The sequence below is a fragment of the Talpa europaea genome (genome assembly GCF_964194135.1).
Source record: "Talpa europaea genome assembly, chromosome: 16".
Lineage (NCBI taxonomy): Eukaryota > Metazoa > Chordata > Mammalia > Eulipotyphla > Talpidae > Talpa > Talpa europaea.
The window spans coordinates 22,258,107-22,402,285 of NC_140084.1; the positions used below are offsets into that span (position 1 = coordinate 22,258,107).

At 46.3% G+C, this 144,179-nt stretch overlaps 1 protein-coding gene across 1 annotated transcript; it reads left to right on the forward strand.

Annotated features, from left to right (window-relative positions):
- Window positions 1-21,938: 21,938 nt before the first annotated feature.
- Window positions 21,939-85,572, forward strand: ABCC12 (ATP binding cassette subfamily C member 12; the record flags this gene model as incomplete). The annotated part of the gene is made up of 29 exons (XM_084257079.1): window positions 21,939-22,057; window positions 23,739-23,894; window positions 32,807-32,954; window positions 33,245-33,478; window positions 35,101-35,274; window positions 35,723-35,870; window positions 40,491-40,639; window positions 43,017-43,124; window positions 45,381-45,644; window positions 49,298-49,369; window positions 50,690-50,814; window positions 53,862-53,934; window positions 55,196-55,399; window positions 59,102-59,236; window positions 59,329-59,404; window positions 59,491-59,562; window positions 62,244-62,333; window positions 62,994-63,097; window positions 64,971-65,168; window positions 65,849-66,075; window positions 67,819-67,956; window positions 70,969-71,155; window positions 78,459-78,548; window positions 80,134-80,323; window positions 81,330-81,489; window positions 82,537-82,615; window positions 83,623-83,736; window positions 85,226-85,390; window positions 85,480-85,572. The coding sequence occupies 29 exons, from the start codon at window positions 21,939-21,941 to the stop codon at window positions 85,570-85,572; spliced, it is 4,092 nt and encodes a 1,363-aa protein (XP_084113205.1).
- Window positions 85,573-144,179: the final 58,607 nt, after the last annotated feature.

The window sequence follows — 144,179 nt, forward strand, 5'->3', positions numbered from 1 at the left end:
GTGGCTGGGAAGACTCCAAACAGTAGCTGTCTACCACACATTTGTTCATTGATTAGGAGCAAGTGCGTGGAATAAAGAGCTAACTTATCACATGTGCTTACTGGAAGCAAGGTGATTGGTTGCCCTTCCATCCCCCCTATGTTTATAGATCTATTAAAAGGTAATTACTTCTATTAAAAGGTAATTTACTTCTAGGGAAACCTCATTGTTGGGGGCAGATATATTTCAAAGTGATCTCTTCTTGTTTTCAGATTATGGTGTCTGGGTTTGCCATAAGAAAAATCAATTCTGCAAACAATTTTTCCAATTCTGTTTCTTGCCCTGGGCTAGATGCTGGGGCTGTCATGATATCCCAGCCTTCATAGAATTTGGGATCTCTTGAGAGTAAATGAGCAGTAAGCAAGTAAACAGGTGGTTCCAGAATCAGTGACAAGACGTCAGAACAGGCCATAGGAGATGAGGACAGAGCACACTCCCTGGTGGGTGTGAGCTTGTGCTTTCGTAAGATCTGAGAAGTGAACAAACATTTGTTCAGATGAAGTGGATTGGGGCAAGAAAGAATGTTCCAGATAGAGAGAACAACAAACAGCTCTCTGTGGGAGTGACCCATGACAGGGGTTGATACAATCCTTGGACCAAACAGTAGACAAGCCTGGGTCCTGGAGTTACTGGCATGTGTCCACCACCTGCTGTGCCCTTCCTGGGGTGCATAGGCAGCAATGGCCTCTGCTCCTGGGAATGTCTTCTCTCTCTTAGCAATCTCTCTGCCCAGTTTCTCCATTCCCTCTCAATACTTGCCTTTTACTACTTAGGCCCTGAAGAACACCTGGGAGCACCAACTTCTGACCATCACAACTCAGCATGGTCTCATGGTCTGTATGTTAAAGATGACTCTACACACACTGCCCTGGCCCCTACTTCTCTGATGCAACATTCAACCTGCTGCTCCTGCCCTGACACTTGACCCAACTGTCCTCCCCTAGGCCAAGTTTAGCTACCATGTTTTCCTCAAATTAGCCAGCAGATGGCAGACTCCTCCCAAAAATGCAAGGAAGGCCTCTGGGGCTTCAGGTCTCCCTATACCAGCGAAGTGATGAACACAGGATCAGAGCACCGAGGTAAAGCCCATTTCCACTTGACCTTGGGGGACTCATCCCACCTCCCTAGTCCCATTTCCAGCAGCAGCCTCTCCTCCTGGAACTCAGATTTGGTTGCATTTTAAAAATCCAAAGAGTTTTTGAAATGCCAATATCCACTCTGAGTTCTGCTCTTTCTGATTCACGGGTTTGGGGAGGCAATTGAGCATGGAGATTTTTAAAGCTTTAGGTGAATCCCCATGAAACACCCAAAGTCACCCACCCCCTCGTGGGTGACCCTCAAACAGGGTTGGCCCAAAGCGGAGCCTCAAAGGCCGGAGAGTGGCCACAAGTATAAAGCACCTGCTGGTGGAGACCCACAGGAAAGGGGCAGAAAGGGCCCAGCAAATCTGGGAAGAAAAGAGCAAAATAAAAATCAAGATAAAGGCTGCCATTATCAACCTCCCCACGGGTCCCTCACCCACGTCTATTTCTCTATTTCAAGTGTCTCCTTCCATGTCCCCCAAGTCCCTGGTCCAAGTCCAAGGCTGAGAAGCAAGCGTGGCTTCTTCACCTGTCCCTCCGCTCCATGTGCCTCCTGCAGGTCTCCTTCTGGCTCCCTTTCCCCTCCTCCCAGAATCTTCTCTAGTTTCTTCCAGCTCAGCTCCACCCTTCCTTAGGGTGAGGCAGGGAACCTGGAATCTCCCCTTTCCCTGGGGATTACCCCATTACACTTACTCACTTACTAATAGTTTGTGATTTTTGCATTTTCTTTACATCCCGGTGGGGAGAGGAGCATAGTATTTTTAAAGCCCAAGGATTCTAAGGGCTTTACTTCGTCCCAACTAAGGACAGACTAAACGTCCTTCTGGTCAAGAGCGGTGGACGGATTTCCGCGCTGTGGATGTGGGTCACAGTGACAGCGGCCAAGGGCAGATCAAAAGTCCAGCTCTGCCCTGGCCCCATTGCCAGCTCTGGACACTCCATTTTAAGAGCAACACTGTGAAATGGAGGCTCTTCAGAGCACGACCACTAGGGGGGGCCTGAAAACCATGTTGTGAGAAGATCCAGGAAAGGTCGTGGCAGGAAGGGCTCAGATTCAGCCCATACCTGCCTAAGGAGCTACTTCTGAAGGGGCTTCTGCGGGCAGCCTACGCCCAGGAGGCACAGATGGTCAGGTCTGGGAGGGCCCCCCTAAGGTGTGGCAGTCTTGAGTGGAGGGAGCTCCCCAAGGCTAGGGACCCGGACTTCGAAAGCTTTCTCTGTCGTTATCCCCAGATTTGGGGAGGTTCCTACAAGGTGGAGGCCGGCTGGGGTTCTTCTGCATAGATAGAAAACGGATTGGATGATTTCTCTGGGGTGCAACTATGGACACAGTACAGCCTATGGCAGGGTTCTCACACTGCACTGAGCATTCGGGTCACCCGCCCCAGGGCTACTACAGATTGTGGGCCTCACCCCCAACTTTGTGATCCACTAGGTCCTGGGTGGTTTTAACAAGTTCCCAGATATTGCTGATGCTGCATCTGGGACCATACTCTGAAAACCCAGATGTTAGGCTAGACTATTCTGCCCTGTGTGATCCAGGAGTGGTTCAAACCCTGCATTCTAATGTGGGGCCCCGAGATCCTGTACATCTCCAGGATACTTCTATATTTATTCATTCATTCATTCATTCATTCATTTATTTATTATATTTAAAGAGCAGGTTTATTAGGGAAAGGGACAGAAGAGTAAAGGACACTTGCATAGACACCAGTGGGCAGGAAGAGCTGCCCTGAAAGGGACAGGTTTGCTGAGAGAAGCCTGCATGGTTGCAGGCGAGGGCCTTGAGAAGAGCTGCCTCCGCTGAGGGTGGTCAGTGAAGAGAATTCCCCGTGGGTACAGGTCATGGTCTGGCAGGAGGTTGCTGCCCTGCAGAGGAGAGAGTTAGTGAAAAGAAGCAGCTGCATAGTCACAGGTGGGCAGAGGGACTGCTGCCCAGGATACTTTTATTTTTAGGATTTCTTTTGGTTCAAACCTCCCGAGCATCTCACTAAGTCACACAGACTCTCTTTTTCTTTATCACATTGACCTCAAAAGAGATCTTAGCATTTCTCTTATCTCCATTGAACATATAGTTGGCTTTAATGAAGTTTTGGGTCAAAGGAGTAGTTTCTATTTCTGTCACTTTAACAACTTCCAATGAAATATCAGGCACCATCTACTTAAGGATTCTCTATTTCTACCCCCTCAGGCTTTAGTCTGCTTCCTGCTGCTGACTCTATGGGCCTGGGTTCTTCTTGACACTCCCTTGCTCTCATACCCCAATTTCTGGATGTGTGTTCTGTAGAGCAATTTAGTTCTCAACTTTTCCTGCCAAGAAAGTCACCAGGGTCTCATTGTCAACCCCAAGAGATGTATCAAGGCAGTTCTCTCAACAAAACAGTTCCTAGCCCATGAGGAAGTCTGGTGCTGGCTGATAAGATAGTGAAATTTCACCCTATTATCCTAAATGTTCCCCCTTCTATCCCCGATCTCATTTAAACATTCTTACGGAATCCAACTATGTCAGAGACACAAGCAACTTCAGAGACTGTCAGGGTAGATGTTCGTAGCTGGTGGCTCATGGACTCCCAGCTAGATTTGGGGGATCTGTGACTTTGGATGAGAAAAAATATATTTTTAGTAACTGAAATTTAGCATTTCCATTGATTACCCCAAAAGCCACAAAGTATCGTAGCATTAGAAGTACTGTCACCAATGGAAGTCACATGTTCTCATATCTCATTTCAATTATTTAAGTCATCTCAAGATATCATTTATATGCACCACTGCTTTGAAATTATAGTCATTATTAGATCCACTGCTGCACCATACCATTCAGTGCATTGATATAGAAGCATATATATTATGACACCCAACTTTGCTTTTTTATTTGTATTTTGATAACCATGTTTCTGTATAATTGGTTTTCTTTGCAGTCCTTTGTGCCTTATTTTTTTATGCATTAGAAATGCTATTCTGGGAGCACTCTAGAATGTCAAAAGAACTAAGGAAGAAGATAGGTTAAGGACCCTCATCTAGTTCAATTCTTTGAGTTAGTAGAGAGAAACCGAGTCCCTGACAGAGGACAGGCCTCTCCCACAACTACGTGGCTGACTTCTAACAGGCTGGCTTGGGACGTGAATCTAAAATAGGTACAGAGGGAAGTGAGAAGGAGAGACAGCAGCAGGGGTGTCTGCTCAGAGCTTAGTCGGTAACTGACCCTTCACCCAAGTCCTAGTGCTGAGACCTGGCCCACCTTACTCCATTCTTGTCATTACAGCAAAGGGAGTATAATTAATTCCTCATTATAGCAAAAGGGAGTATATAATTTTCTGATTTAATAATGATGTTTCTTGCCAAATCTTCGCTTCCTGAATACTCAGTGGTTTTTGCTGTGCTCTAGACACCACCGTGCTTGTTGTCAGAGCCAAATTATTTGCGACTCAAACACCAATGTTTGAGAGACAAGTGTTGGTGGGAGGAAATCAGGTTTATTCAGGAGGCAGCAACCTGAGGAGACAGTGAACTATTGTCTCAAAGACCACCTTCCCGAACCAGGGAGAAGCAGGGATTTAGACGGGGGAATCCTACATTGGGGAGAGGCTAAAGGGATTTCAGAGAAATGGGCCAGGGTTCCAGAAACTGCATTCACACCCCTTTTTCTTCCAAGTTTGGCCTTGATGGGATCTGTTCTGGCAAGGGTGGGTATGCCTTTCACTGTGATAATGAGGCTGTGGCGTAATGTCTTATTTCTCCATCTTGGTCTCAGCTGGTCTCATCTGGTTTTCTGGTTTGTTTGCAATGAGGAACAGGAGCAGAGCCAAGGACTAGGAGCTTATGGTCACTGGGCCAGAAGCTTCTGTTCCCATGTGAAGGTTGAAAACCTATATGGCATTCACTGAAATGCCCCCGCCTCTGTTCCCAGCACCCATCAATGTACTTCGTGAATCTGGGGGAGCATCTGATTCATGAATTAGAACTTACACAATTCTTCCACAAACATCAAGTCAAATAAAATGCATGCCATAAGATTGTGTACAGTTGCTAGAGATGGCTAAGGGGTTTCACCCGCAGTGCCTTTAACTGCCAGTACAAACAAAGAAATAAGATGTATTACAAAATCTCTGTGATCCAGCCATTTATTTTATTATTTTATTATTTTTTTAAAGATTTATTTGTTATTTATGCATACAAGAACTGGGGTACAGGCCAGAGGTGTGGGGGTTGAGAAGATTCATCAGAGACAGAGTGGGAGGCAGAACAGGTGGATCGACTGAAATACACTGCTAAGGGGAGCAGCGGGTGAGATAGGAGAGGTCTGCTGTGCCATGTGGGTAGCTCCCTGCCTGGGGATCGAACTCTTGCTGCAGAGGATGCAGACAGCTTCATAGGTTGCGTCTTAACCCCTTGTGTCACCAGGGAGGTCTGATCCAGTCATTTAAAGGAAAAATTAGTCATCTACAACAAGTGTAATTTTCCCTGTCCTGAGAACCAAGAAGGAGAGCCACGTTTCCCTGGTGTGGGGCAAGCTTGTGGCCGGGAACCACAGGTCAGCTCTTTGACCCCAGAATGGCCTGCTCTGGTGTCTTAGCTCCAGGGGATGGCACCAAGGCCAGAAACATTTGCCACCTAAGAATATCTTTTGTTCTTTATCGGAGGCTGATCTGTTATTACGGCGTGCGTGTATTTCTGGGTCACTTATTTGATTATGTTTCTATTTATTGTTTTAAAAACTCATTCAAATCACAAATTACTTTACAGTCATTTGATATCAACTTTGTTCTTTCTCCTTTATCTCTCTCCTTAGCTCATTAGGCAGACAGCAGAAAGAAAAAACCCACGCCCTTCTCTCAGCAGATATTCTGTGTATTTCCACCAGATTCCAACAGCAGCCCAGAAGGTAGAGCGCTCATTTCCCGTGAGAGCCTGTTAATTAAAAAAAATTATTATTTACAAATAATGGTGATCATTTATTGAATGTTAACTATGTTTAAGTCTCTGTGTTAAGCACAGCATTTACATTATCTAATCCTCAATTAATTAACCATGCTTGAGGTTATCGTGCTTATTTTATAGTTGAAGAAGTTGAAATCAAGAGATTTTGAGATCAAATCTAATCCTAGAATTCCTACTTTTAGCCACTCCATGCTATTGATTATATGCAACTCCAAACACTGATTTCTGGGTGCTTCCTGGGGCCTTTGGACAATTTCTCAGTCTTTCTTTTTCTCTTTGTGTCTGTATTTTAATATACGTGTATCTATATATGCGGATATGTAGATAGAGGTATATACAGATAATACATATAGATATATGTAGGTATATATTTATATACAGATAAATAGTCTTAAATATACCCTGTTTTTGAGATTGGTTGAGTCCATGTCATGAAGACTTCTTGGTGAAGGGCAGGAGTAGGGAAGATTTCATACAAAGCTTCACTTTGGAATCAAGGTCTCATAGAACCTCAGAGTTGGGAAGATTCTCTTGAGAAGTGGCCCTGAAACTTTCTACCAAGCACCGCTGTGGTGTCTGGTCACACAGCCTCCTGCCATGTGTGTATGTATTTCCTTACAGTGACATGCAAGGTAATAGATAAATATCACAGTGCTAATTTTTATAAGGATGAGGAAAGTATATATAGAGAGGATTTCTGCTATTTCCTTCCAGCACCCCACTATATTCTCCCCCTCCAACGCCATTTGGGGTTGTGTCAGGCTGAGCCACGGTGCTGGGGCCTCCCCCAAAAGCACAAGCTGATGGCACAGGCACTTGTCTTCTTTCTGACAGGTCTCCCTTGGGCAGGGTCTGCACAAACCCTCTCCATCATTCCATCCCAGAATCTGTTGCCGCTAGGTCCAATCATCTGCTTTATGTACCAAAATACCGTGTGTCTTGGTAGAAATTCATCTCGGCCAGACCTGCCACCAACATGGGGAAAAATTGCTCATCCTCTTCCCCCCAGACACTTGACAGCATCGGAGTCTGTTTGGAAATTGTGCAAGTGAGTCTGTGCTGGTGCCTCCCACGGTTGTGAAGATCAAGTGATAAAAGGATGAAGAACTTTGTGATACACAAAGGGCTCTACAAATGTCAAGTGATATTATTAGCAGTGATTTGCATTTATGGAGGAAGGAAAGGAGGCAAAAATCTGGGGCACCGTCGGCACGCGCGGCCCGGCCCACCCAGAGGCCAGGGCCGTCCTGGCCAAGCTGCTTCCTGCGCCGCAGCTGTCGCCCACCCTTCCCAGTTCCCACCTCCCTCTTGGGCACGAGAAAAGTATCGTTTGGGTGAGGACAACCTCTGCTGTGAATTACATCCCCAGGAAGCGGAGGAGCCCGAAATAGCCAGCAGGCGTGGGGATTGACCAAGAAGGAGTCAGGGGAAGACTTGGGAGGCTCGAAATATTTGTCCTCAAATCCACGAGTTAGGTGGGGAAGATCCTGTCAGTTGTCAACACAATTCAAAATGAATCAGGACTTGTTATTTCTGACTGAGAAATAACCGTCAGAAATAACTGTCAGAGGGAGATTTAGCTCCCTCCCAACCAATTCCCCGGGCACTTGGGAATCCTTCAGCCAACTCTGAGGCTGGGTCCCCGTTCTGAGCAAGTCACCATGGTCAGGTACTTCGGGGAACAAAAGAAATCCGAAAAGACCCGTGCTCCAGAATTTGCTTGCAATGCTTGCAGTGTGATAAATGCAAACTTTGGTTTACAAGGATTAGCTGTTAGTATGAGTCTCACACTTATCTTTCATTCAATTCAAGAAAAAAATTGAACTCAAATTGCCTTTATTTTTAGTTAAAATGAATAGAGAATGAATGAATGACACTGTCTCTGTGTTGAGTTGGGCTCCCTCAACTCTCCTGCCCTGGGGCTGCTTTGCAGGGACACAGAGTGGGAAATGCATGTGAGCTGGGAGCCAGGTCCCTGGGCTGGGGGTCTGGAGACGTGGCTTCTGGTCTCAGCCTTGCCCAAGCCCCTCATGGGAAACGTGCTCCCTGTTCTCCCCATCTGCAGAGGCAGGTTGGGGAGGTGTGATGTGACTGGCGGGGCCAGCTAGCAGGAGCATGACATGTCACCGAAGCAGCTGGACTGTGCCATAGGCCCGTCCTGGGAGGGGGCAGTGCCCTTTATGTGGACAGAGGGAATGTTGGTCCCCCAGAGTTCCCTCCACAGTCGTGGTGGGAGTGACAGTTGAATGGGGCAGTTGAACGGGAAGACTCTAGGCAGGTGGGACAAGCAAAGCTGAATCTGAGGTTCACAGAAAGGAGGCCCAGGCAATAGGGCAGAAGGCCGCCCCCGCTGCGCCCCATGACTTCTGGCTCCCCCTCTGGTTCTCAGGACGCCAGCTGCCCAGGTAAAGCTCCTCTCTGCAGCCATCCTGGGGTCCTTTGTCTCTCATCCCCAGAAGAGGCTGTGTGGGCAACACCCTATTGACTGTATCTGCCCATGTGGGGGGAAGTTGGGACATGGAGCCTTCTAGAGTGTCAGGAAGGTCTGGAGCACCTCATATTTTTGGAGTCCCCTGGTAAAAAAGAAATGCCGAGATGGGATTTCCCAATCTGTGCTATACAAAAGTCAACATTGAATAAGTGAAATCTTTGACCCTCCCCACCACAGCGCATACACGCTGAACACATACTGTATGGCTCACAATTTAATCACAGGATTTATTTTTAACAAGTTGCACACATGGTACATTTACTGTATGGTTCACACATGTTTAAAATGGGTCTTTTTTTCTTTCTTCAACCGTATGTAACCAAAGGGGTGACCTCCTTTGGAGATACCATCACAGGTCACCATTTGGGGCTCTCTGGGAATGAGAGGACATCAGCAAACCCCCCTCCCTCTCTGTACCTCAGGCTTTGCATTCTCTTACATGCTCCCCTATGCCTCTCTCCCTTCTCCCTCCTCCCTCTCCAACACCTGCTCCACCTTATTCCCGGGCCTCCTCCCATGGCTGGCTGTGTCCGGGGTGCCTGTGGACAGCCAGAGTAGATGGCGGGAGAAGTGAGGGCCAGGATTCTCCTCTGACTGGAGGTTGGCCATGGGAGCTGTGGGGAGGGCGTGAGACCCTCAGACATTGTAAGTTAGGTGGCTTTAAATTAAGAGGGGATTTATTAAGAAAGGCAAGGGGCCTAGCCTCTTATTTGGGAAGGATTTTATATTAAAAGTGTATCTGCATATAGTTGATGCAGAGGAGCCCTAAGGATGAATTTCCATTTTAGGCACCAAGGAAAACTGAGGATCCCCAGATGAAAAATTGTCAGTTTTGTGAGTTAGGCTGAAATGGAACATATTTGAGCAAAGTGGGTAGGTATGAAAAATATTTTGTCTTAAAATGCCCTCCAGATGTTGTTGTCCTCCCTCTTTGGAGAGAGAAAAAGGTAGAAAATGATTCCACTATAAGAAAAACAGCAGTGCAAATGTGATGATAAATGCTAGGTACCCCAGATCCCCAGAGTAGGGGGACAGTAAGGAGTAGTGGGGATTGTGGCAAACTAAAGTCTGTGTGCTTTGTAAGGATACTTTCTGCTTGTGAAGAAGTAGATTATTATTTTTTAATACAATTTATTTATGCATATAAGAATGGGGGTACAGGCCAGAGGTGTGGAGGGTGAGAAGATTCACCAGAGACAGAGTGGGAAACAGAACAGGCAGATTGACTGAAGTATACTGCTGAGGAGAGCAGTGGGTAAGTCAGGAGAGGTCTGCTGCACCATGTGGGTAGCTCCCTGGTTGGAAATCAAACTCGTGCTGCAGTGGCTGTGGATAGCTTCATAGGTTGCGTCTTAACCCCTTGCGCCACCAGGGAGGCCCAAGTCTGTGTGCTTTGCTGGAAAGGGATTACTGCTGTTCAGCATGAGCTGATGGTGGCCACAAGAACATACAGAGCTCCTGATTTTTTTGACAAAAATCAGAGGTAGCTTGGGCCTCCCCTGGTTGTGCAGTGGTTGAGCACTGGGCTGTGAAGCTGCCCGCAGCCTCTGTAGCACCGGTTCGATCTCCGGCCACCGGGCGAGGGTCCCACATGGCGCGCAGACCTCTCCTGCCGCCCGCTGCTCCCCTCAGCAGTGTATTTCGTCCATCTGCCTGCTCTGCTCTCCACTCTGACTCTGAGAATTCCCTCACCCTCCTGTGCTTCTGACTGTACCCAGTGCTTGTACAAATATATAAATAAATCTTAAAAAAAAAAAAAGACTTTAAAAAAAAAATCAGAGGTAGCTTTAAATTTTAAAGTGATATTTCCTAATTTTAAAATATTTTCCACAGATCCAAAACATTTAAACAACTGTGCCGGACAAATACAATGGACCTGCAAGTTGTATGTGGTCTGCAATCCACCAGTTCTCTCTGCTTCTGCCTGGGGGGTTTACCCAGGCCAGGTCAGGTGCACTGACCAACAAGCAGAGGGCACCCAAGGGGCTTTTTCCCACCTTCTGCCAATCTCAGATGCTCTGAGCAGAAAAAGACAGGCTAGGGGAGAGTCAGGGTTGCCTTGGGGCCCAGCCTGGTCAGGCCCTCACTCCTTCCAGCTCTCTCAGTGGCCTCCCCACCCCCACTACATGAGTGCCAGCAAGCAGATTTGTCGCTCCAGGCAGCTCCCCACTCCTGGCAGAGGATGGCATGACAGACGGAGATAGAGACGTTAGCCAAAGCAGACTTCCTGATTTAAAAATTCTCATTTTCCCCCCGGGGCTGCCAAATTTAGCAAAGTGCCATTCCAGCTGCAATGCTTCCAAGCCGTCTTAGGTAATCACAACTCTGCACTCCCTGTGGAGCGTTCAAGGAAATCACCTCCCAGCACCAATTTCCTGTGAACTCTGATTGCACAAACCTAACCAGGGTGGTCTGGTCTCCCATGTTTGGTATCATGGAGACAGGACCCCTTAGACAGGCTGGTGACAGCTCGTGGCCAGGACTCTGCCCTTAGAAAAGAGAGGGAAATAATCGAAGCAATGGGTAAGGGATCTCCATGGGGGTTGAGGCCCATTTTCTCAGAAGGAACATTGGCAGAGGAGGAGCTGTGGACAGTCTGCCTGGACCAGAGAGGAACTGCAAATGGGTTGCTGGGGGAAAAAACAGTTCATCTGCTTTAACATTGTCTCTTTAAAAAATATTTAATGACTTATTTTGAAATAATTTAAAACTTAAAGAAAAGTAACAAGAGTCATGCTAAGAAATCCTTCATTCTGATTTGTAAATTAACATTTTGCTGCCTTTGCTTGAACATTCTCTCCCTATGCATAATTATTATCTTTTCTGACACATTTAAGAGTAAATTGCAGACTTTTTGCTCTATTGTCTTTAAATACTTCAGTATGCATTTCTTAAAAATAAGGACGTTCTCTTATATAATCGTAATTTTCAAAATTATTAATTATCAAATTGAACAATTATCCAAATCAGATCATTTAATTTTGACGTAATACTATGGCATAGCCTATTGTCCATATTCAAATGTCCCCTATTGTCCTAATATCATTCTTAGTTGTTTTTCTCCTGGCTCAGCATCCAGTCCTGGACTGTGTATTGCTTTTAGCTGCCTTTAATCTGAATATTTCCTTGTCTTTCAAGATACTGGAGTGCACAGGCCAGCGATTTTAGAAAATATTCCTTTGGATTTGTCTGATAGTTCCTCACAACTCACAACTAGTGTTGGGTTATCTAGCATTTGCAGAAATTCTGCGCAAGGTTGTCTTACAAAGTAACTGGGGTCTTTTACCAAAATTTATCGAATCACGGTCAGGTTGGCCAGAAGGACATTCACTGGTGAGGCTGAGTTGCCTGGTCTGCTGTCTTCATGGCTTTTTTTAATTCTTAGGTTCAGTGATTCTCTCTTCCTAATGGAATTCCAATTTCGCTACAGCACTTGCTGTGAGCTCTTTTATCTTGATCTGGTCATGTGCTATTCTACCTCTGCTAAGCTCAGCCTAAACTTGTGGGTAACCCCCAGGGCACTGCAGCCCTGGAAGTCACCCAGAGGCAGTGGGAAGTCATGGGCAGCTGGTCGGGGACCACCGTCTGGCTGCTCAGAGCCCACAGTGCGGCAGAAACAGACAGGATGGGACCTGGTAGAAAGGTCGTGCCCTTGTCTGGATTTCTCTCCCCTTCTCCGGCCAGGACTGGATTGCACTGACAGGGAGCCAAGGTCCCATCTATGCTGGGATGCCAGTTTCTTTGCTTCCCTCAGCCTGAGCACTCCTGCAGCAGCCTGCAGCCCTCCACTGTCTTCCTGCTGCAAATCCAGAAAAGCCTCCACTCTGGGTAGAGGAAGCTGTGAAGGGCTCTCTGGTAAACAGAGAAATGAAGACTGACAGACGGCTCCCTGGGGACACGTCGCCCCAAGCTGTACATGTGCAGGGGCCTCCAGGGCTGCTCTCCATGTCAGTACAAACAAATCTTAAAGCCCTTGCTGCTCTGCCCAGCCTTCTGGCTCCCACTCTCCTGCCCAAGTCTGCTGTATTATGTTTCCCTTAAGGGCCTCACTCTGTAGGGGCCACACAGCCAATTTCCACTGAACAGCTCACCTAGGCTTTCTTCCAAACTTGTCTTTCCTCTCTGCTCTCTTCCAACTCCCAGCTCTGCTCTCCCTCTCCAAAAGAAATTTCCCTAACTCCATCCTCCTCCCAGACCACGCTCCTTCTTCAGAAGGCAGGTAGCACAGCTGGTCCGCATTATTTAGGGAAGCTGAGCAGACAGCCTGGCTCTGGGGTCACATCCTTAAACATATGATTAAATATTATAACATCCAGAGACAATCCTGCAGAGCCTCCTCATTTCATTCTTCTACCCCCCATAGGTCACTGGCATCTGGAAACTGGCCTCTCTCTTTCCCATTCATTTTCTAAAAATAAACTTTATTTTTTGGAACAGTTTTACAGAAAAATTGTGAACATAGTAGAGGGTTTCCATATACCTTGTACCTAGTCCCCCTGATTAATAATATCTTGCATTAGTATTGTATATGTTATGGCTAATGATATTGCTAAATCAATATATTTTTTTAAAGATTTATTTATTTATATAAGAACCGGGGTATAGGCCAGATGTGCGGGAGGGTGTGAGGATCCACCAGAGACAGAGCGGGGAGCAGAACAGGCAGACTAACTGAAATACACTGCTGAGGGGAGCAGCGGGCAAGGCAGGAGAGGTCTGCTGTGCCATGTGGGACCCTCGCTGGCCAGCTGGGATTGAAACTGTGCTGCAGAGACTGCAGAAAGCTTCACAGTGTGGTGCTTAACCGCCTGCACCACCAGGGGAGGCCCTAAATCAATATTGACTAATATCCATGTTTTCTTTAGCTTTCCTTAGTTTCTCCCTAAGGCCCCTTTTCTATCCTCGGATCCATCCTGGTCACTACCATTACATTTAATCAACTTGTCTTCTTAAAGTCCTTTAGGTTGATGACAGTTTTGTCAGACTTTCCTTGTTTTGAATGACCCTGACAGGGGTACTGGTTAGGTTCTTTGTGGGGTGGCCCTCAACTGGGATTTGCTTGATGTCTTTCTCAAGATTAGATTGGAGTTAGGGGCTTAAGGGAGGAAGACCCCAGAAATAAAGAGCTCATCACATCCTATCCATGTGACTTAATCACTGTGGATGTCGACACTGACCCCTGGCTGAGTCATGTCTGTCTGGTTCCTCCACTGTCCAGTTGTTCTTTTTTCGCCTTTCCATAATGTGTTCCTGGAAGCATCGTATTTTAGCTGATAAAGTTGTTTCTCACAGGGCTACGTGCTTACTGGAACTGTACCGTGAACCATGGCAGGTGGGTGAGAGAGTCAGGCTTCTCCCCCTCGGCATGGGAGTTTACAGAAAAACAAGCAGAGGAGAACAGAGTTATGATATTATGTTAACATGTTAGAGTTGGAGAATTAGAATGAATTCATGTTTAGGTTAAAAATAGATTCAGATGTTTGGGCCTACCTGGTGGAGCAACAGGTTGAGCACAGCGCTGTGAAGCTGTCTGCAGCCTCTGCAGCGCAGGTTCGATTCCCGGCCGGCCAGGGAGATACCCACGGCAGACATCTCCTGCTTCACCCACTGATCCCCTCAGCAGTGTTTTCGGTCTGTCTGCCTGTTCTTCTCCCCACTCTGTCTCTGGTGAATCTTCTCACCCTCTGGCGTGTACTCCAGTTCTTGTATAAAAATAAATCAATCTTTAAAAAATAGATTAAGATGTTTACATATAGAAATATTTTTAGGTATGTGTATTTGCACTCATTAACACACACACGCATACACACATTGCCTTGCTCTGTCAACAGTAACACCCCCATAATAAAGAACACACCCATGGGCCTCCCCTTGTGGCGCAGGCCACCGGCGAGGGTCCCACATGGCGAGAAGACCTCTTCTGCCATGCCTGCTGTTCCCCTCAGCAGTGTATTTCATCAGTCTGCCTGTTCTGTTCCCTGCTCTGGCTCTGGTGAATTCTCTCACCCTCCTGCACTTCTGTACCCAGTGCTTGTATAAATAAATAAATCCTTAAAAAAAATAATAGGGCCTCCCCTGGTGGCGCAGCGGTTGAGTGCTGTGCTGCAAGGCTGCCCGCAGCCTCTGCAGCACTGGTTCATTCCCTGGCGGCCAGCGAGGGTCCCACAAAAAAAAAAAAAAAATTGATTGGTGTGGTTCGTAGACTACATTAATCAGCTCAAAAAAAAAAAAATGTAATAAAGAACACACCCAGTGCCAGATTTTGGTGTCTAAATCCTCTGTCCAATGAAAGGAATCGGTGCTACTTGGAGCAGTGGAATTTTATTACAATATATTTACCAGTAAATGAATGTATCAATACTTTGCAAGTATGTGAACTCACACAAAATCTATCACACTGTGTCTATACTTTGTTATGACTTGATTTTTCTTCTCTCAATTAATTGTGTGTGTGATATTCACAAAGGTTGGTTTGTGGAGCTAGTTCATTTATATTGTTGACTAGTGATAGGCTATATTCTTTTTTTTTTTTTAAAGATTTATTTATTTTTATACAAGAACCAGGGTACAGGCCAGATGTGCGGGAGGGTGAGAGGATTCACCAGAGACAAAGCGGGAAACAAAACAGGCAGACTGAAGAAATACACTGCCTAGGGGAGCAGCGGATGAGACAGGAGAGGTCTGCTGCACCATGTGGGATTCTCATCGGCCGGCCGGGATTGAACCTGCGCTGCAGAGGCAGCGGACAGCTTCACAGTGCAGCGCTCAACCGCCTGTGCCACCAGGGAGGCCCAATAGGCTACATTCATATTACACAATTTACCCATTTTTCTATAGATGGATGCTTAAGATATAGAACTTGTACAACTCTTCCTTTAGAAGGGCTGGAAAGACATTTTATATTAGATTTTATTCTCTGTGGATTGTTTGCTTGTGTTTTTCTAGATTGAACTTGGGTGTCGACCTCAGTGAGTATGAGAGAAGAGAGGTTAGCTGAGGTCTAGAAGTTGTGAGGAGAACAGAAGCAGATGCAAAGCTGCCACTGTGTGTGACTCCTTGAACAGGAAGAATTTGTTCAGAACCTGTTACCAAAGGAGGAGAATCACTTGCTATCTTAGTAAGACAATCTTCAGTTTGATCAGATAAGCCAAATTGCTTTACAAATTTGTTGTACAATTTATATTCCTACCATCAGGGTTTAAGATCGGCTGTGTGCCACACATATGCTGAGACCTAAAATTTTCAGATATTGCCTATTTGAAGAATGAGACTAGCTCTTCTTGGGATTGTGATTTTAATTCCCCCTTTCCTGATACTCAGAGATTGAGCTTTTTTTTTTGTGTGTGTGTGTGTGTGTTTATTTCACTCCTCTGACAATTAATTATCTATAGCTTTTATCCACTTTTTAAAAAGATTTATTTATTTATGCATACAAGAACTGAGGTACAGGCCAGAGGTGTGGGTGGGGGAGAGGATTCATCAGAGACAGAGTGGGGAACAGAACAGGCAGACTGACTGAGATACACTGCTGAGGGAAGCAGCAGGAGAGTCAGGAGAAGTCTGCTGCACCATGTGGGTAGCTCCCTGGCCAGTGGGGGATCGAACTGGTGCTGCAGAGGCTGTGGACAGCTTCACAGTGCTGCGCTTAACCCCTTGGGCCACCAGGGAGGTCCTAATCCACGTTTCTAACTGATTGCCCCCTGTTAGGGGTACATTATACATTCTTTATAAATTTTATATATGAAATCTTTGTAGTTAAATGATTCATTTATACCAGCCTATTGCTTTTCTTCTTAATCTTAAAAAAATGTCTGACTTAATTATGGTGATGTTGACTTTTGTCACCTTGTTGGGTGATGTTTGTCAGGTTTCTTTACTGCAAAAATCTTTCCTTTCTCCCTCCTTACCTCCCTCCAACACCTTTATTGCAAGGGGAGAGGTGCACTAAGGAGCTCTTGATGGGGCATGTCCTCCATTTCACCATCAGTAAGTTCTGGCTGCGCAGCATGGCGCTGGCACTGGTGTTGGAGCTGGCGCTGGGGCTTCTGGCCATCCATGGGCTGAGGAAGGACCTCTTCTTGTGGATCTTGTGCATGATGTTGCTGAGGTTGACCCAAAGTGTTCTTGTCAATGGTGGTCTACACGTAGGAGGTGGCCAGCTTTCGTGTGCCGGATCTCTGTTTCATGACCACCCCCACGCCTTTGCAGCCGCTGCCAGCTGCACGCCCACAGTGTTGTGGTGAATCAGCCTGTTGTAGCTGAAGGAGATGTGGTCCTTGTCATTATTAGCTTCAGTGGTGCACTTTTGCTTGTCCTGCTCCACGAGGGGGCAGCTGCAGTTCTCAAAGACCACCTGTCGTTTGCATTTTCATGTGTCTTATAACATGCTTATTTTCTCCCTTTCTGGGGAGAATTATGTTGTTGTGTTTTAGACTTAACCTCTAGTTGTTCCATCCATCCATTCAGCCAGCAAGCCAGCCAGCCAACCATCCAACAAATTAGTATCAAACACCTACCATGTGCCAAGGACTGTGTAGGTGTTGGAATTCCTTCTGTGAACAAGACAGATAGGAAGCCCACAGTTTATTTGGGGAAAATAAGTAAGGAGGAAGTTTTGCCAGAGGAGGAAATGTCTGAACCGAGTCTTGAAGTCTAAGTCGGAATCTGTCAAAGGAAGGGAGGAGGGTAGATTATTCCAGGTTTTGGCAGTGGTGAATACAAAGAGCCAGACGCAGGAGCATCTGGAAGTTTGTTCTGGGAGCAGAAAGCATGTGGAAGGACCAGAGTAGTGTCCAGTGGTATCATTGGGAGGTTGAGTGTGGGCCATGGTGCAGGTTGGGGTAAGTTCACCAAGGCCCTCTTAACTTCTATTTTTCTCATTGAATTAGAAATCTGGAACTCAGTCCATGGTATTCGTGTTATTAATACTGGTTAATTGAATATTTGAAGCAATTTTGAGCAGAATTCCTGCCTATTACAATTTATGCTCCTCTCTAGCTGCATGGAATATCTCAGTTCCCACTTTAGGAGATTGAAGTGAAGACATTTTGATTCTCCAATTCCATTGTAAGAAAGAATATATTACTCTAGAGGAATGCTTCTATAATCCATTATAAACAAGGGGTTTCCTATCTAGACTGCCTCAGATGAGATGATGCCTCAGTTTACATTTACACCTTACCCCAGCTTTATTGAGATAAGATATTAGAATGACAAAGAACTTTGAGCACCTCTAGGGGGTATATTGTACTGATTTGTTACAAGTGTATATTGTGAAACCATTACCACAGTAGCATGAGTTAATACCTCCACCCTCTCACATAATTACTATTTCATTTTGTTTTTGTGCTAAGAATATTTAATATATATTCTCCCCATTTCTCTGCCCTTCCAAGCCCTGGAAGTCACCATTCTGCTCTCTATGAGTTCAGCTTTTTCAGAGGCTACATATAAGTGATTTCGTGTATCTTATTTATCTATTTATTTGTCTTGCTCTGTCAAGTTTATCTCATTTAGAATACCCTGATGGTCCATTCATGGTGCTGCAAATGGAAGATTCCCTTTTCTCCTTATATTTGAATAATACTTCATTGCGTGTGTGTGTATACACACACACACACATACATATATATATATATATATATATATACACACACAAATATATATATCCTGTATCTTCTCTATTCATTCACCCGAAGATGGACACTTAGGTGGCTTCCATATCTTGGCTATTGTGAATAGCTGTAATGAACACAGGGATGTAGATATTTCCTTGAGATCCTGATTTTATTTCCTTTGGAGGTATACTCAGACGTGGGATTGCTGGATCATATGGTAGTTCTCATTTCAATTTTTTGAAGAAATTTCATACTGTTTTCCATATCAGCTATTCTAATTTACATTCTTATCAACTGTGCTCAAGTGGTTTGGTCCCTTTTTTCCATCTCTTCAGCAATATTTTTTATCTCTTGTCTTTTTGATGATAGCCGTTTCAGCAGGTGTGATGTGATGTTTCCTTGTGATTTTGATTTGCATTTTTATGATAATTAGTGGTATTGAGCACTTTCTCACATATTTTTTGGCTATTTGTGTGTATTCTGTGGAAAACTGTTTATTTTGAATTTGTCCATTTTAATTTTTTTGCTATTGAGTTGTGTGAATTCCTTATATATTTTGTATATTAACATCTTAAATATGATTATATATAATATATACCCATATATATGATTTTATACATACATATGTAATAATATGTGTTAATATGTAATAATATGTATTCCCATTCTGTAAGTTGCCTTTTCATTTTCTTGACAATTTCTTTTACTGTGCAGATGGTTTTTTTTTTTAAGGATTTATTTATTTATTGATTTATACAAGCACTGGGTACAGTCAGAAGCACAGGAGGGTGAGAGAATTCACCAGAGCCAGAGGGGAGAACAGAGCAGGCAGACTGATGAAGTACACTGCTGAGGGGAGAAGCGGGCAGCAGGAGAGGTCTGTGTGCCATGTGGGACCCTCGCCCGGTGGCCGGGGATTGAACCAGCGCTGCAGAGGCTGCACCCAGTGCTCAACTGCTGCGCCACTGGGGAGGTCCTATGCAGATGCTTTTAAGTTTGATGTAGTCCCACTTAATTACTTTGCTTTTTATTTTGCTCGTTCTTTTGGTGTCATATCCAAGATATTGTTGTCAAGACCAGTGTCAAGATTTTCCTGTTTTCTTCCAGAAGTTTGATGGTTTTAGGTCTTATGTGTAAATTAAATCTTTAGTTGACTTTTGCGAGAAGTGTAAGATAGGACTCCAATGTTATTCTTCTGCATATAATTATCCAGTTTCCCCAACACCAATTGTTAAAAAGACTATCCTTTTCCCACAGAGTATTCTTGGCTTCTTTGTCAAATATTAATTGACCATAAATGTGGGAGTTTATTTGTGGGCTCTCAGGTTTGTACTGTTGGGCTCTGTGTCTATGCCAGTACCATTTTGTTTTGGTTACTACTAGCTTTGTAGTATAGTTTAAAACCAGGAGGTGTTCTTTTTCAGGATCGCTTTGGCTCTTCAGTGTCTTTTCTGGTTTCATACAAATTTCAGGAATTTATCTATTTTTTGAAGAATGTCATTAGAATTTCGATATGGATTGCATTGAATCTGTAGATGAATTTGGGTAGTATGAACATTTAAACAATATGGATTTTTCCGATCCATGAACAGAGGATATCTTTCATTGCTTTGAGTCTTCTTCAACTTCTTTCCTCAAAATGTTTTTGTTTTCAGTGTATAACTCTTTCACCTTGGTTAAATTTACTCATAATTATTTTATTGTTTTTGATATTATTATGAATGGAATTGTTTTCTTCTGGGTTTTTTTTTGATATTTTGTTGTTAGTATATAGAAACAATTGATTACTAGTATGTTTGTTTCATATCCAGAACTTTTACTTAATTTGTTAATTCATTCTAATATTTTATGGTGGAATCTTTGACTTTCTATATATAAGATCATATCATCTGCAAATAGTCAATCTTCCATCTTTTTTTCCAAGTTAGATGGCTTTTATTTTTTTTGCTTTCATAATTGCTGTGTTTAGGACTTCCAGTACTGTGTTGAATGAAAGTGGCAAGAATAGGTATCCTTGATCTTAGATGAAAAGTGAAACTTTCACCATTGAGGATAATGTCATGTATGGGCTTGGAATTCATGGCCTTTATTAAGTTGAGTTTCAGTCCTTCTATGCCCAATTTGTTGAGATTATTTTGGTCAAGAACAGATGATATAGGGCCTCCCCAGTGGCGCAGCAGTTGAGCGTTGGGTTGCGAAGCTGCCCGCAGCCTCTGCAGCGCCAGTTTGACCCCCAGCTGCTCCCCGCCACCGGAGGAGGGTCCCACATGGCACACAGACCTCTCCTGCCGCCCGCTGCTCCCCTCAGCAGTGTACTTCGGTCCTTCTGCCTGCTCTGCTCCCCGCTCTGGCTCTGTTGAATTCTCTCACCCTCCCTTTCTTCTGACTGTACCCAGTGCTTGTATAAATAAATAAATAAATCTTAAAAAAAAAAAAAACAGATGATATATTTTGTCAAGTGCTTATTGTACATCTATTATTTTCCCTCTATTAATATGGTGTGTCACATTTGTTGATTTATATATGTTGCATAGGTATATTCTTGCATCCCAGGGGTAAATACCACTTGATCATGACATATAACTCTTGTAATATGTTGATGAATATTTGCATTTACATTCATCAGGATATTGACCTGTAATTTTCTTTTTAGTGTGCTGTACTTATCTGGTTTTAGTATCAGGGTAATTCTGGTCTCATAAAATGAGTTGGAGAATGTTCCTCCTCTTGAATATATTTGAAAGTTTGAAAAGGATCAGCAGTCTTTTTAAAATATATGGTGGTATTCACTAGGAAAACCTAGTTCTGCTTCCTCTTCTGTACAATGAGGAGTTTTTCATATTGCAGCTGAGAATTCTTCCAAATTTGACATGCCATGAGTTTAGTTTAGTTGATGTTTCTAGCTATGAAAACTTTCAATGAAAATTCTTGTAGTGGGAACTCTACTTACAAAATAATAATGAGGCTTCTGATTACAAGAGACATAAACCAAACCAAATTTAGTTTAAGTAAAAAAAGGAGACTTTATCTAAAGCATATGGGGAGAAAGATGGCATGGAGCCCTAGGGCAAGAATTGAACTGGATCTCCAGAAAGGACTGGAGCTAGGAATGACACAATCTTGAAGGATTCTTCTCTACTCATTGGGCTTACGTGCTTGGAGAATGGGATGGTTGGTTTGTGAACTGGGCAGAGATTCCAAAAAGTATCCTTTCCACCTCGATTATGGTTTTCCTTTGGGGAGGTGTTACAGAAGTATGGGAATGTGGGTTTGTCCACAGGTGTCTTGTCCTGAGAGGTGGCATTATTGAAAACCTCATGGGTCAGGGACAGGAGAATGTGGATATACAAATGAGTGTGTGTGTTTGTGAAAAACTTGTCGTGGATCATACTTAAAGAGCAAACCCATCTTCTGGTGTCTGTTTTTCAGGGCTGAGCCCCAGGCTTGGCCATGGATCACAATAGAAAATTCACAACAGGTGCTTATTTTTACAGTTGGGCCAGTAGAAAAGAAAGAAGTAAATATTCTTGCTAATAAGGAAGACTCAAGGTAGAGGTTATGGATGTGGCAGACTTTGGTCACACTTCACCATAAAGGAAGGTGAACCAGTAAACCAGGCCTGAAGGGTGGAATAATGGAGTTCATGGGTGGAGGATGAGCTGCTTGGTTTCATTTCAGTGTCCTCATCTGTCAGTGAACTTTTCTCATCTCTCTGCAGCAGAGTGAAAGTGTCCCTCAGCCAAGCGCCCAGGGCTCTAGTCTGCCCTCAAGATGGTGGGTGAAGGCCCCTACCTTATCTCGGATCTGGACCGGCGAGGCCAGCAGAGGTCCTTTGTGGAGAGATATATCCCAAGCCTGAAGACCATGATTCCAGTGAGACCCAATGCAAAGTAAGCCAGGGAGAAGATTGGAGGGAGGTTTAGGACAGAACCACCAATTATAATTTCCAATCTTTTAGGAGATTGGTCACTGTCCCTGTTCTCTTTGCTGGTACTCAAGCTGCTTGTCCTTTTATCCATTCCATCCACCCACCCACCCACCCACCCACCCACCCATCCATCCATCCAGAGCATACGTACATCTGTCCATATACCCATTTATTCATTTATTGACCACTCATTTCTTGATCTCTCCTGTTGAAAGGTAAGGGCATGGGCTACCCTCCTTTGCCTCAGGCAGAAAAGATACTCACTTTTGGACTCTGTTAATAAGTGCTTTGTAGAGAGGCAAGGCAAGGAATTGTTTAAGAGAATGACAGGACCTTGGAGTTAGTAAGCACTGGTTTGAATCTCTGCTCTGCTCTTACCAGTTGTAAGTCTTTGGCCAAGTAATCCAGCCTCCCTCTGCTCGATGTTACTGTCTACAACATGGAATCATAACTACCCCAACTGTCCACTTCACTGAGTTGTGATGATGTTATGAAGCAATGTATGACTTTATCATAAAAACTAACTTTCAGAGAATGTTACAATATTTCAGGCACATAGTACCTTGTTAATGTTGTCTTAGCTTGAGTGCTCCAAAAGCAGGGCCTAGGGCAAGTCATCAGTATGAGCCTGCACGTACATGACAGTGTTCTCCATAGCTGAGATCAGAGGCACATGTGACAGGAGCCTGGGACTCAGCATCTTGACATCTGCAAATGTTTTACAGGGCCTGGGACATACAATTAGATATTATTCTGTGTCTGTGACTTTCATTCTGCATTAGATGGTTAATTCCTCAGGGGCATTTTAATTTCTTTTTCCTTTTCTCTTCCTTCTTCTTGGTTTCTTCTTCTTCATCCTCCTCTTTCAACTGCTTCTTTCCATCTTTCCGCCTCTCTCCTTTCTCCTCCCCCATCCACCTCCTTCACTTTATGAGGCATAAATGATCCTCGCAATATAACATGAGTGTGCCTCTAGCTCTTGCCTCTTCCATTCGCCTCCCCCTGACTTGGCACACCCTGCACTGCCCACCTCTCAGTCTTCTGAGAGCAAAAACATGTGTCTGATTCTCCTAATAGTAACTGCCGGTCTCCATTTCCTCATGGATGGTCATGAATTTTGAACATTGGGTCAGCAACTGGCTCACTAAATAAATCCCATGGTTGGGAGCATTTGTCAATTTTTTGTGGTGTAAATACTACTATCCTGGCCACTTTCAAGTAGCCAATGTGATGTCACTGAATGCCAAATCAGGAAGAGATGCACAAGGACCCCTTACATACCATGTATGGTATTTCTTCCGTCCAGACACAACAGACTAAACAATCTACACAAGTAGAGGTGACCTCAAGATCTAGTCAAATCTAAAGTGATGTTTTGAGTATTTACTGCCTCTGTTTTTAAGATAACTTGCTTATATGTCTGTAATTTATTTGTTAACTTTGGCTGCGTTCAACAACTTGTAAGGTTCCTGATGTTTTCACAAGCTGCCCTAACTAATCCCAGCTACCACTGCTCAAAGGGCTGACAGGTTCAAGCACAGTCTGAGCGTGGCCGTGGTTAGGAATTACGGTATTAGGAATTCTAGCCAGGGAGTTGGGGCACTGATCCAAGTCTTGGACACTGATTGTCTCATTTGTCTTAGGTTGGCACCCAACCCCGTGGATGACGCAGGCCTGCTCTCCTTTGCCACATTTTCCTGGCTCACGCCAGTGATGATGAACGGCTACAAGCACAGGCTGACTGTGGACTCCCTGCCCCCGATGTCCCTGTATGACTCATCTGACCTCAATGCCAAAAGGTACAGGATATGTGGGGTCACCTGGGGAGAGGAAGCTGACTGTGAGAGAGCCAGCGAGCCCTTTCGAGGGTTCCATTTCCCCAGTGTGGGAAGGACACCTGTGGGTCCTGGTGGCCATTTCTCTGAGATCTGAGATGGGGGCTAGGCTGACTGTATCTCTTGGCCCAATCTCTTGGGAGCTGTGGAACAGGAAGGAAGGTGGGGAGAAAGGGCCGCTTGAGAGCCACGCCTAAGCCTGAGCACCTTCTGGCTCGGCTGCCTGCTGCTGGGCAGGAACACTGTGTTCAGATGGGGGTGCAGCTCCCTTTACTGCCCACTGGCTGGGTGCTGCTTGTGGCTCCAGGCATCAGGCTTTATTTCACTTTAAAAATCATTATCAAACTTCTCTATAACAAAGTACATTTATGTTGAATCAAAACTACTGATATTTGATGACCTTGACTTGCAAAAATATAAATTTCACTAGTTCAACGTAGGTCATAGTTTTTATTAACATGTCAAGCAGCAGAAGCATAAGCAATGGGGGAATTCCCTGCTCTACTGCCCAGAGGTAAGCGCTGGTAAGTGCTGGCCTGGATGTGTCCGGAATGTTTCTATTCTGATTAAACATCTGCTATCAAATCAAGACCTTTTATTTTCCTCTTTACTCTTGAGTCATTCTTTTCTTCTCTAAACAACAAAATAAGCAACTATATCAGGTATGTTTTCAAGTAAGAGTTGCTGTTTTCTGGTTAGAGATCATTAGAATTTTTCCATGTTGGCCCCAAAACATCAACCTCATCCTTTGTAACAGTGACATTGAACGTGGAGGTTCTAATGAACAATATGTCTTAAGCAGATGGGGGGTTCTTAGAGCCTCCTCTCTGCATTAGTTTCTTCTAGAAGTGTCCTTATCTTTGGCCACATGGGGTAAAGTGCAAGACTTAGCTTGGAGTATGTGCTTACAGGACTGAGAGTTTTATTTATTTATTTGTTTGTTTGTTTTTGTTTATATTATTATTATTTTAATTTTATATATTTTTACATCATTTTTCATTTTTGCACAATGTATGCATTTTCATCTTGGTTATATTCCCCATACAATTCCCACCCCCCTTGTTTTGATCCTACTCCCTCCTCCCCACCCCCAGCATAGTGTGTCTCTGGTTTATAGCTGCTTTTTGATTTTGCTCAGTGAAATAAGCCAGAAAGAAAAGAAAAATATCAGATGGTTTCACTCATAGCAGGAATTTAGAAAACCTAAATAAGGGACCAGGAAAAAGACAATTTATTTATTTATTTTTTTATTCTTACAATGTTTGCTTTCTTTTCTCAGGTGTTGTCCCCATAGAATTTTCACCACCAATTCACCTGGACACTATCACCATGGTCCCTTGTACTCTTCCAGCCCCCGTTTTGATCTCTCTCCCTCCCTCTCCCCTATAGAATGCCTCTGATTTATAGTTGTTTGTTTATTTTTGTTCTGTTTTGCTATTATCATTTTTTCCCTTGATCTTCTATATTCCTCCTATAAGTGAAACCATTCGGTAGTTTTCTTTTTCCTTCTAACTTATTTTACTGAACATAATCCCTTCAATTTCCATCTGTATTGTTTCAAATGGCATTAGTTTATCTTTTTGATGGCTGAACAGTATTCCACTGTGTATTTATACCATATCTTCTTGATCTGGACTGGGAGTTTTAATCGTGGTCTTGCAGGGACTTCTACAACTGTGCTTCCCCTCCACTGTGCTCTACAGGAAACTCCCTCAGTGGTAGTTTCTAAATGTACAGTCTGGAGAAAGTTGCCAACAAGTTAAGAGAGAGAGGGGCTGGACCAGTGTCGTTGGAGGACTGGATTTTCCTTCTGCCTCTCTGGTTGCAACATCTCTGTTTTTAATGTTTCCTTCCATTCCCCAAACACCAGCTCAGATCCTCTCCTCTTCCAAGCCATGCCTGTTCTGAGGCGATCTCATCCACTCCAAAGACTTAACACACCAAACACACGCAGACAACCAGCCTCACATGCGTCACCAGTCCATGCCTCTCTTTCTTTTTAAGATTTATTTATTTATTTATGCATACAAGAACTGGGGTGTAGCCCAGAGGTGTGTGTGTGTGGGGGAGGTGAGAGGATTCACCAGAGACAGAGTGGGGAACAGAACAGGCAGACTGACTGAAATACACTGCTGAGGGGAGCAGCGGGTGAGACAGGAGAGATATGCTGTGCCATGTGGGTAGCTCCCTGGCTGGGGATCAAACTCGTGCTGCAGTGGCTGCGGACAACTTTATAGTGCTGCGTCTTAACCCCTTGCGCCACCCAGGACCCACCAGGCCTCTCTTTCAGGCTGAATTCATGTCCCTGATGGGACAGCTGCATGGGGATGACTGGTAAGCACCTTACATATGAAGCTGTTTGCTTGATTACGTGACAATGCTCTTCTTCTCTTCTCTTTCACCATTTCTGTAAACTCCAAAGTTGGTCAAACTGGACGACTGGGACCTCTGACCCCATTCTCCCTTTTTTTTTTTTAAAGTAATGTCTTTGTCTCTTTTTTTTTATAATAAATTTTATTTTTATATTCCCCATACAATTTCAACCCCCCCCCCCATTTTGACCCCAATCTCTCCCCTCCCTCCACCCACCCCCCAAACGTGTCCTGGTTCATAGATTTTTGTTGATTTTGATTTTCACTTTCTTATAGTTATTCATTTTACTGGTCCCTTATTTAAGTTTTCTAGATTCCTGCTATGAGTGAGACCATCCGGTATTTTTCTTTTTCTTTCTGGCTTATTTCGCTGAGCATGATCCCTTTCAGCGCCATCCATGTTGCTGCAAATTGCATGTGTTTATCTTTTTTGAATGCTGAGTAATATTCCATGGTGTATATGTACCACATCTTCTTGATCCAGTCATCTATTTTTGGGCATTTGGGCTGTTTCCAAAGCTTAGCTATTGTAAATAGTGCTGCTATAAATATAGGGGTGCAGGTGCTCTTTGGAATGGATGTTTCTGTGTCCTTTGGGTAAATACCTAGGAGTGGAATTGCTGGATCATATGGAAGCTCTATGTTTAGTAGGTCCAGAAATCTCCACACAGCTCTCCATAGTGGTTGGAACAGTTTGCACTCCCATCAACAGTGCAGGAGAGTTCCTTTTTCTCCACACCCTCGCCAACATTTGTTGTTGCTAGTTTTTTTAATATGTGCCATTCTCACTGGTGTAAGATGGTATCTCATGGTAGTTTTGATTTGCATTTCCCTGATGACAAGTGATGTTGAACATTTTTTCATATGCCTGTTGGCCATTTGCATTTCCTCTTCAGAGAAGTTTCTTTTTAGCTCTTCTGCCCATTTTTTGACTGGATTATTTTCTTTGCTGTTGTTGAGTCTCATCAGCTCTTTGCAGATTTTTGTGATCAATCCTTTATCATTAGTGTTGAGTGCAAAAATGTTCTCCCAGTTGGTGGGGTTTCTCTTTGTTTTTGTTATTGTCTCTTTTGCTGTGCAGAAGCTCTTTAATTTGATGTAGTCCCAGCTGTTTATCTTTGCCTTCACTATCACTGCTTTGGGTGATGTGTCTGTAAAGATGTCTTTGATGTGCAAATCACGTAGTGTTTCGCCTATATTTCCTTCTATGTATTTTATGGTTTCAGGTTTTATGTCTAGTTCTTTAATCCATTTTGAGTTGGTTTTTGTGTATGGTGTGAGGTAGTAGTCAAGCTTCATTCTTTTGCATGTAGCGGCCCAGTTTTCCCAGCACCATTTATTGAACAGACTTTCTTTGCTCCAATGCATATTCCTTGCTCCTTTGTCAAATATTAGTTGACCATAAATCTGTGGGTTTATTTCTGGATTTTCTATTTGATTCCATTGGTCTGTGTGTCTGTTCTTGTTCCAATACCATGCAGTTTTGATGATTATGGCTTTGTAGTATAGCCTGAAATCTGGGAGTGTGATGCCTTCATTCCCTTCTTTTTTTTTCAGGAGAGCTTTGGCTATTCGGGGTTTTTGGTGATTCCATATGAATTTCATCAATAATTGTTCTATTTCTTTGAAGAATAACATTGAAATTTTTATTGGAATAGCATTGAATCGGTATATTGCTTTTGGTAGGATGGCCATTTTAATAATGTTTATTCTTCCAATCCATGAGCAGGGGATGTCTTTCCATTTCTTTGTATCTTCTTCTATTTCTTTTAACAGTGTTTTATAGTTTTCTTTGTAAAGGTCCTTTACCTCTTTTGTTAGATTTATTCCCAAGTATTTGATTTTTTTTGTTTCGATAATAAAGGGGATGGTTTTTTTCATTTCTTCTTCTTCAGATTTATTGTTAGTGTATAGGAAGGCTTCTGACTTTTGCATGTTGATTTTGTATCCTGCCACTTTGCTGAACTGATTGATGAGTTCAATTAGTTTTTCTATGGAGTTTTTGGGGTTCTCTATGTATATTATCATATCATCTGCGAATAGTGATAGTTTGACTTCTTCTTTTCCTATTTGGATTCCTTGTATGTCTTTCTCTTGTCTTATTGATCTGGCTAGGACTTCCAGTATTATATTGAAAAGCAGTGGTGAGAGTGGACATCCTTGTCTTGTTCCAGATCTTAATGGAATTGCTTTCATCTTTTCACCATTGAGAATGATACTGGCTGTTGGCTTGTCATAGATGGCCTTTATGATGTTGAGGTATGTTCCTTGTATCCCGAGAATTTCAAGGGCTTTTATCATGAATGGGTGTTGCACTTTGTTGAAAGCTTTCTTGGCATCTATTGATATTATCATATGGTTTTTATATTTCTTTTTGTTGATGTGTTGGATAACGTTGATTGATTTTTGGATGTTGAACCATCCTTGTGTCCCTGGAATGAATCCTACTTGGTCGTGGTGAATTACCTTATGGATACACTGTTGGATTCTGATAGCAAAAATTTTATTGAGGATTTTTGCATCAGTGTTCATTAGGGAGATTGGCCTATAGTTTTCTTTTTTTGTGTTGTCCTTGTTCGGTTTTGGTATTAGTGTAATGTTGGCTTCATAGAACGTGTTAGGTATTATACCTTCCTTCTCAATTTTTTGGAAGAGTTTGTGAAGGATAGGCACCAATTCGTCTCTGAATGTTTGGTAGAATTCATTTGTAAATCCATCAGGTCCTGGGCTTTTGTTTTTGGGGAGGTTTTTGATTACCATTTCAATTTCGCTAATTGTAATTGGTCTGTTTAGGTGTTCTATTTCTTCTTTATCTAGTTTTGGGTGATTGTAGAGTTGTAGGAATTTGTCCATCTCCTCTAGATTGTTGAACTTGTTTCCATATAACTGTTCATAGTAGTTATTAATTATTCTTTTGATTTCTGCTGTGTCCGTTGTGATTTCTCCTCTTTCATTTATTATCCTATTTATTTGTGCTTTCTCCTTTTTTGCCCTTGTGAGCCTGGCTAGGGGTTTATCTATTTTATTTATTTTTTCGAAGAACCAGCTCTTGGTTTCATTGATCTTTTGGATTTTTTTTTAGTTTTGATTTCATTTATTTCTGCTTTGGTTTTTATTATTTCTTTTCTTCTACTGGTTTTGGGGTTTTTTTGTTGTTCTTTTTCTAGATCTTTGAGCTCGAGATTAGGTTGTTTCTTTGAGTTCTTTCTTGTTTCTTGATGTGAGCATCTATTGCTATATATTTTCCTCTTATTACTGCTTTTGCTGCATCCCATACATTTAGGAAATTGGTGTCCTCCTTGTCATTCAATTCAAAGATTTTTTTAATTTCTTCTTTTATCTCCTCGTTAGTCCAGTGGACTTCCAGTAGTATGGGTTTCAATCTCCACGAGGTAGGAGAGTACCTTGCCTTCTTTTTATGGTTTATTTCTAGTTTGATGCCTTCATGGTCAGAAAAGATGGTTGGTATGATTTCAATCTTGGTGTATCTGTTGATGTTTGTCTTGTGCCCCAGTATATGATCGATCCTAGAGAATGATCCGTGTGCGCTTGAGAAAAATGTATACTCAGATTTTTTTGGGTTTAGTGTTCTATATATGTCTGTTAAGCCCAAGCACTCTAGATCCTTATTTAGAGCTTTAGTGTCTTTACTTATTTTTTGTCTTGTTGATCTATCCATTATTGATAGTGGTGTGTTGAAGTCTCCCACTACGTATGTGTTTTCTCTGATGTCTCTTTTCAGAGATGCCAATAGTTGTCTGATATATTTTGGTGCTCCTTCGTTCGGTGAATATATGTTAATGAGTGTTATTTCTTCTTGAAGTATTGTCCCCTTGATCATAATGTAATGACCACTGGGGTCTCTTTTTATCTTTTTAAGTTTGAAATCTGTTTTATCTGATATGAGTATAGCTGTTCCTGCCTTCTTTTTTGGTCCATTTGCTTGTAGAATTGTTTTCCATCCTTTAACTTTGAGTCTATTTTTATCTTTTGCAGCTAAAAGTGTTTCCTGGAGACAGCAAAAGGTTGGGTTTTGTTTCTTAATCCAGCCTGCAACTCTGTGTCTTTTTATTGAAGAGTTTAGTCCATTTACATTTAGAGTTAGTATTGATATGTTAGCATCTGTATTTGCCATTGTGTTTGTCTTTCCTTTGATTTTATTTATTTATTCTTTTAATAACTTTCTTTGGCCTTCTTTTGTTGTTATTTGTCCCTCTGAGGTTCTGGCTTTAGGACTCCTTGTAGTATTTTTTGGAGTGGGGGTTTAGTCGTAATAAAATTCCAGAGTTTCTGTTTGTCTGGGAAGGTCCTTATTCTTTCTTCAAAGAGGAAGGAGAGCTTTGTGGGATAGAGTATTCTTGGTTGGCATCTGTTTTCTTGGAGTCTGTTGACTATGTCCCTCCACTCTCTCCTTGCCCATAGTGTTTCTTCAGAGAAGTCTTATGTCAGTCTGATTGGTTTCCCTTTGAATGTTATCTGTTTCTTCCCTCTTGTTAGTTTCATTATTTTTTCCTTGTCTTGAATTCTTGGGAGCTTTACTATTAGGTGTCTTGCTGTATTTTTCCTTTCGTCATGGAAGTTTGGTGTTCTTCTTGCTTCTTATATATCAATTTTCAGCTCCTTCTTCGCGTTTGGGAAGTTCTCTTCAATTATATCCTTGAATATTTTCTCTGTTCCTACATCTCTCTCCTCTCCTTCTGGGATTCCTATAACTCTTATATTTCCTTTCCTCATGGAGTCAGATAGTTCCCGAAGCCTTTCTTCGGTCTTTTTCCTTTGTACTTCTCCTTCCTTTTCTGTTTTAGTTCTTTTTATTTCTGTGTCTTCAAGAGTACTTATTCGTTCTTCCATTTCATCTATTCTGCTTTCATTGCTTTTCCCAGAGTTCTTTAGCATCTCTATTAATTCTTTGATCTCCTGCATTTCTTTTTTTTTTTTTAAAGATTTATTTATTTGTTTGTTTGTTTATACAAGCACTGGGTACAGTCAGAAGCGCGGGAGGGTGAGAGAATTCACCAGAGCCAGAGCGGGGAACAGAGCAGGCAGAAGGAGCGAAGTACATTGCTGAGGGGAGCAGCGGGTGGCAGGAGAGGTCTGCGCGCCATGTGGGACCCTCCTCCAGTGGCCGGGGAGCAGCCGGGGATCAAACCGGCGCCGCAGAGGCTGCGGGCAGCTTCGCAACCCTGCGCTCAACCGCTGCGCCAACGGGGAGGCCCGATCTCCTGCATTTCTTTTACTTCCCTCTTTAGGGACTCAGTTTCATTCTTCTGGTCATTAATTATTTTCCCCTTATCATTGTTTTCCTTTATGACTTCTGTCAGTTTTTTAATCACAGCAATTTTAAATTCTCTATCTGGAAGGCTCAGAAGTTCTTCCAAGTTACTGTCGTTGCAATCTGGTAGATGGTTTTCTTTTTGCAGTGTGCTTTTTTGCTGAGGAGTTGCTGGGTTGCATGTGGTTTTTCTACTCCCTACTGCCTGTTTTCTAATTTGCCGTATTCCTTGTGACACTGTGTTGCTGGTACCGGCCGGCATCTTCGGTGACCTTCCCAGCTCACCACTGGCTCCTCTGGGGAATTTCTGCTGGGTTCACAAGTCTTCAGCAAAGAAAGGTCCCTGCTGCAAAATGGTGATGCGGGAACGTGCTCCCCTGCACGCCCGGTCTGCCCCAGTGGTGGGTGCTGCTCCCCTCTGGGCTGGAACTGCAGGCTAGAAGGCACCCGGCATGGGCAAGCCTCCCAGGTTACCTCTGGCTCCTCGGTGAGCCTTCTGCTGGGTTCACACAGTCTCCAGCAAGAAAGGTCCCTGCTGCAAAAATCCATTCTCCTTTTTTCCCACATCTAATCACCCAGAAGTCCTGTTGTTGCTCTCTGTTCATCTTGCCTTCAATCTAGTGGCAAGCCACCCAGATGCAGTCTCCCCTTGTGGTCTCCTTGCTCTTGCCTTTGTTTCTTCTCTGATCCATTATGCTCACAGTAAACAGAATGTTCTTTTAGGTACGTAAAATTATCTTGTTACCTCAGCGTAAAAAATTTGTGGTGGTTTTCTTTGCCCTCAGAGTGAAATCTAAGTCTTTCCTAAAACCACAAGGTTTCATGAGATTTGACCCCTCTCCTCACTTCCTCTGGGTCTGATGTCAACCTCTCTCCTTTGCTTGCCACATTCCCATCACATTGGCCTTTCCGATCTTTGATATGAGTAAACTTCTCCCTGCCCTGAAGAATTTTCTCTTGCCTCTGGCTTTTTAATCAGGACAGATTTTGTGCCAGTAATTGGCAGTAACAGTTGGAAATAAAGGCCTGGAAAGTGCCAGATGCCAACTTGGGCTTTTGTTGAGGCTTTGGCCTTGCCTCCCACATCTCAGCCACCCTGGAAAAGAGAACTTATGCTGCTTGTCTGGAGCCTCCACTGCCCTCCGACTCTTGCAAGGTTTGTCCATTGGCGTGTCTTCAAACAGCCAGCTGAAATGTAAGTTCCTTTCCTGCTTCCTGTTCTTTCACTACAGGTTTCGAATCCTTTGGGATGAAGAGGTAGAAAATGTTGGTCCTGAGAAAGCCTCTCTGGGCCGGGTGGTCTGGAAATTCCAGAGGACCCGCGTTTTGATAGACACTGTGGTCAACATCCTGTGCATCGTCATGGCCGCCATTGGGCCGGTGAGTGGGGCTGGCCGTGTTCTGTCTTGTCTCCTAGGCCCCCAGACTGGCAGCGAACACCATGACTTACTTTCTTTACGAGCTGCTGACTTTAGTACATTGTCATTATCTCTGAGTTCCTTGGGGGCGAATTTTCATAAAGCTAATCCTTGTCAAGCACAGCAGCCACAGCCACTGAAATTAATTAAAAAGTTTGCCTCATAAAGTCAGCTTGCTGGCATTAGCCGAGGCCTCCTCTACCAACCTCAACCCCCAGTGGCCTCTCTTCTCTCCACCGCGCTGTTTTACAGACGGTTCTCATTCACCAAATCCTCCAGCAGACTGAGAACATCTCCAGGAATATCTGGGTTGGCGTCAGCCTGTGCGTAGCACTTTTTGCCACCGAGTTCACCAAAGTCCTCTTTTGGGCGCTTGCCTGGGCCATCAATTACCGCACGGCGATACGGCTGAAGGTGGCCCTCTCCACCGCGGTTTTTGAAAACCTGGTGTCCTTCAAGATGCTGACACACATCTCTGTTGGTGAGGTATGCTGACCTTGCAGAAGTAAACCCTGAGGGGGGCCTCCCTGGTGGCACAGGGGTTAAAGACAGTGCTATCAAGCCAGCCACCAGGGCATGAGTTCCATCCCGGCCGGCCAGGGAGCTACCCACATGGCGCAGCAGACCTCTCTTGCCTTGCCCGCTGCTCCCCTCAGCAGTGTATTTCAGTCAATCTGCCTGTTCTGCTCCCCACTCTGTCTCTGGTGAATCCTCTCACTGTCCCCAGACCCTCCCACACACACCTCTGGCCTACACCCCAGTTCTTGTATGCATAGATAAATAAATCTTAAAAAAAAAATAAAACCCTGAGTTTCCTAAGCAAACATGAGAAATGCTTCCCTGTTGGAGCCTCTGGCTCCCTTGTTCGTCTATGTCCTGCCCGCCCTGTCCCATCTTCCCACTAAGTGAGGTGGAGGAGATGCAGAACATGGGTTGAATTCAGGAAAGAGTGTCCCATTCAAGCTGGAAAATGTGGAATATCCCCCTGCTTCAATTCAACTTAGGGGGAACTTCATCTAATCCTTTTGATTGTCATTCAGGATACTGAAGCCTGCAGACCCACCATGGGTACTTAATGAAACTGGTGGACCAATGGATCTGATAATTCCTGCAGTGTAGTGTGGGTTGCTGACATCATAATAAAGACCATGCCTGTTAGATTTCAGAATTCACATTTTCTTTAGTCTTTAATTTTGGCAATCATAATCTTACTCTTTATGCAAGAAAGTTTCCATAGTCAGGGAAACCCCAGGTGGTGTGAAGTGAGGAAAAGGACTTGCTTCTTTCTTATAGTTGGTCTTTAAGCATCCATTATGCTATTCAAAGCATCCATTATGATCAGATTCAGTAGCATGTATGTGTGTGTGTGTGTGTGTGTATATACACATATGTGTTTATAAGCTTTTTTAAAAAAAAATCCCAAATAACAGTGTACTAAACAAGAGAAATTCATCCGACTCTATGTAAAAGAAGTCCAGAAGAGGGTAAACCAGGGCTGGCATGGGGACTTCTAGATCTTTCTATCTTCTTCCATTACTATCCCAGCACATATTTTCCATGGTTTCAGATGAATGTGGGAGATCTAGCTGTCCCAACCGTGGTGTAAGTAACTGGTAGGAAGGAGGAGAGATGAGAGGTTGGGTTGCCTCCCTTTAAGCATTCTTCCCTAAAGTCCCATTTGACAAGTTGGCTTGTATGTCACTGAACTTAGCGTAATCACATCGCCACATTCCTTCCACAAATAGGGAGATGTAGTCTTTTACTTGGACACATCACTGTCCTGAATTAAGCGGAGTTCTGCTAATAAGGAAAGAGAGATTCAGAGGAAGCAACCAGCAGTCTCTCCAGCATGCTCTTAGGTGGTGATACTGCTCTTCAGTCTTTCTTCATTAGGATTCTGAGCTCTAAAAGATTGTCCTCTCCAAGGTCTCACCAGAATGACACCCACAGAGCTCCTCATGCTAGTCCTTTGATGCCTGTCTCACCATCCCCTTTAGGGTGTTTTTTCAGAGCACCAATAGCCCCCCCCCCACTATTCTGAAAGTCTTCAGTTGAGGAAATGATTGGGGGGCCCTTCCAAAGTCTGAATCCATGTGCTTTCTTTTCAGGTGCTCAATATACTATCAAGTGATAGCTATTCCTTGTTTGAAGCTGCCTTATTTTGTCCCTTGCCAGCCACCATCCCTATCCTAATGGTTGTTTGTGCAGTATACTCCTTTTTCATTCTGGGGCCCACAGCGCTCATTGGGATATCCGTGTATATCATATTCATCCCCATCCAGGTAATGGCAGGTATTTACGGTTATAACTCTCTCTCTCTCTTTCTCTCTCTCTCTCTCTTTCTCACACACACACACACACACACACACACACACACACAACTGGATAGAAGGGTTTGTCTCTAGGACTTTGACCTGAAGCTGGTGCCCCCACTTTGAGTCAATAGATGTATATTCTTTCATTGACACACTAGCTTTTTACAAAGCTGGAATTTGAAAGCTTTGGGGAAGAGGACACATCTCCTCAGCACACCCCTTGTACATCACCTATATGATCCCCAGTAGGTCCCCATCCCCCGCCACACACAACTCAAGGGAGGGACTCAGCTGAGAATCTCGGGTCCACTTCCCTTAGAACTTTTCCTGGTACTTAAACTCTGATCCTTGGACTTGCAGGACGACTGCATCTCAGCAGTTCTCTCTGAACACAGTGTTTATACCTTGATTTCAGATGTTTATGGCTAAACTCAATTCAGCTTTCCGACGATCAGCAATTTCAGTGACAGACAAACGAGTTCAGACAATGAATGAGTTTCTGACCTGCATCAAGCTGATTAAAATGTACGCCTGGGAGAAATCTTTCACCAACACCATTCAAGGTAGGATAAGCTGCTGCTTAAAGAACCATTATGCCCTGTAAAATGAGTTCTTCTAAGGGATTCTTAAGGTTCTTGGGGCCAGGCATTCCAGAAGAGGGCAGAGGGGGATCCCTGAGCTGCTCTGCAGCCTTTTCAAAGGATTACTGAGATTTTATAATAGACCCAGGCATTTGTTCTGGTGAACCTGAGGGCTCAGCAGGTGAGCAGGTGAATAACATATGGTTTAGCTTTTACTGAGGCAAATGAATGCTAGCCTGACCACTTGCCTTTTGCAGAAATAACACACTAAAACATGATCTGAGGAAGAGCTGGCTCCAGCTAGTTCCTTGACTTAGAAGATGTCTATACGTACACACCCACCCTTACACCCACCCACATATCTCTCCCTCACCTGCAGCAGCCAAGAGATGGAATGGTTTGCTGACTTGACATTCCTTGGGCAAGTATGAGGATCATATAGAGAATTTTTTTAAAGATGATATTAAAACTATTTCAATCAAATATAAATGCAAATATAATTGTAGGAACATTTACATAATTGCTGATATAGACCCAGGTGGTTGGCCAGTTAATGATCTGAACTGCTGTTACAATCGACTCTCTAGATCTACAATTACACTTTTAGACCAGCATGTAATTAGGCCTGAAGCTGTATATTTTTTAGGGAGTGGCTACAGAATACCTGCTTTGGAGCTTGCCATGCCAAAAGAAGTACTCTGGTTTGGGTCACTGGCAGCCTTCTGGAACTCTCTATTAGTATGGAACCCTTCCTCATACATTGAACTCACTTTCGTACCATTTGTCTGATTTGATTCCATTAGACTTAACTTAGTTTAACTCAATGAATATTCACCACATTCCTACTACATGCAAGACCTTGGGAACTACACACGTGATCAGGAAAAATGGTCTTTGCTTTTAATTAAGGGAGGACATGCACACCAGGTTCAATAGCTCTGAGTTTGTTGGGTCTTCCTCCAAAATATCCCTGGAAACCATCTGCTTCTCTTCCTTCCACAACCCCATCCCACACAATTATCCTCTCCCTTCTGGACTACAACAACTTTTATTTTAAAGATTTATGTATTCATGCATACAAGAGCTGGGGTACAGGCCAGAGGTGTGGGGGTGAGAGGATTCACCAGAGACAGAGTGGGGAGCAGCAGAGGTGGATAGATTGGAATACACTGTTGAGGGGAGCAGCGGGTAAGTCAGGAGAGGTCTGCTGTGCCGTGTGGGTAGCTCTCTGGCTGGGGATCGAACTCTTGCTGCAGTGGCTGCAGATAGCTTCATAGGTTACATCTTAACCCCTTGCGCCACCAGGGAGGCACAACAAGAACTTTTAGATTCAACCCTCTCCCACAATCCTTGCTCTCCTTCCTTCCCTAAAATCCATTATGCACTTAGCAGCCAGTGACCTTTTAAAAATGTCAATTAGATCCTGTCCTTCTGCTGCTGAAAAATCTTTAGTGGTTTCTTATCAAAGGTAGATCATTCAAATTTAGGACTTTTGAATGACATCCACATTCCTTCATGTGGCCTGTTAGGTCCAGCATAATCTGGCCCTGGTACTCTCGCTGCCCTCATCACACCTCACCCCACCCTCTGGTAACTCTGCTTGAGCCAAATGAACATTCTGTCTGCTTCTATAACATCCACACTCAGGATCTTCATAGTTACTCTTCACTCTGCTTGGAATCTCTTTGGTTAGATGTTCATGGCAACTTGTCTAATTCTCTTATTTGTTTATTTATTTATTTTTTTTAGAAATACTTTTTTTTTTTTTTAAAGATTTATTTATTTATTTATACAAGCACTGGGTACAGTCAGAAGCACTGGAGGGTGAGAGAATTCACCAGAGCCAGAGCGGGGAGCAGAGCAGGCAAAAGGACCGAAGTACACTGCTGAGGGGAGCAGCGGGCGGCAGGAGAGGTCTGCATGCCATGTGGGACCCTCCTCCGGTGGCCGGCGAGCAGTCGGGGATCGAACTGGCGCTGCAGAGGCTGTGGGCAGCTTCGCAACCCAGCGCTCAACCGCTGCGCCACCGGGGAGGCCCTTATTTGTTTATTTCTTTAGTGTCTGTCTCTCTTACTGGAAGAGAGTTGATACTCTGTGCAAGATTGTGATGTATAAGAAATATATTTGGTCATCTGAATGACTAAACTCAGATGACCCAATATATTTCTCATAGACAGTTAGATTTTATCCCTAGTTTATGATTCATTTCTCCACAAATCCTTGGAATTTCCTAAGTGTTGAGAGTGATCAAGGCACCTTTTGTTATATGAATAAAGTGACTTTTGGAAACACCTAAGGATGGGGGCTGGTTGTCAGGAGAAATGACCATATATAGACAACTGTAACTTCTAGTCCATTCCTAGACCTCTAGGGAGGAAAGAGGGGCTGGGGGTTGAGTTCAATCACTAAGGAGCAGTGACTTAATCAATCATGCCTAAGAAGGGAAACCCCCATAACAACCCAGGAGGAGGTGGTTTGGGGAGCTTCTGCATTGATGAGCAGAATGGGAGAAGGCACCCCAGGAGCGGGCATGGGAACTTGAGTTCTTCCCCTAAATTTGTCCTGTGCATCTCTGTCCTTGAATTGCATCCTCTGTAATAAATTGTGATTTATGAGTAACTGGGTTTCCTGAGTTCTGTGAACCGCTCTAGTGAATTAAACCTGAGGAAGGCGTCCTGGGAATCTCCCACCGAGACCTAGTCAGTCAGAAGCACAGATAGTGGCCTGGGAGTCTGAAGTGGTGGGTGGACTTGGGAGACCCTGTGGAATCAGAGGCTATCCCTGGGGAGACAGAGTCAGAACTGAGCTCACCTCTCAGACACCTTGCTGTGTGAGAATTGCTTGTTGGTGAGCAGAATCCTCCACAAATACTACCTTGAATTACATCCGGGAACGCTATTTACCCTGTTTTTTCCTATATTCCCTTGCATCAAGCACTTGGCATGTAGGAAACATCAGGTTAAAATCTGCTAAATGTGTGAACATGAATTAATTACAGGATAAGATGGGGAAAATTGGCCAGTTAATGATATGAACCACTGTAAGCGGCAGGGGGCTGGAGAGATTGGGAAAGTCACATGGCAGAGGTGGCCTTGAGGAATAGCAAGGATTTGGACACAGAGAGAGATGGGGAAGCCCCTCGGGTAGGAGTGAGGACCTAGAGGTGGAGAGAAGAGAGTGTTCTTGGGGGGAAAGGAGGTGGCTGGGTGATTTAGAGGCGAAGGTCATGTAGACAGCAGAGCCTTGGATCCCAGTAAGTCCAGGTCCTAATACTGTGTCCAGCACCTAAAAGGCAAGTTACTAAATTTGCTAAGAATTTCCTCTCTCATCAGAAGGATGTAGTGACCAGCTTGTCCTTGTTCCTGGTGGGGGGAAGTGGGAACCCCCTAATGAGGAGCCTGTGGGGGTCTCAGAGCCCTGGGCACATAGTGAGCACCCCAGGAGTGGCTGGGCAGCATGGTGCTGATGGGAAGGAGGTTCTGCAGGAGGGCTGGAATTGGGGTTGAGGACTTTAACCACTGGGAAGGAGGCTTTGTTTAAATTTGTGAGCAGTGCAGAGGTCTCACCTGGATTGAGGAAAGGGAGGCCTTCCCGTGGCTTTGTAGCTTTCCCCAGGCCTCCAGGCCAGCAAATGCATTTTCCTCTGCCTCTACTTTATTAAAACCCTTTTTCCAATTAGCCCCCAACATTTAAAAGTAGATGCCTTTCGGGCATCTGGCTTGCTTCCATAGCTTACCTATTGTAAAGAGTGCTGCTATAAACATAGGGGTGCAGGTGCCCTTTTGAATTAATGATTCTGTGTCCTTTGGTTAAATACCTAGTGGTGCATATACACACTGGAATATTACTCAGCAATCAAAAAAGATAAACTCATGCAATTTGCAGCAACATGGATGGAGCTAAAAGGGATCATGGCTCAGCAAAATAAGCCAGAAAGAAAAAGAAAAATAGCGGATGGTCTCACTCATAGCAGGAATCTAGAAAACGTAAATAAGGGACCAGGAAAAAGACTAATTATAATAAAGTAAAAATCAAAATCAACAAGCAGCTATAGACCAGAGACACACTGGGGGCGGGGAGGGGAGGAGGGATTAGGATCAGAATAAGGGGGGGTGGGAATTGTATGGGAAATTTAACCAAGATGAAAATGCATACATTGCGCAAAAATGAAAAATGATGTAAAAAATGTATAAAATAAAAAAATGAAAAAAAATAAAAGGAGATGCCTTGACAAAGTTCAGATCTCAAACTTCAGGAGAGTGGACATGCTGGTGGTCCCTTTCTCTGAGCACATGCCCCCCAGTTTGCACTTTACATTCACCCCCTGGTCTCACTCTCTGCCCACTCGCTTCATTTGCAACTCTTGCCTGGCCCCTGAGACACAGAGAACCGGGACTGGATGGGACCTTGGAAGCCACGCAGCACCTGAAGCTGAGGGTGGGTCTTCCCCCACGCATACGCCGGGCTTCCTCTGGGTTAGGCCTCTCAACCCGGACTCCGCAGCACTCATTTGCGGAGGATCAAGCAGGGATAGTATGTTTCTTTAATGCTGGTGCTTCACATGCAAAATAAAACCACTGTGGATGGTTTTCCATTTTGCAGATTTAAGGAAGAGGGAAAGGAAATTACTGGAGAAAGCTGGATATGTCCAAAGTGGAAACTCGGCGCTGGCCCCCATTGCTTCCACCATAGCCATCGTGTTGACTTTCTCTTGCCACATCCTCCTGAGACGCAAGCTCACCGCCCCGGTGGTAAGCACCATTCTCTTGAGTTAGGTTTTTTTTTTTGCACCCCAACTCCGGCAAGCTCCTGGTGGGAAACTCTTCCGCACCTTTGCTGGGTGCTGGTGGCAGAACACACAATCTCGTGGACCTGGCTGTGCCAGAACTCCACCCTGACTTTTAAAGACATGTGCTCGGGCAGACGGAAGCCAGGACAGCACCGAGGTCCTTCCTCAGTCCCTGACAAGGTGGGGCTGGTAGAGCAGCTGGACAGTCTGGGCTTGCTCTCTGGTGGGGAGTGGTGGGTCCTGGAGTGCTGGTGCAGTGCTGGGCTCGGAGTTTAAATCCCCTCCACTACTTCCTAGCTAAGGAGCATGAATGTCTCCTGCCATGGACCTGACAGCAGGTCCTCTGGCTGTGAGTCCTGGAGTGCTTTTGTCTGTAAAGCAAGTAAGTGCTAAGTTAAGTGTCTGGTGTTCTCATTAGCTCGTGTCTCACCCTGGCCAGGTGCATTTGGGTTGAAAGCCTCAGAAGAATTGAGGTTGAATGTGAGTTGCTGAGGTTTTTTGTAGTGGTGGGGAGGGCTTGTGCAATCAAAGACAAAGAATCTCTGAGCAAGGGGATGGGCCAGGGGTGGGGCAGATAGTCCCTGGCTTGGGTAAAGAAGAAAAGAACTATGACATTAAACCAAGTGTCTAAAGGACAAATAGAGGGAAGTCAAGAAAGACAAGGAAGAGAGAAGAATAATGAAATAAGCCAGTGGGGCTGTGCTCACAGGGGAAAAATGGCACCCAAATGAGGGATCTTGAGGAGCATGTGGGGGATGTTTGAGAAGACAGACTGCTCTTCCCCAGAATCTCTTGCGGGGCTCTGAACTGTCCTGTTTGCGAGATACTTTCATTTTCTCAGGTTCTCAGATTACTCTCACACACCTGAGCTGCAGGAACCTGTAGCTAGTGTGAATGGCACAGTGCACTGAAGCCCAGGTAGAAACGACTGCATCGTTGTCACGGCTTTCTGTGACCTCAAACAACAATAATTTTTCTGCCCGACAACCCACTATGTAGGTTAATCTGAAACCACAAAGTTAATATTTTCTACGATGATGCTGTAGAAGAAATCTAGGCTGACAACAAATTCCCAGAAAGTAAGGCTCTTATTTATTTAGATTGAGAATCCCTTGCGGTTGCCTCCTCTGTTGGGGCCACATCCGTCAGAGGCCAGCCCTGGGACCCTTGTCACCTGTCAGGTGGTCTATGCACTCAGGAAAACCACAACCTGGTTTTCCTGAGTCAACATAACACTCTGGGGCCAGGGAAGCTGAGCTCCTTGTGGAGGGATGTATTTATTCATATGTGATGGGAACATTCCTCGTCATCCTTTTAATGAACTATCTCAGAGTAATTGAAATCTGGGAGGCCGTCCATGCAGCCCATTCCACCACAGGCAGGCCCTCTCTGGGTTTGCCAGTGGAAGTTGTATTATTAATTTCCTAATGGCAGTTAAGGAGAGGCCACTAATTACAAATTGGATAGGTGAGAAATGGAGTCTGAGAGATAAGCGCACACACCTCTGGGGCACCGAGGTCGCGAGAAAATTTGTCTTCATCAAAGCCACATGCGTGGCCTTTGCCACCCATCAGGCCACCTGCCAGGCTCAGTATATGGACATGGAGGAAGATACAGAGTTTTATAAGTGCTCTATCCTCTTAGTAAAAATGAGATGGTCTCTTTGTGTGGGGATATAATGGGGCCCTCTGTTCCAGTCACAAATCTTATGTCCTTTCAGGACCCAGTAAGGACTGACCCAGTGATGATGGGAGGTACTTTTTGGAATGACAGTTGGACAAAGGCTCCCAAATCTGTCCCCAGTGTGTAGGGAGGCCGGGCAGGGAGAGCAGACCCTGTGGGCGTGAGAGCCAGCAGTCACTCTCCCACAGCCAGCTGGCCAAAACGGGTCCTTGCAGGGGGTATCTGCTTCCTCTCTGGGACTGGGCAGTTGGAGAAGAATGTTCTAGATCTGAAGACTCGGGTGCTGCTGTAGCCACTGGGAGAAGGAATGATTTATGAAAATCTGTGTAAGGTTTTGGGTAACGTGGTCTGGATGGAGATTTCCAATGGCTTTCAGTTGGAAGCCTTCCTCCAGTCTTATTCCCTCTGGATTGACAGAGAAAAGTGTGTGCGTTCCCACCATGGGGTGAAAATCCAAAAGCAAGATAGACTAACGTGTTTCTCTCCCTAATTCGCCACGCCATGATTTTTGAGCCCTGAAATGAAAAAAAAATTTCCCTCTGAGACTCCCAGTCATGTCACCATTTCTCATCTCACTACGTTTAATCTCTCTGGATATAATGGTTCACAAAGGCAGCATCCTATCCTGAGCCTTACACCTCCCTTTTGTTCCTCAGGCCTTTAGTGTGATCTCCATGTTTAACATAATGAAGTTTTCAATTGCGATCTTGCCTTTCTCGGTCAAAGCTGTGGCCGAAGCCAATGTCTCTCTAAGGAGAATGAAGGTATAACTAACTATGGGTGAGTAGGGAAGAGAGATCTCATTTTTGGGGGTGGGAAAGTTCTCAGCTTTGGGAAAGCTATGGCAACCCATTGAAGGACTGGGTCACTGGTTTTCTGGACATTAGGAGATGGTTCTCCATTTAATTGGCTCAGTATGTGGACATGGAAGAAGATACAGAGTTTTATAGGTGATCTATCTTCTTAGTAAAAATGAGATGGACTCTCATGTGGGGCTATAACGGGGCCCTCTGTTCCAGGCACCAATCTTATGTCCTTTCAGAAAGGCTTTGGGTTTGCATTACATTATCCCCCAATTTCCTGCCTAGTTTGTCCCCTGATGGATGTGGTGATGGAGTGGTGAGGAGAGTGATGTGCTCGTTTAGTCACTTTTTCATTCATTTATTCACGCATCAAAAATGTGCTGTGTGATTCCTATGCACAAGGCACTAGGAGGACTGCAGATACAAGGGAGAGGTCTTCACTGTCAAGGGCCTCCAATCTAGAATAGGACTAGGTACCTCAGCAATTGCTACCCAGGGCAAGGATACAAGAGATGCACAAGAAGGGCAGACAAGGTGGTTCTGAAGTTCAGGCAATGGAAGGGAAAGGAAGAGGGAATTCCACTCAACAGAACGCCAAGGTCAGACATCTGTGAGTTGAGTAAATGATTTTGTTCCTCCAAGCCAGAAATCTGGAAGTCACCTTAAGCATCCTAGGAAACTGTATCCCCCACATCCTCACCATCCCCATCAAGTCAAGAGCCCTGTTGAATTCACCTCTTATTACTGTGCTCCCTCAATTTATGGAGGGATCTTCCACAAGACCGGATTGGCAGGTGTACTATTGAATGACCACATTTTGAACAAAATGAAGACCCGACACCACCACATTAATTGCATATATTATAACATCACATATCTTAGACTAGAGGACTGATGCTATTTTTTGATTCCTTTGTCTCTATAACCATCACCTTCATTCAAGGCCTCACCATTTCTCATCTCTACTATCCCAAGGACTTAACGAACGAATCATCCTTTCCCAGTGTCCTCTGCAAATTCAAATTGCACTGAGCTCCTAGAAAGCTGTCAATATATTGGTCTGAATACTCATATTCACCTGTTTGAAATCCTTAAATATTCATGTCCTCTCCAGCACCAGGCCTGAACCCTCCACACACTTCATTTTTTTATACCCTTTGTGAACCTCTGACCTCAATAATTCTGGGGTTTTTTTTTGTTGCTTTAAAAATTTATGTATTTTTAAATTTTCTTACATCGTTGTTCATTTTTGTACAGTATTTGATTTCTCCCCTCAGGTGTAGTCCCCATAGTTACCCCACCAACATGGCACCCGTGACCCATCACCACAGTCCCTTGTGTTCTTCCCTTCCCTATTTTGACACCCCCCTCCCTCTCTCCCACTGCATGCCTTGAATCTATGGTCAGCTTGCAAGTTTACTTATAAGTAGAATATAGGGAAACTGAACGAAGTGTCAGGAGAAAGACAGAAATTGACCTCGATAATTCTGAATTGCCTTTTCCACTCCCCTGACCCAACCAACCCTGCTGTTTGCATGTTTCACAGTTGTTCTGTGCCAGAAACCCACAGCCTCTCTTCCCAGCCTTGTCTCTGCTGGGACAGAACCTCTGCAGACTCAGCTCAGATATCAGCGACAGGGATGTCCAGGATAGGGGCTCAAGTGTCCCTTCTCTGGGACAAAGTCTAATTTCTTTATCACTGTCACATTTTTCAAAGATGATCTGTAAATGTTCCTATTTTCCCCCAGGCCTGGATCTCTTCAAGGATAGGAACCTTGCTAATTTATATTTGCATTTATATTGTTTGCCCCAGAATCTAGTGCAGAGAGGAAAGCATTTTGTTGAAATGAGCTGAGTGGGGTCTCAGGACTCCTTGGTGACCTTGGTTTCATTATCATTAATGCCAAACACCACCACCAAAGGCGGGTGGAAGCTGGCTTTTTTGGGCAGGATGGTGAAATGTAGCTGAGGTCAGCATTCTCCAATGTGGGTGGCCCACATGGGCCTTGGGGGTAAAGAGACATCTGTCCTAGATCATATGGGCTCGTGGGCTATTTCTGCAGCAGCTTGTCCTGGGAGAATAATGTCAGAACCTCTTTCCTGGATGTCTTAGGTAGATTTACCACCATTATGATTTGGGGCCAATAGCAGATGTATCGGGGTGATTCTTGCAAATGGATGATGTCTGACAAGTTAATTTTGTCTTTTTAATCTTAGAAAATTCTTATAGCTAAAAGCCCCCCATCTTACATCACCCAACCAGAAGACCCAGATACTGTCTTGCTTTTAGCAAATGCCACCTTGACATGGGAGCAAGAAGCCATCAGAAAAATTGTGCAGAGCCAGAAAAAACATTTTCTTTGGAAACAGAGGCCAGAGGCATATAGTACGAGTTCATCAGCCCAGGAAGTTGCCAGCGCCAAGGAGCAAAGTGGCAGCCCCAAGTCAGCTCTGCACAATATAAACTTTGTGGTGAGAAAGGTGGGCATGTGTCCCTGTGGAGTGGCCTCTTTCCTTCCTCCTTGCATTGTGTGGCTCTGGCCTTCTCAAGGCCTGAAACCACTCAGTTTGAACTGGACGTGGTGGAGAAATGTCTAACCAAGTGGTTTTCTTCCCCTAATGTAAAAACTATGTAAAAAAGCAGTAGAGACATTCTCTTCGAGCTCAGAAGGTTGTGGCTGTATTTGTCCTGACCTTCAAATGCCAAAGGAGTTGGGGCCAGTTGTAATGTTGAACAGATAATCCATGTCAGGTGGCTAAGTTCAAAATGCCTAACACTTGTGAAACTTTTCGGCCTGGTTAATTTCACACTGGAGTGCTATAATCGATAATAATAACTGATCATTATGAGCAGGTACATCATTAATTCATTTAACTACTCCAATAACCTTCCAAGGTAGTACTATAGTTAGCCCTTCTTTACGGAGGCCAAGGTCAGGCTGCTAAGCAGTGGCAGAAGAGGACTTCACTCAAGGCGCTCACCCAGGGGCTGCTTTTAGCCTCCACATAGCGCTGCTAGTGCCGGAAGTGAGAAGATTTCAACAAGCAACCCAGCAAAGAAAGCCAACCAGAGTGTGTTGACTGCTTGGGACGGGGAGGTAAAGTCTTCAGAAGAGGCTTTGTTTAGAAAATGCTAGACCTTCTCCTGCATGTGGTTGTCTTGCCCGAGATCGTGGCAGCAATGCTTCTAGAGTGGCAGTGTTGATTGTGCTGCGTAAGAACTCAGATTAATCTTGTGCTAGTATTTTAATCTTGCATTTTGTTGACTCACCCTTTCCCTGTGTGAGCACTATAGAAGGAAAGACTTATTATGCTATGCTGAGTTCAGTAGTAACTGTGGAGTGGTGCCCCTTGCAGCTGGCAAGGCTGTCTGCCACAGATTTATTGGAAATGCTGTGCAGTCATTTGAGTGCCTTTGAGCTCTGTTCTCAGCGAGGTCCCGCTGATTGCAACCCATGTTGCTTTCTTATCACTTTCGGGGCTGCCTGTGATGTGTATACTGGATTGCTCCAAAGCCTGCCTCAGAGCTGCTCTGGTGTCTAAAGAATTGCTTTCACTCTCCAACGGCTTCCTCCTTTTCAGTACATTGGTAGCTCCTGCACTTGGGCATCAAGGACACGGCCAATGTTTTGTGAAATAAGTTGAAGGCAGGATTGTGGATATAAGGTGTGCTCTGGAGTCTGGTGGAATCGACTTCCAATCTCAGCCACAAAACTGCTGCTTGACCTTGAATGTATTGTCAAACCATTTGAGACTCCCATCTCTGCACCTGATAGATATTTTATTTTTTTCTTTATTATTTTTTTAAAGATTTATTTATTTATTTACACAAGCACTGGGTACAGGTCAGAAGCACAGGAGGGTGAGAGAATTCACCAGAGCCAGAGCGGGGAGCAGAACAGGCAGATGGACCAAAGACACTGCTGAGGGGAGCAGTGGGCGAGGCAGGAGAGGTCTGCTGTGCCATGTGGGGTGCTCCCTAGCCAGCGGGGAGATGAACCTGCGCTGCAGAGGCTGCAGACAGCTTCGCAGCATGGTGCTCAACCGCTGCGCCAATGGGGAGGCCCTGATAGATATTTTAAAAAATAACAGTACTCGCTTGACAAGAAGGGGTGAGACTGAAGAGGTACTGTACATGCACGATAAGCTCATAGTGAGTCTCCACTGATGTTAGTTATTGTTGCCTTTTTCCTCTAACCGCATGTCCAGCTTAAGTGCTGTCCTTTCATGGCCTACATTCAGAACATCCATGGTTTTCCAAGTTCAGTTCCTTGATTCCATTAGACTGTAGCCTCCTTGAGGCTAGGGTGTAGATTTGTCTTGTGTGCAGCTAGTTATTACTCTGAGCCCTGTGCCCAGCACAGAGTAGTTTTCTGATAATGTTTTTGAAATGAACACATGAATAATCAGATATCCAGGAGTCACAGTCCTGGCTCATTATTGACTAGGTCTTCAAGGACAGCCAGGTGCCTGGGGAGACTGGATCTATGCCTGCAGTCTCTTGACTCCAAAGTCCCCATCATGCCCCAGTAACTTGAAGTCTTTTTTGTGGAATTAAAGAGGATCAGCTTCCCTTACCCGCTTTGGCTTCAAGTGACTGTGTGGGCCTCAAAAGACAGGCCCACAATTGTCTTGGTAACTGCTTTGCCCAGAGGCTTGCATGGTGCCTGACATTCAAGAAGGCCGTGTCAAAGGGAATAAGGATGACAGGTAGCAACACCCCATGCTGAGCATAGCAGGCAGGTGATGGGCCCTTCTGACCCAGCTCAGGGAAGGAGCCACATTCAGCTCCATTCTAGGCATCTTTGCTCTAAAGGACCCTAGGGAACAGGTCTTAGTGAGAATGTCCTTGGGTGTTACAGCTGCAGCATTGGACACAGATGCTGCTTGATCACAAGAGTGGGCACCTCAGACCCTCCCCGTGGGGTCTTGCTCAGATATATCCGTGGCTCAGTTGTTACCTCCCCCAGGTCTTACTTGAACATTACCTGTTGCTGACACTGTCAGTGACCTGTATGTGTGCCCAGTTTCCTGCTGCCAGGTCTGCATCTGCTCCACCACCCATGAAGTGGCAAGACAACGTGACACAGCAGCTCTCAAGCACTCCTTGGCTCCATCAACCATTGGAGGCAGGGGAATAATAATAAAAAAAATCCTCAATTGCCCAGCAGGATCGAGCTCCATTTATCTCTCATGGCAGCTGACCTAAGAGTACACGCTCAACAGGCCACTGGTCCCTTCCTGAATCATTTCCCCTCTCCCCAAGTGGCCCTTCCTGCATCTCAAGCAGGGCACTTTGACTGGAGTCCTTGATTCAGGGTCTGTTCCAGGGAGGACTCAAGCTAAGACATCTCCCTTCCCGGGGTGGGGGGTGGGGGCGTTCCCTCTGCCCTCTGCTGTCTCCTCTCTCTGTTTCCTTGGCATTCATCTGACATGCGCCATGTTTTCCTGCCGTATCCTGTGCACTGTCCATCCCCCTGGCTAACATGTGAGCTCCTGAGGGCGGACCCGTCTGTTGTGTTCATGACTGTGTTGTGCTTTTGCTGTTGTCTGAGCAGTGCCTGGCACATAGCCGCTCTTCACAGTTTTTTGGTTGAATTCATAACCTGCAGCTGTAGACGAAGCCAACATCAGGGAATGATGAATGAATCCAACATCGTGGAATAGCGTCACTTTGATAACTTCAGATTGTGTTGTTATGGTGGAAGGTTACATAGAAAAGGCTTTTGAAGAGTACCCAGCTCTTTGCACTTGAAAGGCATCCTTGTTCCCCCGCTTTGTCCAGCCTTTAACTCCCATTATTTGCTCTCCTGGAATCTGGGCACGGGACAGCCCTCAGTCCTGTGTCTTCCAGGCCAGCACCAGGCTTCTTCACACCAGCACTTGTACTTGATTTCTAGAAGCTCTCTAGGCACTCCACTGTGGGGTGTAAGGGAGGACACTGAAAACACAGGTTCCTGCCCCCTCCTGGGCTGTGTGTCAGGGTTGGGGTGGGAGGCCACAGCTGCCACTGCCTACAGCCAGAGTGACCTCTTGTCCTCCCAAGCCTGGCTGGCACAGTTTGGGGACATACATTTGGCTCAAGGGCTCTAAGAACTGGGAGAGTGACTGTGTCCTTTCTGTTTCCCTGGCAGGGGAAGGTGTTGGGAATATGCGGGAATATTGGGAGTGGAAAGAGCTCCCTCATCGCTGCTCTCCTGGGACAGGTAAGCTGTGGTGGTGCTGTGTGGCAGCACCTGACTGCTGGGTTTGGGACCCATGGGAGCTGTGCACCCTGTGGAGGGTCCAGCCACCCTGGGCACCCGCACCTCTGCCAGGGGCTGAGCTTGCCACACACTCTCATGTTAAACGGTGGCTGCTTTCTTGCTTCAAGCTCTGTCTTAGTCGAAGGAAGAGGTGGGTCACTAAGTCCATGGTTTCCCACGTGACTAAAAGGCCACCAAGGCAGCATGGCAGGGCAGGAGCCTGTGGCTGTGACAACCTTCACTGTTTTCCCCTCATCCATCTGCATCCCCAGTGTCTGCCCAGGGCAGCTGCTCCATGAAGCCTCCCTTGATGAGAGAGAGGCTGAATGAAAACATGAACTAAAGCAGTAGTGTGTTCCAACTTCTCTTCAAACCGTGTGCTGGGAAGAGAGAGGAACTCAGGGTCTCTTGTCTGCTAATTCTAGCTGTGTGACCTCAGGGGAATGGCTGAGCCATTTGTTTTATTCATGGGCCTCTAGTTTGCCCTGGTTTGTCATCCCAAATGATTAGAAACTTCTTGGGGAAAAAAGGGTGCCATCCTCCCTGCTCTGCGGTCCAGGGAGGCTGGGGGCCTGGACTTGCCCAGCCTGTAGTGCAGGTGGAGCACCCCTAAAGGAGCATGGACTGTAGGCTCAGAAGAGCACCCAAACCAAAGTAGGGCTGTGTCTTTTTTTATATAAAATATTTATTTATTTATGCATACAAGAACTGGGGTACAGCCAGAGGTGCGAGGGGTGGGGTGAGAGGATTCACCAGAGACAGGGTAGGGAGCAGAACAGGCAGACTGACTGAAATACACTGCTGAGGGGAGCAGTGGGCAAGACAGGAGCGGTCTGCTGCGCCATGTGTGTAGCTCCCTGGCCAGCCGGGGATCTAACTTGCACTGCAGAGGCTGCGGATAGCTTCACAGTGCTGTGCTTAACCCCTTGTGCCACCAGGGAGGCCCAAGGGGTGTGTCTAATGGGCTCCAACATAAGTGACTTCTTGCTCTGGACTCAACTGTAGAAAGAAAGACAAACTCCTACCCTGCCTGAGGGCAGTGGTGGAGGTTGAGTCAGGCAGCAGGACTCACCTCTGCTTCTTCCATAATATTCCTTCCTGGCCCTTGCAGAGGTGGGAATTTGAGAGCCTTGAGCTGCATAATTGGGCTCTGCAGTGTGTGGCCCAGAAGGCTTGTCTTGCACCTTCACTTGAATGCTGATGGAGAGAGTGGGTGTCTAGGGTGCGGTGGGCTCCTTAGTTGGGGAGGCTTGGCTCTAAAGGTGTTCTGTGTTGCCCCAGATGCAGTTACAGCAAGGCACGGTGGCCGTCAACGGGACACTGGCCTATGTCTCCCAGCAAGCCTGGATCTTTCACGGCAATGTTAGAGAAAACATATTATTTGGAGAAAAGTATGATCACCAAAGGTAATAGCAACTTTGAAAACATGAGGCTTTAGTTTTGGTTCATTCTGCAACCAAGGCTGACCAAGCAGCCATTCTGCAACCAAGGTTGACACCATTGGTAATGACTGCTAAGTGGGTTTCTGTAATGAATTCTGATTAATCGTTCATCAGATCCAAATGAGTGTTGGTTTTTCTCTGCCTGACTGTGTTGAGAAGTACCTTCATCTGTAAGTGGTGGATGGAACCAGCTCTCCATCCCCAGCATGCTCTGCCCTTCTCTGTAATGGAGCTTGTGTTGTCTGACTGGAGGATGAAACTGGCAATTTTGTTTTTGGCCAAGTAACCAAAATACTGCTTGAAATTGTGAGCATCAGGTATGCAAGTGACCAGCCCTGGAATTAATGGGCATCAGAGTTATCAGGATGTCCTGATAGTGTCCTCAAAGTGATCTAAAGCAATTATATAAACAAAACTCAAGTCCTGCATAGTGTATACACTCTGGACCATTATTTTGAAATTCTGGAAAGTAGGTCTTCTTACGGCTCTTTGCCAGTTTTGGTGTGCTGCCAGGTACATTCATCAGAGCCCCATAACCACCCATTTAAGGGAATCCTGGCTTCAGAGCCCAAAGAGGGAAGTTGATTTGCCCAAGTTCAAAGCTGTTACATGGCAGAATTGAGTCTTGTACTTAGGTCTTGAACTCCAGTCAGCACTGCTTGTTCCTGCTGGAGCTGCCTAATAGCTGGGTACCCTGGAGTCTCCCCACACCCCATGATGCTGGGTAGAGACACATGTTTAAGAATCGGACTTTCCAAAGTGGCCTGGACTTTCACATCTTATTGCCTGAACTCACAAATTCTGTCCTTGCTGGCCAGCCTCAGCCAGCATGTGGGCTCCCAGCAAGAGGTCTTTGTTTACTTCTCCTCTCCTCTGGCCGTGACATCCTGTCGCCAGGAGGCTCAGGCGTGGCAGGAAGGTCTGATCAGTGCAGGCGTCCTTGGCACCAGATGAACTGCTTCACTCAGCACTTCCTGGCCTGCCTTGGCCTCTGCCTCCTCCCAGCCCTGCCTGAATGATTTCTCTTTCTGCAGAAGCAGGCTAGAAGGAGGGGCTCTTGTCTACCTACTAGGATGTTTAGAGGCAAATATTTACCAAGTACTTGCAACATGCAGGGAACAACCACAGGGGACACAGAGTAGCTCAGGAGTATCTTTGCCAATGAGGTGGTCAGGTCTGGAGGGGCGGAAGGAAATGCACAGAGACGGCAGGCATCAGTGGGAAGGTGCCAAGAGGCAGAGACTGTGCTGGATCGTCTGGGTCAAAGAGAACATGAGTGGGAAGTGGGAATGGAGCTAGAATTTGGACCTAGAGGGGTGGCTCAGATACCCTTCCTCCATGGCATCCCTAGTAGAGGTTTTCTTCTAGGGTGGGCACTGTGATTCTCAGGGTACAGGAAGCAGCTGGCTGGGAGGAAGTTTAAGATGGGGTATGAGGATGGCATGGGGTGAAGGTGTGCTGAGCAATCTGCGTCTCATAGTCAAAGGTTGGTAGAGGCGAAGACATTAGTAATAGGGACACAGATGGAGAATGTGCAAAGCTTTGTGCATTATGAGTGTTTCACACACGTGTTCTGTTTCATTCCCACAACCCACTGAGAGTTATTAGCCCAGTTTTGCAGACCGCACAATGAAGAGTGAGGGTCAGGGAGGTCCAGTCACTAGTCCACAGTCACCCAACTGGATTCCAACCCAGGTTGTTCTGATCCCAAAACCTCTGATCTTAACCCCCATGTACACCAGACCCCATGTCGTGAGATGGGTCAAGTGCAGGACAGTTCCCAGTTTCTGCTCCAGGGCATTGATGCTGCTGGGGTCAGCAGGGCACTTGACGGACAACTGCTCATAACTGTCCCCTCGATCCTGTGCTGGCACCTTTTATTGAGAAAGTGTATCTGAATTGTGAGGGTGTCCGTCACTGAGCACCAAGAGAGGGTTTTGATGATGATGGTGATGATGATGTATCAATCAGTCAATCAACCAACCAACCAGTCATCTCACCAATCAGTTACTAATGCAAACTTGTGAGGAAGGCAGCCCATCAAGTGGGACAGAAACCTAGGCCCAGGGGTGAGGCCCCGTTGCTCCTTGAGTGGGGCACAGTTTGAACTGCAGAACTGCCCCCAGGAGCCCCAGGAGTTCAGAGTAGGCATCAGTTCCAGAGGCAGCTGTGTGGGCACTGGGGTGTCCTGGGGAGACTCTTAGTGCTCCCATGATGAGAGGCCTGAACATCTGAGTTCCTACCCACTATCTTATGAATTTGACTGGGTCTCTTGGTGTCAGACGTCCCCAAGGAGTAGGTGTCTCACTGGAATGATGCCCAATGACTCATGAGCTGCCAGCTTTGCTGTCCTTTGCAGGACATGGTGCTGCCTGGCTGCTGAGAGTGGGCTCGTGCCCCGCCTGTCAGACTCCTGAAGACTGGACTCCGGGGCTAGGCAGTGGGCGATGCTGAGTGGCAAAATCTACAGCCTGGGAGGTCCAGCTCACAGGTCCTATTCCTGCTTGGCCCTCCTTAGGCATCTCAGGGGCAAAATCTCTATTCTCTGCAACCTGCTGGATAAAACGAAAAAATTTAAAGGCAAAAACAAACAAACAAAAGTGCCTGGTGGGTAGAGCGAGAAGCATCCTGGAGCAGATGCCAGGGTCCGTGGTCATCTTTCCCTCACTCCTGTTCGTGGTCTCTTGCCCTCTGCAAAACCTCCGCCAGTGACCTCAGCCCCACGGGCGACTCCTTCGCTGACTCCCAGGCCCGGTGCCAGCAGCGACAGCCCCAGTTTTGCTGTAAGGGGCGGCGTGTGCTGGTCTCGGCAGGAGTCCTGTGAAGGGAAGGGCCGGCTGGGGCCCAAGGGCAGGAGTCAAGGGGAAACACCCTTGGATGTCCATGAAGAGCAACTGGCCCCCTCCCTTGTCTCCTTGCTCAGTGATGCCAGCAGCACCTCTGGAGGCACCCAGGGTGGGAGTGGTGGTGGGACCCTCTCAGAGTGCTGATTTCTGATCTTGGGCCTGCAGGTATCAGCAGACGGTTCGCGTCTGTGCTCTGCAGCAGGACCTGAGCAGCCTCCCCTACGGAGACCTGACCGAGGTGAGGCGCCCACTGCGGCGGCTCCGTAGCTGATGCCCAGAGCAAGGGGCCCAGGCCCAGTCAGGCCCAGCTGCCTCCCAGCCGATGCCCCATAGGCCAGGCCCCAGGAACGCTGGGAAGGCCAGGTTCTACCCTCCAGAAGTCTTCATCTAGGTCCGCTCTTGAGGGCTACCACAATTGCAGTCACTCCGGGGCTGCCCTCACTCTGTTGGTCATCTCAGGGAAGGTTCCTCACAGCGGGGTCCCTCTCTGTCCGCAAAGACAGAGATCGGGTGTGCTGCATTGTGGCTGGGGTCTCAGATCCTTCTGGCCTCTCTGGCTCACGGCCCAACCCAGGAGTATAAGGGTCACCTCGAAACATGGCCTCTGGGTGCATGTCCCGAGAACTGACTCAGCCCCAGGCTGAGCTTGCCAGCCCAAGTGACAGGGGAGTCACTGTGCCATTCTCCTGCCTCCCCACCCCGGAATGCCCCCTGCACTGTTGTCTCCCGGAAAGGACCAGGGCGCTTACGTGTCCTGGAGGAGGGCCGGTTCAGAACACACCGCCTTTCTTTGCCTCGATGTGCCCGGATTAAGGAGTGGACCAGCACAGCCTCTGCCTGGTGCCATTTTTATGTGGCTAGCTCACCACCCACTGTCCCCCGATAACATGTGGGCTCCCAGCAGATAGGGCCTTGCCTTTTCCTGTTTCCTGTGTCCCGTTCCAGTGCTCAACCCAACGCCTGGCTGAGCATAACAGGGGCTCATTTTGGGGTCAGCAGCCTAGGATCTTCTTCCTTTCAGCAAATATATACTCTGGCGCAGGCCTGAGGGATGTAATGGTGAATAAGCAGAGACGGCTCCATCTTCATTCAGCGGGGTTGCTTGGTGGGCTGGGGAGTTGATCTGTAAGTCAGCACACAGAGAGCTCCCGTCTACCTGCTCCAGCCAGTGCCTGCTCCGTCCGCTTGGCCACTACCCCAGGGTTTTCTACTCAAAAATTCCCTTTAGGGTTATTGGTCAAGTCAAGAGGCAGCCCCTGCCCCTGGGTTATGCTGGGCTAGGGCTATTGTGAGGCAGGTCCCTTACTCAACATCAGAAAGAACTTGCCCACGAGGCCTCCTGCAGAAGTGGCACCTTCTGCTCCCCAGAATGCCTGGTGAGGCAGGGCCCCTGGAGCAGCAAGGAATGAGCCATCTGCGGAAGGGCCTAGAGATGCCCCAGAAAGCCCAGGGTGGAGGGTGGGGCCTGTGATGGCCAGTAGCATTACCCCTGTCTGCAGATCGGGGAGCGGGGCCTCAACCTCTCCGGGGGGCAGAGGCAGCGCATCAACCTGGCCCGCGCCGTCTACTCTGACCGTGAGCTCTACCTGCTGGATGACCCCCTGTCTGCCGTGGACGCCCACGTGGGGAAGCACGTCTTTGAGGAATGCATTAAGAAGACCCTCCGGGGGAAGACGATCGTGCTGGTGACCCACCAGCTGCAGGTGACTAAGGGCCCACATGATCACAGGATGGGCATGCACCTGGTGCCAAGGTCTGCCTAGACCCGCCTCTCCCAGTGGAGTCCCCTCACTGGAGGGCTGGGGAGGAGCAGGATGCACCTGCCTGCTTCTATCGGGGCACAGCCTCTGTTTGTCCTTCCTCTGGGCTCCAGGGAGCCAGGACACTTCCTTCATGAGAAGGTAGATTGTCCAGGAGCAGTGGACTCTGTCTGTGGAGTGGACAGGGCGTCTCCACCTCTGTGCACTGTGTGGGGAGATGGGAAGCCAAGTGGAAAAGGGGATTCAGACCCACCCTTCCTTCAGGCTGGACAGGCCTGAAGCCAGGGGCACCTGCTGGGGTGGGCATGACAGGGCATGGTGGACCCCTTGGGTGAAAGGGCTGTGGTCCCGGCATCGCGGCCCAGAGGAAAGGGGCTGGGGTCAGGACTTTGGGCCTGAGAAGTGAGAAGTCCTCCCTGCTGAGGGCTCCTCAGGCTTAGGAGCAGGAATCTTGCTGAGGAAAGTGACTGAGCGTTCACTGAAAAAGCTTGAGAACTGGCAGGATGGGGCCAGTTCTTACTGTCAGCTCTGCATAAGGGTCAAGAACCCCTGGTGCGAATCCAATGCCCTCTCTACTCTGAGACAAGCCAGGTTTCCCTGTCCTACACTGCTCCCTCTCCATAGCCGGTCCCGAGAGAGAGAGAGAGAGAGAGAGAGAGGGAGAGAGAGAGAGTGTGTGTGTGTGTGTGTGTGTGTGTGATTCCTGTCAGAGGAGAGAGCCCAGGGGACAGACATGCGCTGAGGGGCCTGTTGGGACAATAAGAGCTGAAGCTCCATCTTCTTTTCTCCCCTGCATCTGTGGGGAAGTGCTCGTCAGGGATCTGGTTGGGGGTAAAAAGCAAGTCCCATGGATGAGTCAAGCTGGGGCAGTGGCCGCAGGGCAGTTGCATGGTTACAGGAAGCTCTCCCTAGCATTTTTAGGATCCTCTGTCAGTGGCCAGAAGAACCAGTCAGAGGAGGGAAGTGTCTTAAAGACCCAGGGAAGCCAGGCCTTCCCACCCTGTGGCTCTGCCCTCAGTCTGTGCCTACAAGGACCGTGTTCTCAGAAGAAGCCCCAAGCATTGGAGTCATGCATGTGGTGGCCCGGGGTTCCCCTGTGCGCCATCAGGCAGTGTCATCTGGGCTGGTGTAGGCAAAAGAGCCTCGTTGCTCTGCTGCCAGGGGTCAGGGTGGAGCAGAAGGTTGCATTTCTTCTGGAGCCACATGAGCAGACAGGCTCTTTCCCAACTAGGGAGCTAGATGTGGGGACCATAGCTCTGTACTCCAAGGGTCCAGTCCCTGAAGACCCCTGCAACATGAGGGCTGTTCTCCTGAGGGGTCCTGGCATGTGGAGGGGGATTCTTGGCACCTGACAAATGTGTGTTTCCAGGAGTCCTCACCTCAGTCTTGGTCCAGTGTTTGGACCTCACTCACCTGGCTCCAGACTCAAGCATTTTTTTCACCAAGGTCATTTTACCTTCCTTTTCACATGTTGACAATTCAAGCAGCCACCAGGTGGCACTGGAATTTCGGTCCAGCTGTCCATTGTTGGGGAGGAGGGGGTTCAGAGTTCTGGAACTGGATCTCCCGGGGGCTTTCCTAGAACATATCTCCACTGCTTTTACTCTTGGGCCCACTGGCAATTCAGATGCTTCCGTGAGCCCGGCAGTGCAATTGTTCTTCTATTACTTGAGAAAACAAATGAAATGAGGCTGGTGTCCAGCCGCTGAAATCTATCCCAGGGTCAGAAATTGTGAATTTGCAGAGCAAAACTGCTCAAATCTTGTAGAGTCTCACTGAAGAGAGCTGCAAGCTTGTGAGTCAGAGGAGCTTCACCGGGAGTTCTGGGGCTGGAGTGGACACCCCCATGCAGGTTGCAAAGGCTGTGGGGCTGTCACAAGCCCCTATCTGTGCCTCAGTCTCCCCATCTGGAGAGTGGGCTGATAATAAAGCTGTCTGCTTTCCTGACTGGGTTGGGGAGATTGAGAGATGAGAGATGACATCGGGCTTTGAAAAGTTAGAAGGTACGATGAGGAGTAGGAGATTATTTTCAGGAACAGGAGTGTCTTTCAGAAAGTGTCTCGTCTAGAAGTAAGAGCCTGATTGGGCTGTGCAGGAGAGTTCAGAAGCTGGTAGTTCAAGGGAGGCTGAAAAGTTGGAGGTGTCCAAACTCTCCAACTGCTGTCCCTTGGCCTTTTGGTCTTCTTCCCACTCCCAGTCAAGTGGACGGTGACCCAATGTAGCTCTTTCAAGCTTCTAACCAAGAGGGTCAAAGGATGACCTTGGGTGGACCTAAGATATAGGGCAGGCCTCTGACTGAGCTGGAGAGGCTTCCTCAGGCTGATTCGTCTTAATCTCCTGGCCTTTTCCCCCAAGGAGTGGCATCCTGCCCTTGGATGGGTTGATCTTATGGGGCAGGTGGGGTGGAGAATCCAGTCTCCTTCCAAAATGAAAGGAAACCCCCTCTTACCAGAACCCTTTGATCTTGGGAGTGATATGCAAACGAAGGGAGCTCAAATCAGAAAAGCAGTAGTGCTTCCTGGCAAAATGTAGGGTGCCACCATCAGACAGAGCTATAGCCTCATCCTTTGGATAAAGCTGGTGTTAACTCCTGGGGCCGGGGCGCGGCATGGGCCAGGCCCCAAGCTCTGCTTCTCCTGGCCTCTCTGAGACAAAAACATGGACTTAAAATGTCATAATGTTATAGGGCAGCTCCGATATTGAACGGGTTGCCTGGCTGTGGGTCCTCACCCGCGCGATTAAAAGGGACTTATGAATACTCCACTACAGGCACACACAAAAGGTTAATAAAAGGTTTATTTACAAGGGAAAAGGAAATAAGGAAAATGTACAATTCAGGGAGAAAATGGGGAAATAAAGTCTTTAATGCGTCCTACCCGATCCGACGACCTGGAAACCCAAAGGCACTCTCAGAGCTGGCCGGACGCTGCGAGCTGGCGGAGAGCCAAAATGGGGGACCCCCTCCAAAGCCCACATGTCTGGCTTTATACCAACCTGGCTGCTTAACCCCACTCCAGGTCCCAGCCACCTTCCCTTGGGTGGTGATGGGATTTGGAGTTCCCAGTGTCTTTGGCTTTGGCCTGGGGTGGGGGTGGAGTCCACAAAGCCTGTATGGAATTAGCTTTAGGACATGCTTTTCCCCCTAACAATTAGAGTGGAAGCCATGGCTAAGCTAGGAACCCCCTCTGCACTGGATCACACTGCGGTGACTCTGTCCATTTCACACTCCAAAGCCCCGGACCCAATTTCTTAGGGCAGCTCACACAGACAACAGTAGCAAAGGAAAACTCAGTGTGCTCTCTGTGACAGCCCCCCAGAGTGCTCATGACACCTGTGGGTGTGAGATCAGTGCTTCCCAACTGGGGGGCATTTTGGTAGTGTCTGGAGACATTTTTGCTCATTGTAACTGAGGGCTGAAGGGAGGGATGCTACTGGCATGTGGTGGGAGGAGGCCAGGGAGGTTGCTAAACATCCTACAATGCCCAGGACACCCCCACAAGAAAGAACGAGCTGGTTGTCAGTGTTAGTAGTGAGCCTGAGAACCCCCAGTCCTAGATGAGCCTGGGACGCCGCTGGGTGGGAATAGAGCACGGCATGCTCCTCTCTTACCAGAGTTCACCGTAAGTCGCTTTATTATCTCTGCAGCTCTTGGAGTCTTGTGATGAAGTCATTTTGCTAGAGGATGGAGAGATCTGTGAAAAGGGAACCCACAAGGAGTTAATGGAGGAGAGAGGGTGCTATGCAAAACTGATTCACAACCTCCGAGGCTTGCAATTCAAGGTAACTGTGAACTCGGGTGCGAGAGATTGGGTGCCTTCCCTCGTGGTTTCCAGCCAGAGACCTTCTGTCATTTAATTTCATTTTGTCTCCAGGATCCTGAGCACATTTACAATGCAGCGATGGTGGAAGCCCTTAAGGAGAGCCCTGCCAAAAGAGATGAAGATGCTGGTACAATCAGAGTTCGAATCACACCTCTCTTACTGCCCGGGGCTCACGAGTGGACACAGATGATCTCTCTCTATTTCTCACCCTAGCTTTGGCTCCAGGAGATGAGAAAGATGAAGGGAAAGAAACTGAAGCAGACTCAGGATTTGCAGATGTAAAAGGTATTTACCGTTCATTCCCTCGGTTACGTAGTCTTAAATATTCGTTGGCATCTGCCACTTGGGCTGAAGTGTGGGCACAGTGTATGTGTCCTTCTGGTGCAGCTAGAATCGTGTGAGCCTGGGGTTCAACTGCCTGAGCCCAAATTCTGGCTCCACCAACTTAATAGTTTTATGATGTTGAGGAAGATACTTGGTCACCTTACCTTCGTGTCTTAGTCCATAAGACAGGGGAGTGACGGTGCAACCTCATAGGTTCTTGCAAAGATTCCACGAGACTGTACATAAAATGATTAGCACAAGATCTGCCATAGCAGTTATTATTATTGTTAGCAGATCCACGCAGTGCACAGAGCTTAATCAGAGGCACAAGCACACACAAGAGTTGCTTCCCTCTCTATGGGGAACGTTGAGAAAGGATTGTGTGGGGCTGTGAAGAGATGGAGATAGGCTAAGGTCATTATTCTTTCAACAAATAAGGACTAAGCATTCTACTATGTGCTGAGCTAGGCTGAGAGGAAAAAATATGCCCCTGTCCTCAGGATCTATGGTCTGCTGGATGTCCCAGACGAGTAGATAATCATGGGAAACTGTGATAAGTGTAATACTGGCTTGGAGTGGGAGAACTTCACTGAGGGGGTGACTTTGGAGTGGCCCCTGCAGGATGTGTAGGAGTTTTCCAGGAGACACCACAGTGAGAGGGTGGGGGTAGGGGAGGACTTGGGGTTGAAGGCATGAGGAATTCCTGGAAGGCAGAGATGTGGGAGATGAGTCCACATCTTCTGCAATCAAACTGCTTTTTCTGTTAGGCACTCTTACCTTCCCTCCTCCACCTAGTCAGCATCTGGTGAGCACCTGTCTGTGTCCTGGCTTCTGCTGGGTCTTGACATGGCAGGAATCAAAATCTACAATCTCTGTCTTCCAAGTGCCTTCAGTGGGGTGGCTACGTTAGAGTTCTGTTCCTCAAGTACTTGTAGCTGAAAAAAAAAAAAAAACAACTCACTGTATTTCTTTAAATTGAGGCTGCATCCACTTTAAGATCGCCATCATTTCGTGTACCACTTAGAAAAATCTCTGCCAATTAGACAACATGGCATGCCACTGAAGGGAAGGCACACCCCAATTTCAGGGTATTAAAAAGTGAAAAAAAAATGTGAGTCTTTGAATTGATGGAGTTTGGCACCATGAATGGTGCTTGTGACAAAAGCAGGCACATTTGGCAAGACAACGTATTTTTATAGCTCTGGAGGCTCCCAAGGCAGAAGTGAGATACCAACCTTTTCTTCATGCTTTTCCTGGGCAGTTCCAGGCCGCCCAGGATGCAGGTTCCTATGGAGAGAATAAATTCTGCCCCTCTTTGCCCCATCGCTCCTTTTTCTGACAAGGGGAGTGAAACAAGGCGCTGTGAAAATCACAGGAAGGGAACTGGTTACAGGTGGTGGTGCCAGCCACATGGGTGCGTTTTCTAAAGTGCCAGGAAGGTGAGCAGAGCGTGGGCAGTGCGCCAGGCCGGGCTGTGGGCTGCGGGGCACCTCACCAGCTCCTTTTGAGCTCCAGGACGCCATTCATTAGGCTCTGCCAACCTGCCAAGGCATCTCCCTCATTTGCCGGTCTCAGAAAGAAATACAATGAGTGAAAGTCAGACTGAACATTTTCAAAGACATGCAAAGGTTCCCAGGCAGAGTGTAAATGGCGGCTCCATTCATGGGAGCGCCTTTGAGGTGCAGAGAGCCGGTGTGCAGGGTGCCCCCTGGCCTCCTGCATTTATCTGTTTATAAGAGCCAAGCTTGGTTCACTTGGTTCACGTCTGTTTGGAGTGACATTTTCACTCTTTTCTGCGGAGCACAAGAAGAAACATGCTTTCAGCACTGGCTGCTGTTTTACCCCGTATCTCTGTACCTCTGAATGGTGTTTCCAAGGGAAATGAACAGTCATGTTCCCTTCCCTTTGGGAAATAGAGAAGACCTGGACAGCCACGTCGAGGGACCTGGAGTCCACACAGCTGCTGAGAGGATGCTCTGGGTTTGTTCTCCTTGACATGAGCTCCAGAAAGGCTGGAGCTGCCTCCTTGTTCACCCTGCAGTGGACGCTGTGGGGGTTCTCTCTGGTGGCTGCCAGCCCCAGGTCAGGTTGGAAGTGCTGAGGTGTTCGCCCGCCAGGGAGGAGCCTTCACACAGTGGTCCATGAGAGTTGCTGCAGAAACATCCCAGAGATCCCTCTGATCACGTGTTAAACCTCTGCGGTGAATGTTCTAGAGCGGCTTGGGATTTCTCCACATGGGCTTAAGCTCCAGGCGCCCACAGGTAGGCCGGTTTGATGAGGCATCTTTTATTGTTGACATCCTATTCCTTCCCCACTCCCTGCACCCCTCAAAATTTTCGCATATTCATATCCTCTTCTTAGGCTCTGCTTCTGGAAAGCTAGACCAAGACAGCCCCTGTCTTCCCAGCACATAGTAGGTGCTTAGTCACTATTTCTGGAAAGACTTACAGCCACTTGCGCACAGGACTGTAATGAGGACCAAATACGATGAGCAGAGGCGTGTTGTAATTATAGAGCACAGGGCAAACTCAGGATGGCCTTTGCCCTTAGGTGGGTGTGTGTGTGTGTAGAAGGGGTGCATTTGCCCCCTAAGGCTTTCACCCCCACTGTGGATGCCACAGGACTTGTGTTTGTCTCCATAGTTCCTCTGCACCAGCTCGTCCAGACTGAATCCCCCAAGGAAGGGACCGTGACCTGGAAAACGTATCACACGTATATCCAAGCTTCTGGAGGTTCAGTATAAAACAATGGATTTCTTGGTTTCATTTACATGAAAAGAAATCCGTTCTTAAACCACTGGGCTCATGCTTTATGATTTCTTTAGCAATTACTCTCTGCCAGAGCCATTTATCAATGCTTTTATTTTCCTCCCTTAAAAAATCCAAAGTCTGATAATACAGCCTTTTAAATGGAATCATCCTTTATCTCCATTAAAGCTGCCAGACTCTATTTGTCGGAACTGAGTGAGCAGCAGTATGAACCAGCGAGGGTTCTTCTGCAACCTCGCTCTCTCATCGCCGGGTACAGCAGCAGTCAGCCCATTGGCTGCCTTCAATGCAAGATTTCCGTCTCGGTGTGCAAAACATACCTTGTTGTTTCATTCCCTGTCTCTCCCTAGCAAGGCTGGGGTTTTCTTTGTTTGTTTTTAAAGAATACTGAGTCGCTTCTATGAAAGCGCTTGTTGGTGGGATGTCTGCGTGTTGATGATTCCACTTTCTAACCCAATGGAATAGATGTTCTCACTGGAGTTTGGAGTGGGGGGGGGCACCCAGCCTTCTCACATCAGTCTGGAAGGTGGTCCTAGGGGTGGCGGCCCTTCTGCAGGCTCAGGATCTTCCACCAGGGTTGAGCCCTGAGAAGGTAACCCCCAGGGTCTCCTCCTCCTCTTGCAGGATACCTGCCCTCTCTCTATGCAATATCCCTGTTCTTCTTGATGATTGGCAGCTCTGCCTTCAGCAACTGGTGGCTGGGCCTCTGGTTAGACAGGGGCTCGCAGGTGAGTTTCCCTTTGGCAGCGGAAAATACTGTTTCCATAGCTGATGGAGAATCTGAGTTCTCCCAACACCACATGATGGGCTCACTTTCCCTCCTATTCCCACGGTCCCTTTGTGCAAAGTTGAGGTCAGTTGAAATCCACCTCGATATTTCAAGGTGGTTATCTACATGCCACCTTCAATTTTAAAGAGGTGGCTAAAGTACACTGTGTCTGGCAAATGTGGCCTGTCTGTGGGTCACCCTGGACAGGATGAGGACCAGTTTTGCAACCTCTATTGCAAGGCACCCTGAGTTGGGGCTGGCCCGGACCGGGGAGGTCTAACACAGATGTGTGTCTTCCTGTCCCTGAAGAGAAATTGGCGTCTTATCCTTGACAAGGCCCAGAGGCAGAGGGTTCCACTTGATTCTGTTCCCCAAAGTCCTTCTACAAGAATGAGACCTGCAAGGTCCGACTCAGCCCCTGGCTACACTGCAGAGCCCTGGGATCTGTCTCCAAGGCCCTCGCCTAGGCCATGGTTCCCCCTGGGAAGGACCGATAAGTCTGTTCTCACTCTGGCTCCAGCTTCTGGCCAATGGTTTCAGAGCTTTCTGGGAGGCCCTGGGGAATGTTGTGGGGCTGCCTGCCCACCCTGCAAGATTACATTTTGGTACAGTTCTGTTGCTATGACAACCAAAGTGAGGAGGCACTGGGGAGATGAGGGCAGGGGAGAGGCAGCTACTGCCCTCTGGAGTTTGGCACAGCTTCCTGAGGTCGTCGTCACAGGAGAAGCCAATGGGTGGCCCAGGGAGAAACCCATGAGTGGCCTGCTCTGCCCAGAGAGAGAACCATCTCTGGAAGGCACATGTCCCCCCCATCCTCACTGACACTCGAAGTGCCCTGTCCTTGGAGAGTCCAAAGTTTTGGCTCAAGGTGGAGCCTCCCCAGTGGGCCACTGGTCAACAGAGCGTGCAGCGATGGTGGCGCCCTGGCCCAAGCCTCGTGCACCCGGGCACAGAGAATCCTCCTCTTCAAGCTGGGCCTCTTGTCAATTAACTCCCCAGGGAGGCTTCTGCTTTTATGGCTGTTCATCCATCAGCTGCCACCTCTGGTTTACATTTCTGCTGTTGCTGTAATCAGCAAAATGGCATTTAGAAGAAAGATGCTTGTTTGTGCCCCAAAGGCAGTCTTGACTTTTAGCACCAGGCTTGAAGAAAAATGAAAACTGCCAATTCCTCCAGAGGAGGAGGTGGCCTCTCCCCAGAGACACCGGCAAAAACGCGTGCTCTATCTGAGCAGGGCGGAGCCACACAAGCACCTTTGAGTCCTCCCAGACCCCTTGGCTCACTGCCTCCTCCCTCTCCCCACCAGGTCCCTCAGGCCAATGGCCAGTGTCCTCCCAGGTGTCCCTGAGAACGGGAAAGGGAGGGTGCTGTGTAGCTGGCCCGTCATACAGTCTCTGGCCCCAAGTCTCCCCGAAGACATGGTGGCTCTGCCAGGCAGGCAGGTCCTGAACCCCTGACTTATTGGGACTACCTGAGGGCTGCTCAGTTAGCTTCTTGGTGTCCAAGTTTCCTTTGCTTTTGGATCTTCCTGGATCAGCCTCACCTCTGGGCTCCTGAGGTGCAGTTACTGTACAGGATGGCTGCCCTGTGTCTGCTTTGCTTTTCCTTTATACCTCCTTGGTCAGATGCCCTTTGGCATCATGGAGGCCCAGCAGGACCCGTACAAAGCTCAGAGGCCCCCAAAAGGAACCGATTTGATTTGACCAGCTCACTCATTCTTAACAGTTATGCACCTATTTTTAGTTTCTTCTTTTTGGCAAGACTCTCTGGAACATTCCCGTTCTTTGGACAGCTGACTGGTTCTTGGTGCTGTTTCTTGTTTTCCCCCAAAGATGACCTGCGGGCCCCAGGGCAACAAGAGCGCATGCGAGGTGGGTGCTATGCTGGCGGACACTGGGCAGCACGTGTACCAGTGGGTGTACGCAGCCAGCATGGTGTCGGTGCTGGTGTTTGGCATCACCAAAGGCTTCACGTTCACCAAGACCACCCTGAAGGCCTCCTCCTCGCTGCATGATCAAGTGTTTGACAAGGTACAGCTGTGGGGGCTGCACGTGCATCCGGTTAACCGCTCGACAGGGCTGTGCTGGGCTCTGCCGATACCACCTCAAGGAACCCCCGGTCCAGTGTGGGAAGAGTGTCCCAGTAGAAGATGATCAATGGTGAAGGCCAGCTCCAGGGAGTTGTGGGGATTCACCATGGGCCAACGGGCTAGGATTGGGGTGGGGTGGGGCAGTTGAACAGTTTCCCTACGGACCCCAACAGGAGCAGACACACATAGCTAAGAGGACATCTCCTTTTCAAAGGGTCCTGAGAGTTTCAGGGTCTCAGGAAATGCTCCAGACCCTTCTCATTCTACTGTAGCATTGGGGGAGGGGGGAAGGGCAGGGGGAGAACCCTGAGAGCAACTCAGTGGAGATTGGCTTTCATTGCCTTTGGGCACAAAATCCCTCTCTCCTGCAAAGGCAGTCCAGGATGATAGGGAAGCCTGGCCCCAGGGGCTCTCCCTGGGGGCGCCAAGACTGTCTCCCATCTTCACTCTCATTCCTGAGCAGTGGCCACAAGAATGGGGTGCATGCTCACTTTCCAGGGCCCCCTGGCTCTCTGGGTCAGACAGACCCTGGAGCAAAGCTCAAGCTCACCATCCCAGCCCGCAGAGTGCCTGGGGTGCTCTGAACACACCTCCACCCTGCCTCGCTGTCATTACCCACAGATCTTGAAGAGCCCTATGAGCTTCTTTGATACGACTCCCACCGGCAGGCTAATGAACCGTTTCTCCAAGGATATGGATGAACTGGACGTGAGGCTGCCGTTCCACGCAGAGAACTTCCTGCAGCAGTTTTTTATGGTGGTGTTTATTCTCTTGATACTGGCTGCGGTGTTTCCTGCCATCCTCATAGTCCTGGCTTGCCTGGCTGTGGGCTTCATCATTCTCCTACGGTAGGTGACGCTCTATTTAAAAAGGTGCAAACAGGAGAGGTCTGCTGTGCCATGTGGGTAGCTCCCTGGCCCGGGATCAAACTCGTGCTGCAGTGGCTGTGAATAGCTTCATAGGTTGCGTCTTAACCCTTTGTGCCACCATGGAGTCAGCAGTGTATTTCAGTCAGTCTGCATGTTCTGCTCCCCACTCTGTCTCTGGTGAATCTTCTCACACCCCTGCACCTCTGGCCTGCACCCCAGCTCTTGTATGCATAAATAAATAAATCTTTGGGTAAATAAAAGGAGCAAACAAAACTGATATCTATTTGGTTAATTGCACAAGGACCAGGAAGGATCTGGTGACAGTGAGTGCTTGTTGTCTTCTCTGAGTGGTGGGGTACGTTGGTTTTTAGTTTTGACAAAAATGCCAGGTGCTAAGAGCTTTTAGCCTCCAAGCATTCTTGTGAGGCAGATGTTATTGGGAAGTTAAGTCACTGGTTCCTGGAAACTAGTAACCACGGCTGGTTTCTGTCCACTGTCATGTTCATAACCATGGGGACCTGCCATGCCTGCTGCTGGAGGAGAAAGGAGACCAGGCCTCAGCTCCCCGAGCCTCACGAGTAGCCTCTTATATCCCCATAAGCATTGACACGTTGAAGAAAGGCCTCTGGCTGCAGCTCTGCACTGGAGAGTCCTCCTGAGATGTCTCTTGCCCAACTTCACCCCCACCCTGGCGGGGTTGCAGGGGACAGCGTGGGTTCCAGTCTCCCAGGAACCCCGGCTCCTCCCTGTTCCTGGGACTAGTGAGGAGACTTCTCAGCAGGCAGCATGGTGGATATTGTGTGAGGTCAAATGTGGAAGCCAGAGAGCTCTGCACCAGGCCCCTGCTCTGCAGCGCCACCAGCAGGAGGACCTTGGTGAAGACAGAAAAACACTACTCTCCTCAGTTTCTCAAGTGGTCATCATTAAAATATGCACCTCACTGGTTCCTCAGGGTGCTGGTGACCCAGTGAGTCAACCGGGCTGGGAGCATCTTGTCAGTTAGAAATGGAACACAATGTCACATGCACTTTGAGCTCCTGTAAACCTCAACAAAATGTCTAATGTGTTCCTAGATGAACCCAACCCGAGGTGGATATTGTTCCCCAAATTGTAATGCATTAAACCCACAAATCCTGAACCTGCCTCCACCTGTAAGCAGGGTTGTTTGTTTTCATCCAAAGACACCAAACTCACAGCCGAGTGTTAGAAATATGGCCACACGGGGCCTCCCTGGTTGTGCAGGTGTTAAAGACAGAGCACTATCAAGCTATCGCCAGCCACTGCAACACGAGTTTGATCCCCAGCCGGCCAGGGAGCTACCCACATGGTGCAGCAGACCTCTCCTGTCTCGCCCGCTGCTCCCCTCAGTAGTGTATTTCAGTCAGGCTGCCTGTTCTGTTCCCCACTCTGTCTCTGGTGAATCCTCTCACCCCCACACCTCTGGCCTATACCCCAGTTCTTGTATGCATAAATAAATAAATCTTTAAGAAAAAAAAAGAAGTATGCCCATGGTGTGGAGAGTGTGGAGAGCCACTGGATTGTGGAATGGGAGACTCCAGAAAGATCAAGAGAGGATTGTGGAATGGGAGACTCCAGAAATGTGGAGTCCAAATGAGAGATGGGATGTGGCTGTAGCTGTCAGAACAGAAAAGGGAGGTAGAAAGGAAAGCCGTTTCCATGCTAGGCATTAGGCGTAAAGATGGTGCCTTGATTTCCCCACAGCATTTTTCACAGAGGAATCCAGGAGCTCAAGAAGGTGGAGAACATCAGCCGGTCCCCCTGGTTCTCACACATCACCTCGTCCATGCAGGGCCTGGGCATCATCCACGCCTATGACAGGCAGGAGGACTGCATCGCCAAGTTAGTCTTGGGCTGGATATGCTCCCGGGGCTCCCCACTTCACACCGTACCCTGATCTGATGACTTTTCTGGGAAGGTCTGGGTTGCTGGGTCTCCCTGGAGATGAAGAGCCGCCAGAACCCAGGAGACGCTTTGAGGCACTTGGCCCTTCTTCTCAGTGCCTGAGGGCCCCGAGAATGCAGGGCCCTTCACCTCCTTTATATGTTTTATGCTTCATGCCAAGTAAAATGTGTACAATTCAGGGAAATAGGAAAAAGTAGGGAAAAGGAGAAAAAAATCACCAATAATTCCCCAACATAAGTTTTCTTAATATTCTTTCTTTCCAATTCACTTTCCTTTTCTGAAGTATTTATACTCATTTTTGTGTTGTATTTTTAAATAGCATTTTAATTTATAAATTTTAAAGGCCACAATCCATTTCATTTAGTGGGGATACCACTTACCTTCTTTCTAAAATGTGGGGATTAGTACATTTAGTACATTAGATTAGTACATTTAGTACATTAGTACATTAGATTAGTACATTTCTGGGGTCTTCTGGCTTCAAACTTCTAAAACACCCTATAAGTAAATTTTATCAACCATAGTAAGTTCATTATGGTGACAAGCAACTCTAAATTTTAGGGATTCAACACAATACATGTTCATTTTTCCTCAAATAACAAATTAATGAGGGCAGTTCATGGAGCAAAGGGGATTCTGTAGTATGCTCAGGAACAAAATCTCTTTCCATCTGGGCTTTTCCATCCTGAGGACCTCAGGGTCTTCTCCAGGAGCTAACTGAAGCTAAAGGGAGAGAGGTGGGTGGAGGGGACCCCAAAGGAAATTTCCATGGGGCAACCTCAATGACTGCTCATTATTTCTGCATATTCATTGGCCTGCTTTTGGTCACATGGGTTTACATCACTGCAAGGGGTGCTGGGAAATGTAGTCCAGCTGTGTCCACAGGTAGAAAAGAAAATGGAGTCCGTGAATTTATAGCACTCTCTGTTACATAAGTTCCCCTCCCCCCCCATCTTTTCCTTCCTTAAAAGCCTTGTACACATGACAAAGTTTGCATCTAAACCTTGTTTCTGTCTTCCTGCCCTTCATCGGACAGGATCTCAGTGTTCACTTAGCATCCACCTTAGTTTTAGTCCTTTCCACTCAAGTTTGACCTGAATGTCATCTCTCAAGAATTCTGCCTCACACACAGACCCTTCTGATGTCCTGGTCATGAGGAAAGGCTTCTGTCCCAGCTACTCATTGACGCATGACAAACAAAACAGACACAGGCTTTGTTTTCCCACAGATTCTTCTCCAAGGTTTTCCAGAGAAACCTGCAGGACAGCTGAGCCCCACACGATTGATGGGGTTTCCTCGCTTTTAATACTTTCTTTCCTGTCATAGACTTTGAGGAGGGCTTGGGCTTCTGACATATATTGCTTTTGTCACCAGACAAAAATGCTACAGCATTAAAAAAAGGTTTGAGGTCAAATTCCAATTTGATCCCAGACAGTACTTTTGCTTCGGCGCAATCTAACCAAACACACAGATAAGACCACAGATGACTTCTAAGTCACTTAAGCTGTCAGTTGAATTTGTAGACTTAGAGCTACATGACAGAAACACTACAGTGTGTGGACGAATATTTTAACTAAACTCTGGGAAAAGTAAGTAAGAGTGGAAACGGACAGGAGGAGGTGGCTCAGAGGTGCCTCCTGGCAGGATTCTTTGAGGGAATTTAGAACAGGAGGGGTCAGCAATGCCTGAGGTCGTTCAAACATGGGAAGATTTTCTTTCTTTCATCCCCCTATAATGTCTTCCAGTTGCTCAGTGGTAATTGAATCCGATGTTCCTTGTGACGAATACTCAGTCCAGTTAACATCTCACCCTTGGATGCGTTCGATCAGAGGCTTCCTTATGTTCTAGCAGAGACTTGGGGTGCTGTTGCTGTGCTGTGTGGAAGTGCGGGCAGGCTGGACTTGGGGAGGCATCTGGTCTGTTCTTATAAATACCTCCTCCTTTTTCTCTGATCCTGATCTCTAATGCTGGTGTGAGGGAAGGGAGGGGGCAGGGACACCCTCAGGTGACTGCCCAAGTCTGGGTCACTCTCTCCTTTCTGCTGCTCCGTCCTGCTCATCCAGCTCCCTATGCAGATGTGGTGTGGGGGCCCCAACAGGACCGAATACCCAACAGCTCTGCTAGGCGCTGTGATGGGCAAGCTCTGCCTGGGCCTTCCAGTGGGCTCTGCCTGGCAGCCTCACATTACATTCCCTTGATGTGGCACCTTTTTGCCTCATGCCACGGAACATGGCCTCAAGGCTGCAAGGACTGGCAGGATCCACTCCCCCATACATCTGGGGAATGAGAAACTTCGGGGTGGATCTTGCCCCCACCTCCCGGTGGTGTCATCTCTCTGCCCCTCTCCCCTGGGTCTCTTCTCTTTGGCTCAGGGACACACAGCAAGGATATAAGATGTCACCTTCCTCTTCTTGAAGAAATCCCAGCTTTACTGTAATTTTCTCGAATCTTCATTCTCTGATTCAGGGAAGGAGACCAGTCTAGCCCTGGTCTAGCCCTCTACCATCACAAACACGATGGCAGCTTCCTTCTTGCCCTGTCCCCACCCTTCTTATGGATCAAGGGCAAAAATTCTTAATTCGTTCAACAAGGCCTGCCTTGGGTGTGGCTGACTCCAGGATAGGTATCCTTTGAAGGTGGAGTGTAAGTCCCCAACACCTTTTGTTTTTAGCTCTGAGGTCCAGTTGCCTTTCTGGGAAAGACAGAAAGAGCCTAGTGGGCTCCATACTTATTTGATGGGATTTCTCAAAATACATGCAAATCAAAAATATTGATGGCAGCAGATTTTCAACAGCTTGGATATATGCTCATCTTTGGAGGAGATGACCGTATGATAGTGCCTTTGCCCTTGCTTAAAAATTCCCCTTGCTTTGTTTCTCCCCTAGCCCTAACCCTAAGTCTGTGGAGGTACAATATGATCTCCCATTTTGTCTGATTTCTTAATTTTAGGTTTAAGATGCTAAATGATGAAAACTCCAGCCATCTCCTATACTTTAACTGTGCTCTCAGGTGGTTTGCTTTAAGAATGGATATCCTCATGAACATCGTCACCTTCATTGTGGCCCTGTTGGTCACCCTGAGTTTCTCCTCCATCAGTCCATCATCCAAAGGCCTGTCATTATCTTACATCATCCAGGTAGGGTCTGGTGGGAGATGGGCTTGTCCTGGAGGCTCTGGCATGGTGGACCAGGAAGGGCAGATGCAACAGAAAACCCAACTCTACTGGGCTTGTGGTATAAAAAAAGCTCACGGACTCTGTCCTTAAGAGGCCTGGTGGTTATGTGGGCTTCAGGCACAGTTGGATCAAGACCCCTGGCTTTGTACACCTCTTGCAATGACTTCCGCCCTGGTTGTACAATGCCGATTGGTAGCTTCTTGGGGCTGTGACAGAGAGAAAGCTAGAGGAAACCATTTCCTGCCCTCGCCACTGAATGAAAGCCCCAACTTTACTCTTCCTGGGTTAATTTAGGCCTCAGAATTAATTAGTGACTGCATGGGATTAAGATGATTAGCATTGGTCAGGGGATGCAGTCACTCTTCATCCTGCCCCTAGGTCACACAGCTGCCCCATGATGGCGAGAGGGAGAAGAATGCCATAGAGACATCCAAATCATAATTACTGATTTCTCTTCTGGGTCACTTTAGTGTTTTTCTTTTGAAAAACAGCAATATTAAGGAGATAATAAAAATAATGGAATAATAGTAATAATGATAGTATTAAAACTGGTAATAAGAGTGGTAATAATAGTAATAATAGGGAAGCACACGCTATTTCAAGCACTGGTAAATTATCTCATTTGTCCTCATCACAATACTCAGATGGGCACTGCTATAATCCCTGTTGTCCCAATGACAAGACCGGGTACCAGGAAGACCCGGATCCCACAGGATTCCAACCCAGGTCAGCTGGGTATGTTGCCCACCTGAGTCTGTTCCTTGACATGGGGTTCAAGTTTTTGTCTTTGGGAGTTTTTCTGTGCTGGTTTTCACCCTTGACGTTCTGCATATGCATGCTCTTCCGAGACAGTGTATCTGAGTGTGAGCCTTTCCAAATTTATTCTGTTCAAGGCCGTGGGTTCCTTTAGACTAAAATTCAATCTCTTCGGCTCTGAAAAAAAGATCTCCATTTTCTTTCTTGCTTTCTTTTTTCTTTTTTATTTTTTTTGCCTCTGAACAATGTCCTCATCCCCTTTTTTTCTCTTTTCTATTTCTGTGACTCATATTGGTTGAATACTGCTTTTCTTGCATTAATACTCTGTTCCCTTTCTTTTATCTCAAAATTTCCATGTTCTTTCCTTATTTTGTTTCTGGGAATTTTCTTTAGCTTTGCCACTCAGCCATCCCTTTGAAGTTTAAATTTGGTGAGCATATATTAATATATAATTCCCACAAACCCTTCATCTCTAAGGTTTTAAAACTTATTTTTTATTATTTAAATTTTTTTTTCAGTGCACAGGCACATTTAATAACAAACAATATACTTTCAGACTAATAAGAATCAAAGGCAAAGGTTCATGAAAATTATTTTTTAAAGGAATGTGATATAAAAACATATTTTCTCTGAGGTAATTAGAGGTTCTCCCTTCAGCTGTTTTTGTTTGTTTGTTTGTTTGTTTGTTTGTTTGTTTTAAATCAGCATCAGTGTTTCTTTTTGTTTGTCTGGTTCTTCTCCTTCCATGCTATTGCTTTTGTTCATATGTACTTGACCGATTTGCTAAGAATGAGGGACTGGGTTGGAATTTTGGGGTTTCCTCTGCCTTGGCATATACCTTGCTAGGCCTCTCCTCATGGGAAATTTTATAACGTTGGCAGCATGGAAGGTGTTTTCCACAGGCTGGCTGCACTTCAGAAAAGCAGTGACGGAGCTGGCCTCCAGGCACCCAATGCAAGATTTCAAGAGCTTTTATCTGGGCTACTCTTTGGGAGCCCTGTCTGTCTCCAGACAGTTCCATTTCTTTAGAGAAAAGTACATGTGTACGTTCGTATATGTTGACCTAGGTTTAAAGTGTCCGGCTGCCTCTGGTTGGGAGGGAGCAGACAGGTAGCTGCGTATCCACAGACTATCAACGAATCAGACTCTTTGGGCCCCTTCTCATGCCTGGAGCCTGTTTTGTTCTTCTAGTCAGAAGGCGCCATAAGTCCTTGCTGCACATTCAGCCTCCATTTTATACCAAGGCTAATCTCATCCTGCAGAAATCTGTAAATCTCTCATTCAGTGATATCTCTTCCCAACTTCCTCGCCATTAAAGCTATTCTTTTCTTTTTTCTTTAAAATCTCTCCAATTTCATTTTAATAGTATTTGGGGAAGGAGGAGGAACAAAGATATATTCTCGGGATTCTAGAGTAGAAAAAGTGAATTTTCCATGAGTAGCCAGTTTCCCTTATTGATGGATGTTTCCATTTGTGGCTTCCTTGTAAAATATAAAACAGATGATGCTGAATAGATTCCCTTAATTGGTCCAAGGAAAACATGTCCTCAACTGGGGCCATGCTTTTGGAGAGGATAGTATCCACTTCCCTTTGTTTTCAAACACTCCTGGGAAGTTGGAGAATTGGCACACCTGAGGTCTGGGGGACCACTTCTTGCCTGACTGGATTTGTGGATTTCTTGGGCATTAATACCCTTTGAAGAACACAGAAGCTGAATGACAGATCTGCCTTTGCAAACAGAGGAGACTCCCTAGATGGTTGAAAAGCTGGTTGGGGTCCCACAGAGCAGGCAGCGAAGGCACAGAAGCAGCCAAGGAGAGGAAGAAGTTATGGGGGCCAGCACTGTGCCAACGCAGGGCTCCGAAACCCTCGGAGGATTGCCCAGGGACTGGAGTCACCGGCATCCTTCAATTTAACAAAATATGCATATGCTCTTCTTAAGGGCAGGATTCACTCATTCATTCATTCACCTGATATCCACTGAGCACCTAGCATGAGCTGGGATTCCACACTGAACAGCTGGACAGGTCCAGGGAGCTTTCGGTCTGAGGGATAAAAGGAACATAAAGGGAGGTGGAATGAGTATGTGTGCAAGTAAATGAATGAGAAGACTTAAGAAAATGTGTTATGAAGATGATAAATCGGGTAATGTGACTGTCAGGCGGGAAGTGATATTAGACCCCATAGTTAGAAGAGACTCTGCCAGGAGGTGAACTTTTATTTATTTTATTTTTTTAAAGATTTATTTATTTATACATACAAGAATGGGGGTGAAGACCAGAGGTGCGGGGGTGAGAGGATTCACCAGAGACAGAGTGGGGAACAGAACAGGCAGACTGACTGAAATACACTGCTGAGGGTAGCAGCGGGCGCGTCAAGGAGAGGTCTGCTGCACCATGTGGGTTGCTCCCTGGCTGGCCAGGGATCAAACTTGTTCTGCAGAGTCTGTGGACAGCTTCACAGTGTTGTGCTTAACTCCTTGTGCCACCAGGGAGGCCCAGGAGGTGGCCTTTTAAAGCTGAGATCTGAATAGTAAAGAATCAGTCAAAGGAGGATGGGGAGGAAGTCTGGGGTGTCGAGAGGTAGGAGCTTGGTGCATGAACTCGGAATTCTGTATGGCTTGAGCAGGGGTAATAAGTAAGGCTCTGGGGTTGGCAAGGATAGACTGTGAAGGGCCTCATCAGCCGTGGGCAGGGGTGTTGTCTAATTCTAACAAAGCATTCCTCAACTGCAGTGCTCTAGGCCTTTGGACTGGACAATCTTTTGTCAGGAACTGTCCTGTGCACTATAGGATGTTTAATCTCCAAGCAGGAGATGCCAGTAGAACTTTTCCTCTTCAAAGCCATGGCAACCAAAATGTCAGTAGACATTTCCCAGTGTCCCTGGGGCCATAACCAGTCCTGCCGAGAGCCGCTGCTCTAGGAGAAATGGGAACTCAGTGGTGAGTCATGCAGGCAGGCAGCAAGGGAGGCTCTAGGAGAGTCTGGGCATCCCGCGCCCGCCACCTCATTCACCTGCTCAGGCTTTGCTGCCTCCTGCATGTTAAGGCCATTTGCTGCTAGAATTTTCTTATGGGGAGTTTGCCTCACAGACTTCTGATCATGAATACCTCGGTTCACACAGTCTGCCTTACTATCCTCACTCCCCTCCCCTGTCACTCTTCCGTGAACTCTGTGGCTATATAATGCTGAATATAAGGGTAAAGCTGCAATAGTTTGGGCAACATTTTTCATTGACTTATATTCATTGATTTTATTTTTGCCACTGCTCTCCTTTATACTGTTTGACCCTTTTTTCCTTCCCTTCCTTCTTAACTTCAGAAACCTCACCTCATTTATTTTTTTTAAAGATTTATTTATTTATTTATTTATTTATTTATGCATACAAGAGCTAGGGTACAGGACAGAGATGTGGGGAGTGAGAGGATTCACCAGAGACAGAGTGGGGAACAGAACAGGCAGACTGACGAAATACACTGCTGAGGGGAGCAGCGGGTGAGTCAGGAGAGGTCTGCCCTACCATGTGGGTCACCTCCCTGGCTGGCGGGGATCTAACTCGTGCTCTGCAGCCTTTGCAGGCTGCAGACAGCTGCACAGTGCTGTGCTTAACCCCTTGCACAACCAGGGAGGCCCTCTCTCTGATCTTTCTTATTAACTTTTTAAAATTTTCTTACATCATTGTTCATTTTTGTGCCATATTTGATTTCTCCCCACAGGTGTAATCCCCATAATTCTCCCACCACCATGGCGCCGGTGAACAACCACCATAAACCCAGATTGCTTTGCAAAATGGCTGTGCCAGTTTACATTCTCACCAGCAGTGTGGTAGAGTTCCTCCTCCACATCCTCTCCAGTGCTAGCTGTTGGGGGTCCTTTTAACATGTGTGTAGGTGTCAGTCTACAACATCTTTATCACTGACGTCATAAAATGTGTTGCCAATGTTTGCTTCTATGTATTTTATCGTTGTGGGTCTTACATCTAAGTCTTTAGTTTATATCGAGCTGTTTTTATGTCTGGAGTTAGAGAGTGATCCACCCTCCTCCTTCACATGTTGCTGTCCGGTTCTATTGAAGAGTTTCTCCTTTTTCCACTATAGAACTATAGCTCCTTTGTCATAAATTAAACATTGATATACGAGTAGACTTATTCCCTTCCATTGATCTATGTGCCTATTTTGTTCTAGTACCATAGTGGGGTTCAGTTTCTGCTGTTCTATCGTATAATGTAATGTCAGGGAATATGATGCCTCCATTTATCTTCTTTCTTCCCTCAGGATTGCTTTAACTATTGAGGGCTTTTTTTAGGGTCCGTATAACTTTACTATGTTTGTTCTATTTCCTTGAAGAATATTGTTGGGATTTTAATGGCGATTGAGTTTAAATCTATATATCATTTTTGATAGAATAGTCATTTTGACTATACAGATTCTCCCCATCCATGAGCATGGAATGTCTTTCCATTTCTTTATGTCTTATTCTCTATCCTTTACTAGAGTCTTGTAGTTTTTGTTATACAAATCCATCAATTCCTTAGTTAAGTTAATTCCCGGGTATTTGAACTTTGGGGATGCAATTGTGAGCAGAATTATTTTCTTAATTGTTTTTTTCTCTTTCTCACTATTTTATATAAAAATGCAACAGAATTTTGTATGTTGATATTGAAACTTGCCACTTTGTTGTTTGTTGTTTCTAATAGATTTTTTGTTTTTTGGTGTGGAATCTTTAGGATTTTCTACATATAGTATATCATAATATCTGCAACTAATGATTATTTCACGTATTTTCCAGCTTCAATCCTATTTTTTTCCCTGTTATTACCTAATTACTCTAACTAAAATCTCTAGTACTAAATTAAACAGAAGTGCTGACATTGGAATCTTTTCTTACTCCTGATCTGAAAGGAAACACTTTCAGTTTTTCATCATTCAGCGTTCTGTTACCTGTGCTATGTGGCCTTTATTATGCTGAGGTTGGTTTCTTCGATTTGACATTCTCATGTTCTGTGAAACTGCCCTGCATGTCATCCTGCTAGCCCATTAGAAGGCAGGCAGAGATCTTGTCTCTCACATTCACCCTTGGGGAACCAGCCCCTTGGACAGTATCCAGCTCCCAGCCACTGCTTACCTAATGGAAGAAGACCTGGTCCTGCTTGGAGCCCGCCTGGAGTCACAGGATGACACTGAGCGGACACAGTGGGCCAGTCAGCTCCCTGCTGCCATGGGAGGTGCTCAGGCAGTCCAGAGCCAAGGTAGGCTGCAGATGCTGGGGGTCCTCCCAGCCAGGAGTGGCCCCAGAAATCATGAAAGCAAGTGGTAGAGACGTCCCCATTTCTCCATGATGCCTCAGGAGAGGTCCATGCAGTCTCCAGTGCCCCAGTTGCATCATACCTCAGTCACCCAGAACTGAATCTTCCTTCTTAGCTTCTCCCAGTCACCTGTCCTTTCTGGATTCATCACTTGGATTCATTTCCTGGGACTCCTGTAATAGAACACCACAAGCTACTGGCTTAAAACCTGAGAGCTATATTCTCCCACAGCTCTGGAGGTCAGCAACGTGAGCCAAGGTGCTGTGAGGCATGGTGCTGGTGCCCCATTCCCTCTGAGGACAGAGTCCTTTCCTCATCCCTCCCAGTTGCTGGTGGCTGTGGCCTTCCTCAGAATTCCGTCCTTGCAGCCACATCTCTCCATTCTCTCTCTCCGTCACATCTTTTTTTTCTCTTTTCTGTGTCTTCTCCCCTTTCTATCTGAGGACACTGGTCATTGGATTCAGGACCCACCCAGGTAATCCAGGATGATCTCAACATCCTTACGCCTGCAAAGATCCTTTCCCAAAGTGAGCTAATAGTCACTGGTCCCAGAGATTTGGATTTGGACATGTCTTTTTTTAGGGGCGGGGAGGGGCACCATTCAACCTGCCCTAAAATACTGCTGGCACTCAAATCTCAGGGTTGGCTGCTGGGACACCCCAGCTTGAGGCGGTGCCGTTAGGAATCCATACCCCCAGTCTGAACCTTGAGAGTTCTGTGTCTGAAGCAAGCAGGTGGGCGCGATGGTTTTCTGGTGCCTTCTTCCACTGATGATCTGTGGTAACTGGGTTCCTGTTGCTTCTTGGCTATAGGTGGGGTGCAGTGTGGAGAGAGTAGAGGCACAGGACCCCATCAGGTGGCAGCAGGGGGTGGAGACCCAGCTGTTCTGGGGCAGGAGAATTCCCTGGTGGCTTAAACCAAGAGGCACTTGATCAAGTAGCAGAGGGGTGACTGATCCTCACCATCTGGAGAGCCAGGAAAAAAGTAATTACCATTCGTGCCTGAATACAAAGGAAGTATTTAAGGGCAATACACCCCCAATCAGGAGTGCCTTTACTTCTGTGTACTTGGCTGGGAATATAGGCTTATTTTTTGCGTGGTCCTGAGTGAGGGGCGGAGGGTGACTCACTAGGGCCGTGTCTGAAGGGCAGGATGGGAGCCTACAAGGAAAGGGATGTCACCACGCCTGTCTGTTCATCCACAGCTGAGTGGGCTGCTCCAGGTGTGCGTGCGAACAGGAAACGAGACCCAGGCCAAGTTCACCTCCGTGGAGCTGCTCAGGGAATATATTTCGGTAAGAAAGCAACGGTGCAGGAGGAGGTGGGTTAACTCTGAGATCTGGTCTGTTTAATTCTGAAAGGGATCTTTTTAAAAACTGAAATCTGACCCCAGAATTGCTCTTCTTAAGACCTATATTTATCAGATACTCTGAAGTCTTTGATGTTGTGTGAGAAGTTCATTTTGCAAAAAAATTTCCTCAAGGGTTTTTGTGCACCGAAAAGAGAATTCAGTGGTTTACCTGAGTTTCTAAAAGTAAATGCTGGATTGATTAAAATGGTAAATTGAAATAAAAACAGTCTAACTCTTCTTAAAAGCCTTTAAGTTCAACTTACAAATCTTACTATGCTTGGAAAAGAAGTGTAGCCAATTCTAGCAATTGATTTTTAAGGGCCTTTGAATTGTGTTTGGACCCATTTACAAACTTAATTAAACACTTTTAAAGCATTTTAAACTGCATTTTAAAATTTAATACATCCCATTTCCTCTTTAAGTACCTTGATTATCTGATTCAACAAACAAACTTTCCTGAGGTTCTATAAATCTGATAAATTAAACATCAATAGAGTTTTAAGGTCACATAACAATGCCAATACTGTATATAACAGTAGCTTCTAACTTAAAGTGGTGTTTAAGTCAATTATTCAATGATACATTTTAACTTAGAATCACAAGCTCAAATATTGTTGTGATTTTCTTTCTGTTAAATATTTTTACTATTAATTTTAAAGTTTATAGGAGTTAACAATACTGCCTAGGAAGACAACTATTTTCTCAGCTGTTTGTGGTTTCTTATTGGCCAGTGATTTCAGGCTGGTCAGTGCCCCCCGACAGGACACACCAGCACCCTGTTCTCACAGCGAACAGGGACTTCGGAAACTCAGAGAATGGGTTGGCTTCCTATGTCATCTAGTTGCTCTGCTCTTTAATTAAACTTTGCTTTTCTTGGGTTCTTAGGAAACTTAAATGTCTTTTCCATGTAACACTAAAGACCTCTGAACTAGACATCCTGCTCTTTGTCATTTCGCCACTGGTAGAGCCTTTCTGACTTTTGCAAATAATGACATCATATCTGATAATTCTGCAAATCTCAAGGCTTGGTCTAAATTTGTCACAGAGCTTCAAGGTCACACTGCTGACCTTGCCCAGACACACAGGTGCTAGTGAACTATTCCTGATAGTTGTACAACCTGATAGTTCACAGAACTCTAGCCACGAGACTCTCGTTCACCTTCTCAAAGTACCCAAGCTCATCTTCATTGCAGGGCCTTTGTACTAGCTCTGGACGCTAATCTTTTTGTACCAGTGCTCATCCTGGATGTCTCCTTATTATCGATGCCTTCCCCAACCCTTGCGTTGCTTTTATTCCCCCAGTGCTCGTGTCTATCACACACATTCTATGTTCTATTGTAATATATTGTTTATTATCCTCATGTCTGATTTTTCTTGTTTATTACTTGACTTGCCCCACTGGCATGTGAATTTCTTGACTATAGTCCTTATTGGTCTAGCTCACCATCGGGGGCACTTAGGATTGTACAATGAATGAAAGAATGAAATAAACATAAGAGCAAATGACTATTGATTCTTCTGCTTTCCAGGCCTGTATTCCTGAATGCACTAATCCCCTCAAAGTGGGGAGCTGTCCCCAAGACTGGCCCAGTCGAGGGGAGATAACATTCAGAGACTATCAGATGAGATACAGAGACGACACTCCTCTTGTTCTCAACGGGCTGAACTTGAACATCCAAAGTGGGCAGACGGTGGGGATTGTCGGAAGAACAGGTTCTGGTGAGTGAAGCTTCTGATTTGGCTTCTTTCTGGTTGTTTTCTTTGTATTTCCCCTGGGGGTGCTAGTTAAGCCACACTGGAGGGTGCTGTGTGTGTGGTGAGATGACTGGTTTTCCTCTCTCAAATCTCCTTCTCTCCTTACTGTAAATTAGGATTTCAGTTGAATGGGTGTGTTGAGTTGGAAGCAAACACATCAATTTTTTTTTTAAAGATTTATTTATTTTTATACAGGAACTGAGGTACAGGCCAGGGGTTTGGGAGGGTGAGAGGATTCACCAGAGACAGAGCAGGGAACAGAACAGGCAGATGGACCGAACTACACTGCTGGCAGGAGCAGCGGCGAGACAGGAGAGGTCTGCTGCTGCCATGCGGGTATTTCCCTGAATGGCTGGGAATCAAACTGGAGCTGCAGAGGCTGCGGACAGCTTCACAGAGCTGTGCTCAACCCACTGCGTCACCAGGGAGGCCAAATGAGAAGCATTCTGGTGAAAGGAGGCCCAGAGGAGGAGGAGGCGTGAGTTAAGGGCCCCTATGGGGTGGGCAGGTTAACTCTGCTAGGGCAGCCGAGGCCCCCAACAGAGTGAGGCCCTTGCATCTGTAGGGCCATCCAGAAAGCAATTTTCACAGCATTAAAAATCCCCTTGATGGGCCTCCTTGGTGGCACAGGGGTGAAAGTCAGCACTATTAAGCTGTCGCTAACCTCTGCAGGACGAGTTCGATCCCCTGCCTGCCAGGGAGCAACTCACATGGTGCAGCAGACCTTTCCTGTCTTTCCCGCTGCTCCCCTCAGCAGTGTATTTCAGTACATCTGCCTGTTCTGCTCCCCACTCTGTCTCTGGTGAATCCTCTCACCACCTCCCGCCACCACAACTCTGGCCTGTACCCCAGCTCTTGCATGCATGCATAAATAAATCTTTAAAAAAAAATTCCCCTTGACTACGAGCCTGGATATGATGGAAGTACAGACTGATGTTTGATTTGCTGCTCCTGCTTTTATTGTTCCCAGGAAAGTCCTCTCTGGGAATGGCCTTGTTTCGTCTGGTGGAGCCAGCTGGCGGCACCATCTTCATCGATGAGGTGGATATCTGCACCGTGGGTTTGGAAGACCTCAGAACCAAGCTAACTGTGATCCCCCAGGACCCTGTCCTGTTTGTAGGTACAGTAAGGTAGCTGTTTTGATCGTTGTGCATTCCTATTTTTGGATAGTGAAATCAGATTGACCAGGAACTTTGTGCCACTCAGGGTTGGCCTGGGGCTGTTTTGTCTAGGGCAGAGGCATTGAAAGTGCTCCCAGACACTGGCTGCCTGTGCCAGCCTGGGAAGGAGCTGGGACTGGGATCCTGAGCATGACTTGTAGTTTATGAACCACATTACTAGCAAGCAAGGTATTCAAGCAAGCTGAGCAAGTGTCCCAGTTAGCCCTGGAAAGTCCTGGTGTACAGCCCCTCAGGTTTAGCAATGGCCACTCTCAAAAGTACCCCAGTTTGCACAACAAAACAAATGGTTATCTTACAGTTGGATATCCTACTGTTAGGAAGTGCATGAGTTCATTCCCACTAAGATGGGAAGAGGAAATTTACATACAAGAACTTCAGATAGAAGCTGCAATTCTTACAGGGCTCAAGATCTGATGTCAAGGCACAAGACACAATATCTTTCCCCCTTAGTCCAGCACAGTGACTGCCCCTCTGGTGGACATTTCTCCCACTGAACACCCAATGAAGGAGAGGGCTGTATTTACAGTTGCATGAAAAACACTTCTTGAAATGCTAATCTCCCTCCTGACAAGAGACCCTCACCCTCTGCAAGACCCTGGCAGCTGTAGATCTGCGTCTTGATTGTTGGGAGTGAATGAATGATAGATTGAATGGCTCATGCTCCTACTCTCTCTGCCAAGAACTTGCATAAGGTTAAATCCAAGTGGCTACTGAGAGGATTAGATGCATCTTCCTGAGCACCCAGCTTAGTGCTACCTCTCGGCAGATGTCACATTTCTCTGCCCGCCACCCTAGTCTCTGCTCCATCACAGCATTGTGGGTTCTTGGTCTCATGGCCTGAGGGTGCTATTTTGTGGACCATCGTCCTGGGCTGGGCACTGATCATGGAGCCTTGGGATCACGTGCCCCTCCTGGCCTTCCCACATGCCGTGGACACCTGCTGCCCCATCCTCTCTGCCTCAGAAATCCAGCTTCGTCTCCTTTTATTCTTTGCAGGTACAACTTGGATCCCTTTGAGAGTTACACAGATGAGATGCTTTGGGAGGTCCTGGAGAGAACATTCATGAGAGACACAGTAGGTCTCAGGGGCGGTCCAGCATGAGTCCACTTCCCAGCACCCGGGCTCCAGATACCTGGCCTGGGTTGGGGCTCAACAAGCACCTTGGCCAGGTTTATTTGTGGCCACCAGACACATGTAGGGGAACATAATCCATATTGACTATTATTAATAGCAATAATAGATAACATTTATTTGGCTTCTGCCATTTTCTGGCCAGAGCTCTACACGCATCATCTCTCATGGTCCCCCCGACAACCTCTGAGGTTCGTCCTCCTACTCCCACTACTAGGGATGAGGAAATTAAGACTCAGAAAGTACACGCACAGGTTAGTGAGTGGCAGAATAGAGATGTGAGCCCCAGTCCATCTGGCTCTAGAGCAGATGAGTGCCCTCTAGCTCTGGCAAGAGCCTCATTGGCTTACCAGGACAGAAGCCACAGGAAGGTAGGGGCTGTGGCTCCCTCGGGGTGTGACTAGAGTGGGCTGAACTCTCTGTGAGCCGGGCTTTGCCTGTAAGAGCCGAGCCACACCTGGGTCAGCAGGTGAGCATGGCCGCCTCTGCAGCCTAGAGGGGATTTTTCCCACAGAACCTGCCTTGGTGCGGAGATGAGCATCACCCGAGGTTGCTTAGATTTATGCTACTAAATCAGACCCTGTCTTTCCTTGTTGACCAGAGAACTCACCCTCCCATCCCTGTTTTGCCCATGGAAATGGGACCCTGGGCGCCATTGTCACTTGCCTATGTTTCCCTGGAGCCACGCGTGCATCCATTGTGCTCGCTTGGCGTGGTGTCTGCGGGATTCGTGACTCATACTGTGATTTTAAATTATCAATGTCTGCCTACTCCCTGGTCTTTCCCTGGTGCCTGTTTACAATATTGAAATGACTGTTGTTTTGCCCTTTCTTTTCCACAGTAAAATAAAACCTGCTGATGAATGCAAGAGAAGGGGGCAATCAATACAGACGATGCAGGACAGTTTTATAGATCATCAGCATAAATGTGGCATTTTCTGTGTTTTATAGATAATGAAACTCCCGGAAAAATTACAGGCAGAAGTCACAGAAAATGGAGAAAACTTCTCAGTAGGGGAGCGTCAGTTGCTTTGTATGGCCCGAGCGCTTCTCCGTAATTCAAAAGTAAGGAAACAGCACCGAGAATGGATTGGTCAAATTTGGATATCTCCCGTGGCACCACTCAATTTGGGAGGTAGAGCCACGCATTTGTCTTTCAGCAAAGCGAGAGCAATTGAGCCATTTGAGAACCGATCGCTTTATCTTAAGACAAAGATGTGAGGGCTAAAAATTGAAAAATAACAGCCATTTATATAGCAATAGCACCTGCCTCCCCCGGGACTCCCCCTGGGAGGGCGTGCTTCCACATTTTCTCTGTCCTCCTAAGTGGTTTGAGTTTGAGAAATCTGCCTCTCCAATTTTTCCCTTTCTTCCTGAACAATTCTGAGTTCTGATAAACAATACCCGGGACAGGAAGGAAGGCCATGAAAAAGCTAGGATACAAGAATTCTAAAATTCTGCTCATTTTTCTTGGTGACTTACCCATCCTTGCTTATGGATTTTAAGGAAGGGATAACTATAGCTTTAGAGACCCCATTCTCTGAACCCCAACTGAAGTGGAACCCATTATATGCATGCTCGTCACAGCTCCCTGCAGGAAGGGGAGCCAGGCGCATTTGGCGCCCTCTGTGGCACTAAGCATGATAGGTAGTTTATGTGTTGTCTTGGCACTTCATGTTCTTAAGCAAAAATCCCCTGTCTAGATGAGGAAACGGCGTCTTGGGGGAAGGTAGGTAATTCGGCCAAGGTCAAACGGTGTCAGGGCTGAGAGCTCAAGCTGACTTGGAAACTAGCTCTGTTATTAGCAAAATAATGCCCCTCCAAACACGCCCAGGTCCTGATAGCCCAAAGCTGTGGCTATGTCATCTTACAGGGGAACCAGGGCTTGGCATATGTGAGAAGGTTAAGTGTCTCTAGAAGGGGAGAGCACCTTGGACTATCTGAGTGGGCCCAGGTCTTTATGGAGTGACACAGGAATGTCAAAGGGGAGATATCATGATGGAATTAGATGCTAGAGCAACATCAGGAATGGACCATGAGCTAAAGCATCAGGCAGCCTCTAGAAGCTAGAAAAGGCAAGGAAACCTAGAATCTGCAAAATGTGGCCCTGACAGTACCTTAACTTTAGGTCTTCTGACTTCCAGAATGGTAAGATGATAAATTTCTGTTGTGCTGAACCTCTAAATTTGAGCTAATTTGTTACAGCAGCAGTATGAAGTGAATAAAAGTGCTGCTTCATCTTAGCACAGTACATAAAACACAAAATGCATAAATCCTACTAGTTTATAGGGTTAGAATGAGCCACTGAAGAAGAGAAGTAAAGACTACACAGCTTTATTCCTCCAGCAAGTCCTTTCAAGGAGGAGAAAGTGGTGTGACATGAGTTTTATTTTGCTGTTCTTTTTCTCACTTTTTGAACTGGATATTTAGCTCATTAGTGCTCAGTCTTCCTAATTTCTTTTTGTAATTAATGGAGGTAAGGCTATAAATTTCCCTCTGGGCACAGCTTTGGCTTTGTGTGATTTTTTTTTTTTCACAACGTTCTTTCCTACAGATCATTCTCCTTGATGAAGCCACTGCCTCCATGGATTCCAAGACGGACACCCATGTTCAGAATACTATCAAAGACGCCTTCAAAGGCTGCACGGTGTTGACCATCGCCCACCGACTCAACACGGTCCTCAATTGTGACCTCGTCTTAGTCATGGAAAATGGAAAGGTTCGTCTCACCTCTCCAGGTGCTTTAATGGCTTGAGCTCTGTGGGGGATGGATACTTTCTGACAATTTCAACTCTTCTTCTGTTTCAGGTGGTGGAGTTTGACAAGCCTGAAGTCCTTGCTGAGAAGCCAGATTCTGCATTTGCGATGTTGCTAGCAGCAGAAAACAAAGTCCGATTATAAAGACCACATCAGCTGATTTTAGAGGGGGAAGATGCATGAAATAAGTGGGATGAGGGGGAGGGGCTGTCATCTCAGCAGGCAGCCCTGTCCACCGGACCCTGTACCCCCACAGAACTGGGGGAGCTAGTAGCTTCCCTGCCCCCCAGCCCTTGCCGCCTGGCCTCTCTTAATGGGCCTTGGAGTTGGTCCTGGGTGATGAATAGATGTGGGTGAAGCTAGTGGACTAAAAAACTGCCCCTTACCTTCTCAAACCTCATGGTCCCTCACGTATCCCCATCAACACCACCTCAGGGCCTGAGAATGGAAACATTTGACTTTTAGTTAAAACCCTGTCAAAGTAAATTGAGTGGGAAAATGCCCAAGGATGGAGTTTGTCAAGGTTTCCTTGTCCTGTTATCAGAAAGAAAAAGAGCAGAGTATCCTGTTTAACTCTTATTCACTTCTACTTTGTGTGTGTGACAAGTAGTAACTACACAGATTTGTAGCATGAAAGAATGATTACAGTGTTCGGCCAAAAAAAAATTAAAAAATCATATTGTATATTCCTTTTGATCTATTAGAATAAGCAAAGAAACAAAATGTTGGCAGTGGAAAATAAAGTGACATCTCTATATCTTCTATATTTGTCATTAAAATGTCGCAGGAAATTAAACTACAGTGAAATGTTCCCCTGCAATTATTTTACTGAAGATATTCCAGTTTCTGTTGTTTCCTTTCACAGACCCTCATTGCTTTCTTCACTGCCTCAATAATCACCCCCAAAGTGTTTCCCCAATAAAAGGCTTTCTTTTCAACCTCAAGCTTTGCTATGCTGAGGCAGTAGAGATGTATTTCCAGTAGCACAGGAGTGAGTGCTGCTAATTCATGGTGGCATTTGAAAAAGAAAGAAAGAGAAAATTCTATGGACTCTGGTGCAGCATTTGCTAAGGGTGCACCGCCTTAGCAAGTCTGCTGTTGTTGGTTTCTGGACTGACCTCCCAGCCTGCAGGCTGAGCTCTGGGTGCTTGCCCCACATGGCAGCCAGATCTGTCAATCCTCACTGGGCACAGAAACCCATGCCAGCTGGGTGGGGGGAGGGGTGCTTTATTTTCTATCAACTCATTGCCAGTCAGACTGTCCAGGGTTTTGGGAAGATGTTTCCTGAGGACATGGGACAGCCAAGGCTACCAGGATCTTTGTGGCTCATTCAGATCCATCACCTTCCACCAGCTGTTTCAGCTCACACTGCCCTGGGCATGTACTGTCCAGAAGAGAACACCAAGGCCCATGGTGACAGCTGGTGAGGCCCTGTGATAAGCCAGGCTAAATGAAGTTTTGCATTTTTATGAGAATAATTTCACTGAGACATCATATCACCTCATGAGATGGGCACTTTCATTATCCCCATTTTATAGAGGTGGAAACTGAGGCTTGTTGAGGATAGTAACTTAGTATGTTTGCACAGGAAGGAGGGACAGAGCCAGAGTTTGAACCTTAACCTGTCTGGCTCTAAGGCCTCTAGCCTGTTCACAGTAAGCCCACATGCTCCTCCCCCTTGGCTTGCTAAGGCACAATGATGGCCATCAGCATCACACACCCAGGGAAGAACAACTTCCAGAGGGATGGCCGGTGTTTGCTTATGCAAAGACATGGAATACTCTCAAGGATTTCCCCCCTCTTCCCTTATTGCCACTGAAATGTCAGCCAAGGAGACACTACATTGAATAATAATAAACAATGCTTAGCCAGTATTCCTCAAAACACAGGTTTTATTCACTGACTCTTTACCATATCCCTGTGGGGAGGCACAACTGATATTACCTTTATGACTGATGAGGAAACATGCATTGAGAGATGTCACACAGTGAGCGAAGCCTGAACCCAAGCACTAAACTGTGTTCCTTGATTCCATGTAATGCTCCTGGAAACTCGCCATTCCAGCTGGGAAAATGTTCTGTGTTCAGAGTTGTAAAGCCTGCGTGTCAGTTAGGTAACAAACAGCCCCAGTGTTTATGAATCAGTTGTGCTTATATTGCTTCTCATGCTTTCCACTCTGCTACCCTGCCTGGCAGAGGACAGATAGACATGGCAGTAAGAAGTGACATATGCCACTTTATCCACATTTCATGGAAAAAAAAAACAAGAAAAAAAACAACTCATGGTTACTCCTGAGTCTAACAGAGAGGGTGGCATGAACTCTGCCTCCAGTGAGGGTCACTTTGAAGCAGACCAAGCTTGTGTCTACAGGAAGTTGCATTCCTTTTTAGGAAGAGTAGCAGAGGATCTGAGATACATTACAACCTACTGTAACTTGGTTTGTGTCTTGGTTTTGCCACTGAGTGGCTGTGTGATCTGAGAAAAACAGCTTGCCCTCTCTGATTCTCCATTCCCTCATCTGTAAAATTTGAGATTTAGATCACGTGCAAATGTCCTTTTCAGTCCTGTCAATATTGGAGACACAAAAACAAAGATAGGAAAACAGTTTCTAAAGCATCAAGAGTGAAATTCAGATTTTCAGAGGGATTAAACTGAATATTAACTATTTTTGTAAATGTTATATTTATAAAGTAAATTGAAACAAAGGTTTCTTTTTTTTTAAGTTGAACAAAGTTTAGTCAAGATCTGAACTTTCCCTTCATGCCTCTTTTGATGCTCATTTAGACATAAGAAACTCCTTGAAATTTTATCCCGGTACCCCAGTTTTGCTTTGCTCTGTTAATCTGCCTGCCTACTGAGTGATGCTATGAACCATGTTATCAGTTAGAACCTTTCTTGATAGCCTTTGTTAGATGCCACAGACTAAAATATGTTACTTAGAGCATTGTTATGATAAATCAACAACAAATTGTATTTCACTGTCAATTTTCCTTTTAGATTTCCTGAAAGTAATTTTGAAGATAGCAGAGGTGGGCAAACTATAGACCATGGGCCAAATCCAGCCTGTCACCTGGCTTTGTAAATAAAAGATTACAGATATTATAAACTTGACTGGGATACAGTCCTTCTCATTTGTTAATGTAGTAGCTATGGCTGCTTTCACATCTCAGTGGCAGAGTGGAGTAGTTGCTACCAAACACACAATCTCAAAGTCAACAACGTTTACTACCATTGTCTTTCCAGAAAGAGTTTGCTGGCTATGGGTTTAGACAATGGCTGGTGATGCAATTCTGGTTGATGACATACAAGAAGGATGTTGCCTGGGTGGGGTCTGGGAAGCATTCTCTCCCTGTGCCTCCCACTTTTGTGCTGGGGCAGCTGCTGACCAGGGAAGTGAGAAGTAACGAAGCAGGTCCTTGCTGTGCCTGGTAGCTGCTGGTTTGCCCACTCCGTGGTCACCCACCTCTCGCCATGTGAGAGGGTGCTATTTTCCTGTTGTTCAAGCCAGCTGGAGTTGACTTGCTGTGATTTGCAGCCCCAAACATTGAAATCAATGCAGAAGAGTCCATGCTGTTCCTTTCTGGGGAGATGCTCTCCTGACCTGAGGATATAGGAACCCCGCTCCCAGCCCTGAGGTCACACCCATCTTCCCCTCCTTAGATGTGGCCCCTACGTGCAGCCGTTCACCTCCAAGCAAGGACGGCTTCCCCATCCTCTTCTCCCCCACAGCTTCTGGCCTTTTATGAACATTTCTCTCCCCTTCCTTCCCTGCTGCCCAAGATCACAAGGACTCTGAAAGAGCTCACAGATTTTATTCTCGCTATTCAAGTGCCCAGATCTGAAACAGGCCCAGAATTGTTGGTAAAAATGTGAAATATTCTTTGCTAAGGGCTGGAATCTCTTTGGCTAGAACAGCATGATTCAAAATGAATTGAAAAACGCAGGAGGTCAGTTTGGGGTCAGATGGACGATCAAAGAAATCACTTTTCTTTTGGCCCTGGGTAGAAGGTCACCTCTGACTGAGGCTAAATTGAGCACTAAAACCTTCAAATAAATGCTGATTTCCATGGAGAGGGTCTGCCTGACTTCATGATGCGCCTGTTCCTGGCTCCTGCTGAAAGCTTTCTCTGGCAGGACTGGCATTAAAGGGCCAGGCTGAGTCTGTTTGTCTGGCTTCCGCACAACACTGGGTTGTAGCCAGGCTGACCCGTGCCCCCGCAATCCAATCCCGTCTCCCCCACCAAGCTCTGGGGGCCTCTGGACTCTGGGCCTCCTCCACCTCACAAAATCACTCCCAAGGAAAACTCAATTTGCTGTGTGGCAGTTGTTATATATTTCTTAAACAAATTGAATGGATGTAGGTACCAGATTAGTAGGTGCCAGGGACCATGGGGCCTGGGTGGTATGCAAAGTCATTGTTCTCAAAAAATTGTTATATTGAGATGCATGTAACATAAAATTTGTCATTTTAACCATTTCCAAATGTTTATTCAGCAGTACTAAGTACCTCACAACCAGCATTGCCATCTGTTTTATTATTATTATTTTATTTTCTTACATCGTTTTTCATTTTTTGTACAATATTTAATATCTCCCCTCAGGTGTAGGCTCCATAATTCTCCTACTACCACAGTATCATCATCATCATAGTGCCTTGTGCTCATCCCTCTCCTGTTTTGACTTCTCCCCTTCCCTTCCCTGCTGTGAGTTTTGTCTTTTCCCTGATCTTTTGTCCAGTTTCCCTATATTTCCCCTATGAGACCATCCAATATTTTTCTTTTTCCTTCTGGTTTATTCCACTTAGCATAATCCCTTCTAGCTCCTTCCATGTTGCTGCAAATGGCTTGAGTTAATCTTTTTTGATTGCTGAGTAGTATTCCATTGTGTATATGTACTACATCTTCTTGATCCATTCATCTGTTCTGGAACATTTAAGTTGTTTCCATACCCTGCCTGTAAATAGTGTTTCAGTAAACATAAGAGTGCAGTTTCCTTTGAATTAGTGTTGTGTCTGTTGGCTGTGCTGCCCTCCATTTCCACACCTTTTCCATTCTCTTTCTTGTTCTCCCCAGCTGAGGCTCTATACCCTTGGAACAATGACTTTACATCCCACCCAGGCCCCATGGCCCCTGGCGCCTACTAATCTCCGTATGTTGGAATTTGACTCTTCCGGGCACCTGATGTAAGTGGAATCACACAATGTTTGTCCTCTTGTGACTGGATCATTTCTCTTAGCATGATGTCTTGAAGGTGTGTGTCAGAATTTCATTCCTTTTTAAGTCTCTCTTAATCATTTTAGCTCTGGTTTGTCTCTACCCTTTAGTGATGTTGAGCACCTTTTCATGTGTTCATTGGCCTTGTCTTTCTCTTGAAGATAAATGCACACAGCATGTAGCAATCCTATCAGAACAGAAAGCATCCTCCCATCTTGCACAGTTCCTTCTCTAATACAAAATCTTGAATGAATATTCTTCTGTCTAATTCTGGACAGGAACTTAGAGACCATGACTTTTGCTATGGGCTAAGCACCTGACATTTGTCTCATCATGAAGTCTTTGGAACAACTCATGACATAGAATTGTTCTTCTTGTTTGCTCAGAGAGATTATATTACTGCCCGAGGTCACCCAGAGGGTAGGGAGAGTAAGCAGGCGTGGCACCCCAGTATCTCCTCTTAGTCCAAGCCTTCACCTTAAGTTTAGCAAATGGAGACTCACAAAACCTAAAAAACAGTCCAAGTTTATCCAAAGAGTGGCAGCATAAAGATTCTGAATTTCAGGTACTATGTGCATGATGCCACATTGCATCCAATTATTTTCAAAAACTTTAGAAATAAAGGAAGTAAAAAAAAATAGTAGATCTTTTCTCCAGGGACTTTAAAATATTATTGGGGAAATGATTTCAAGTGCCAAAGACCACATAGTAAAATGCCGGAGAACAGAGTATAAGGTTAGATGTGAGCTCATTCTTTCATTGTTTCATTCACTCATTCAGTATCTCACCTGATCATTAGCATTTCTGATCCTTCTACTTAAAATAAAAGCTGGAAGTCCTCCTTGGTGGCACACGGGGTTAAGCACAGCACTATGAAGCAATCAGTAGCCTCTGCAGCACGAGTTCAATCCCTGGCTGGCCGGGGAACAACCCCCATGGCGCAGCAGACCTCTCCTGTCTCTCCTGCTGCTCCTGCTCTGTCTCTGGTGAATCCTCTCACCCCCCTGCATCTCTGGCCTGTACTCCAGCTCTTATATGCAAAAATAAATAAATCTTTAAAAAAAAATAAAAGCTGGAAAGAACAGATAGTCCTTGTAGGACAAGCCAGGACCATGAAGGCCAAGGATGTTCCTGGTTGGGGAAATCATCCAAAGACCTGGAGGTGAGGATGAGTCTGGTGGAAGGAGACAGCAGGTGACTTCCTAACTAGAGCAAAGGACTATTTGGAAAACTGTCAAGTCCTTTACTGTTTGCCTCTCCAAACATTCGGAGACCACCAGCGGCTGCTTGGCTACAGTTGGCGGTGGGAGAACAGTTTGTTGTAGAAACAACTAGGGCAGGTGCTGGGAAGAGCCTATTAGCTTTCCAGGGAGTCTGGCCAAGGAAAGGCAGGGCCTCCATCAATCCCACTGCAGAGGAGCCAACAAGCTACAGGGGGACAGAGATGGCTGGGTCCGCCACATTACACCACCCCACCGCCAGGGGCTGCTGGGCATCCTGAGGGCAAATTGTCTGTGACACACGAAAGTCACCTTCGCCAGTCTGGAATGTGCCTGCTGCCCCAGAAGCAGGAAACTCACCCCTGAACAGGCAGTGGAGGAGGGAAGAGAGCCAAGTTCCTTCTTGCACATCCATTTCAACTGTGAGCTTCTTTGCTTCTGCAGTGGGTCAATCAGAGATCATCTGCATAGCACGCTCAATTAGAACATGATGAGGCTGCTCTGTGCAGAGAGCAGGCTGGCAACCAAGCCTGGGCTCTTTAGTAGGTGGTCAGAAAGTGCTACAGCACCAATCAGCTTTTTTATTTTCTCTGACATAGGTAGGCATTTTATTTTTTTTAAAGATTTATTTTTATTTATGCATACAAGAACTGGTTTGTAGGCCAGAGGTGTGTGTGGGGGGGGAGAGGATTCACCAGAGACAAAGTGGGAAGCAGAACAGGTAGATCTACTGAAACACACTGCTGAGGGGAGCAGCAGGCGAGACAGGAGAGGTTTGCTGCGCCATGTGGGTCACCGCCCTGGTGGGGATAGACGTCCTACTGCAGTGGCTGCCAATAGCTTGACAGTGCTGACTTTAATCTCTGCACCACCAGGGAGGCCCTGGGTGAACATTTTATAGCCCAGTGTCTTCCTCTAAGCAAGGTCAACATGTTCATGTCTGGTCACCTGACCTGGAAGGCAGGGACATGGGCACAGATAAGCAAGCCAGGGTGGGGATTCTAGGAGACCATGTGGTTATGCTGCCCAGACCCCACTGGTCACTTATATGACCACGTGCTTTGGCTCCCTGCAGTCCTATTCCTATGTAGGTTCTTCTTTTTCTTATTCCCAAGATCATCTGCGGCTGCTGAAACACTGTAGAAGAACCTAGACGTGCCCATTCCTGTTGGGGAGCCTACCTCAGACAGTAGCTCTGAGCTGAGAGGCACAGCTCCCTGGTTTTGAGCAATTCACTTGCAGTGTCACTCAACTTCCAAATCCTGGTGTGGAGTCAGGTTGAAAGTTGCCAACCCCTGCTGGACTTTGCCAGAATCTGTACCCTTTTGGGGTTTCTCTGCTCTCTTGGCCTATTTACTCACGGCCCTAACAGATTTTCCCTGAAGGACTTGATAAGTTGTAAGAATATCAATCCTTGTCTGAGTCCATTGGGGGAATCCTACTTAAGACAGGGGTCAAAGAAATCTGAACTCAAACTTAAGCCCATGATTTCAAGTCTCTAGCACCTCTTGGGGGACAACTACCCACTCTCTTCTTAGCCCAGCACTGGGCAATCCGGAAAATGCAGACCCTCCATTTGTCTTCAGGAGTGATCAAGCCAGTAGGAGTCACATTCTTAGAAAGTAGAATGGGGGGGCACCCTGGGGCCCCCCAACCTGCCTGCTCTAAGTGGGTTCTGCCATCTGCTGCATAAATACAAAACATGCTCTTAGTGTGTAAGACCTTCAACAGAAAAGAACTAATACAATTAGAGTGCAATAGAGAGAAGAGAAAGAATATAGTTAAAATAGTTTTCGATTAAACACCCAAAGTTACCCATCCCCTTGTGGGTAAATGCCCAGCCAAACAGTATTGGCTCAAAGCAGGGCCTCTAAAGCCGAAAAGCTTGCCACAAGTCTAAGACACCTCCTGGTGGGGACCATAGGTAAGGGGCAGAAGGGGTCAGGCAAGTCTGGAAGGAAAAGAGCAAAATCAAAATACAAGTCAAGATCAAGGCTGCCATTGTCAGCCTCCCCACAGATCTCTCATCCATGTCTCTGTGTCTTTCAGGTGTCTCCTATGTGCCCCCAAATCCCTGGTGCAAGTCCACGGCTGAGAAGCAAGGGCAGCTTCTTCTTCACAGGCCTCTGCTCCATGTGCTTCCTGCAATCTTCTTCTTCATCTCTTTTTCTGTCTTTTCTAGCGTCTCCTCGCTGCTCAGCTCCACCTTTCCTTGGGTGGGGCAGGGAATCTGGAACATCCCCTTTCTATGGATGTCACTGTTACAACATCTCTGTGGGCTGTGAGGGGTTTGAGGTGGGAGCATGTCCCAAGCCAGGCCCATCAGAGTCAAGTGCAGGATGTCAGCTGGAACCAAGGAGGAATAGGTGAGTTCTGCTTCTTGGAGAGTGGGCACACATGGAGGCTAAGGGTAGAAAATTTAGGATGGAGGCATTACAAGGCTGGAAACTGGAGGTGGGGTGGAAATGATTAACATACTTGTTAAACCTGCTATAGAATGAAGAATCCTTAGGCGCCAACTGCTACGGTAAGTCTCAGATGCTACAGAAAGTATCCAGAGGCATAGACCAGAGGTGGGATGTGGAGAGGGAGGCCATTGTAGAGAATCACTGGTCCAGACACATTAACCAAATCACATCCTAGAAGCAATTAATCCAACAATAGATAACAATCCCACAAAGGAATGAGCCCCTCCCAAAGAGATGAACGCAGCATCTGCAATGTCTGCACTGGCAGGACGCAGCTCTCCTGCCTGCCTGTGGGCGACTCTAACAAACCTGTGCTTTCAGGGGATGCTCTTCCTGCCTGCTCGGTCCCTACAAGGTCCCCTTCTTTTCTTTTTTAAATAACCATGCCCTCTCGGATATAACTAAACGTTTCTGCCTCGTGGAGAAACCCGCCACGTGCCGCTGCAGGGGAAACTTTCCTCAGAGGCAACGCAAAGACCACACTCTCTGAACCCAAATGTCTCCAAACTGACATCAGGGACATCTGACTCCCTTAAGTTTCTAACCATTTTTGATAACACAAGAAGAAAATCTTCCTGATAATGGCCCCAATACAGGGGAAAGCAGACCCAAGGGACAAAGGTGTTGCCATGTACCTGGATGTTGCTCTTCTGCTAGATAGATAGCAGGTCTCTTGCCAGGTGCTACTGATGGTCTGTCCGGGTGCTGAATCCCAGTGGCCCCAAAGCTTCCTAACCCCCACAGTACCCAAATGTCCCCATGGGACCAGGCCCTGCAGTTTGATACCTTGAAAGGTAAAAGGACCCTCCCCAGATGGTCTGCCCAGCCCATGGGGCCAGGTTGGGGCCGGCCGTTCTCGAAGGCCCAGAGCTCCCTGCACAAAATCTCCTCCTGCAAGTCAGTCCTTGGATCTTGGCTCAAATCCAAGGTGGCCCCCCTGCTATACTGTCCTACCAGCATCTGGAAGCACATAATCAACAACTCTTCAGCGCCTGCCATGGCCAGAGGCTGTTTGATGAGCATTGGCTGGACAATCTCACTTAACTCTCACCAGAGCTGGGTGAGCACAACCCGGCTTACTGAGGCACAGGCAAGTGAAGCCACCTGCCCAAGGACCTGGCATTGTTAAAGTACCACTAAGTTTTATTAGTGATTTTTTTGTCTTTAATCTCCTTTCATGTTCACAACCATCTTCTAAATTGGAATTATTATCCCTTGCTTAAAATTGAAAAAAAAAAAAAAACCCACCCAAAGAATAAAATGTTGAAATAAATTGCCTATGGTCAAAGAATGACCCAAGTCTGTGGTCATTTATAAAACCACAGAAGTACAGAGTTGGAAGAACTGAAAGAAACCACATGGTTCTGAGTATCTCATCAAGAGAGCCAGAGGCTTGAAAGAGAGAGGCTTGCCTGAAGCAGGTCTTAATCTTTTCAGTTCTTTTATTATACCTTCTCCTCAGAATGAGTGACACGGAGGCACCCACTCCCTACCTCCCCTCACCCCACACAGCCTCAGGCAGCGCAGAGCTTAAGTACACTCTTATCCAGAGGCTCCCACCCCAGTGGGGCCTCCCTCACCTCAGAGGGCCTGTGTGCTCCAGGGGCCCTCTGATGAGCCAGAGTGGATTTCTGCTCAACCCAAATGGTTTTACTTTGCCTCTGGACATTTCCTCAGCATCCAAGAGATGGTTAGGTTTCCATGAATTTTGAGGAGAAAAGCTGAGGAGGGAGGCCAGCACAAGATAAAGGGCCCAGTGCCCCTGAAGGGTGGCCAGGGTGCCCCTGTGCCACGGGGATGCCTGGGGCTCTCTCTTTTGTGGGGCAGCGGGGCACTGCAGCCTCAGGCCCTGTGGGTTATACCAGAACAGAGAAGACACAGAAACCCACGCAAATGAAAATTACCAACTGCACCAGAGAAGCAATGAAGAAAGTGAATCAGCAGGGGCCAGGCCAACTCTAAGCACTTGCTCAGCCTCTCTCCTCTCCCTTCTGGAAAACTAACACGCGTGCATTGATGTCTATCTCCTGAGTCAAAATCTGCCGCACAAGCAGAATTAATGAAGGCAAAAGCATGAACATACATTGTCTTAATAGACTCAAGCAAAAACCAAAAAGGCGAAAGTAACTTCATAAATGAGTCTACACTAGGAATAAAAAGAGGATGCATCGGGAAGGGGTAGGGGTGGGAAGACCATGAAAATGATCACCAAAAGTTATTATTTGTGGGCCTCCCCTGGTGGCGCAGTGGTTGAGCACTGGGCTGCGAAGCTGCCTCCAGCCTCTGGAGCACCGATTTGATCCCCGGCCGCCGGGTGAGGGTCCCACATGGTGCGCAGACCTCTCCTGTTGCGCCTGCTGCTCCCCTCAGCAGAGTACTTTGTCGGTCTGCCTGTTCTGTTCCCCGCTCTGGCTCTGGTGAATCCTTTCACCCTCCTGCGCTTCTGACTGTACCCAGTGCTTGCATGAATAAATAAATAAATCTTTTTTAAAAAAAGTTATTATTTGAAGCCCTCAGAGACAGCAAGCTCAGATGGGAGCTATCTGATTACACATGAAAACATGGCAGTCATTGAAGAGATGGGCACCAGAGAGAATGAGGATGAGCACAAAGGAAAATTTGAAAATCAAGAGTGGAGGGCATGCCACTACAAATTGCTTTTTGCAACAGTGTGCAAATGGAGCCCCTGTGGGCACAGTTCCACCAAGAGAGAGGTGAGTCACTGATAGGTGTGAAGGCAGATGGCTCCCTCAGTTGACATCTGAGCCCACTTACACATGGGGGTCCTGACAGGGTGGTAACTGCACTGGACAGACAGGCCAGGCACCAGCCAGATTTGAGCATTGATTCTCTTTTCCCAGGACAGATGGGATAACACAGGTGTTTCCTAAGGCTTCAATCTTCACAATTTCCTAAGAATTCTTCGGAGCCAGGGCAAAGGGTTTTCAGGCTGGGCATCCTTCCATGGCGCTGATTTTCTTGATTTGGGAAGAAATGGTTGGGAAATCTTAGTGCCTCTCTATGGCTCTCAGTGGTCTTATAACAGAGTGGACCCCAGGGAAAAGGGAGGTTCCTGGTTCCCTGCCCCGCCCAAGGAGACTCTTTATCCATGAGTCTCTCCAGCTTTCTGGAATTTCTGGTAACACATGTAAACGTCTCAGCAATCAATTTCAAGTGTCACAGGTCTTATTGACAGGGAGGAGGAAACGCTGGAGAGGGACTGAAGGAAGGAAGCAGGATGGAGAGCCAGAAGGAGACTCGGAGGAGGCACTTGCAGCAGAGAGACATGTGGAGAAGCCGCACTTGCCTCTTAGTCTTGGACTGACTGAAACAGAAGTGTGTGTGAGACTCGTGGGGGCTGACAATGGCAGCCTTTAACTTGATTTTGATTTTGCTCTTTTCCTTCCAGACTTGTCTGGCCATTTCCGTCCCTTTCCTATGAGTCCCCACCAGAAGGTGCTATGGACGTGTGGCAGGCTCTCGGGCCTCAGTGGCCCTGCTTTGGGCCAACCCTGTTTGTCTGGGCGTTTTCCCATGAGAGGATGGGTAACTTCAGGTGCTTGACTTGTAAACTTTATTCTTTCTCTTGTCTTTGTTACACACTAATTGTATTAAAATTCCTTTTCATTAAGGGTCTTACGCATTTGAGTATGTTTTGTCTTGATGCGGCAGGTGGCAGAACCTATTTAGAGCAGGCAGGTTTAGGGTGCCCCTCTCTGTCCTGTAGCAGTCTCACCAGACTTTTTATCTGCTCCTCTGTTTTCATCTGCCTACTTTTCTCAGCCCCCTTACTGTAAGAGGGATTTTTGCAATTCCTTTGCAATTTTGGTTTAAATTGAATGGAAGTGGTACATGTCAACAAGGATGGTGCACGGAACGGCCAGTGCCACGGCCTCCAGTGGTCATTTCCACTGTTTTGGCCACATTCCAGATGGCATTCCAATTGGGGCAGCTTCCATCAACGTTCATTTCTTTCCTTGCTAACACAAGGATGGAGGACTAAGCTTTTGGGGTCTGGCTCCCCGACCCCAGCCTGACTCAGCATGACCTAGCATATTCTAACATGCTACCTAGTAGGCACCAACCACTATTCAAACTGACACTTGTGAAAATCATGATACCGGTATGCTGTCTTAAGGTTTGATTATTTAAATTCAACAAGCATTTATTGAATATTTACTAAGTTCCAGGCTTAAGTTCCATGCAGTTTCGGGGCTACTGAAATGAATAAGATCCAGGGTCTCTCCCTGTGTCTGGGGAGACAGGTTCATCAGTACATAATAATGATGCGGTGGCGGGGGTGGGGGGGGAGATTTATTGTATTGGGCTCAAATGCACCATGGAGAAATCAGAGAGCTCAATCCCACAAGCTGGGGTGGGAGTGGAGGCCACGGAGACCCTACAGAAATAGAGTTCTTTGAACCTGTTGGTCTTTGAGAAAGTGTACGGCTGTATCAGGGAAAGAAGCTTCAAAGAAAACTCAAGTTAGGGCCTCCCTGGTGGCGCAGTGGTTGAGCGCTGGGTTGCGAAGCTGCCCGCAGCATCTGCAGCGCCGGTTCGATCCCCGGCTGCTCCCCGGCCACCGGAGGAGGGTCCCACATGGCGCGCAGACCTCTCCTGCCGCCCACTGCTCCCCTCAGCAGTGTACTTTGGTCCTTCTGCCTGCTCTGCACCCCGCTCTGGCTCTGGTGAATTCTCTCACTCTCCCCCGCTTCTGACTGTACCCAGTGCTTGTATAAATAAATAAATAAATAAATCTTAAAAAAAAAAATAAAGACCAAGGATTCCTTTAAAAAAAAAAAAAAGAAGGCCTCCCCGGTGGCGCAGCGGTTGAGCGCTGGGTTGCGAAACTGCGCGCGGCCTCTGTGGCGCCGGTTCGATCCCTGGCTGCTCCCCGGCCACCAGAGGAGGGTCCCACATGGCGCGCAGACCTCTCCTGCCGCCCGCTGCTCCCCTCAGCAGTGTACTTCGGTCCTTCTGCCTGCTCTGCTCCCCGCTCTGGCTCTGGTGAATTCTCTCACCCTCCCTCCCGCACTTCTGACTGTACCCAGTGCATGTATAAACAAAACAAACAAACCAGCAAAAACAAATAAATAAAGCATGCCTCTATTAAAAAAAAAAAAAAAAAAAAAAAAAAGAAAACTCAAGTTAAAGAATTGAGGAAGATTGAAATAATTTCCTTTTCTTTTCTATTGGGCTAATCTACCACATCATCTTAGGCACCATCACTCCTAAAGGCTTTTCTTCCTCCGCCCCCTCCTTGCCACCCACCTCCGCAAAACAACTCCAGTCCCAGGCTAGGTTGGTGACCTTCCTGTCCACCTCCACACACTCTAGCCCCGGCACGGCAGCATTTTGTCATTTCCCCATGTTGTCTTCCCCAGTGTTTTAGAACCTCTTCATGTTAGGAACTGTCTCCTCAGCAGAAGGTTTGGCCTATAGTGGCTGCTCAAAATTTTGTGAAAAAAGCAAATAAAAGTGGGCGAAGCAACCAGTCTAATCAGAATCAAATCAAAGTTTCATCAGGGACCTAAGGCCATCTGCTTCTATCCGGCTCCAGGTTCCAGTTGCAATGAGGAGGTGGGCGGAGGAGACAGGGCGAGGGTGGAGGGGATGGTCTACATACAGCAAGAGTCGAGGGGCCTCGAGAAAAGGGCAGTCAGGTGGGAAAAATCAGCTGGGCCAGGAGAGGACTGACCTCATAAAGCAAAAGGAAGGCAGCGATTCAGTGTGGTGAGGTCTCAGAGGTGCCAGGTGCTATTGACTTGTTAAGTCATTAGGGCCTTGGCTGTTTTTTTTTTTTTTAATTTATTTATCTATGCATACAAGAGCTGGGGTACAGGCCAGAGGTGTGTGTGTGGGGGAGGGTGAGAGGATTCACCAGAGACAGAATCAGGGGCAGAACAGGCAGACTGACTGAGGGGAACAGCAGGCAAGTCAGGAGTGGTCTGCTGCACCATGTGAGTAGCTCCCTGCTACCCACTCATGCTGCAGTGGCTGCCGATAGCTTTATAGGTTGCATCTTAACCCCTTGCGCCACCAGGGAGGCCTCGGCCTTGGCTATTGATCAGAGAACTGCACCTCTCTCTCCTACGATTTCTAATTTATCCACAAACCTCTCCAGCTTTCTGGAATTTCTGTTAACACATGTAAACATCTCAGCAGTAAATTTCAGGTGTCACAATTCTTATTGACACTTCTCCCAGGGTGCGACCTAGTGCTGATCTTATGTCTGGGAATAAACAGATGCTTGACGAGCCCTTGCTCTGGGTGAGGCGCAGAGCTAGGAGCAGGGGGACCCCATGGTCGGCTGCCCATGTCTTGACGCTTGAGCAGTTACGGTCTACTGCAGAAACAGATGTGCCTTACACTGTCGGTGGCTCCTCGGGAGGGCTGGGGACAAGCAAGCCCAGTTAGCATCACGCATTAGGATGGCCCAGGGACTGGAGCCAGGCTAGGCTGGTGTTCACCTGGAGGCTTAGGATAGGAGGGAGCCAGAAGGGGGAGAAAAGCTATTTTCTAAGGACAGCAAAGATCAATATCAAGGAAGCCATTTGTGTGTGTGTGTGTGTGTGTGTGTGTGTGTGCCTGCTCAAGTTCAAGAAGAAAGTGCAGAGCCGCAAATGGGAGAACTGTTGAAAAGTCAGTGTCAAGGAAAGACTGGAGTGGAGCACAAAGTGAGGATGAGGATAGGAAGCAAGAGAAGATGCCAGACATTGTGTTGTGAAATGGGCTGGAGGAGGCAATGCCTATTTTTATTTGTCATTAGCTATCCATTTTGGGGTGGGTGGGTTTGTTGAAAAGCTTAGGGTCTGGAAGGACAGTGGGAAGAGATGGGTGTGCAGAGTCTAGAAGTCAGGCTTTCAGGTGGCTGCTAAAGCCATGGCAGGGGCTGCGTCATGGGGAGAGGGTTCTGCTGGGAGCAGGAGTGCATCTTTCATCTTTGGCTCTAAGTTCAGAAGCTGGGCCTTCCGGTACAAACTAAAGCACGGCAGATGCGGAGGAGGGGAGCTGGGAGGCATAGCTAGTGCCCGAGAGGCCAAGTAAGCAGAGAGATGGAGGAGAAATACTCACACTCCCCCCCGGCCTGCTCTCCAGTCCAGGACTGGAGAATCAAAATGAAGACTTTAAAATGACACATCAAGGTCAAAAGACTTTAAGATCGCCTCCCCCATGCACGCACCCCCACCCCCAACCGCCGCCTGCACCACCCAGAGTCCCCGAGGCTGTTAGAAAGGGGGCAGCTCGGGGGAGTCCACTGCCCCCCACCTCTTATGTGGCTGCTCCTTATGCTTCCTTTTATTGAGCTTCCAAGAACACAGGCTGGCTCGCCTGTCTCCCCCGTCCACTTGGCTCATTGCTGTAGCAGCTCCAAACCTTTTCCCCCAAACCATACAGACCAATTTCATTTTTATTTCCCCCTCCCTGCTCCTTTCTCCAGATTCTGTGCTACAGAGTCGATCTTTGGGGCAGTGTCCTTCTCAGAGAGTGGGGAGCAGGCCCAGCCGGAATGCTCATTAGTGGGGAGCAGTCGGGAAAGATGGGGAACATTCATCTTTGAAACATTTTGTCTCATCCCGTACGAACAGACCAAATGGCAAACGTGAAGCAAATGCCTGGCAGAGGTCTGGGATCTAAAGTCTGCCTTCGGACATCACAGATATTTCCTGCGACCGTGCTGTGGGGTGTCACAGAGAGAACGTTTCATGTCTTTCTAGGGCAAGATAAAGCGTCCCAGTCCACATGGAAATTTAGAGGACATCTCTTTGTGCTCTGTGGCGGTGGGGACTTCAAACGTAGGCAAACCCCAGCGTTTCATGATCGATTTCCCTCCTCACTGCAGCCCCATCTTCAACTAACATCATCAAATGCCTGTGCTTTAATGGCTGGGCACACCTCGCATTTTGCCAACTATAAAATGATCCTATTTTATAACACTGCAGGCACCGTGTCGCCTGAATACTTCTCAGTCCAGGAATCAATCCTACTCAAGCCAAGTTGTTGGGGGCCAGAGGAGGAATCAACCTCCCCAGCTATTTTCCATTCATCTCAAATGGTGGATTTCTTGATATAAATGCCCCATCCTGAGTGTCTCAGCGTCTCTGGCTCACAGTTGGAGCAGATTGTACCATTTCCTTACAGGTAGAGGCTGAGCAGGAGGGTGAATTCCCTCACAGCCAGAAAAATAGGATTTTTTTTGGGTGGAGGGTGAATCCTTTAGGAGCTGGCCTGGTCCACATGTACACTTGAAGTGTGAGAGCGGGAACTCAGTGAAGGTGATGCGACAGCAGAGGAGTCTGCCTAATGCAGCCGCCGACCACTTCCCTGCAGACGGGGCCCTAGGAGGGGGCTTAGTCCCTGGGGTCCCCAAGCTCCAGGTATGTCTAGCTGCCGAACATTCCCTGGCTAACTCCTTTCCTGCGTCATGTCCTGATCATCCATCCATCCTTCCCTCTCAGCCTCTCCTGACAGGTCTGCGTCCTGGCCAGACTTGAGAACAATGCTTCCCAAACTGTGTTCTCTGGAACCTAGCTCCTCCAGGTGAACTGTGAGAAAGGGTTTCTCAATCAAATACATTTGAGAAAAGCTTCCAACTATGGACCTTGCTGGAGATTTACAGTGAAAGTTGATTGTGTCTTATTTACGGTTTCCTAAGAGCTGCAGAGATAGATTCCTGACTCGGGAGATGGAATAAGAGTTTGGAAGTACAGCAGCCAATGAAGGGGGGTTAGGGTCAGCTGCCCCTGTGGACTTGGCATGATCACACCGGGAACTCTGCAGCCACACTGAACCTGTGCTACACCCCGCCTGAGGGAGCACAGTACCAGAGAGCTGGGGTGCTCCTTTGCTTCTAGTTGACTACAGCCAGACAGGTTGGGAACATGGGTTCATTCTTTGACATTTCCTGCGTTCCTTGTGCGGGCAGAAGGCCTGAGGGTCAAACAAAGTCCCTAGGAACAGAAATACAGGTGCTGGCCATGGAGGCAGAGCTGTCCTGGATGAAGCAGGAAGGGCGAGGGATGTGAGAGGTCACTGAGTGTTCAGTTTATTAACCCAGTACCTTCAAAACTGATTTGACCACAGAACTCCCTTCCTCCCACCCCAGGAATATCCATTCATACAAATTTTGGATAGACCTGACTCAGAGACTTAACAGGCAGACACATCAAACCAAATGCTGAATGTGATGCTTATCTGTAAGAATAGCAGGAATTGTAGCCAGGAGGGAGATACCCAGGAGGTGGGGGAGGTTAAGAAGGTTGTCAGACAGGGGAGCGAGCATGTGTTCTTGGGAGATCAGTAAAAGGAAGAAGCAAAAGGAGCAGTCACCAAAGGGATGGGGAGCAGTGGACACCCCAGAGCTGGCCCCTTTCTAACAGCCTCAGGGACTTTGTGTGTGCGGTGGTAAGGGGTTATATTTTTTATTTTTTATTTTTTTAAAGATATATTTATTTATGCATACAAGAACTGGGGTGTAAGCCAGCAATGCGGGGCGGTGAGAGGATTCACCAGCAAGAGTGGGGAGCAGAACAGGCAGAGCTACTGAAATACACTGCTGAGGAGAGCAGCGGTTGAGACAGGAGAGGTCTGCTGTGCCATGTGGATCAATCAGCTCCCTTGCCACCTGGGGATCGAACTCTTGCTGCAGAGGCTGCGAACAGCTTCACAGTGCTGTGCTTAACCCCTTGCGCCACCAGGGAGGCCCATGAAGGGGCATTTTGACTTCAATGTGTCATTTTAAAGTTTTCATTTTGATTCTCCAGTCCTTCAGGACTGGAGAGCAGGCAGGGGGGAGTCTAAGTATTTTTCCTCCATCTCTCTGCTTACTTGGCCTCTCAGACACTAGCTGTGCCTCTCAACTCCCCTCCTCAGCTTCTTCCTTGCTTTAGTTTGCACTGGAAGGCCCAGCTTCTGAACTCAGAGGAAAAGATGAAAGCTTCATTCCTGCTCCCAGCAGAACCCTTTCCCTGTGACACAGCCCCTGCCACAGCTTTAGCACCTACCCGGAAGCCTGACTTCTAGACTCTGCACACCCATCTCTTCCCACTGTCCTTCCAGCCCACAGGTGACAGTGACTTCCTACTGCTGCTAATTTCCTGCTTACGTGGCTGTCCTCTGCTTGGTTTCTTGGCTCTTATGTGACCCATGTCACCAATCCCTATATTAAACTGCTTCTCTTTGGAAGATCTGGAGTGATTTCCAGACCAATAAAGTGAGTGCAGTGCAAGCAGGCACTGGGTAGTTTCACTGTCAGTTTGGGCAGGTGGATAAAGAAAGTCCTGGAGCTCTCAGTGGATTTTGCAGGCTTTGATGCTCTCTCAGGGAACCAGGTGCACAGGCACAGGCACAGGCTCAGGCAGGGGGGCTGGGAGGCAGGTAGGCAGCCAAATCTCCCAGCACCCCCAAACCTTTGCACTTTTTCTCCAGCCTTTCCCTGGTGTTCTCTCTGTTCTCAGTCTCGTGTCATTTCACCTCAGAGTGACACCGCCCTTTTTTTCCCTCACCTCTTAGGCAGGTGCCCATGCTTACTTATGTGCACGCCCATGATCTCTGGGCCCAGGTGTCCATAATCATGGGAGGCGTGCAAGAACATAGGTGCTGGCCATAGAGGCTGGTGGCGGGAGGGTGTACAAGAAGCCTGATTCTTCATTTGCCCTGCAGTGAGTAGTCAATACAGTGACCTGGTCCTGATCAGTGCAGTGAGTGGTCTGTATTATGAGCTGGGGACAAAAACAAAAAAATCCCTCTTACCCTCCCTTGGCCAATGAGATGAAAAACTGATTTCCTTAAATGAGATTGTGCTCAACAGATGCCAGGCTGCAAGGAGCCAGGGTCTGGGTCTGTGTCTTTATCACGCACTACCCACAGAGGCCCTCAGTGCCATAGCCCCACTGCAGTGAAGCAACCAGGTGCAGGGTGAGTGGGGGGCAGGGGAGCTGGCAGCAACCAAGCCCCCTACCCCCCAGCAAATCTTTACACTCTGTCTGGGCTTTCTGGTGTTCTCTCTGGGTCTCCTCTTTTGTAACCACTCATTCACCCCTAGCTGTCCCTTTGTGACACCACACTTATAGCCCTGACCTCTTAGCTCAGGTGTGCACCCTTACACATGCCCACACCATACTCCAGGTGTCCACCATCAGGCATGAGAGCCCGGCGCCTATGCTTCCAAGCATCTTCTGCATCAACACAATCAAGGCTGCAGGTGATAGCCACACCTGGCTAGTGGCGTAAAAAGCCTGATTAAGCCATTTACTCTACACCCACTATTTCCCTCTGCCCCGACCCAAAACATTCTAGGATTGGCACTATTAGTATCTGGTTTTACAAGCAAGGAAATGGATCCCTAAGAGGGGAAATCTTTGCCAAAAGTCAGCGTGGGGTTTGAACACAGGCAGGCTGACTTCAAGGCTCGTGATCCTGAGCACTAAACTATGCTGCTCCCCTGACTGTTCTCTGCAAGGTCCCCCAATAAGCGCTGCCCGAGGCCCTCTGCCTCTGACCTGCTCATACATGCCCTGGTTTCTTCTGGCTTTAAATGGAAGTAAAGACGAAGAAAAAAACATGCCCGATTTAGATCTCATTTGACTCTAACCAAGCTAAGTTGTTAATTAGTCTAACCCGGCAGAAAGAGCCTCCTGATCCTGAATGCTGAGGCTGTAACTGTAGGAACCGCTTCATGGACAAAGATGCGCTCTCCAATTCAGCAACAGCAAGCCACCCTCCGCACGCTTACCATTTTTATGAACACTCTGAGGGCATTTACATGATGCTGGCTGAGGTTAGGGGCTGGACTCCACTCACAGAAGAGAGCAAAGCTCATTACTCTACGAGGCATGGAGCCATGGCACCAGCCTCATTAGCAAATGTCTCTAAACATTGATGCAAACCCTGTTTCCTCCAAGAATGTTTTAGGCCATAGACTAAAAGGCTGTGTCCCTATCCATTCCCTTGGAGCCAGGCCTCATTAAGAAAAGAACTTAGTTGTGCCCAAAAGTTACTCAGAATGACAAATTAACTATGCTTTTTATAAACTGTGGCCTCGGGAATGAGGAGGAACTGGGTTATTCCCAGTGAGTCTGCTCCATTGATGCGGGAAGCCTGTTGTCTTGCAGAGGACTGCGTGAGTGACTGGGAAGGCACAAGGCTCCTATTGGGGAAGAAAAAAATTGCAGTGATTGAACTGGGACTGACCTGATTTCTGGTTGAGGAAGTGTTGGCTGGTGCTGGGAGTACAGACTTTTTTTATTTTTTTTAATAATTAATTTTATTTTTATATTTCCCATACAATTGCAACCCCCCCATTCTGACCCCAATCCCTCCCCTCCCGCCCCCGCCCCCCAAAAAGTGTCTCTGGTTCATAGTTTTTTGTTGATTTTGATTTTCACTTTCTTATAATTATTCATTTTCCTGGTCCCTTATTTAAGTTTTCTAGATTCCTGTTATGAGTGAGACCATCCGGTATTTTTCTTTTTCTTTTTGGCTTATTTCGCTGAGCATGATCCCTTCCAGCGCCATCCATGTTGCTGCAAATTGCATGTGTTTATCTTTTTTGAATGCTGAGTAATATTCCATGGTATATATATGTACCACATCTTCTTGATCCAGTCATCTATTTTTGGACATTTGGGCTATTTCCAAAGCTTAGCTATTGTAAACAGTGCTGCTATAAACATAGGGGTGCAGGTGCTCTTTGGAATTGATGTTTCTGTGTCCTTTGGGTAAATACCTAGGAGTGGAATTGCTGGATCATATGGAAGCTCTATGTTTAGTTGGTCAAGAAATCTCCACACAGCTCTCCATAGTGGTTGGACAAGTTTGCACTCCCACCAACAGTGCAGGAGAGTTCCTTTTTCTCCACACCCTCGCCAACATTTGTTGTTGCCAGTTTTTTTAATATGTGCCATTCTCACTGGTGTAAGATGGTATCTCATGGTAGTTTTGATTTGCATTTCCCTGATTACAAGTGATGTTGAACATTTTTTCATATGCCTGTTGGCCATTTGCATTTCCTCTTCAGAGAAGTTTCTTTTTAGCTCTTCTGCCCATTTTTTGACTGGGTTATTTTCTTTGTTGTTGTTGAGTCTCATCAGCTCTTTGCAGATTTTTGTGATCAATCCTTTATCATTAGTGTTGGGTGCAAAAATGTTCTCCCAGTCAGTGGGGTTTCTCTTTGTTTTTGTTATTGTCTCTTTTGCTGTGCAGAAGCTCTTTAATTTGATGTAGTCCCAGCTGTTTATCTTTGCCTTCACTATCACTGCTTTGGGTGATGTGTCTGTAAAGATGTCTTTGATGTGCAAATCCCGTAGTGTTTCGCCTATATTTCCTTCTATATATTTTATGGTTTCAGGTCTTATGTCTAGTTCTTTAATCCATTTTGAGTTGATTTTTGTGTATGGTGTGAGGTAGTGGTCAAGCTTCATTCTTTTGCATGTAGCGACCCAGTTTTCCCAGCACCATTTATTGAACAAACTTTCTTTGCTCCAATGCATAGTCTTTGCTCCTTTGTCAAAGATTAGTTGACCATAAATCTGTGGGTTTATTTCTGGATTTTCTATTTGATTCCATTGGTCTGTGTGTCTGTTCTTGTTCCAATACCATGCAGTTTTGATGATTATGGCTTTGTAGTATAGTTTGAAGTCTGGGAGTGTGATGCCTCCATTCCCTTCTTTCTTTTTCAGGAGAGCTTGGGCATTTCAGGGTTTTTTGTGATTCCATATGAATTTCATCAATAATTGTTCTATTTCTTTGAAGAATGACATTGAAATTTTGATTGGAATAGCATTGAATCTGTATATTGCTTTTGGTAGGATGGCCATTTTAATAATGTTTATTCTTCCAATCCATGAGCTGGGGATGTCTTTCCATTTCTTTGTGTCTTCTTCTATTTCTTTTAACAGTGTTTTATAGTTTTCTTTGTATAGGTCCTTTACCTCTTTTGTTAGATTTATTGGGAGTAGAGACTTAAGAGGGAGTTTGTTCCAGCTTTTTATCATCATCATTATCCTCAATATTACCAATGCATTATCATCCTTAGTGCCAAACAATATTATTTGGTCTGCTAGACCTGGCATCTTTTTGTTTTAATGTTTATTTTTCATAGAAGAACTGGGGTATGGGCCAGAGGTGCGGGGGATTAGAGGATTCTCCAGAGAGGGGAGCAGAATAGGTGGATCCATTGAACTACACTACTGACGGGAGCAGTGGGCCAGATACGAGAGGTCTGCTGCACCATATGTGGGTGATCTCCCTGGTCAGGGATCGAACTCAGGTCATAGTGGTGATAGCGCTGAGACTTAACCCCTAGACTACCAGAGAGGCCTAGCCCTGGCATCTTATGACTGCCAAAAAACCAGGCAACAATTAACTATGAAATCTGGGTCCACATCTGGACTCAGGTCAATCAACCAAATACCCACCAACCATCATCTGAGCATCTGGTGTGCTGAATCAGCAGTTCTGAAACCTGGCGGCATATCAGGAAAACATGGAAAGGTTTAAAATAAAATCAAGATCTGGGCCACATAATCAGGTCAATTTGACTCAAATCTGGTTGTGGGACTTGGTGTGTGTGTTAAAAAAAAAATAAAAACACCTCCACTGGGCATGGACTGTGTAGTCAAAGTTGAAAGAGCTATAATGAACGATGTGCTAGGATGCAGGAGAAATTGAAAACAACTGACTTCTGGGTTTTTTTTTGTTGTTTTTAAAGATTTATTTATTTATTTATACTAGAACTGAGATACAGGCCAGATGTGTGGGAGGGTGAGAGGATTCACCAGAGACAGAGTGGGGAGCAGAACAGGCGGATTGACTGAAATACACTGCTGAAGGGAGCAGCAGGTGAGACAGGAGAGGTCTGCTGTGCCATGTGGGTAGCTCCCTGGCTGGCTGGGATCAAACCTGCGCTGCAGAGGCTGAGGAGAGCTTTACAGTGCTGTGCTCAACCCACTGAGCCACCAGGGAGGCCCTGACCTCTGGGTTTTTATTGACTAGCTAGGGAAATAACAAAATGTGTGTTCACTATAAAAGAACAATTCAAGAGACATTTCACATTAGCGCGCGCGCGTGTGTGTGTGTGTGTGTGTGTGTGTGTGTGTGTGTACACGCGCGCACGTGCACACAGTACCAGTAACCAGGTGCAGAGCAGGCCAGGGTGCTGGGAGGGAGGCTGGCAGACTTCTCAGCCCAGCGAATCTCTGTGCTTCCTCTTTGGACCCTCTGACATTCTGTTGTGGTCTCTTCCTCTAGTGGTCATCGCCCATCCTCTCATAGCTGTTCCACTGTAACCATTTTTCCATCCGAGTGACGCCGCCCTTATAGCCTCCGTCTCCAGGCTCAGGTGTGCCCACTTACGCACGTCCACACCACATTCCAGGTGTCCACCATCAGGCATGAGTGTCCCAAACCCACACTCTCAAGTGCCTTCTGTGTTCAAGTTCATAGGGATAGGCACAGAGGCCAGTGGCATAAAAGCCTGACCAGTTCACTTACTCTATGTAGGGCCAGCAGGAAGGCACAGAGCAGGTTTTCTATGATCCGAGCAGATGGGTGAAGGAGTGTCCTGGAGCCCTAAGTGGCTTTTCAGGCTTTTACTGGGCTTTTGCCAGGTACACAGCAGGCCTCCCAGCCCCCCCCCCCCCCCCCCCCCGGCGAGTCCCCACTCTTTCTGGGCTTTCTCCGGCATTCTCTCGTGCTGTTGCTCCTTCTCGTTAACTGCTCTGCTCTCTTGTTTTGCTACTCTGGGTTCCTTCTGCTGGCGTCCCCATGATGCCACTCTTATAAGCCCAGTCTCAGCCCAGGTGGGAGGGCAGAAAAGCCTGATGATTTTTCACTTACCCTACACCCTACAGTGTGTGTGTGTGGTGAGAGAGAGAGAGAGAGAGAGAAAAGAGGTTGAAAGAGATTAAAAGCGAGTCAGAGAGCAACTGGATCATTCCAAACCAAAGGTGTCCAATAGTTCTAGAAACTCAGGTTAAATTTGTTATTTTTCTGGACATGGTGGCTAGATCAGAAATGCATTAAACAATGAGTCAATAAAAGATAAGATAAAAAAAGATTAAGGCGGCCATGGGTTTCTATGACTTCATGTATAACTGAACCTTTATACCAATTGAACATATTTCCTATATGTAACAATATTGTATTGTGCACTTGAATATTTGAAACCTATTAAGAGGGTAAATCTCAAGTTAAATGTTTTTACTACACATACAAAAAGTTCACCAGGAGGCTTTTAAAGGTGATGTGCCTGTGTATTACTTTGGTTGTGTGAATGGCTTCATGTATGTCCAATCTCAGCAAATTGTATACATTAAATAAGTACAGTTTTTCTGTATATCAATATTACTTCAATAAATCTACTTAATAGAGAAAGAGAAAAGAAAATGGGCTTGATTGCAAGCTTAGGTGCTTGACTTTTTTCCTGTGGAAGAACTGCTGATTTCTGGGCAGGGAATAACAGGAAGCAGGGATTGTTTTGATTTCTCTTTATTGGGGTATTGAATTTATAATATAATGAAATGTCATTTGTACAGTTATGGAAGGGTACGAGCCAAAGAAAGGGAGGGAATTTAGAAGGTTGTTGAATTATTAGGAATGAGAAATTTGAAAAGACAAAGCTTACATAAATAGAGGAAGATTAAAGAGACACTCTGGATGGAGAGCTGACGGAACCTGGGGCTCGATGGGAAAGGGAAGGTGCTGGCTTGGAGACTGACGGGGACGATCTGTTTGCCAGGCTGGGAAGTAGCCATCCTGGCAGAGTGGAGCGTCAGGGTTTGGGGACAGCTGGTCTGAAGCTTGATGGTGGCTCAGTTACTAATCAAATAAGTTTAAGGTCTTTGAGATTCTGTTTCCTCATCTGCATAGTGGGGCTTATAATATCTGCCTTGCATGTCAGTTGGGAAGATTATAAATAATGTACATATGATGTCCACTGTCGGGTTTTGCAGAGTAATAATTCCGCTGGTATTACTAACTTTACTATTCTTGTGAAGCGTAGGATATGTTAGGAGGATGAGGCCACATACAGAGCTGAGTTTTATTTACTTATTTATTTTCTTTCTTGTTTTTCTGAATTTCTTTTTTTTTTTTTTGAAGATTTATTTATTTATACAAGAACAGGTACAGGCCAGAGACGCGGGAGGGTGAGAGAAACTCACCAGAGACAGAGCGGGGAACAGAACAGGCAGACAGACAGAAATACACTCCTGAGGGGAGCAGTGGGCGAGACAGGAGAGGTCTGCTGCACCACATGTGTTTCTCCCTGGCCAGCCGGGAATTGAACCCGCGCCACAGAGGCTGCGGACAGATTCACAGGGCTGCGCTCAAGCCGCTGCGCCACCAGGGAGGCCCCTACTTATTTATTTTCTTTCGTAAAGTTTTGATTGTTTTGAAGATCAGTACACAGATATTTCAATTTGGACACAATTGTCTATGTACAGAGAATCTAAAAAGTCAATGAGCTGGGATTCTTTTCTAAAAAGTTATTCCAGTGACTTTTCCAACTTAAAATTTGGAGGCAAATTTTCCTTAGCTGGATCTCAAGTGCCAATATCTTCAATTGCTGATGAGTAGTAACATTAAGTCCTACTCTCATAATTGAGTATCATGCATACTACATACTCAAATTTTCAATCTTACCTAGCACATAGATAAAGTTATTAGAAAAACCAGATTACCATGACCAAAGGTGTTACAGAATGCATGGAATTCTGGCAGGGGAGCCAAGATCAAAGAGAGGTTTTCTTTAGGAAATAATCCTACCAAAAATGAACACGGCAATAGATGTGACTTTGACATGAAATGTGTACCTCTGACTCTAAATTGCCATTCAGTATGCTTTGTACACAGGATATAAAAACCAGGTCCACCTGTGGGAAGCTCAGTGGGCACCTAGGACCACCAAGTCCTCCCCTAGTCAATATCCCACTATTTTCTGGTTGTACCAAAAAAATAAACAACCAGACAATGATTTCTTCCCTTTTTTTTTTTAAAAAAAAAAAAGCATTACACTTAAAAAATGGGATGAAGTTGATTTCCCTCCTTCTTAAAAATGTTTCTAGAGCTACAAAAAATCTTGCATTTATAAAATAATGGATAGAAATAGTCCTCTGGGCTGTCTAAGGAGGAAGACGTGGAACACTGGGGAGATGTGGTACACGACACCCATCAGACTTGGCTTCTCTCTCTCTTGCTGCTCAGTGGCTGGACTCTCCTGGTTGTTATTCTCTCTGTTCTCTACAGGAAGCCTTTAGTTTCTTGGTTAGCCACTTCTTTTTTCTTTTTTAAAGATTTATTTATTTATGCATACAAGAACTGGGGTATAGGCCAGAGGTGTGGAGGTTGAGAGGATTCACCACCAGAGACAGAGTGGGAAACAGAACAGGCAGACTGATGAAATACACTGCTGAGGGGAGCAGTGGGGGAGTTAGGAGAGGTCTGCTGCGCCATGTGGGTAGCTCCCTGGCCCTGCCTGGATCAAACTCCTGCTGAGGTGGCTGGCAATAGCTTGAGAGGGCTGTTTTTAACCTCTGAGCCACCAGGGAGACCCCTCAGGGAGGCCCATCTTGGTTAGCCACTTCTGCCTGCTTTTCCTTAGCTCTCCTTTTCTTCTTGGCTTGCGCTTTTTTGTTTGAAGATTTATCTGACCAGTCTCTTTTTGGACTTTATTTCCACTCTTGCAGGAGCAGGTTTTAGCTGACAACCCGGCCAGTCACCTCTTGGGCTCCTCCTTGGTCACCCCATGGTGGAGCCGACCTTCCTCTTGGCATCACAGTGGTGGGCAGACAGATCCCTGTGGGAAGAAGGGTATTGAGAGCCTTAGAGATGCTGCCTTGCCTGGGCACCTGTGGAGAGACAGTGAAAAAACCCAGGAGTGGCTTCAGACATGTTGTACTGAAATATATCCTGGGGAAATGTTCTGAAGGCCATAAGTGATATGGACCCATGAAATTAGTGCCTGAGCTACAGAAATGAGGGTCAGTTACATAGAGGTAATAGCAGAAACTCATGGAGGTGGAAGAGATTGTCCAGGAAAAGAAGGAAAAGAGAAAGTTCAAGATTGAGTTTGTTTTTGTATCAGTCAGGACTTCGGTTAAAAGTGACAAAAAAACAAACAAACAAAAAAACCCCCAAAAACCCAACTCAAAAGAATGGAGAAGGGAGAAACATTTGCCAACTTCCATAACCAAAGGTACAGGAGGAGGCCTATATGGTGTTCACAGGGCTGTGTGGCATTGAAAGACGTCATGAGGATTCTTCCTTCTGTTCCCTTCTCCCTGGGTTCTCCCTTGGAATGTCTCCTCTGCTGATCTTGGCTTGGAAGTTAGCTCCTGAGAGCCCATACTGCCTGCTCCTATGTCCATCCATATAATAACTGAGGAGCACACCACTTCAAGTCCGTGATTAGAAGGATCTACTGTGTTTTGGCAAAGAAGGTCCCGAGGCTTTATTCTGTTGGCTTAGAAATCCCCACAAAAAGAAGTCGTGTCTTTCCCAATAGTTCTAGAAAATGAACCAAAGCTGATTTTCATTGCTCTTGTGTCCATCCTGAGGCAATCACTATGACTCTTGTCCGAGTGTGGTCATATGCCCACCCTGCTCGGGAAGACAACCCCAAAAATGTGATGATCTATTGATCTGTGAGTTGGCTCCAGGCTTTTGGGGGTTCCTTACCCTCATTTCTGTTCATGAAGTTTGTGCCTTCTCTCCTCCCAGAAGCTGTCCAAGGACATAGCTTTGAGATAAATTGTGTTGTTGAGACCATCCCCATGGTGCACATGACTAAGGCCAGTTAAAGCCTTGACATAACCTTTAGGATTTGGAGGGTAAGTGTGAAAAGCTAGTTTCTCTTGTAACCTCCCAAGACAAGCCTTATAAGTTCTCTTGGTTTTTGAAAGTGCCACCCACCTCTCTGGAGAGGTCTACCTTTTCCTTTGGTCTCTCTTTGCCCTCCACGTGTAGGGGCCAGTTTGAGATCAGACCTGGGGTGTTCCTGAGGTTGCAGCCCAACACACCCTTGATCCTGAGGAGTGAACTCAGGCCCACCCAAATATGAACTGAGAATATAAAGAAAGGGTGTCTGCTCAAAGGAAAATTGGAGGTACAGTCAATTCACAAGAACAGAGGTCCACAGAACAAACCCTTCCTTCCTACAACCCGTTTCTGTAAATAAAGATTTACTGGAACTCAGCCCTGTCCATATGTTTGTGCATTGTCTGTGGCTGTGCTTGAGCTATAGCAACAGAGCTGAGTAGTTACTGCAGAGACCATCTGGCTTGCTAAGCCTAAAATATTTACTATCTGGTCCTTTACAGAAAAAGTTTGCCAACCCCTGCACTAGAATCAAAGTTGCTGAGAGCAGGGACTCCTCTCTGTTATACTCACTGCTGTATCTGAGGGCTGGAAGATCGCCTGGTACTTAGGGAATATTATGGAATGAATGGATGCAGGGGAGGTGGGTACTGGATTGGTACAAAGTCTGGGTGGCTGGTACAAAGCCACAGCGAGCATCAATACTTCAAGGGCACTGACTGGTTTGAGGGATTTGAAGAAAAGAGACTCAAGTAGGGACCATGTCTCAGGACCTCCCCAAAACAGCTCAGAGAGGGGCATCAACTTCAGATCAAGAAAGGATCTGGATGCTAAGAGGGCTCTCAACATGGTGAGTTTCCTCAAAGCTGTTGTGGTAGCGGAAGGGCAGGTGGTGAGGAGGTGGAAACAGTTCATGGGATACTTTTTAGGACCGATGCTCAGCCTCCGAAGGTCATGTGGGAAGAGACAATCCTTCACATTCAGGTTGATAAGAGGGTGAGGGGGATGAGGCTAAGGTTGGTAAAGGGGAGAGGTCCCTTGGGTGGGTTTCCTCTGCTGATCTTGGCTTGTAAGGTAGCCCCTGAGAGTCCAGCCTGCCTGTTTGTACGCCCATCTGCCAAATAACCAAGGAGCATGCCACACCAAGTTCAAGATCACACATGGTTAAATGAATCTACTATTCCCTTACTGACTATTCACATTTCTCACCAAGATCCAAAGCTCTTAGCTTTTCCCCTGTGGGTTTAACATCTGAGTCTTTGTCATCAGCCCTGGGAGGATTGCCCTGTATGTGTTGTTATAATTCAAAGCTGGTTTTTCTTCTTTTTTTCTTGATCTTAATTCAAAGACTCCTTCAGCTTACTTTATTGGAGTGTCCTTAGTTCATGTCAAAACCACCCAACTCAGTTTCAGTTGTATTTGAATCAATGGGAACATGTGCAGACTCCATTCAAGGCAGGATCAAGGGTTACAGTCCCATTGCTCCAAGTGTCAATTTCCTCCCAGAGGAGTGCTTGGCATGCTGGTTCTCTGCACCAGTCTAAAGAGTGCTATAGGGGCCTCCCTGGTGGCATGAGGGGTTAAGTGTCAGCACTGCGAAGCTATCAGCAGCCACTGCAGCACAAGTTTGAACCCTGGCCAGGGAGCTAACCCACATGGTGCAGCAGACCTCTCCTGCATCATCTGCTGCTCCCCTCAGCAGTGTATTTCAATCAGTCTGCCTGTTCTGTTCCCCACTCTGTCTCTGGTGAATCCTTTCACACCCCCACGACCCCCGCCCCATACCTCTGGCCTGTACCCCCAGTTCTTGTGTGCATAAATAAATAAATTTTTAAAAATAATAATAAAGAGTACTACAGTTAGTGCAAGCAACCTCCAGTAGCATCTCAGCACTCAGTAGGCATTCTCCATTTTCCCTTCCCCTCCCAAAGGGGGCTAGGAGCAAGCTGGTGATTCCCTGCCATCCTTGATTCTAGGAAGGGGCTTGTGGAGGAACTCAACTGCTTAGACGCCCTTTAAGGGGATATAGACCTGGGACCTGGTGTCCAAGGATCCCAGGGGATGTTGTTTTGAATAAGCTTTTGCATTTAGGCTTTCTCTAAGAAAAGTTGTTTAAATTGTCCTCCAAGGCAATGGGTGTTTGAAATTTTGTTAAATCATTCCCTGGGAAGGGGAAAAGCATTCTGCGTCACTCTGATAGCTGATTTTTCGGAACAAAAATTCAGTCAGAGCCGGGCTGCAGTTTCACAAGACACAGGACATGCTGGAGCTGTGAACACAGGAATCTTCAGCCACCCCCTCTGCTGCCCTGCACCCCTCCCCACCCAGGGCGTCTTGACCCGGGTGCCTCTCTCGCTGCAGTGCTTGTGTGAGCGTGCATTGTGCGCATTGGCTGAAAAACCACAAGGCCGGCCTCAGCCTTTAAGAAATAAAAAAATTAAACCAATGGAGGTGAGTGGGGAGGGTGGAAGTGGGGAATGTTCTGGGCTCCTGTGACAGTCTGCAGACATATTTAGAACATTCTAAACTAGAAAGCCCTGCCTTTGGGATCTTTTTGTAGTCCTGCGTATTCCCGCTTGCTGCCACTAGGGGCCGCTGTGGTCAGGGAGTAGTATTCAGACTGGAGAGCTGCTCATAAAGAGGGGGAGAGAGAAAAAAAGACAAAGCAGTGGTTATTGCAGTTCACGAATATCTTTGTGATTTCAGAGGATTTGGGTGTGTGCTAGCCCTCTGGCCCCGCTTTGCAAGTATGGGACTCCTTTCCTACACAGTCGTCCTGCCACGATGACCCCAGCAGGAGGACCCTGTCACTACACAGGCCTCTGGCTGCGGTGGTGAAGGGCTGGCTGCTTCTCCAAGACAGCGCTTAGGGAGAAAGCTCTTCCAGGAGGCAGAGTGAAGTTGGGGTTTCAATTATACATCTCTGGTAATGAAGCTGCCAATTGACAGCACTCTCGATTCGGGGTGTGAGCACCCGGTCTCCCCAGATTCCATAGTTCTTCAATGAGCTAACACCGAGATAAGGAGCTGTCAGTGCGTCAGTTGAACGCCAAGCAGCCTGTGCTGCACACCTACTATGTGCAGGATACCTTACTCTAATTCAGCGATATTTGTATAAGCCTGTTTTTGAGAAGCTGAGTAAGAAATTTAGAGGGTAGAGTGGGGAAGAGTTGAAACCCTTCTGAAAACAGAGCTCACAGAAGGAAGGAAAGTAAGAAAAGCAGGAAAAGTCTGTAAATTGCATCTATTTAGTTTACCAGGACATAGAAACTGGGTGGGGGAAAGTGAATTAAAGGGTAGGGTGCAATGCTTTCTTTATTTCCCGTGGCTAAAAAACATGAAAGCTGGGGAAATGAATTGCTGCTGAAGAGTGATTTCCTCCACATTGCTCAAAGGTCATGTTGGCATTGTGATTATTATTTTTTGTCATCCTTATCTTGGACATTTTTTTGGCAGTGTGAGCAATTGTCCATAAAGGACACTCATCGTTGCTTACTAATCCCGCCCTTTCCAATTTGCAAACAAGACAAAAACCCATACCTCCCCTGTTGGAAATAGACCTGAAATCAGCAGCATTAATAATGGGGCCTTCATGCCACAGGATTCTGGCCTAGGCTCCACCACTGTTTCTCTCGGTTACTTCAGGCTGCAAGGGGGATCTGTAATTTGTGTGAGGGCATTGTCCGGCAGGATTTCTGCATTTGCTCTCTGCAACCCTCCCCCTGGGAGGAGACAACACTGGAGGAAAATGACAGCTTGGCCGTCACCTCCAGGTTCTCCTTGTGAGTCAGGCGACCTTTATGTGGGCATGCTGGAGTGTGCCCTGGCCGCCCAGACACAGAGACACTGGTCATCGTGAGAGTGGCACCTGTGGGTAGAGCAGAGGGAAATGGTTACTCACCCCTGATGCCCACACATACAGAAAACAGCTTCTTTTTCTATCTTCCCCTCCATTTCACTAGCGGTGGTGCAATGAGCCTCAGGAAGATGTGGGCAATGAGCCTGGCCTGTTGTTTGGCAGGTAGTAGTGATTTCCTCCTCTATTCTCCCCTGTTGGCTTGCAAGGCCTTTTCCCCCACTGTCAGTACAGTGATCTTTGAGGACATGTGTTCGGGCCTGAACTGAGAATATGACCCTGACCTAAGGCACCACTGTACTACATTCCTCAGGCCATCCTGGTGGGATGCCTGACGGTTAAGACATCTTTTTATTAATAATAATTTTATCTATTTTAAATATATTTTTTACATCATCATTCATTTTTTTTTTTTTTTTTACAATGTTTGTTTTTTCATCTCAGTTCTAGTCCCCATGAAATTCCCATCACTTGTAATCAGGGAAATGCAAATCAAAACCACAACGAGATACCACCTTATACCAGTGAGAATGGCACATATTGAAAAAAAACTGGCAACAACAAATGTCAGAGAGGATGTGAAAAAAAGGAACTCTCCTGCACTGCTGGTGGGAGTGCAAACTTGTCCAACCACTATAGAGAACTTTCTGGGGGTTCCTCAAACTGCTAAAAATGGAGCTTCCATGTGATCTAGCAATTCCCTTCCTGTATCTACCCAAAAGACACAAAAAACATTAATTCATAAGATATTTCTATTCCTTCCAAATTTGCTGATAACATCAGTGCCTGGTGAATAGTGAGGCTTGTTTGCTACTATCATAATCTTGTGGCTGACTACCCCTGGGCTGCCAGCGCCCCCTGGACCTGAGAATGAAGAAACTCTCCCACCCCCCATGTCACCCCCTTCCTATCATTCCTACATAATCTTCCTTCTCTTGCCCCTGGGGAGGCTGTCTTTTCTGAGCCCTGACTCTGCCCTACTCCCTACACAGTCACTTGCTAATAAAACAATTGCTCTGTGGAAATAGCCTTGGGTTTCAGAGCCTGGCTTTCTGAGTGCCAGCTGTCTGACCCTGTTGGTGGGTAACAGAAGGACTGACCTCCTACCTGGAGACTGCTGCCAGCAAGGGGCTGGACTGGCCAGTGTGGTCCACTCCAGGGACTGCTCTGCTATTTCCTGGGCTTTCTACGGCCAAGTTGGGGAGCAGCCCCAACATGGGTGAAAAGCTGATAACTCAGAGAAACAGATCTAATGCAGAGGCCATGTGAGGATGAGAGTCCTCGTTTTACTGAGTAACAGCAAGAGCCTTTAAGTGTCTCCTGGGTTCTGCATGAGTTCTGTATTTTTTGCCTCTCAAGCACTTGACAGGTTTTAAATGCATCGAACTGAGCAGATTTGTTGTGAAATGCAGTACACATATGCTGAGTATTTTAGTAGAATCATAGCCACCAGGAATGCTTTTCCTCTGGTGTGAAAAATACAAAGACAAATAACTCCTCCTTCCTTTGATCACAGTTCTCAGCACAGAAATCTCTAGATTTACATAAAAATAAAGATGAATTTGTATGTCTGGAAACCACACTCTATGAGATGTCTCAACTTTGTCTTTTTCATGGAAGGCTCAGGACTCAGGGACTCTTGGAGATGGAAGTGACCGAAAATGATTATTGACACTAACCTTTCTGAAGAATATCATCTATATCCTTATGACAGCAGCTGCAGCTGCACCTGGCGGCAGGTTGACAATGCAAATCTCAGCCCCACCCCAGACTTCTAATGAATCTGCATTTTAACAAGCCCTCCAGGTGATTCATGAGCAAAGTGAAGTTTGAGAAGCACAGTTCTTGATTTCTGACAGATGCCTCCCACCTTACTTCCCCCAAAGACTGCCAGCTCTTCGAAACTTTTCCACTCACTAGCTATCATTGAGCTTTCTGAAGCAGCATGTAGCAAATCAGCCCCCTCTTTTCTACATGAAATGATTAATTTACTCCTCTAACAGCTATTTATGGTGTCCCCACTCTGTTAAGTATCTACAGGGGAGGAAAGACAGGGATGAATGTGAAGAGAGTCGCTCTGAAAACCATTGCTCTTCCTTCTCCAGACTCAATGTCTTCAGCTCCTTCTCAGACGACCTGGCTCTCACAGCCCCCGGTCATTCTTCAACTCACCCAGCTCGTCAAAGTAATTCTTTCAACATTATTTATTCCAAAAAGTATTTATTGAATTGCTTTTAAAATCTGGCAGCTAGGAAGCCTCCTTGGTGGTGCAAGGGGTTAAGCACAGCACTGTAAGTCTACCTGCAGCTTTTGCAGCATGAGTTCGATTCCCGACTGGCCAGGGAGCTACCCACATGGTGCAACAGACCTCTCATGCCTTGCCCGCTGCTCCCCTCAGCAGTGTGTTTCAGTCAGCCTACCTGTTCTGTTCCCCATTCTGTCTCTGGTGAATCCTCTCACCTCCCACACCTCTGGCGTACACCCTAGTTCTCATATGCATAAATAAATAAATCTTTTTTTAAAAAAATCTGGTAGTTAAATAAGACCATGTATTTTTCTTTTCTTCTTCATTTTTTTAAGCAACTAATCCCACTTTTGGGTATTTATCCAGGAGAGTTGAAATCAGGATCTTGAAGAGAAACTAGCATCCTTGTGTTCATTGCAGCAATATCCTAAATATCCATCAGTGGACGAATAGGTAAAGAAAATACCCGGGTCTCCCCTGGTGGCACAGCAGTTGAGTGCTGGGCTGCGAAGCTGCCCGCAGCCTCTGTATCACCGGTTCGATCCCCAGCTGCCGGCGAGGGTCCCACATGGCATGATAGACCTCTCCTGCCGCGCCTGCTGCTCCCCTCAGCAGTGTATTTCGTCCGTCTGCCTGTTCTGTTCCCCACTCTGCCGGCGAGGAGGAATTCTCTCACCCTCCCATGCTTCTGACTGTACCCCGTGCTTGCATAAATAAATAAATCTTTAAAAAGAAAGAAAGAAAATAGCCTACGTATAGGACGGAATACTGCTCAACCTTAAAAAAGAGGGACTTTGATATGCAGTGACAGTGAGGACATCATACTAAGTGAAATAAGCCAGTCACAGAAGGACAATGATTGCATGATTACACTTATACGAACTATCTAAGATAATCAAATTCATAGAATCACAGAGTAGAACGGTGCGTTCCAGGGGCTTGGGGGAGAGGGAAACCGAGAGTTTCTAATTAACAGGTATAAAGTTTCAGTTAAGCAAGATGAATAAGCTCTAGAAATCTGCTGCATGCATTGAATCTTTCATTAACAACACTGTATTATAGTCTCACACATTTGTTAAGCAGGAAGAGCCCATGTTAAGTGTCCTTGCCACTTAAAAATTATATACTTCTAGTATAGCCTGAAAAAATGAATAACTTGGGGAAAGTTCTATTTCTGTGGTCTGGATAGAATTGTCTTGGGTGGAGGGCAGGCTCTCATTTGAGTCCCATCTCTACCACTGCCTAGCTGGGTATGTTGGAGGTCAGGGAGGGGACAAATTATTTTACTTCTCTAGGCCTATTTTCCACAAAGTGAGGTCATGGGACACATCACTAGATCCCTTCATGTCTATATTTCATTCCAGATGTTGTGAAGGGAAGTTAAAGAGACACCCCACCCTGGCATGCTTGTGCACACTACTTTCTTTCTATCCTATTTATTGACCCCTCCACCCCAGTGCCAGGTACATTTCTGGAGATACACAGGGACTAAGAGCAACCAGCTTCTGCCCTCATGGAGCTTCCGTTCTAGGAAGGCCAGACAGCAGACAGAGGCATCCATTTATGAGCATCTGGCAGGTCAGGGTGTTGCAGGTCAGGATGTTGCTGGAAAGTCTAGAAAAGGCTAAGTCAGGAGAAGGATTTGCTGCTATCACTGTCCCCCTGCAGTTGTTGCTCATCACTGTTTTACAAGCAGTCCTCGGGATGAAGGAATTAATAAAGTAAAAGCTTTATTGTTCTTGCCAAACTGATTCTTTGACTTAACACTGACTCCCACGATGAACATCTCAATCGCTATCCTGGGCAGCAGAAGCGGCAGGAGGAGAGAAGCACACAGCCCCACCTAAGGGACAGTGTTCCTTTGCTCTACGGGCAGCAGGGAGGAGCAGAGTGTTGTGAGCTTGGAATTGTGATTTACAGAGGCTTGCTGGCCAGGCCCTCTGTGAGTGCTCTGAAGCAAAGCTCCACCATAAAATGGAAAATACATGTTGATGAACAGCTCCTGGGAGTGCACAGACCCCAGAGCAGGGCTCAAGGCCGAAGTTTCAGGCTTGATTCATAGACCTCTCCCCACTCCCCAGGGTCTTCCAAGCATCTCCGCAGCAAACTGCAGTGAGAATCAGAGGGCAGCCTTCCACAGGATGCTTGCCATTCTGCTAGTGCAGAGAACAATTTACGGGAGAAAAGGACACCCAGAACAAGCTTTGTGCTGGAGAGGCATCTCTGGAATGTTCCTGAACCAAGCCTGGGTCATTACTTATCGCAGCCTTTGCTCCCAGAGTCCCCTTTGGGCCTGGAATTGCGCTATTTGGCCATGAACCTAACATCCTGGAGGCTTCAGGGGCTTCTCCCTGTGATTCAGCCACGACTGCTGAACCCCTGCCAAACACAGGATCTGCTCACCTACAGCTGTGTGGCCCAGGAGAACCGCGTCCTCTCTGCTCTCTTACTATATCCTTGGCTGTCCATCAGGCTCAGTGGCCAACTTTGGGGCTGGCTCTTTGGAAAGATGATATGACTTGCCAAACCCTTTGCATCATTAGGATTTGGGACTCATGCCATGAAGAAAGCAACTTTGTAACCATGGAAATTATGGGGAAGAGGCACAAGGCAGGAGCTGCGCCCTGGGGAGCAGATGCCCTGGCCATGGCCTTATGGCCACAGCGAATGACTTCCAACCCTTTACACACTCCCTTTCAGCACTTTTTGAGATTCAAGGTCTAGGAGAAAGCACCTGGCCCAGCTATCCTAGAGCAGATTTGGCACCCTGAGTATTTGGAAAGCAAGGTGATTATTTGGAATTATTTCTCACCACGACTATCTGTAACAGGGCAGCCCCAGGGAAAAGGGAGTTTCCAGGTTCCCTGTCCCACTCAAGGAAGGGTGGAGCTGAGTAGTGGGCAGGAAGGAAGCTCTAGAGGAGACTGGAGAGGGAAGCAAGCAAGATGGGGAGCAAGAAGGAGACCTGGAGGAGGCACATGGATTAACATGTGGGGGACCTAGTCCATCTCTGCTGTCTCCCAGCTTGGTGTCCCTGTCTGTGAAGTAGAGCAGGCCCCTGGGCCCCGCAGAGTGTCCGTGAGCAGAGCGAGGCCCTGAGAGCAGCTTCTGGAAGAGCAGAGCTCTCCTGTAACTGAGAGATGCTGGGCGCCTCTGAATGGGCCAACTGTGCCTGATCACCAGCGCTTCACTCTCTCCCAGTGTCCCCGCCCCTCTGCTTCACTCTGATTTATGCATTCAGGGAGTTTTACTTTGGCTTGCTTTTGGCAGTATTTCCTCCCACTTGCCCTGGTAGGCTGGCTTTTACTCAACACCTGTGATTTTACAGGGGCTTTTGTCTCCTGCTTTGAATTCTGTGTGTAGCTGATCCAGGGGATGAAGTGAGGGGATCCCCCTTTCTGGGCAGCCTTTACATTGCACAGAGAATCAAGAGTACTGATTCCTCATCTCTGTGCACCAGTTGTTACCCCATCCCCACCCAACACATTTTCCTCCTTTTCTGTCTTCTTTTTTTTTTTTTTTAAGATTTATTTATTCATGCATACAAAAACTAGGGTACAGGCCGGATGTATGGGGGATGAGAGGATTCACCAGAGATTGGGGAACAGAACAGGCAGACTGACTGAAATACACTGCTGAGGGGAGCAGCGGGTGAGACAGGAGAGGTCTGCTGCGCCATGTGGGTAGCTCCCTGCCTGGCTGGGGATCAAACTTGTGCTGCAGAGGCTGTGGACAGCTTCACAGTGCTGTGCTTAACCCTTTGCGCCACCCAGAGAGACCCCTTTTCTGTCTTCTTCTGAGCATGACCGGAGGGAGCACTGAGCCCCAACAAACCAAGTAAGATGTCAGCTTCCCTGCCCAAGGTGCTCAGGCTCTGGATGTCACACACCTTCCTAACCGGTCCACTCTGACTGGATGTCATTCCTGTAAGATCAGCAGACTAAAATTCTCACTGGAAAGAACCACAGAAAAACAATACACCCAGGACCTTGGATAAGAATGTCAAACAACAAAATGCAGCCAATTAAGAGAGAAGTCAAAATAAAGAACTCGGGGTGCAGAGGCCAAGGGAAGGGGTGGGTTCTGAAAGCTACAGTCACTTAAGTATGAACCAGGAATAAATAACTTGGGAATGATAATTATAGAATAACCTGCAAATGTCATAAACGTTGAAAAGTGAAAACAAAGCCAAAATACAAATAGGGTAATTTCTGTAGAACAGAATATTATTTAAAATTGATACAGCTAAAGAAATGAAATTGATACAGATAGCTTAAAAATGGCTTAAACCTTTTCAAGTTTAAATTTTATTTTAATCTAAGAGGAGTGATTTAGGTATTAATACCTCTGGGGGCACATAACTTTAACTTGAAATTCATGTTCACATTCAGTTTAATGCCAATATCTTTTTCCTTATAAATCAAGTAAAATAAAAAAAATGCCATGTATAGTACCATTCATTTCCCAGAAACATATTTTACTTGATTTATCTGACCTCCCATCTATATAGACACAAAAGAGAAAGATATTTGGAATGATCTTATAATTTTAAAAAATATTCACATTATTTTAATGATCCCTATGTGTAAGGATTAGGTTTGGGATAATTATTTTACTTTCTTTTTATAGATTTGACATTGCTTAAATTCTTTATAATTAACACAAACTTAAAAAAAGAGCAATACAATCACAATTCTGAAAAAAAGCATCTTGAAGAAAAAATTCTGGGTTAATTGGAAAATAAAGATGAATAATTTAATGTGAATTCTTTGAACAACACCTGATTATTCCTATTTACAGACTCCTTGAATAGATCTATAAATCCTGCTGATTTACAACTTGGATACATATTTTTTAAGCTTAAAGACTTCCAATTAGGAAATTTCTCTGCACATTAATATATGGCTTTGTCAGCATTGAAGTATGAGACCCATAATTTCTGAATCCGCGATGGGGTGCAAAGCTGGTGATAAAGTCGGTGCAGAAGGTGAAGAATGAGTTCCTGTGGCAAAGGTAAATGAATTAATTATAATCAGTACTACCAGAGCGAAGCAAAAGGCGAATAGACCATGAATGAATGATGGGAGGAAGAGCTGATGGGAAAAACTTCTGTGAGTGGCAGCAAGCTTAACAGCAGGCCCAGTTTCTCTGCCTCCGCCACCTCCAGGTTGGGTTTGATATAGTGACAGCCCCATGCTTCAGGACTCTTGCTCAAGTTATTTTTCCCTGGGTGGCAGTATTTCTACTCTCAATTCAGAGACAGCGAGCTGAGAGCAAGTGGGTTGCCTGGAGGAGGTGAGCCTGTGGGACTCAAGGAGGTGATAGGCTGCTTTCCCTAAACCCCAGCCCCGACCCAGGGAAAGCCCTGCACAAGTTGATAACGGAAACACCCTCTGTAAAAGTGGGTGGTTTTAAATTTCAGTTGATCTCAGCAAATTAGATTTCTCCAAATTTATGTCAACATTCTGATGCAAGCCCAGACATTGCTGTCACCCTGAACACTGATGTTTAATCAGGGCCTTCTGAATTTATGCCAAAAAGCAAGAAACAAATGACTCAAGTACCCTGTCCATTTCTGCAAAAACCATGAAAAGGCTTAGAAATTGTAGTAAAGGGCCTCCCCGGTGGCTCAGAGGTTGAGCGCTGGGTTGTGAAGCTGCCCGCAGCCTCTGCAGCGCCGGTTCGAGCACCGGTTCGATCCCCGGCTGCTCCCCGGCCACCGGAGGAGGGTCCCGCATGGCGCGCAGACCTCTCCTGCCGCCCGCTGCTCCCCTCAGCAGTGTACTTCGGTCCTTCTGCCTGCTCTGCTCCCCGCTCTGGCTCTGGTGAATTCTCTCACCCTCCTGCGCTTCTGACTGTACCCAGTGCTTGTATAAATCAATCAATCAATCAATCAATCAATCAATCAATCAATCTCTAAAAAAAATTAAAAAAAAAAGAAATTGCAGTAATAAAATGTCAAGAATGCGTATTTTCGTTTACCCATAGACAATCGTGTAGCATTATTTTGTGTGTATTTTAATATAAATTGTATCACGATGTATATTTGAATAAATGCATCTATAAACGTCTACAGATCTCACCTCGTGGTGATGGTGGTCTTCAGGGAGGAGGAAAGGGATCAAGATTGGGGTTGGGGAGCAAAGAGTCCAGTGGGACATAGCTAGGCCTCCCTCATCTATCTTCTCTTCCTCTCCTTTTCCTTTGTTTTTCCTTTTTTTTTTTTTTTTAAGATTTATTTATCTATACAAGCACTGGGTACAGTCAGAAGCTCAGCAGGGCGAGAGAATTCACCAGAGCCAGAGCGGGGAGCAGAGCAGGCAGAAGGACCAAAAAACACTGCTGAGGGGAGCCGCGGGCGCAGCAGGAGAGGTCTGTGCGCCATGTGGGACTCTCGCCTGGCAGTTGGGGATCAAACTGGCACTGCAGAGGCTGCGGGCAGCTTCTCAACACAGCGCTCAACCGCTGCGCCACCGGGGAGGCCCTCTTTTTCCTTTTAAGAAAAATATAGTCATATGTTTCTTCTACAACTAAAATTTACTTTAAAAGATTTGGGAATAACACTCTCTGGAAAAGTCCATTTATAGCCACAGTGCCTGCTGAAATTTTTTTTTTGATTGTTTTAAAAACTGACTTCTGCATGGTAACTATGTCTCATGAGGCAACTGATTCCTCATAGTCTCTGGGATGAATGAAACTATCATAGAGATGGCTTTGATTTGATGTTTGTACGTGAGTAAATGCCGTTTGCAGCTGTGAAGAATGAGTCTGCCCATGAGTGGCACAAAGCATTCACTCAATGAGATGTTTGCTAAATGAACAACTGGTCAGCCGGATCGGCACATGGATGGATAGATGGGTGGTTGAATAGATGACTGCTTAATGTGGTATTGTTACAGGGCGGGGAGCGGGCACCCCCAAACCTGCCTGCTAAAGGGGTTCTACCATCTGCCACATCAGGACAAAACATACTCTAAAGAATATGCAATGGAACAAAGAAAGTTTGTTCAATAAATGGTGCTGGGAAAACTGGGCTGCTACATGCAAAAAAACAAAGCTTGACTACTACCTTATACCATGCACAGAAATCAACTCAAAATGGATTAAAGAACTAGACATAAGTCCTGAAACCATAAAATATATAGAAGAAAATATAGGCGAAACACTACATGATATACAGTAATATCTTTAAAGACATATCACCCAAAGCAAAGATAGTGAAGGAAAGGATAAACAGCTGGGGCTATATCAAATTAAAGAGCTTCTGTACAGCAAGAGACATGAACCAAAACAAAGAGACAGGCCACCGACTGGGAGAAAATTTTTGCACACAATACTAATGATAAGGGACTGATGGCAATGATCTACAAAGAGCTGATGAAACTCAACAAAAACAAAGTAAACAACCCAGTCAAAAAATGGGCAGAGGCGCTAACACACTTCTCCAAAGAGGAAATGCAACTGGCCAACAGGCATATGAAAAACTGTTCAACATCATTGGTAATTAAGGAAATGCAAATCAAAACCACAATGAGATACCATCTCACACCAGAGAGAATGGCGCATATTACAAAAACTAGCAACAACAATTGTTGGCAAGAATGTTGAGAAAAAAGAACTCTCCTGCACTACTGGTGGGAATGCAAACTGCTCTGACCACTATGGAAAGCTGTTTGGAGACTCTTCAAGCTGCTAAAACTGGAGCTTCTGTATGATCCAGCAATTCTACTCCTAGGCACCCAAAGGATTCGAAAGCATTAATTCAAAAAGACACATGCACCACTATGTTTATTGCAGCACTATTTACAATAGGTAAGCTATGGAAACAACCCAAATGCACAAAAATAGATGACTGGATCAAGAAAATGTAGTGTATATACAAAATGGAATATTACTCAGCAATCAAAAAGATAGACTCATGCCATTCGCAGCAACATGGATGGAGCTGGAAGGGATCATGCTCAGTAAAATAAGCCAGAAAGAAAAAGAAAAATACTGATGGTTTCACTTATAGGAGGAATGTAGAGGATCCAAATAAGGGACCAGAGAAAAAATTAATTATAATAAAGTAAAAATCAAAATCAACAGGCAACTATAAACCAGAGACATTCTATGGGGGGGAGGAGGGAAGTAGGATCAAAGCGGGTGGGAAGAGCACAAGGGACTGTGGTGATGGTACAGGGGTGAATGGGTGGTGGGAATTTCACGGGGACTATAACTGAGATGAGAAAGCATACATCGCACAAAAATGAAGAATAATGTAAAAAATAAATAAAAGAAAAAGAAAACATACTCTAGTGTGCAAGCCCTTCAATGAAAAAGAACTTTAAAACAATTAGTGCACAATAGAGAGAAGAGGAAGAATAGAGTTAAAATAATTTCCCAAGGGCCTCCCCTGACGGCGTAGTGGTTGAGCGCTGGGCTGCAAAGCTGCCCACAGCCTCTGCAGTGCCGGTTCGATCCCTGGCCGCTGGCGAGGGTCCCACATGGGTGACAGACCTCTCCTGCAGTGCCCACTGCTCCCCTCAGCAGTGTATTTCGTCAGTCTGCCTGTTCTGTTCCCCGCTCTGGTGAATTCTCTCACCCTCCCGCACTTCTGACTGTATCCAGTGCTTGCATCAATAAATAAATAAATAAATAAATAAATAAATAAATAAATAAATAAATAAATAAATAAATAAATAAATAAATTTATAAAAAAAAATAATAATTTCCCAAGAAAGTTACCCATCCTCTCATTGGTAAATGCCCACACTAACAGTGTTGGCCCAAAGCAGGATTGCCGAGGCCCAAAAGCTTGCCACAAGCTTAAGGCACCTTCTGGTGGGGACCCATAAAAAGAGAGGCAGAAAGGACCAGGCAAGTCTGGAAGGAAAGAAGCAAAATCAAAACCTAAGGCAAGATAAAGGCTGCCATTATCAGCCTCCCCGTGTATCTCTCACCCACATCTCTGTCTCCTTCGAGTGTCCCCTTCCATGTCTCCCAAGTTCCTGGTACATGTCCAAGGCTGAGCAGCAAAAACAGCTTCTTCACATGTCTCTCTGCTGCATGTGCCTCCTCCAGGTCCTCTTCTTGATCCCCCATCCCCCTCTTCTCCCAGTTGTCTCTAGCTTCTTCCTTCCTTGGGGTGGGGAGGAAACCCAGAACCTCCTCTTTTCTTGGGGACCACCCTGTTACAGTAGGAGAATCATTTGTCAGATTAAAAATGATCTTGAGCACAGATTATAAATTTGAAAAAAAAAAAGTCATTTGTTTATTTTTGAACAATAGTGGAACTTGATAGTATTTCTTTTCTTAAAAAATCAGTACAATGAGGCATTGGATGAGACAAACCAATACTAAGCAGAAGCTGAGACTTTGTGGTGCGGATGCCACCGGGGAGCAATCAGCTGTTCCTTCTCTCTCAGTAAAATGAGAGGAAAACACACAAACGAACACCACGATCATTTAGGAACATAGTCGGGTGATTACACGAGTAACAGGGAGGACAACAGTGCCCAGAGGTGCAGCAAAGCAGTCAGAAAAGCTGAATCCTCTGTACAAATATGAGTTTCATTCCAAAAGGGACAGCAGAAGGAGACAGGCAGCCACTGGCAGTTTGCTCTGCAGCCCAAATATGATAATGGAACCCATAATCCTGTAAAAGGAAGCAGGAGGCTCATCTTCTCAGGGGCTCCAGCCAGCGTCTTTTGTGCTTGACCAGAGCAAAGTCTTTTTCCTGAATGATCACCTCCTGCTCCCCCACTTTCCACTTCCTGCTCCTCCTCCCCACAGAGGCTTTTTATATTTTTGCAGCTGTGGATGTGGAGAAAAATGGAGGCTGAATGTGAAGCATAAAACTTTCATCCCGTGTCTCCACTAGCCTGCTCCATTCCCAACCCACCAGGGAAAACTAATTCTTTCCTGTAAGCTCGAGAAGGCTTTCAGCAGGCATCTTGCCAGGAAACACCTCCTGGTTGATGCAGCAAAGATTGTCCAGGATCAGCTGGAACAGCTCAGTGCATGCCCCGGGGCCCATGGTTTTCCAGGAGCTGCTGGATTATCTCAAAGGGAACACAAGTCAGAGGGTCATCTTGGAAATGAGTGGGGTCAAGAAGCACAGGGGTTTGCTTATTTCATAGAGCCATCTAGAGAGGGCAGGGGGAGGCTCCAGGTGGAAAGAGAAAGGAGAGAGAAAACAAGTTCCCCTCTCTCCTTACTCTCACCCCACACAAAGACTGGCAGTGATTGACTTTGGAAGTGCCATATACACATCTCTGCTTAAAACACATGCTGTCAAACTTGTTTTTCTGAGCCCTGAAAAATTCTGTCAAATGCCATAAGCCATTCTGTCAAGAAAACTCTTGTTTTTAACTGCCAGCTCGTTTGCCTTGCCTCTTTCTTCTTCAAAGATTTAACCTTCTTCATGGGCTGTTGGCCAAATATGACGGAGAAAACGGACGCTCTAGTTGATCACCCCAGTGACTGAACGTGCTTTTTAATCTTCCATGAAGCGTAGACCTCAAGCACTGATTGCTACAGGGGTCACACCACCACACCAAGGGGCGAGCAGGCGTGATGGGGGTTTTGACATAATGGACAGTCCTTGTCCTACCCGAAGGGGGAAGCCAGTCCTCAACTGACTGTTGCCCTGCATGCCTGGTGGTCGTTGGATTCCAGGACCTGTGCCATCAGCTTCAGAAACAAAATGATCTCACCCTTTGTGTTTCTCTGATTTTTATTTCTTTGAGGTTGCTGTTCAATTTGCAGTGATTGCTCCTGTGGCAGAGCTGTGTTAACCCTCATAATTTAGGAAATAGTTTTGTTTTTCTTTTATTTCATGTCTCTAAAATGCAATTTACCAGAAGCTACTTGACCATCCTGATGGCCCCCACACCACAGTCACTTCTTCAGGGATGGGCATATAGTCCCAGGGGCGGGGTGATCCTAGCTCCTCATCCCCCGCCCAGTGGCACAGGGATTGGTCTAGTGGCTGGGCACCTTGACCCAAGTGGACCAATCAGTGTCTTTTCCTATTTTTTTTCCTTACTTTTTTTTTCATTTGGAACTTGGGGCTGGGATCCTTCTTTTCACTGTGAAACTGGAAGTGTGTTCCCTAATTATTGGCCCTGCTGACTCAGCCTTGTGGAAGAAGCCAATCCGGGGGAACCATGACACACTCAGCAGAGAGTGCTGAGGGCAGTCATGTTCCCAACCTCCACTGTCTCCAGAGCCTCTTCCTTCCTGTTCTTTCCCCCTACTGGCTTTTTGAGGAAACAGACTCTCTCTTTTTCCTAAATGATGGGAGTTGAGCTGCTGTCACCTGTCATTCCAATAAACCTGATAAGAATTTGGTCTGGAGCAGGGCTGCTTGATTCAGTCTGCATCTGGCACTTTGAACTGTGTGATCTTAAGAAAGATCATTAGTCTCTTTGCCTCAGTTTCCTCATCTGAAAATGGGAACAATAACAGAATCTACCTCATCTGGTTGCTGTGAGGATGAAGAGTCAATATATTTAAAGCCCCCAATATATAAGTGTTGCCATCAAAGGATGACCCAGTGGACAAAAATGGTTACGTACCTCAAAGGGATGAACCCAAACTGTCTGCACTTGTGCTCAAGGAAAAATTTGAAACTTGGAAGATAATTCCTCTTCTCTCGGTTTCTTGCCCTTCAAAGAAGAACAATTCTTCACAAGAAAGATATTCCTCTTTTCCGTCCCCAAAGAGAAGGTAAAAAGAACTTCAAACAATCAGATTGATGTTACATCAAAAAATCAAGATAAACTAGACCGGAATTCTAGAACAGGTGGAATCTATTAATATTCTGAGAGGGATGTAAAGTTGAAGAGATAGTAGAGTCATTATAAGACATTTAAACACCCACCACAAAGAGAAGTTACTAACGGGTGAGTGTAGGTATAATTTAATGCTTGCATTTATGACAAAATCCAGGAAATGACAGGCCTGTAATTTTGACTTCAGTAGAGGAGGTAATGGAAATGCTATTCAGGCTTCGAGTAGCAGAGAGCTGTGAAAGTTATTATTTAATTAGGAACTGTAAGCACGGATTCAGACAAGGGAAGAACGCTCCTTTTGCATGTGGCAGCTTCACTGGCATCCTGAAGAAGTGAAGGAGCAACAGAGAAGGGAGCTGACTTCTCCAGGAGGGTCTGCCTGACTTGCAGCCCAGAGGGTGCTGGGGGAGGAGATGTCCCAGGAAAACTTTCTTGCCAGCTGCCTGTACCCCCTAGCACCTTGGTGCTGGTCTTCGCATGAAGCGTGACCTGAGTGAATACAAGGGAGAAGTCGACAGTGATAGCCATGTCTTAGGGACTGAACTGAAAAAGAGTGAATGAACATTGAAGGAATTGCAGTAGGAATTGCAGTTTTGGTAGGAGAATCAGATTTGTGAAAGGCTGGTGATAACACATCAGAGTGAGGATAGGAGTTAAAACTTGGAATCTTCCCTCTTGGAGACCTTCAGGAAGGGATGTGATCACCCTCTGAAGACAATGGCTGGGGTGATAAGACAGGTCCACTAAGGAGGATTTTATGACTTTCACTCACCTCCACAGTAGTGTCAGCGTGAGTTATATTGACATTGACAGATGGTCACAGAAAGTTTCAACACTACACCTCTTTTTTTTTTAAACATTTATTTATTTATTTATACAAGCACTGGGTACAATCAGAAGCATGGGAGGGTGAGAGAATTCACCAGAGCCAGAGTGGGGAACAGAACAGGCAGACGGATGAAATACACTGCTGAGGAGAGCAGCGGGCGCGGCAGGAGAAGTCTGTCATGCCATGTGGGACCCTTGCCAGTGGCCGGCAGGGATTGAACTGGCACTGCAGAGGCTGCGGGCAGCTTTGCAGCCCAGCGCTCAACCGCTGTGCCACCAGGGGAGGCCCAACACTACATCTCTTTTCAAGATAAAGATTTCAGGCAAAGCTCATGATGCCTGGGAAGCACTGTCTCAAAATAGTGGGGGAAGGTAGGTTAGCAAACAGAGGAAGCTCTTGATTACAAGTGCCATGATTATTTCCCCAAGGCTGGACAATGACTTTAAAAAGAGATTATTTCCAGGTGAGACATTTCCTCGCAGAGGGTCAGGAACAGAGTAGCCTATCAGTCCCAATGTTGATTTTACTCCTTTTTTTTATTTATATGTATATTTTACATCGTTCATTTAAAAAAAAAATTTATCTTTTATTTATCCAAGAGCAGGGGTAAAGGCCTGATGCACAGGAGCATGAGAGGATTCACCAGAGATAGAGCGGGGAACAGAACAGGCAGACTGACAAAATACACTGCTGAGGGGAGCAGCGCGTGAGACAGGAGAGGTCTGCTCACCATGTGGGTTGCTCTGAGGCCGGCAGGGATGGAACCGGCACTGTAGAGGCTGTGGACACCTTTATAGTGCTGCACTCAACCGCCTGTGCCGCCAGGGAGGCCCTACACTGTTCATTTTTAAACAATGTTTGCTTTTCTTTCCCTCATCAGGTGTAGTCCCCATAGAATTTCCTTCACCAGTGCACCAGTGCATCATCACCTCAGTGCCCTGTGTTCCTCCCTCCTTCTCTTTGATCCCTCTCCCTCCTCCCCTGCAGGATGTCTCTGGTTTATAATTGTTTGTTTGTTTTTGTTTTGTTTTGTATTGTTATTATTTTTTCCTCTGATGTCTTATTTGGTTCCCCTATAGTCCTCCTATATGTGAAACCATCCAGTATTTTTCTTTTTCCTTCTGACTTATTTCACTGAGCATAATTCCTTCTCACTCCATCCATATTGTTGCAAATAGCATGAGTTTATCTTTTTTTGATTGTTGAATAGTATCCCATTGTGTATATACGCTACATCTTCTTGATCCAGTCATCTATTTTGGGGCATTTAGGTTGTTTCCAGGTTTTACCTATTATAAGTACTGCTGCAATAAACATAGGGGTGCAGGCATTTTTTTGAATCAATGTTTTTGTGTCCTTTGGGTAGATCTCTAAGAGTTGAATTGCTGGGTCATTTGGAAGCTCCATTTCTAGTAGACTGAGGAATCTCTATACAGCTTTCCATAGTGGTTGGACAAATTTGCACTCCCACAAGCAATGATTTCACTCATTCTTATTTGCAAATGAAATAAAGAAAGCCAGAGGCTGACCTGGAGAATCTGGAGAACGTACCCCACTGGGCAGTCTAATTGACCCTGGGACAACTCCGTCTGACTGCAACCCCAGGGCCCCATGGTCGGGAGTGTTTCTAGATTTTCCCACAGGACACTAATCTTTTTTTTTTTTTTAATAGAGGCATGTTTTATTTATTTATTTGTTTGTTTGTTTTGTTTATACATGCACTGGGTACAGTCAGAAGAGTGGGAGGGTGAGAGAATTCACCAGAGCCAGAGCCGGGAGCAGAACAGGCAGAAGGACCAAAGCACACTGCTGAGGGGAGCAGCGGGCGGCAGGAGAGGTCTGCGCGCCATGTGGGACCCTCCTCCGGTGGCCGGGGAGCAGCCGGGGATCGAACCAGCGCCGCAGAGGCCGCGGGCAGCTTCGCAACCCAGCGCTCAACCGCTGCGCCACCGGGGAGGCCCAGGACACTAATCTTAATTCAGAGAACTGCCACCTCTATTTTTAGTGCCTGAATGCTCCTGTCGCTGTGCCGTTGTCAGTTTATTCTACAGGTTATAACAGGAGGTGGCCAGGTGCGGAGAAGCAAAGTTATTTGAATCAGAAGACACAGATTCTTTTTCCAGCTCTTGTTCCAATTCTCGTGACCTTTGGAAAGCCACTTTCCTGTCTGAACCAGATTCTTTTACTATAAAGCTTTAGGAATGAAAAGTGGTTGGCTTCTAATGTCCCTCTCAGCATTAAATTTCTATAAAAATAAATCTTTCCTATGGTAGAAAGAGAGGATATAACATGAATTACATGAAGGTGTATTTGGGGGTAGCAGCATATTTATTAATGAATGAAATGTTGCCTGAGAAGTTAAGGAGAACAAGGCCAGCTCCAGGATTTCTGGAGAGTAGGAGTAGGAATAAACACTTGTTAAGGAAGGTCTCCCTGGTGGCACAGGGCTTAAAGACTCAGCACCCTCAAGCTATCATCAGCCACTCTGGCATGAGTTCCATCCCTGGCCAAGGAGCTAACCCACATGGTTACCCATACACACACACACACACACACACACACACACACACACAAATGCACGCAAACACAATGCTAATCCTGGGGCTTTATTCTCTGAAGTACCCAGAAGTAGACTATGTAATATGCTTAGGTGTAGAAGAAAAATAAATCAAATTAATCAACCAATTATTTAGAGTAAGATAAAATCATTATGTAATATGTGTGTGAGAGGTATGTCTATGTACTCCCATTGCTTGGGGTTAGATGCCTGCAAGATTCAGTATCAGATTCAGAGTGTAAATAGCACCAAGCAAACATTAGCCACTTACTAAGAAATATTTCCCCTTTCTAGCTGGTAGAGGGAGGGAAACTAATAACAAGTTATGTGGAGTATAATTGGATCGTTTTGCTGAAAATGATCACAGCAGTTGCAAATTATATCCATATGATGGATCTCTAGCATTACCAAAATTTTTGTCAGATTTGCAGGCAAATTATTGTCTTAAATCCAAAATGATGTATCCAAAGATTTGTTAATGCGAGCGTGAGATGCAATGGAAATTCATAATGAAACTGAAAGCAAGATGAATGCCTAACATCTAGTGCTTCTATTTTTCCTTTATCAAACAGAATTATTCTTCTCCCATAAATTGATAAAAATATGCTAGATGAGATGAGATGTTCAATGGAAAGGAATGCCAGAGAATTCAAAGCATTGCTGATCAGTGATTTAAAAATCACCATTTCAGAAAACTGAAATTTTTGCAAATTTCAAATTTGCCTCTGAGGTCAGGTTTGAGAAACAGACTTAGAAACAAGCGAAACTGCAGCATAGCTGGAAGAGTTTTAGGTGATATTTTTCTGTGGCAGTTTGACCTGCATCCTATCCTGTGGTATTGACAAGATTAGTTTATCTCAGTATGGGGGAGCACTTCAGCTTTCCAACCAGATCCGAGGCTCCTGGAGGCTATAGGCAGCCTCTGAACACTCTGTCTGACTTCACTGCCCTGCCACAGCAGCCTGTGCACCACGGGGGCCTAAATATTTATGATCACTTGGCTGATAAACATGCCCAACCTATTTGCCACCAAATGCAGCAAACCTTCATATAACCCTCCTAGAACAGCAGCAAGCTCTCAAAGCTGGGAAGGCAGTGGAAAAGTGAATAGATTCATAAGGAGAGCTTTTGTCATTAATAATTCATGCAGGAGTAAACTATAATTGGAGAACAGTCCTCACTCCTAACGCTGTGGGTAAGTTTCTATAGCATTGCCATGGAAAAGCTACATAGGCGGGAACCTTGGAAATGGGAATCGGGATTTCTGTATTGACTGATTGCATCAACTCAGATGTACTTGTTCTCTTGCAGAGAGGGCATTTGACCTGGGAATACCAAGGGAAATAATGATATAGAATATAAGAATGCTGTAGCCTTATTTCACAAATCCAGAATAAACTCACTGCAATCTTTTAAATATCATGCAGGTTACTAGTCCTTGACCAATTAGTTATTGAAACCCACAGTTGTTGAGGTCCACAGCAATGAAGGTGTGTGGTAATTAGATTATTTCCTAGCAATCCCCCAGGCCCTTGGGAAGAGTGAACTTCCCTGTCCCTTGACTTGGGGCTGTGTGACATGTTTTGTGCGACGGGATGTTAGTAGATTGGACCATAAGCAGAAGCTTAAAGTAGGCCTGAATGATTGGTCTTACCCACTTGTACTTCTACCATTGGCATGAGGGACAGGCCCCAGGGGGGGCATGCCCCTTCTGCCAGGGTCCTGTGCTCAGGCCTGTGAAGCAGAAGCACTTCAGAGATCTGTAGCATGTGAGGTTCATTGGGGGTGTTCTGCAACATAATAACATGCAGCGCTCTTCTGCCCCAGGGCAAACCACCAGTAGGTGGTGTTGTATATACTGTACCTGGGGGCTTGAAGATTCACGCCATCTCAGCCCTCCATGGTGGGGGCAGGAGGCACACACAGGGAACTGGGAAATTCTGTCCTTGGAGACTTGGAAACCAGTGGCAGGACAGATAGAGCAGCTCTGGGTGCTGACTCCGTTACGGAGCAGCCCCAATATAAAATGGGTTGCCTGGCTGTGGGTCCTCACCCGCGTGCTTAAAAAGGGACTTATTATACTCCACTACAGTCACACACAAAAGGTTAATAAAAGGTTTATTTACAAGGGAAAAGGAATTAAGAAAATGTACAACTCAGGCAGAAAATAGGAAAATAAAGTCTTTAATGCGTCCTACCCGATCCGCCGACCTGGAAACCCAAAGGCACTCTCAGAGTTGGCTGGACACTGCGAGCTGGCGGGGAGCCAAAATGGGGGATCCCCCAAAGCCCGCGTGTCTGATTTTATACCAAACCTGGCTGCTTAACCCCACCCTCAGGTCCCAGCCACCTTCCCTTGGGTGGTGATGGGATTTGGAGTTCCCAGTGTCTTTGGCTTTGGCCTGGGGTGGGGGTGGAGTCCACAAAGCCTGTATGGGATTAGCTTTAGGACATCCTTTCCCCCTAATAATTCTAGAATTCTAGTGCTGTGCCCCAGCTACACAGGTGTGCTCAGTAGGTCTACCACTTTGAAAAATGCTATCACTGCTGGTTTTCTTGCTTGCATAAATAAATAAAATAAATCTTTTAAAAATGCTATTACCAAGAGCTACATGAACAAACTGATGAGTTGCTGCCTCCTCCCACCCCAGTTTTCTCTCTCCTGCCAACCTCCTCTCTCCCTTCTCCTTTCTTCTTCTCTCCCCCTTTCTTTCTTTTATTTATTGAATTAATTATTTTACATATTTTTTCAATTTTTTTACAATGTTTGCAAAATTCCCCATAGAATTTCCACCACACAAAAAAAGAATTTCCACCACCAGTTCACCTGTGCACCATCACAACATCACCATAGTCCCTTGTGCTCTTCCCTCCCTCGTTTTGATCCTTCTCCCTCCCCCTCTCCTGCAGAGTGTCTCTGATTTATAGCTGTCTGTTTATTTTGGTTTTGTTGTGTTATGTTTTTTTATTGCTTTTTTCCCCCAAAGATTGATTTATTTATACAAGAACTGGGGTACAGGCCAGAGGTGTGGGAGGGTGAGAGGATTCACTAGAGACAGAGCAGGGCACAGAACAGACAGACCAAGAACACTGCTGAGGAGAGCAGCGGGAGAGACAGGAGAGGTCTGCCGCACCATGAGGATATCTCCCTGGCCAGCCGGGAATCGAACCCTCACTGCAGAGGCTGCGGACAGCTTCATAGTGCTGTGCTCAACCCTCTGTGCCACCAGGGAGGCCCTTTTGTTATTTTTTCCCCCCTGATACCTTGTTTGGTTCCACTATAGTTCTTCTATAAGTGAAACTGTTAGAAGAAATAGTTCAAAACCATCCGCTATTTCTCTTTTTCCTTCTGGCTTATTTCACTGAGCATAATCCCTTCCAGCTCCATCCACTTTGCTGCAAATGGCATGAGTTGTTCTTTTTTGATCCATTGTGTCTATATACCATCACCCAAGAATTATTGTTAGCAGAGGAGAGCACCACTTATTCTCCAGTCTGTTCTTTGACCTGACTTCTGGCTTCCGACTTGGGGGCAGGGGTGCCCAGGTATCCTTCTTGGAGCTTCAGTGAGGATTGAGCCTGACTCTATTTAAGTCGCCTTCCCTGACCACCTGTGAGGCAGACAGAAGGGTCTCGGCCCCAGCCTCTGCGGGGTGTGTGTGCCTGTGTGCGTGTGTGTGATGCCCCAGTGCAAAAGGCCTTTACTAGGAAGTGTTCATTTGATGGAGGACAAGAACGAAAAAAAAAAAAAAACTTAAAAGGAGGAGCCACAAAGACCAGAAACCTGGCTCACACAATGCCCAGAACTGCAAGTGGGGTAGGGGATTAGCATAGCCATTGACCCAGCTATAGAAACCAAGATCCTTAGGTGCCAAAGCCTAGATTACAAAGCACAAGACCCAAGCAGGTATCAGACAGCTATAGGGAGTGTCTAGAACACAGGCCCAAGGGTAAGTATATGGAGACTGAGCTCATTGTAGAATCTCCCAGTCCCTTTCATATTTTGCATAGTTATGCAAAATCAGCAACTAACTGAAGGGCACAGGAGTGAGCCCCTCCCAAACAGAAGAAGTCTATTATCTGTGCAGTCTCTGCACTGGCTTGGGGCAGCACTCCGTCTGCCCACCTGTGACTATGCAGGTGTTTCTTTTCACCTACTCTCTCCCTCTGCAGGGCAGCAGCCTCCTGCCTGCTGGTGACTTGTACCTGCCAAGGTTTCTCCTCACTGACCTCCCTCAGCGGAGGCAGCTCTCCTCAAGGCTGCCCGCCTGAGACCATGCAGGCCTCTCTCAGCAAAACTGTCCCTTTCAGGGCAGCTCTTCTTGACTGCTTGTCTCTATGCAAATATCTTTTACTCTTCTATCCATTTTCTAATAAACTGCTCCTTAAATATAACTAACATCTCTGTCTCAGGGAGAAACTTGCCTGGGAAACTCACTGCATGCCACCAAAACGGGAGCTCTGGTGACACCTTTCCCGAAGTGAAACCAAGGACCCTGCACTCCAAACCCATTAACTCCAAAATGACATCACATTTATTCAACAGGTATTTACTGAGCAATCCCCTGCTAAAACACGGGAGGTTCACAAACATGCCCAAATGAGCTCGTGGAAGCTTGAACCCCCCAAAAAATGTAGTGCTGCAGCCATCAATAAAAAAAGAAACACAGAGGGCCTCCCCAGTGGCGCAGCGGGTTGAGTGCCACTCTCTGAAGCTGTCCGCAGCCTCTGCAGCATGGGTTCGATCCAGGCCATCAGGGAGATACCCACATGGCATGGCAGACCTCTCCTGTCTCACCTGCTGCTTCCCTCGGCAGTGTATTTCAGCCAATCTGCCTGTTCTGTCCCCCTGCTCTGTCTCTGGTGAATTCTCTCACCCTCCCATGCTCTGACCTGTACCCCAGTCCTTGTATAAATAAATAAATCTTTAAAAAAAAACACCACAGAGATTTAAGTGATGCAAAGAAGTTGGGACTTTATTAAAGGGAATGAGAGTAGGGTACAGTGGGCGGGGGGTTGTCTCCAGTGAGATGTCCATGAGGTAATTTCTCAGGCTACTTTATATTCTCTTTCTAGATGGGCTTCTGGCTTCCTGCTGGGTCAGGTGCTGCTGAAGGCTGGTGCTTTTCTCCTTATTGTTTCTCTCCTTGGTCAGTAGATGGTTTCCTCTGTTATACGATTTGGGGGGGTGTGTGGGTCTCCGGGCAGCAGAAACCTACTGGGTACTTATCTTATTCTCTGTCTCAAATCTACTGGGGGCTTAACTTACTGCCCACCTCACCACTACATCCAGGCTTTCTGCCAGGCTGCGCAGGAATGCTGTGGGGATTGAAACAAAGATCGTGAAGACATTTAGTCTGGAGCAGCCCAGTCCAATAGAAATATAATATGAGCCATGCATGGAATGATGTTTTCCAGTAGTTATATTAAAAAAGTAAAAATGAACAGGTGAAATTAATTTTAATAATATATTTGATGTAACCCACATACTCCAGATGTTACTTCAACACCGCATCAAGATTTTTACGTCTTGGGCCTTCCTGGTGGCACAAGGGGTTAAGCACAGCACTGTGAAGCTGTCTGCAGCCTCTGCAGCAAGAGCTTGATCTCTGGCCGACCAGGGAGCTACCCACATGGTGCAGCAGACCTCTCCTGTCTTGCCCACTGCTCCCCTCAGCAGTGTCCTTCAGTCAATCTGCCTATTCTGTTCCCCACTCTGTCTCTGGTGAATCCTCTTACTCCCTCACCTCTGGCCTGTACCCCAGTTCTTGTATGTATAACTAGATAAATCTTTAAAAAATGATTTTTACATTCTTTTATTCATACTAATTCTTTGAAATCCAATGTGCACTTTACATTTAGAGCATCTCAACTTGGACTGCCACATTCAAGTGCTCAGCGACCATGTGTGGTGTTAGCTATGTCACAGGACAGCACAGGTCCAGAGAACGAGGTAGACAGTGGAGGTGATGGGCACATGCCAGGGAAGAGAAGGAGGCAGGTGAGCTGGGCCACAAAGGTGAGATATTGAGAGAGATGTGTGGGTGAAATGCCACAGTCAGGTGTCAGGGGTGAGGCAGCCAGGTGTCCCCCTGGGGTCAGGCAGCCAGGAGATGGGGAGCAGGGGGGAGAGGGTGGGTCAGAGATGCTGGAATGGCACAAAGCATCACAGACACAAAAACATCTTGCAGGGAGAAAAAGTAGGTGGGAGGACCGGGGGCTCAAGCATGCGGTTTGGCCTCTGAAGATGGATCCATATGCTATTTAGGCACAAATATTTATTGGACACCTACTAAATGCCAGGAACTGTGAAGATAGTGGTGAATAAGCTGATCCCTTCTCCATGGAAATCACATTATACTGGAGGGAGGTAAACAGTCATGCAGCAATAAGCAAATAAAATGTTTCAGATAATGGTAAGCACATGATGGGGCAGGAAAGAAACACTAGATGCTATACTTGGGGGAACCCAGGGCAGGTGGTGAGCTGGGCATTCCCTACGTGCCCTGTGTCCTAGGAGGCTGACCTCTGTGCTGTGCGAGCAGCAGCCTGTCCTCTGGCTCTCTGTTCACTCTGGCCAACAGGGAACATGGACAGGAGACCAAAGAGTAGGATGGGAAGGTTAATGCAACCCAGCACTTACCCCTTACCTGGCCGCAGGGTTTCCTCACTGGTGGAGCTCCTTTATCTGAGGTCCCAGTTTTTACCTGAGCTGGTAACTGTTTCCTTCTCTTTCTCCTTCAAGTGGGTTTAGTAACAGCCCCTTTCTGGCTCCACTCCTCCTGCTCATAGTTCCCATGAGCCTGTCTGTACCTGTAGCGCACACAGTTTCCTTCAGCTCTTCAGTGGTCCCTCAGTGTTGGTGCCACTTCACACGAAGTCTAGAAGGCTCTGAGCCTTGGTCTGGAGGACACAGAGATAACCAACACCACTTCTGGGTAAGTGAGCTCCAGAAGGGGTGCAAGAGCAAAGGACTTGCAGAGGACAAACTAGACATGTCACAGGCATAGGAAGAGGCCAGATGACCTGAGGTCAGCAAGAACCGAGAGAGCAGAAGGTGAGGGCAGATGTGTGCAGGACCAGACCACACAGGGGCTCCTGTGCCAGGAGAACTCTGGGGCTCCTTCTAAGCAAGGTGGGAAGGCTGTAGCGGGTTTGGAGCAGGTAAGTGGCAGAGTATAACTGATGTTTAAACTCCATGTCCTGTGCCAAAAAAGAGAAGCAAAACAGAGAAAAACAAAATCAAAACCAAACCCCAAAAGCATGGGACACATGACAGAGTCACAGAAGTCAACTTGAAGAGATCCCAATGGTCAACCTGGAATATTTCAAGCAACAAAATAAATAATAACGGTATTGTGTTACAGCTCAAAGAGGAAAATACATTTCTGTGAGTCCATACTGATATAAACAATGATGGAATAAATAAATAAGTGGAGGGGAAAGACTAACTCTTCTTTACAGAAGAATTCTAATTAATAAATGATAAAGGACTGAAGGAATTAGAAATATACCATTAGAGCATTGCCGTGATCATTGCTACAGGTAAGACCCACCCATGAATGCAAAAATTAGTGTGAACTTAAAGAAAAGCAGGATATTTGCATAACTTCACTGTATCTCCCTTAAAATATTTATTAATTTTGGTGGTGACTTTAACATCTATTTTTTTTAATAAGTTCTTTTTTTTTTAAGTTTCATTGCTTTTTTTTTTTTAATTTATACAAGCACTGGGTACAGTCAGAAGCACAGGAGGATGAGAGAATTCACAGGAGCCAGAGCAGGGAGCAGAACAGGCGGAATGACGAAGAACACTGCTGAGGGGAGCAGCGGGCACGGCAGGAGAGGTCTGCGCGCCATGCAGGACCCTCACAGGCGGCCGGGGATTGAACCGGCGCTGTAGAGGCTGCAGGCAGCTTTGCAGCCCAGCGCTCAACCGCTGCGCCACCAGGGGAGGCCCGACTTTAACATCTATTGGCAAGTCTTTGACACTCCTTCCACCTGGAGGGGAGTTTATGCCCACCCCTATGTGCGGGTGTTTCTTTGACTCACTTCGAATGCACAGGGCGCCGCAGGGGACAATGGCAAATTTACAGTGAAGAAATATGGTTGACATCACGCTAACCAAGTGATGGAAGTTAGCACCACCAGCACTCAGACATATTAACCTCGAGCACCTTGTGATGGGAGGGCATGTGGAGGCCTCTTTCTGTGCTTGCCCACATCTAAAAGCTCAGTAAAATCATGAAAGTCAGCAGTCAAGTTCAAATTGAGGGACAGCTTACAGAACACCTGCCCAGTAGTCTTCAAAGGTGAACTGTGACAGATGAGAAGATTAAGGAAGCTTGAGGACTAAAAGGGTATTCTGTCCTGGATTGGATTCTGGAACAAAGAAAGGAAATCCAAATAAAGTCTGCATCAGTATTAGTTTTGATAATTGTACTACGGTTGTGTAAGCCATTAACATTAAGGGAGACTGGATGAAAGGTGTCTGGAAACTCTGCTATCTTTGTGACTTATCTATAAGTTTAAAATTATTCAAAATAAAAAAGAATTTTGAAAAAATACGTGGTTGTACTTTTGTACAGAACCAATAATATATATGTATGTATATAGATGTGTGTATACATAATTATAGATTATTATAATATATGATTATATATACCACCACTGTCTATATATAATTCTCTCTCTATATATATATAAAACTATGTATGTCAATCTTTCATTCTATATATCGCCTTTGTAGGGAAGAATTATCCTTTCTACTA